The following is a 144179-nucleotide window of genomic DNA, read 5'->3' on the forward strand; positions in this document are numbered from 1 at the left end:
GAGGCCTTATATTGAACAAGAACCTATATTTAATTTGGAATTATGAACACAGCACGTAAGGAACCTAGCTCCTCCAATTCCTTTATTGTGGATCCTTTGGGGATTTTCTGACCTGACTGTACCCAGCAATGCCATGCTCTCGCTGGATAAAAAAGTGTCTGCTTAGGTAGACAGGAGACTAAGCTGAGACCTGCCTCAGCCGGAATCTGAGTTGCGGGCATTTTGGGATGGTAGAGATGACCGAGAACTGAGGAGTGCTTGCTGGACCTCCATAGGGCCCATGCTCAGTTCCCAGGGCTTGCCCTGGGCAGCTGAAACTCCAGTTCTAGCACACGTGCTAGCCTCTCTGGCCTCCTCAAACACTCAAACACAGGTGACTTACATGTGCGTGTGCACACACACTCACTCGTGCACACACTTGTCTGTGTGTGTGTGTGTGTGTGTGTGTGTGTATACATGTGTGCTACATAATTTAAAGAACGGGAAATAATAAAATGAGCTAAAGGACAATAATTTTTAGAAGTTTGGGGGAAAGTAAACATATCCACAAAAGGAAAATAAGCGGATTAAATAGGCAGTTACTTTGAAGACAATACATGAACGTGTTTGCCAGCTAATGGGAAGGATCCAATCAACGGGGACAGATTAATACAAAAAAGAATGGTTACGTGCAGCGTTTCCATGCAGAGAGTGCTCTGCTGCTGCTAATGGAAGAGAATAAGCAGTGGAGCAAAGCCCACAGACCCCTTCCTCACAAGTCACACCCAAGGACCTTGTCCTTGACCTCTGCCCTATCACACCCTTCCTAACAGTAAGTGGTGCTTACATTCAGGTCTGCCCTGCCGTTGCCGCGGCTGTTGCTGAGCCAGATGCCCAAGCAAAGATGTGTGAAGGAAAGAACTGTCAGTGAGGAACCAAGGAGCCAGGAATGGAACAGGCACTTTCAGTCAAGCAGGCCGCACAGGCTGCATGCAGCCCTGGCCTGGAGGCTCCTGAGCCCTGAATCCTGAAGGTCTTTATTTTTAATATTTTAAAAATAGCTTTGTGTGTGTAACACATGTGTGCAGGTGCCCAGAGAAGCCAGAAGAAGGCTCCTGTGGGCCTGGAGTTACATCTTGACGTGAGGAAACAGGCATCGGAAGTGAGACCAAATTCAGGTCCTCTGGAAGAGCAGTACACGCCCTCAACCGCTGGGCAATCTCGCCAGCCCCCTGGACCTCTTCAATCCAGCCATTCAATGCCTCTGTCACTTTTATCAGTGTGATGCTGCCAAGTAGGCACCAGTAAAATGGCATAGGACAAATAAGAGCGATAGATAAAAGCAGGCCTTTAAAATTTGCCTTAAACCAAATCATTAATTTTAACACTGTATTAAACAGAAGACCATGGTCCTGGCTGGAACATGGTAAGAACAGTGAATAGAGCATCAAAGGTGAACTCACTGTCAGAAAGAAGGCAGGTCAGACTGCCCGGGGATGAAGGTGAATAGGAAGGTTCCAAGGGACCCTAGAAACCCATTCCCAAACAGATCACGCCCGAAATGTAAGGCAGCTACACTGAGATGGACAAAGTTTACTTATTCTCTAATGAGAAATATTAGAAGGGGCCACACGTAGTAGAGAGAAAAAATTATTTTATTTGTACATTTTTAAAAATATGTTTATATTTTATATGCTGCTATTCTGATTTTTCTGTTTCACTGCTTCCTACTGTAACTGCTGCCCTATGGTGGATGACCATAGTGGCAATCTTAACTAGTCCTTGAGTGAAAACCTAACCTTTCCTCTGAACCAAGGTGAAATATTTGGTTTGGGGATTCCCACTCATAGGATCCTATCCTCGTTAGTTACTGTTGCCGTGGTGAAACACCTTGACCAAACGCAGCTTGGGGAGGAAGGGTTTATCCTTCTGTTCATCTTTGAAGGTAGTCAGGAAAGGAACTCAAACAAGGTAGAGACTGTGGAGGGCAGGGAGGCCTGCTCCCCACAGCTTGCTCAGCCTGCTTTCTTATGGAACCGGGAACTTACCAGCCCAGAGATGGCCCTGCACCGCCCTCAATAAACTGCCCCCTTCCTCAGTCACCAATTAAGAAAATGCCCTATAGGCTGGTGCACAGGCCAGTCTCAGCTGAGGCTCCCTCCTTTCTGATGATTCTGGCCATGTGAGGCTGACATAAAACTAGCCATACAGATTCTCAAGACCAAGTTAATGCACATGGCAATGAATGCCCCAGTGGCACCTTTGGATTCAGTGGGCTGATTGTGTGTGTGTGTGTGTGTGTGTGTGTACGTGCGCATGTCATTTGTGTATGTGCATGTGCATACATATGCGTATGTGTGTGACGGTTGAGCTTGATTGTTGACTTGATTGAAATCATGTGCACCTAGGGGTTCAGTCTACACATGTCTAACTGTATCAGTAAAAGTGTTAAATCAGAAGAACTAAAGCCGGTAAACTCATTGAGAATGTGAATGGGACTATGCCATAGCCTCAAAGTCTAGACGGAAGAAGGCAAGAAAAGGAGAAACCCAGCTATATCAGGCATCTGCTTCATTCTCTCCTTTGTGACCGTCATCACATGAACTGTTCTGCTCCCACATGTCCTTCTCACTATGATGGCCTAAAGCCAAAAGCGAAAAGAAATAATTCCTCCCTTTAAATTACCTCCCTCAGCTACTTGTCAGTATGATAGAAAAACAGTCTAGCACTACTAACAAAGCTGTTGTGGTGGTTTTAATAAGAATGGCCTCCTTGGGCTCATATATTTGCCACAAGGGAGTGGCATTATTTGAAAGGATTAGAAGGATTGGTGGTTGTGAACTTGTTGGATAAAGTGTGTCACTGGAGGTGGGCTTTGAGGTTTTAAAAGCCCATGCCAACCAAATCCAGAGTCTTTCTCACTCTTCTTGAGTCTCAGGAGGTGGATCTCTCAGCTACTTCTCCAGCACCATATCTGCCTGGGAGTCACCATGCTTCCTGCCATGACAATATTGAACTAAATTTCTGAAACTGTAAGCAAGCCCCATTTAAATGCTTTTGTTTATCAGAATTGCGCAGGTCATAGAGTTTCTTATCAGTAAAAGACAGTGACTAAGACATAGACATTGTACATTTAGAAGACACTTTAGCATGGCAATTGGTTTCAAAATTAATATGAAGACTGAGTGTTGGGGATAAGAATACATCAAGGTAATGCAATGCTTTTCTAGCAAAGACAGACCCTAAATTCAATCTCCAGCACTATAAAAAAAATTAGAGACAAGCAATATTGGCTTTTGGCTTTGCAGTAGAATAAAATTCTTATGCTATTAGAAATTATTATTTTAATATAAAGAGATAATAAAGAAAACTAAAGTGGCCAATGATCTTTCCAAACAGTTACTGGAGTTCACATTCTCAGGCTGAGAAAATTTGAACCATGATTTTAATGTGAAACAAAAAACCTCCCAAAGCATCACTGCTACACACACACTTAGATTCCTCAGTTTCCTGAGATGGTGGAGGAGTTATGATGGTAATTTATGAACCACAGCGAAGCGAAGCCCACAGCTTCTGCCCAGTGTACTCATGGTCACATTGCAGTCCTGCCCCACGAAGCACACAGTGCCCAGATTATAATCCTCTTGCTGAAAGGCAGTTGACAAGTGGTACAGTGACTGCATAAAACAGAACTCCGTCTCAGCCACCACCTACCCTGAAGGCCTGTGGATTCAGCCTGACGGGTCAGGCCACTGTCTCCTCCAGTCACACAGCTGCTTCCTACCAGAACAAGGCCCTGAAAGTAACCACAGGCACAGTGCGCTCTGTGTTGGGAAAGGCATCTTTACCTTGTTTTTGTCTGTGTCATGTGGCCATGCTTTCTGGAAACTGCACAGACTAGGACAGTGCTCTATTACTTTTCTAATAGATAATGAAGTTTCTCGTGAAAGCCTATCCCTCTCTCTAAAAGTAAATTAAATGGCATAATCTTCCCATAAACTGGATTTAGTAGCATATTCTCTATGATAAACAACATTCAAATCAGAATCACCTCCTCTGTGATGTGAAATTGGAGTTGACTTTTGATGTGTTATCTGTTGATGACAATTGACTATAAATGTAGGATCATTTAGGAAGCAAATAAACCATGCAGTTAAGAGGTAGCATAATACATAGCAATTTTATAAATCTCTTTTTATCTTGCCTTTCCACCGGTTGAAAAGAATTAAAGAGGACATTGAAAACGGATTAGGTAAATTGTGATATTAACAATGCCATTTAAATTGTTGTCGTGACTTGTGGAAGCAACGCAAATGATAACATACTATAAAATCTATGACGGTTCTCCTACAGGGATTCCCAGGGCATAAAGAAATATCTAAAGAGTGTATAAGCGAGGGCCAGAGAATGAAGTAGGGCTTCTGGGCCATCCCCCCTCCTACCTCCACTTAGGTACCTACATCCATGCTTGAGTTCCATCAAAAATTTCATTTGAAGGAGAAAAAAAATCCCTAAGTGCTGGAGAGATTGTTCAGTGGTTAGGGGAACTTGCTACTACTTTTGCAGAGAACTGATATTTGGTTCCCAACTCCCATATTTTGGTGGCCCACAACAGCCTGTGACTTCAGCTTTAGAGGATCCAAAGCTGTCTCTGTGACACAACACATGTATGCGCACACACACACACACACACACACACACACACAAATAAATAAATAATAAAATCTTTGATTGAAAGAAAGTTTCCAACAGAGAATATTTAAAACTCCTATGCTTCTGTCTATTTCAGGTTTAAAAAGAAATCATTCAAAAGCACACTATCTTTTAAATCTCAACCTGGACATCATCTTTGCAGTAACGTAAAAGTTTCCAGATTAATTTGGACTAGCACTACTAGACACAGACACAGAACATCTGTCAAACAATCATAATAATAATGAGTGTTATAAAGAATGTATAGGAAGACATAAATTAATGGACTAAAGTGTGAATCCATAAATCAAATCAAGGGATATGATAATTCAGTTCACATTAAAATAATATCTTTATGATGTTGAAATACTCTATTAAATCATTAAGAAACACAGCTAGATCCCTACTGATTTAGTGTTCTCCAGAGAACAAATTGTACATACAGTATGTGTGTGAGAGAGAGAGAGAGACAGAGACAGATTTAGAGAGACAGAGAGACATGTACAGAGAGAGAGAGAACACCTCACATATTCAGTCTTCAAGTCCCCAGCAGTAGCTAGAAACCCAGAAGGGCTAATGATGCCATTCTAGACCAAAGACCCAGGGACCTCAAGACTCAATAAAAACTGATGTTCAATTTAGAATCCAAAGGCAGTGGAACCAATGTGATAATTCAAAGGCCAGGCAGAAAAAAGTCCCTATTATGGAAGGAAAGGTTGTCCTTTTTATTCTTTGTAGGCTTTCTACTGATAAGAACACCAAATGACAATAAGGAGTCAAGCATCCCTTGGCCAGAGGCTTCCAATGTTATTCTCACCCACACACTGCACAATAATCTTTGATGGTTCAGTCAAGTAGACATAAAAAATAAATGATCACACCATCAGTATTAAGGCAAGACTAATTAAAGTTTAAAAAGAAAACCTACAAAAGAAGTAACACAAATTAATGTTGCTTCATTTTCTGGTGTGCAAAGTTTTTTAAATAGAGTTAATTATAAAATCTTGTAAAGAATAATATTGTCATTTGCCTACATGAACACTGTAGTGTTCAAAAAATTTATACCATCTAATTATAAAGTTATAAAGTTTTGGTCAGCCTTGGTGATAGAACTGCTGTGACAGCTTGCTGCTAATGACTGAACACAATTTATATGAGCTCCTCAATAGCATAACAATTTTGCAAGCAAATGGCTAGAATTTTTGACTTGAACTACAGAACATTATGGGGTATTTATTTACAGAAGTAGAATCTGCAGTGTTTGTTGATGGCTATCCTAGGAACGATATAAATTCAACCACTAGAAAGGTTGACAACAACACCACCAGCTAAGTTTGAGTTTTGCTCCTCTTCAGTTTGGTGCTATTACTTCACAAGAAAAGAAAACCTTTCTCTTTTAGCGGTGGATCACACAGCATTATCTCACTTGGGGTTCCCACAGACCGCTGTACAGACGGGGGCACAGTGCACAGACGTGGAGCATAAGCCCTTAGCTTAGACTGACATAGATCTCTCCTTTTATAACTGTCTCTTCATGGAGAGTAAATTGTGAGATGTGGGACTTGCATCTAAAACTTTACCTTAACATTTTTGGAGGAGGGTGATGTGTGAAGGAGCCATCTAGGGTTGACCAATAGGATCAGAATAGGTATCTCTTCTCAGCTTTGCATCCCACGGATTCAAAATATAAGGTAAACCACACAGGAAGTATTTGCACCATGAAAATTTGTAAATTCTACAAATCAATGCTTTCCTCTCATTGGATTCTGAAAACAAAACAAACAAACAAAAAAAAAATAAAAAACAGGCTTCTTGATTTGTGGGGGTTAATCACAAGTAAAAAACAGAGCTTCATACTCCTTGTCTGTAAGGAACTTGGACCCAAAATCTAGTTTATGTGCTTAACTGACAGAAGAATCACGAAAGGGAAGATAAGAAGATATGATCCCAAACCAACCCTAAGCACAGCCAATGGGGCAATAATAAAGAAAGGCAAGAGCTAAACCATTTAGGAAACGTTTTTGGCTCAAATGACAGACAGCTCCCGAAAGGAAGGAAACTGAAAGGCCATACTCCTGCCAGTCCTCAGCAACGCTGAAGAGTCTGAGGATTCCCACTGCATGTGCTTCCAATATTATCTAGTCAGCCCCACGCTACTTATCCCAATCCGTGTGCAAGGTACTAGAGGCCACTTCTCGCTGGCGAAATGAGTAGTGTTCAAGAATAATTGGTTAGCAAGATGATGTAGGATTGTTCTCCTTCGTGCAGAAAGGTTACAAGAACAGAGAGCCCTGGAGCCTATGGCATTCATAGTAGGACCACCATAGTTCTAGAAGTCCATGTGGCCTGTGTCCCTCTCAATTAGTTATAGAGGTCTCTGGGTTCTTCTCACCCAAATGCATGGCTGCTCTTGCTGCCCTAACAACATCATTGCATGTACTCAGCAATTCTGCCCAGGGAAACCCAATTTTCTTTATCCTTCTGCTCATTTCACATTTATCAGATTTCTCTGTAACTTGCTGGGCTGTGTGTCCCACACCAGCGAATGCAATAGAGGTAAAGATGATAGATGGAAAATGCCTCATTCTGTAGAGTGAGGTCTACTGTTGTGTAACATTTTCCTCATCCTGAAGGAAAACTCTTTAAACCGGAAGATGAACAATTCAAAATAGCTTCCGGAAGTCCCTGAATCTGACCAGATTCTCTAATCCCTCACTTCAGAGTAAGCAATAAAAGTTGAGAATCCCCTTCAGAGGAACAGAGAATAGCTGTGAGAGGGTTCTGAGACCAGACCAGCTTCCTGAAAGAAGCAGAAAACATCTGAGCTAAGAGAAGTTTCAACCAACTGAGCCGCCTGGAAAGGATGCTCTGCAATCTGTTGAGCTGCCTGAAGGCTGTAAAGTGTGCACCAGGTTCCCAGATTTGTGAACTGTCTTCCATGCTGGGGTGGGCCTTGGTAATACATCTGTCTTTGAGTCAGATCTGCTCCTGTAAGCAACCCCTCACTCTGACTACTATAAGTAACCCCATTAAAACTCATTGGTTCACCAACCTAGACTGTAATGGTTATCTGTATTTTGCTCATGGGTCCCTATGTGAAGGAAGTAGACGCACATGTACTGTCTCCCAGGAAAAGTTCAGTCACATAACACCTGCTCTTGGTAGCCTACAACTGACTGTGTGCTGAATGAGATATAAGCCATTGTTACATTTAGCCAGAGACACTGTTGGAGTTCCCACTACATCAGTTAGCGTATTTGTAGGATATGAAGCCTGAGCTCAGCTCTGGGATTTAAAATCCCACCAAGCCCAGAACTAAAAACAAACAAACAAAAAAAATCCCTCTGCTCACCCCAAACTCAGGACTTTAAATCCATCAGTTCCTTCCCCGGAAACCTCCACCCTGAAAAACTCTGCCCCCAAGAAACCCTATATGAAGTCTGCCTCCTGCTCAGTTCTCTACTGCTTCTTCCCAGAGCAGAGGTGGCCTTCCTCTGTGTCTCTCCCAGTAAATCTCCTGTGTGCGGTTTGTTGTGTGGTGTGACTTTGTGGTCTTCCTTAATTTCCGACAGGTGGGACACACATCCCTTCAGAGCTTTAATGCTTGCATTGGGGATACCTTTCCCCTCAGAGCTACAACACAATTCTCACAACAATACAGTTCATTGCTAACATCAAAGAGGAAACTCTGAAAGAAAAATTGTAAAGCATTTCAAATCCATAAAAAAGATTTTTCTATTATGTGTGTGTAGATTCAATGCCTTAGACAAGAAAAACATATTCATCTTAGCTATGTCTAAATCAAAGACAAAAAGCTTGATGGTCCTTACCAAGCTTTGTTGATGATCCTCAAGATGCCTGTACAAGGTGGTAGAGTGTGCTCACCCAGCTTCAGGTGACACTTCCTCTTGTCTGTCTTAATTAAGGTTTCTATGCTGTAACATAACACCATGCCCAAAGAACAAGTTGGGGAGAAAGAAGTTTATTTGGCTTATACTTCTGTATTGCTGTTCATTTTTTAATAAACTCATGACAGGAACTCAAGCAGGGCTGGAATCTGGATGCAAGAGCTGATGCAGAGGTGAGGAAGGGATGCTGCTTCCTGGCCTATTCCCCTGGCTGACTCATCCTACTTTCTTATAGAAACCAGGACCACCAGCCCAGGGATGGCACCACCCACCATGGGCTGATCCCTCCTTTATTGATCACTAACTGAGAAAATGCCTTACAGCTGGATCTCATAGAGGCATTATCTCAACTGAAGCTTTCTCTCTGAAGACTCTAGCTTGTGTCAAATTGGCACAAAACCAGCCAGTACACCGTCCTAGAAGAACTCATCAGAAATTCAGCAAATTCACAGTGGGTAACTAATATTTAAACTAAATGTAAAAGAACAATAAAAATTTTCACAAGGACTGTTTTAAATAATACATCACGACAGCTTGTTGAATTTTCCATTTCTCTCACAGAAAGTTCTGAACACTATCATAAATAAAATGATGGGTTTATTCTATTTCTTTTAAAAAGCATCAGCAGCATTGATGGAATAAAGAACTTTACTAAACAATATGTCTGTTGTATAAAATCTGATTTTTAAGAGTCTGTAAGTGTGTGGTCCTGGAATTGTGAAGGGTTGCTAGGCCTCAGAGGAGGACTCTGCTAAGCACAGAGGAAGAACAGTTATCTGCTGATGCATTTTCAAGTTACATCTTTTATTTAAATACAGCTCATTTTCTTTGTGGCTCAAGCTTTTGTATCTATTTTATTTTTATAATATTTTTTGTTTTACAATCGTTTCCTATTTACACAAATGATGCCAAGTTGGTACAAAGACTTTCCCTTAACGCCACCCAATTTCTCCTATACCACCACAAGCCACAACTAGAAGCTAGCCCTAACATCTTATTAATAATTAGATTCAACAAGTCAATCATATGTCCCCACCTTCTCCCATGTCCTTCCCTACTCCAGGGTTTCATTAAGGCTATGCATTACATTGAGCCACCTCTCCTAAGCTGTGAGTTTCTCAGAAATACTGTTGCTGATAACCCAATAGTTCTAAGGGACACTGGTCAGAGTTGCAGAATGACACCGAATTGGGGTTTATTAAATGTCATTCTCATGACTACCCTGAGTTCATGGGTCTTAGGATGGAAGTTTGTTGTAATAGAATTCCATTTTCCTCATGTGCCAAGTGGGCATGCCAATAGGCTGGCCTGAATGATCATCCCATAACACTGTGATCACCAAGAAGAAAGTGTTTGCCGACTCTCTACCATGTTTGTGTCTCATTCACTAACTTCCATGTCCTTCTCTTTGGAAACATGTTGTTAAGACACAACACATTCTATAGACAGAAATAAAGAATAAGAATAAGGAAAGATGAACAGAATTCCACTTTCTGACACAGTCATTCTAGATATATGACTTGAAGCTTCTGTAAGGAAAATTAACCTCACCCATCAATATGTATCAGTTCTATTACTTACTTACAACACTATGGACTCAAAAGTACTTTATAACTCACAACCCAATATACTTTATCTTTTTCTAAAATTTCTTTAAAAATAAGAAAAAATAAAATCAATTATTTTGTTAGGAATGACATTTTATGTAATCTGAATGACAAACCAATAAAATAAAGCTGTTTATTTTATAATGTTTATCCACTGTTAGTAAGAAGGTAAAATGAATTCTTGAAGAGTTTATGCCTGATAAAGTAATGAAATTAGAAAAAAGGAGGACTTTTTCAGAAATAGTTTTCAAATTTTAATTGGCAGATGTCATTGTACGCTGCACCAGGCTTCCCAAGGACATTATCATGTACATTTATACTATGCATTAGCATACTCCAGTCCCTAGGACCACACCCTCCCCTTCCCAACCTTTCCTGATTGTTCACCTAGGCAGTTATGCAACTACTTTCATGTCATATATACATAAATGATGTTATGTTTCTACATAACCTCTAGAATCTACAAATGAAAACTTTTATGTTTGCCTTTGTAAGCCTGCCTTAATTGGCTTAATATTGATAATTTTCTTTCATTGTTTCTTTTGTATTTTGTTTTGTTTCATTTTTTTCAAGGCAGAGTTAATTTACGGTTGCATTTATTCTTCTTCAAAAAGATGTGCTTTTTGTCCTTTATAGTTAAATAAAATTATATTGTGTGTGTATAAGGCACCTTCTGTCTCTTTCTCTGTTGACAATTACCTACTTTGGTTCCGTAATTTATGAAGAGTGCCTCAATAAGCATTGATATGCGAGCATCGCTGTAGCGTGCTGACCTAGAGTTCTGCAGCAAATGCCCAGCAGGGATACAACTGACCACATGACAATTGTATGTTTTAAGTTTCATAAGAAACTTCCACACTGCTTTCCACATTATGATTGTAAAGTCTCATCAGAAGTGTATAAGTGTTTCCTTTTTCTTTGAATCCTCACCAGAGTTTTTTGTTGCCCCATTCTGAGCCGGGAAAGTTGGGAGCTTGGTGTAGTTATAATAGACATTTCTCTGGATACTAGTGACGTCAGTTGTATTTGCATAGTTTTACTGGATATTTGTTTTTAATCTTTTTAAAACTGTTCATTAGTTCTTTTCATTTGGTAATTGGATTGTTTTATTTCTTGGTTTTTTAACTTTGTTCAAACACAACAATACTTTTGTCGTAGGCTCCTGTCCTGTTTCCTGTTTTCTCCATCTTCCAATGTCCATCCGGTCATAGAGCAGGAGCCTACCACAGAGGGCCTCTAAAAGACTCTATTCAGCAATGTATCAAAGCACTTCCTGAGACTCATAACCAAACTTTGGACAGAGTGCAGGGAGTCTTATGAAAGATAGTAAGACCTGGAGAGGGCAGGAACTCCACAAAAAGAGCAACAGAACCAAAATATCTGGGTAAAGGGGTCTTTTCTGAGACTGATACTCCAACCAAGGTCCATTCATGGATGTAACCTAGAACCCCTGCTCAGATGTAGCCCATAGCAGCTCAGTATCCAAGTGGGTACTCTAGTAAGGGGAACAGGGACTGTCTCTGACATGAACTCAATGGCTGGCTCTATTACCACCACCCCGCAAGGGAGGAGCAGCCTTGCCAGGCCACAGAGGAGGACATTGCAGCCAGGTCCTGATGAGACCTGATAAGCTAGCATCAGATGGAATGGAAGGAGGACTTCACCTATCAGTGGACTTGGAGAGGGGCATGGGAAGAGATGAGGGAGGGAGAGTGGGATTGGGAGGGAATGAGAGAGGGAACTACAGCTGGGATACAAAGCGAATAAAATATAATTAATGTAAAAAAAAAATAAAAATGTAATTTAAAAAAAACAACACTTTTGATATAGGTTACAAATCATGACTATATTTTATAGCACTCCAAAGAGAAATGCAATAAAATTTGATAAAGGAGACATGCAAACAGTATTCAAACAGGAAGACAGCATATCTGAGTGGTTGTTTGCTCTGCAGGAAATACCTCATTAGTGGGTCATAATGAGTCTTCAATAGCAGATTTTACCTCAGTTAAAATTCTAAGGAACTGGGACTTTAAATATCAATGTACACAATTAATCGGCATTCTCCAGAGAAACATAGTGAGTAAGAGGCTTTGTGTATATATGTATGTTTATATATGTATATATAAGCACACATAAAGACATATTAGTATAGCTATATTAAGTTGCACTCATGATTAGGTAAAGAATTGTTTTAAGAAATAGCTCATGTAGTGATGAAAGCTAGAAATCTGGCAAGAGCAAGCCTGAGACAGTTGACTCCTGCCTGAGGCCACATGGCATGGGCAGCAGCAAACCTAGAACAAGATGACCCCTCTCCCTCCCCCCTCAGGGTCATGCAGCCCTGGCAGGAACAAGCCTGTGATGAGATGACCCCTACCTGGGTGGGACCACACAGCCCAGGTTGGGGAGCAAGCTGGAGATCACCTGTCTGGTGCCATGGGGTCACAACAGAAAGCTAACCTGAACATCTCTGCAGACTGTGCCGGAGATGACCCCAGCCTGTTGTCACACTGCACACTGCATGGCAGGGCATAGTTCTCCTGGGACCACTCCTAAGAAGACTCCAGACAACCAGAAACTCTGGGTCCCCCTAAGAGGAACAAGTCAGTGTTAGGGAAGGGGGGGAGCAGAAGGATGTGTGTACAATGAAGAGAGACAGAACTGGAGACTTGAGGGTAGTGGAGAACAGCTTGATGTGAGTAGCTGGTGATGCCACCTAGGGCTATGTTGAAGGCCACAGAGGGCCAAATCTGGGTCTGTGACCCTGCAGCAGTGGGGGGGGGTCTGTTACCACCAAAATTTAGGCAGACATCCCTGTCCCGGGATGCCTCCTAAGGCCTGCAGGTCCATATTGATGTTTGAGGGCTGTGCAGATCTGGCTCTACCCCACTCCTTGGCTAGGTATTGTGGGAGAGCTCACCCAGGGGTCATGAGATCAAGAAAGCAGGCCTTGCATGTTCCTCACCTGACCCTGGTAAGGTGTGGGTAAGCCAACCCCAAGGGTGTGAGCATGGGAGAACTGGTCCTAAAACTTGTCTGCTAAGTAATGGCTCACACGAGGGAGAATTGTCCCCTGCTCATCCCTTACCATCTACGATAGGCAGAAGAGCTGGCCCTGTCCCTCACCAGCTGCAGCACTCAGAAGAGTGGACAGCACAATAGAGCTGGCCCTAAGGGCATGGGCATGGATGAGCTAGCTCCAAGAACATAAGAGCAGGAGAGCTGGCTCTGCCCTTGCTGGCTGCAGCATTGAATGACCTTGCCAGGGCAGGGCTGGAGAGCTCACACTGATGGTATGATTATGGGAAAGCTGCCATATCTCCCAGCTCAGACACTTCTCAGGCCCAGACATAGGGCATTGATTGAGTTGGCCCACCCCAACATCTAACCCATCAATGAACTGCTGGAGCAAGCAAAACGTCTGATCCTACCAATCCAAAATTACAGGATCTCCATGACACAGGGCAAGAGCAGGCTATCCGAGAGGAGTCCCAGTGAGGCCCCAGTATAGTGTAGGAGAAGCCAGAGGCCCTGAAACAGAGCAATGTCTCACTGAAAGAAACATGTGCAAGCAAAGAAGTGTGGACAAAAGCGTGTACTGTGGAACACACTGTGACACGCCCCAGCTTCAACAATGAGAGGCTTTGTTTTCTGTTTTGTTTTGTTTCGTTCTTTTAGGGAGGTTGCAAGGGCAGATACAAGGAGGTGGAGATATGAGTGGCATTGGGTGCCTTATGTAAAGTGGAAAATTCACAAAGAATCAATTAAAAATGTTTGGTGTTTTTTGTTTGTTTATTTGTTTTGCTTTGTTTTGTAAAAAAAAAAAAAAAAAGGAAAGCTAGAAAGCTGAAAGTCTCTATTGTAAGCAGAGTGGGAACCTAAGGAAAAGTTCAGGTTGTCGTCTTCTGACAGAATTCATCTCTTGGGGAAAATCAGTTGTCTTTTCTACTGAGATCACTAATGACAGGCGTGGTGATGCTCTCCTTTAATCCCAGAACTTGAGAGGCTGAGACAAGAGGACCACAATGAGTGTGAGATGATCCTACACACCTAGACCTGCCACTGTAAAGTAAACAATGAACCCTCTATTACCACATGATGGAGATAAACTCACTGTCTATTGGACTAAATACTCATCTAAAACTTCCTTCACCAAAACTTAGAGTGCGGGCTCAACAAACATCTGTGAACTGGGGCCCTCGCACAGCTGACACGTAACATTACCTATTACAGAGAGCGTCCTGTGGTCAGAAGATACAGCGTCTTCTATGAAACGCTTCCATTCCTCACTGTGGGTGTGGATTCTATTTTATCTTTGTGCTAGCAGCATCCGTGGCTTATTCAGGGAGCTACCCAGTGAATATTTGATAATTATTTTTATAGACAAGAATTAGGAAAGCTGTTTATGTGCTCTCAAGATGGCTCAGCGGGTAATGGCACATGCCACATGGGGGAGGGAAAGCACCAATCCCTGAAGGCTGTTCTCTGACCTCCTTGTGTGTTCTGAGGCATGTGCATGCAGATACATGTATGTGAGTGCATGTATACACACACAAGGAAATATATATTATTATATATTTTATAATATTATATAATATATTATAATACATTATATATTATATATATTATATAATACAATATATTATATATATTATATAATACAATATATTATAATACATTATATAATATTATATAATACATTATAATATAATATAATGTATTATATTATAAAATATAATACATTATATATTATACATTATATATTATATTATATACATTATATATTATACATTATATATTATATTATAAAATATTATATCATATATTATAAAAATACAAATATAAATATATATATATTACATGAGAAATGATTCCTTTTACCACTAAGAGTCCCAAGGTATTTTAAGTGACTCTTAATCCTTGGTATTTTAGCTCTATTTTTTCATGGTTTCCTAAGAACTTCTAAAAATACAAAAGAGCAGTTCATGTTGTATACTTGAGCACATTTTGGATATATGCCTAGGAGTGGTACAGCTGGATCTTGAGGAAGCACTATTCCTAATTGTCTGAGAAAGCACCAGATTGATTTCCAAAGTAGTTGTACAAGTTTGCATTCCCACCAACAGTGGAGGAGGGTTCCCCTTTCTCCACAACTTCTCCAGCATGTGTTGTCAAACTTGAGTTTTTGATCTTAGCCATTCTGATGGGTGTAAGGTGAAATCTCAGGGTCGCTTTGACTTGCATTTCCCTGATGACTAAGGATGTTGAGCATTTCTTTAAGTGTTTCTCTGCCGTTCTATATTCCTCTACAGAGAATTCTCTGTTTAGCTCTGTACCCCACTTTTAATTGGGTTACTTGATTTGTTGCTGTTTAACTTCTTGAGTTCTTTATATATTCTGGATATTAGCCTTTTGTCAGATATAGGGTTGGTAAAGCTCCTTTCCCTATCTGTAGGCTGTCATTTTGTTCTGACAACAGTTTTCTTTGCAGAAGCTTTTCAGTTTCATGAGGTCCCATGTATTGATTGTTGGCAAGAAGGACATTTGCTCAACCATGTTTGTAGCAGCTTTATTTGTAATAGCCAGAAGCTGGAAACAACCCAGACACCTCTCAGTTGAGGAATTGATACAGAAATTGTGGTACATTTACACATTGGAATACTACTCATCACTTAAAAACAAGGAAATCATGAAATTTGCAGGCAAATGGTGGGATCTAGAAAAGATCGTCCTGAGTGAGGTAACCCAGAATCAGAAAGACACGCAGGGCATATACTCACTCATAAGTAGATATTAAACATATAATATAGGATAAACATACTAAAATCTGCACACCTACAGAAACTAATCAAGAAGGAGGACCCTGGGTAAGATGCTCAACCCTCATTCAGAAAGGCAAAGAGGATGGACACCAAAAGAGAGAGAAAACATGGAACAAGACAGGAGTCTACCACAGAGGGCCTCTGAAAGACTCTACCCTTCAGGGTATCAAAGCAGATGCTGAGACTCATAGCCAAACTTTGGGCAGAGTGCAGGGAATCTTATGAAAGAAGTGAGAAATAGTAAGATCTGGAGAGGACAGGAGCTGTACAAGGAGAGCAACAGAACCAAAAAATCTAGGTACAAGGTCTTTTCTGAGACTGATACTCCAACCAAAGACCATGCATGGAGATAACCTGGGCTGCACAGATGTAGCCCATGGCAGTTCAGTGTCCAAGTGGGTTCGCTAGTAAAGGAAACAGGGACTGTCTCTGACATGAACTGATTGGCCTGCTCTTTGATCACCTCCCCCTGAGCAGGGTGCAGCCTTACTAGGCCACAGAAAAAGACAATGCAGCCACTCCTGATGAGACCTGATAGACTAGGATCTGAAGAAAGGGCAGGAAGATCTCCCCTATCAGTGTACTGGGAGAGGGACATGGATGCAGAAGAGGGAAGGAGGGTGGGATTGGTAGGGGAGGAGGGAGGGAGCTACAGATGGAATACAAAGTGAATAAACTGTAATTAATAAAAAGAGACGAGTTCATAAATTAGAAGGTGATACTAAACTGCACAAACCAGCAAACATTCTTTGCCTCTGTGTGGCCCCAGTCAGTTCCATGTGGGCTCAGTGACAAGAAACACAGAAGACAGAATGAGCAATTTACCCAGGGTTCAGTGTGATAAGGAACGAATTCAAGATCTCCAGCATGTATGAAATTGCTGGCATCTCCAGCAGCATGTATGAGATTGCTGGTGTCTTTCAGGGTCTCATTAACACTTCATGCAAGCTGTCTAGTTGGGTGTGGAGAAACAAAATTGAGAAATACAATCTTATCTGGCAGAAGACTAGAAACAACAACATTTTGGTTTGTTTGGTTTGTTTTGTTTTGTTTTTTCTTAAAAGGCTTGTGATATCTTTGCACAGCCTGTTGTTATAGGTTGCAGTTTGAGCACAATGCTTTCCTTGCTCTCAGTGTTTGCAGACTAACTTATAAAAGGTATCTTAGTAGCTTGGAAGAAAAAAACAATACTGTCCGTGCCTAAGACCTGAGATATTCCTACCTTATCTTAAATTCAATTCCACAGTAAGTTATGGGGATTTTTTTTCAATTCCTCTAGAATGTTCTTCACTCTTTTGTTATGTTTCATCCTGCATATCTTTTCCTAAGGTGAGCTTATACATATACAAGAGCTATGCAGCTTCTAAGAGGGAATCACCTGCTGCCACATTTTGTCCCCTTTGGTTTGTAATTCTTCCTCTGAACTGGGAATGATTTTGTCATTTTCTTCCAAATAAGATATGGAATTGGCGAGAGAAGGCCTGACAGCAGCTTGTGTTCTTTCTGATAACGGCACAGCACTGTAGCCAAACTCCCATTATCTTCTGAACTCCGTGCAACAGTTTCATTTTTTATTTTGTTTGGTAATGAACACAGCATTTATTAGATATCATCCCGACATTTAGAGAAGCCCATCAAGACCATTTTCAAAACAAAAGATAGCCCTCGTGTGATATATTGTTAGCATTCATGAGGTTGAGACTATCCTACTATAGCCAAGCAGAGAAATCTCTGGGTAAACACAATGAACACCGCTGGCTCAAGAATTGTGCTTTAGGTTACCAACACAAATGACACTTTTAAACAATGTTTTCATTTTCATACATATACATATTACACGTTGAGAATATGCCCCCATGTCTTCAAACCCTCCTGTTGCTCCACCCACTCCTGTGTTAGTTCCCTTTGGTCCCTTAGACAGTTTAACTTCCACTTTCATGTCACGTGTGATTACCTGATCTTGTGTATCTACATAAAATCTAGAAGCTACAAATGTGAAACTACAAACTACAATATCTGTCTTTCTGAGGTTGGTTTAAATTGCTTTATAGGATTATCTCCAGGAGAATGGCACAACTCCATTGTCCTTAATGTATAACAGAACAAAGGGGAATATAAAAAAACCCACACATTCCGTATCTCTCTTTAATTAAGGTTTTAAAAGAATAGTCACACCGACATGCATAGCTTTTCAGAGTTCTTTTATTATGTAAAAATTTAAACTAAGCAATTTATAGGGCGTATAATTTGAAAATGCACAGTTGATCTGTGATAAGACTTATCACAAGAGTTATTACCAATCTTATGGAGCTCAGAGTTAATGGTTACTTCGAGACAACAAAGCTAGTTTAATGACAGAATAGAAACTAGAATTTGTGTCTTTCTTCTTTCCATAATTTGTTCCACTATTCCTCAAAGTCACAAACCTATCCAGCCTTCAACAAAACTTTATTCCTTGTGACTGGATGAAGCTTCATCAGTTAACCTTTGTTAAACCGTGGTTGAGAATATAGAATGGAGTTACCCACTCAAGCTGATGGATGAGTCCCTAGCAGATGGAACCTTCAAGCTGAGTCCCAAAGCAGATGCAGGAGTCCTTGAAGAGAAAAGTAGGGTGGGGAACAAAGTCTAAGGAGAGGTATCTGCATGTGACAGACAATATTTGAGAAATTGTGTACTTGTAAGAGACAAAAAACAGCAAGAAGTAATGGCCCTACCAACCCCACACACCACGGCATCCACCAGTCAGACAGAGCCTGCTGAGTGTGTACCTCCCTTTTTGCTGGTAGAGTGTAACCTCCCCAGGGAAAAGGTTCTGTTATTCACATCACATCTTACACAATTTTAAGCATTCAATAAATATGATGAATAGATCTACTGAGCAGTATGATTTAAACAAGTCTTTAGCTTCACTAAGCCTGTTCTCTCGGCCATTAAATAAGGGTATTAGTAATATTGCCCACGACCTTTATATGAAAACTAAGTGAAGATGTTCCTGACTAGTTCAATCAGCGAGTGTAGTTGGTGCAAGAAGTACTTCTGGTTCAAAGGAGGCTTCAGTGACAACTGTCTGATAAAAACAGCATTCAAATTAGAGACCCATGCCATTGGAACATAATAAATTAGGATTGTTCTTTTCTTTTACAGCAAACTAGCAGGTGAGTGAAGAGGCAGCCTTCTAAGTGAGAGGCAATCATTGCCAGCTGTACCCTCTGATGAAGAATTTGTGTGTAGACTAAGATGAGAACCTTAAAATCTAAACATCCAAGAAATAAACAGTGTTGTTTGTGAAAAACCAACATGGAGGCCCATAAAGGAAGCAATAAGATTCCCCTCTGATCTCTCATTCTTTTTCTACAACTTTGAGTGATGCTATTTTTTTTTTTACATCTTTTCAATATAAGAAGAAAATCAAAGAAGACAGGTACAGCTTGCCATCTCATTTCTTGGCTTACTATGCCCAGGTCAAGAGTGAAAGAAGCTTCTAACTCTATGAGAACAGCAAACAATGGAACAGCAAGACATGCATTCCTTCTTCAGAAGAAGATAATGGATTGTGCCATTTTCCTCTGTGCAAATGGGAATTTAGTGGTAAAAATGAAAAAGTTGTACATTAAAATGTTGTAACTATTAAATTTCAATTTACTAAATTAGTCATGATCCCAAACTATGAAGAAATGAATCTTGATGGATGTAAGAATATATTTAGGGGTAGTTTTGAATTTGTTCACTGAAACTGTTTCTCCTAGATATATAAAGATATTATTTTTATTATTGGTTGTTTATACTTAGTGAGTCTTTATGCTACCTGATTTGGTGACTCCAGTAATGGTGAGAAAGCCTGGAATCAAGAGATTAAATAAGTTGTTCAAGGCAAGGCTGGGATTTAAACCTGGGATAATCACATTCTAAACCTAGTATCTTTAGTCTTTATACCCTATGGCCAGAACCAGTGGATAAACAAACACTAGTAAGTAAATGATTAAATGGATGAACAGATAGAATAATGACTAAATAACTAAGACACACTGATTCTGTTTTACTTTGATATAGTTCCCCTGAAAGTTTGATTTTGTAAATCATATTTATTTTCATGTTACATGCTTACCTACCTAAAACTGTTCCAAGACGATTCTGATGCAGCTCAACAGAACCATGAGAACACTGATTCTCATCAAGCCGATACACTTGGACTAAAGATGCAGGTTTTTCAAGGGCCACAGAGATTCCAGGTAAGGGCCACTTCCTGTTTGTACAGAAAGAACTCAGAAAATTTCTTGACAAGAGTATGATAGCCACAACATCCCAGGCATTGTCTACAATCACCTCTCCTTCCATTCAAATTCCCTTTGTTAGATTTTCCGTGCAGTTTTTTAATTAGTCTGCCAACAGAAAGTACTCTAAACTGTGTGAACAAATGTCCATGGTCTTCTAGGACGTGCATTGATAGTGAGAGTCACATTTTCTTTTATCTTTTTTTTTAATTTCAGGCAATAAATTAAATTTTTTATTTAAATTTATTTTGTAATTTATTCACTTTACATCCAGATCATAGGCTTCTCTCTTATCTCACCCTCTCTCCCTCTTTCCTTCCTATCCTCCTCCCCTAGTCCTCAGAAAGTGGTAGCCCTCCTCCCCTAACAACTGACCCCAGCTTATCAAGTCTCATCAGGGCTGGCTGCATCCTCTTCCTCTGTGGCATGTCAAGGCCACCCATCCAGGGGAAGTGATCAAGAAGCAGGCAATAGACTCCATGTCCAAGATAGCCTCTGCTCCCTTTACTAAGAAGCCAAATGGAGACTGAGCTACCTATCAGCTACAGCTGAGCTGGGAGCTTACGTCCTCTCCATGCATGGTACTTGGTTGGTGCATCAGTCTCTGCAGACCCCTTTGGGCCCACATTTGTTGGCTCTGTTGATCTTCTCTTAGAGTGCCTGTCTCCTCCAGGTCCTTCTATCCCCCTATTATTCCATAAAACTCCCTGCCCTCTGACCAAAGTTTGGCTGTGAGTCTCAGCATCTGCTTTGATTCCCTGGTGGATAGAGACTTTCAGAGGACATCTATGGTAGCCTCCTGTCATATTACCTCTCTTCAGCTGCTTCCCATGTCTATTTTATTTGTGTTTCTAATTGAGAATTGAGCATCTTCCCTAGGGGGCTCCTTGTTCCTTAGCTTCTTTGAGTCTGGGGATTGTAGTATGGTTATCCTGTATTATATGTCTAATATCAACTTATGAGAGAGTATATACCATGTTTGTCTTTCTGACTCTGGGTTGCTTCACTCAAGATGATTTTTTCCAGATCCATCCATTTACATACAAATATCATAATGACTTTGTTTTTAATAACTGAACAGTACTCCATTGTGTAGATGTACCAGTTTCTTTATCCATTCTTCTGTTAAGGGACATCTGGGTTGTTTCTAGTCTCTAGCTATTATGAATAAAGCTGCTATGATCATAGTTGAGCAAGTATTCTTTTTGTATGGTGGAGCATCTTTTGGTATAAGCCTAGGAGTAATATAGCTAGGTCTTGAGGTCGAGCTGTCCCCAATTTTCTAAGAAAGCACCAGATTGCTTTCCAGAGTGGTTGTACAAGTTTGCACTCCCACCAGCAATGGAAGAGGGTTCCCCTTTCTCGACAACCTTGCCAGCATGTGCTGTCACTTGAGTTTTTTATCTAAGCCATCTGATAGGCATGAGATGAAATCTCAAAGTTGTTTTGATTTGCATTTCCCTGACGAATAATAACGTTGAGCATTTCTTTTTTTTTTAATTCTCATCTTTTTTTATTTTTTATTATTACAATTTATTCGCTTGTATCCCAGCCATAGCCCTCTTTCTCATCCCTTCCCAATTCCACCTTCCCTCCCTCTTCTGGTGGGAGCTGCTGGTCTTCCAGCTTGTTTTGATATTTGGATCTCAATGGAGAGACTGGCCTTCATTTGGAGTCAGTGAAGAATTTCCAAATCTATTTCACCTTTTGTTTAAGACAGCAGGTGGGGTGTACTTGTCTAGGACACACCTTTTTTTGCTTGACTCCCTTGTAAATTTACTCAGTTGTCCTGAGGGGCTTTTGCTCTGGCTTAAAAGGATTCTGAAATAAAGCAAGGCATCTAGTTTTTACTAGAGCCTCTCAGAAAGATCCCATGTGTTGTATGTTTGTTTATTAACTTCAATCCTCACTCGTGACTCAAGAACCGGTTGACTCTGCCTGCGGGGTCCGGCACCTCCCATGCCCATCCCTCAGTCCACTGTCAGGGGAGATCCTCCTCCCTTTCCATCTGACCCTAGCCTATTAGATCTCATCAGGACTGGTTGCACTGTCTTCCTTTGTTGCCTGGCAAGGCTGCCCCCCACTCAGGGGGAGATGATCAAAGAGCTAGCCACTGAATTCATGTCAGAGACAGCCTCTGGTCCCCTTACTAGGGAACCCACTTGGAGTCTCTGCTGCCATGGGCTACATCTGAGTTGAACATTTATTTAAGTGCTTTTCAGCCATTTGAGAGTCCTCTGTGGAGAATTCTATTCAGCTCTGTATCCCATTTTTTAATTGTATTATTTGATTTTTTGGTGTTTCTTAAGTGCTTTATGTATTCCAGATATTAACCCTCTACCTGATGTAGGGTTAATGAAGATATTTTCTAGTCTATAGGCTGTCATTTCATTTTATTGACACTGTCCTTTGCCTTACAGAAGCTTTTCAGTTTCATGAAGTCCCACTTATTAATTGTTGATCTTGGTGCCTAGGCTGTTCAGGATGTTGTCTTCTATGCCAATGAGTTCAAGGCTCTTCCCGACTCTTTCTTCTAACAGATTTAGTGTATCTGGTTTTATGTTGAGATCTTTGATCCACTTGGACTTTAGTTTAGTGCAGGGTGATAGATATGGATCTATTTGTATTCTTCTTTATGTAGACATCCGGTTAGCTCGGCACCACTTGTTGAAGATGCTGCCTTTTTTTTTTTAATGTTTTTAACACCTTTGTCAAAAATCAAGTTCCTTAGGTGCATGGGTTTATTACTGGGTCTTCAGTTTGATTTCATTGATCCACCAGTCTGTTTCAATGTCAGTACATTCAGTTTTTTGAGATCAGAGATGGAGATACCTCCTGAAGATCTTTTATTGTACAAGATTGTTTTATTAATTTTGGGGTTTTTGGTTTTTCATATGAAGTTGAGAATTGTTCTTTCAAGGTCTGTAAAGAATTGTGTTGGTATTTGATGGAAATTGCGTTGAATCTATAGATTGCTTTTGGTAAGATGACCGTTTTTACTATGTTAATCCTACTGATCCATGACCATGGGACATCTTTCCATCTTCTGGTATCTTCTTCAATTTCTTTTTTCAGAGACGTGAAGTTTTTCCATAAAGGTCTTTCATTTACTTGGTTGGAGTTACATCAAGGTACTTTATGTTATTAGTGGCTATTGTGAACCAACTAGAGGCAAAGAGTTCATAAGGAATGGTACAAGTATCAGCTCATGATAGGCGGTCTGGACAAAACGGAGTCCTCTGCCTCCGAAGCCAGTATGCTTTGCATTTATTCAAACATTTGACTAAATTTCCATGAGACCAGCAGACTTCAGCTATCCAATCTTCAATCATGAACAATTTCAATCAGGCTTATGCACCCAGACAATTATAATCAGCTGCTAGAAAACAAAGTTCTGACTGATCAACTCATTATGTTCTCTTATCCTTAACATGGAATAAATGAAACAAACAGCTTTGATTCATGAATTCATATCAGTGGAAGGCAAAGGGGCCTGTTGTCTGTAAAGAAGGGATATTAGTGTTGTATAGCCGTACTCTGTCTCAAATGATGGGACATTCCCATCCCTTCCCTATTCCCTCCTCTCTCTGAACTCTTCTTCCAAGGGCACTAAAACCATAAATGGGAAACAAATCTCCTGGCTTGAGAATTGAGTTCCTCAGAGTTGTAGTCTAAGAGTTCCCCTTGATGGCCCATTTTAAATCTCACTTTTCTTCCCAACTTTTGATATTCCCACAGCTCTCCCAACAACAACCAGTTATACCTAAACCACCTGAGCTTATTGGAAGTAGCTTTCTAGACAAGGTCAGGTCACCCTGATATTATATTTTCAGGATACATTTTCTTTTATGACATTTTCTCAAAGAATTGTGGAGGTCCTCTGCCCACTGACATTAAGGAAAATATTTAAAAGCCTTCATTTTATTCAAATATCCAGTCCCTGTTTTCATAAAATGAATGCTAGTATATTAACATTCATCTGTAGTTTATAGTAGAAACTTTCTAACTGGATGTTTACCTCAAAGCTGGGTATAAATATTCTGTATGGTATTTTTTTTCAAGCTTATGCATGACACTGACTTTGGACTAAGACATAAAGGAGCTCAATAATTTTTTTAACCACCAGGCAATGAAATTACAGATTCATATCAGGTAACTAGGACAAACTTGACTATTCCAAAATTTGAAAATACTAATGTGTGTTCTCCAATTGTTAAAACTATTCTCAAATAGTTCAGATTGTTGGGACTGGAGAGGTAGCCCAATGGTTAAGAGCAGGTCCGGATCTTTCGAAGGACCTATATTTGACTCCAGCCACTCATGCCAAGACACACCTCCCTGTAACTTTGGCTCCAGGAGAATCGGACTCTCTTCCGGTCTCTTTAGGCACTTAAATCCACACAGACACACACACACACACACACACACACACACACACACACACACATGCACACAACTTAAAAAGTAATAAAATATTTTTAAAGAGCTACTTGTTAGGTTACCTATGTTAATGAATTGAGGAATAATCAATGTCTGTCTGACTGTCATGTGTTTGACATGCAAGTTGTGAAAATTAGGCATCAAATTTTATACTATGTCAATTGTGCCTTAGAGAGTCTCTCATTATTTTATTTATACATATTAAAACCATGTTTTATATCAGAGTTTTAAACTGTGACTTCAGCTTTGAAATATTATTTGTTTTACCATATAAAATAATCCTCTTTGTTCTATAACACTTTAAACTTTAATTTAATTTTTTTCTGATGTTATGACAACAACAATGTGTGTTTGAATTTTCTTGATTAATATATAATTTTCCATTTTCATATTTTCATGTAGTTTGAGACTACTCAGAAAGTTATATTTGACTTAAATATATTGAGATATCTTTTTTTTACAATAAATTTTGGAAACCAATTTTAGATTTACAGGAAAGATCTAAGTGTGGCACAGATTTTGGACATCTTGTCTCTTCTTATGTTCACATGATGCATGGCCATCACTCACTTGTCAAAGCTGAGAAATCAACATGAGCAGAAAGCTATTATTAATGACATTATTAAACCTTTATCAATTCTCCTACTTTTATGGTATAAAATAGAGTTTAAGACATTGCACTGCATTTAGTATTATTGTCATTTATGTAAAATTATTACCTGATTTATTTATTATAATGTGTAAGTTCTTAAAACTGGATTCACCAACCAATACTGTCTGTGCTATTTTCTTTGATTTTTATTAATTGACTTTTTATTATCTATATATTATTTACTTAAAGAGTTGCTTGCCACAATTCTCAGAGAACCACTGTACAACTCATTTCTCCCTGATATTGAATTTAGGTTATCATCTTAGTAACAGATGCACCTACCCCATCATTCATTTCATCTGCCTTCAATTGTTTTTTTTAACAATTCTCTTTTGTCCTCAAGTAGTAGGCTTTTGTTAAAGGAGAAGTGTTAGAAGTAATAAATAATAATGCCTAATGTTAATCAGTGTTAATCCTAATCATCTGACCTTCCCAAAATGTACATTAATGATCACAAAAATATGTATTAGCATCTCTGCATTTTGATTATGTCTTCTTTTAAGCTTATATGACTCCACTTTTGTGTTTTGAACTGTTTGTTCAGGTCTAGCAAAACATTGAATCCTTTTTAGCATAGCTATGGTCTCATCTTTCATTTCATATCTTCCATCTGAATTTTTTCGTATTTCAGAAATAATTTTTAATATAGTCTTTCTGCAAAAGGGGCTTCCATTTTATCTTCAAAATGATTCTGGTTTTGCCTTAAAAGTAATATTTATTTGAACATAAAAATCTAAATTGAAAGGGATTTTCTCTCAGTCCTTATGAGGTCTGTGTCATTAGCTTGTCACCCTGTGTTGCTCTTGATACATTTGTTGTTAGACTAGGTTTGTTCATAGCTATGTTTGTTCTCTCTGTTACATTTATGACCATTTCCTCTTTTGTGTCACTTCTGTGGTTTCACCACAAAAGTTTTAGAGGTATTTTTATCTCCATTTCCAAGCTTAGAGTCTTCAGCACTATTTGGGTAGGATGATGTAGAGATGTCGCATACATTAAAGGTGGGTGATTTTTGCCATATGGCCCTAAGATTCTCCACTAATCTTTATATCTCTCACTAAATGGATTATATGGTCTGATATTGTAAAACTCCTTGATTATATCAACACATTAACTATGATTTCTGGATGCAACAAGTAGTAACTATCTCCAGGGCAATTTCACAGGTTTTAAGAAGACTAGAAATGGAGTCATTCATCTACTGGTAGGATATAATTTTGTTTTTCTCATGTAAGGATAAACATGCAATATTTATATTTACACACACAACCAAATGTATATTGTTAAGTCATTAGGTGTTTTATTTAATTGTTGGGTGTTTATTTAACACAAAGACCAAACACATGTTGAAACTGTGATGTGCATCCTTTTTGTGGAATACTAAGTGCCCATGATCTATCCACTATATAAGATTTAAACACCTTCAAAGCACCTGTCTTAATCAGGGTTTTCTAGAAAAAGAGAATTTGTATTCACTCTATGGTGTGTGTGTGTGTGTGTGTGTGTGTGTGTGTGTGTGTGTGTGGTTTATTAGAGTAGCTAACAGGCTGTGGTCCAGCAAGTCCAACAATGGCTGTCTTTGAACAGAAATTCTAATATAGTAGTTGTTGAGTACACAAGACTGCATTTCTCATCTGGTCTTTGGTATAGACCTGAATCCTGAAGAAGTAGGCTCTAATGCCAGTGAAAGAATGAATTGCCAGCAAGAATGAGAGCAAACAGACAAAGAGCAAAAACTTCCTTCCTCCATGTCCTTAGATAAAGCTACCAGTAGATTATATTTGTATCTTTCCACCTCAACGTATCCAGATTACAAGTGGATCTTCCCATTTTAAATGGTTTAATATAAAAAAAAAAATCCCTCACAAATATTCCCGGCTGATTGTGATTTAGTTGACTCCACATATAGGCACGTTGACAATCAAGAATAGCTACCACAGCATCTAACAAGTTTCTTCCACCTCAGTTTCTGAGGTTCCTGATAGTGCTGAGCAGATGGTAAATACTGAGTTACTATTTTTAAAGCTATTATAAAGTTGAAAAGAGAAGTATAGCTCTTAAATTTTACCTAGAAATTAAAACATATCTCCTTGAGAATCTCAAACTAAATATGTTGTGAGTGATATTTTCAATCTATGTCTTGTTATCTCTTGCAAGTTGTATGGTTTCCCAGCATGACAATGCAACATGAGAGGGGTAAAATCTATCTTTCTGAGATAGATGATGATAACAGGTAAATAAATGTAATAGCCTCTACATATTAATGCCATAAATAAAATCCAAAAATCATTCTAAAAGTGCATACACAACATATTTTAAATGAGGTATTCAAGAATAGCAAACAACTTGACAGAAGCTAAGATAAGTGGTTAGCTGGAGGGGAAAATTTTTTTCACTAGCAGGCAGTTTAATAGAAGTTAATATAAATTAGCTAGGACATCCTGACCTTGGGTTTCTAGAATAGACTTGGGTAATTTTCCATGGTATTCTCCATAGGGGAGATCAAATTTTAGTTGCTGAAATGGCCTCAGCAAGAAGATAAGATAGAGGAAACCTTGTATCATTTTACCCTGTCACTACATGCTCCTATTGTTATCAGAGAAATATGAGTCCTCTCTCAGGGATCATAGCCTCTTTAAGAATTTGAGAATAGACTCAGAAGGAAGCTTGACAACAATAAGCCATAAATATGAATCTTGGCAAGTGCTCAAAAAGGGAAGATAGAGAAGAGGAGGAAAACAAGCTATGCCGTTTGTAGGCAGCCATAAGGAAGACAGGCAGCAACAAGGCAAAGGATGGGAGAGCTTCGGAAAAAAAAATGAATAAATGAAAAATGAAAAAGAAAGAATGGAGCCCACCAGAGAAGACCACATAGACACAGTTGATAGCCAATACAAAATCTTTGTTCCACCTGGCTAGGATGATACTCAGGTATTTGGGACTGAAGGGTAGTCCTGAGTAATTAAATCAAGGGGCTTTTAAAGGCAAAAGGCACACCTTGTTATCTTGTGTGGCAGCTGCAAGATGAAGTTTTGTACAGGCAATTAGTTTAAGAGAAGCTAAGTTGATAATTCAGCCTGCCTCCATCTTAGGTTTAAAAGCCACCATATAGTAAAGATATACAAGGTTCATTTATGTTTATGACTGAACTGTTTCTCAAGAATTGGGCTATGCCCCATCTATAATTTTAACTACAAATGGTTCTGTATCTGTACCAGGAATCAGCAACAATTCTTTTGTTTTAAAAGAATTTTAAAATGACCATGTGTTGTTATGACTACTTTACTATGACTTAGGATTTACCAGAGTAAGGTGTCCTGGTGGTTCCAGGCCACAAAGAAATCACACATGTAACAGATCTAACTTAAGAGATTTATTTGAGGGTAAGGGAACTAAAGGCCATCTCAGGGCAGGGACATGAGAGAGAGGGAAAAAGAGAGAGAAAGACAGGCAGGCAGGCAGGGAGACAGAGAAACAAGGAGACAGGGAGACAGAAAATGAGAGGGCTGTGATATCAAAAGGGACCTGTGGCTGTGTGTGTGTCACATAGGAAAATATGCAACTTTTAGGGCAGTGGGAGCATGCTACACCTGATGGCAGTAAGTGATAAGCTGATGGGCCTAGTCACAGAAGGTAGCACCTGTTTTATAACACTGACTACCTTGTTAAAATTGCTATGAAATACAATGAGATGAAGGGATATCTTTGGTGTTCCCCTGAGAAATTACACCATGAAACAAATCTGGTATAAAAGAGGTTTACTGGGAGAGGGGAGAAGAGTGAGGTTTGGGGAAGAAATAGAGGCAGACAAGTAAGTGTACATGTGGACAGGGAGCAAAGAGAGAGAGGGGCAGAGAAGGGTCAAGCACAGATAACAGAGAAAGAGAATACAGAAAGAGAGCTAAGGTGGCTGGCAATGCTATTACATTCAGCATATATCTGGCATACCTGGCAGGACAGTTGGTGATGGCAGCAGATCATGACAGAAGAATTTGCTATGTCCCTGAGCAAAGGCCAGTTGAATAGCCTGTACACTAACAATGACCATCTATTGTTATGATCACCTTTTAACCATATCTTGTTATGGTGTTAAAAACCAGGAGCTAACACCAAGATGTTGTGAGAGAAAGAAAGAAAGAAAGAAAGAAAGAAAGAAAGGAAGGAAGGAAGGAAGGAAGGAAGGAAGGAAGGAAGGAAGGAAGAAAGCCAGGCCAAATTTACAGTCTCCTCAAAAGTAGGAGAAGGAAGAAGCCTAGACTAACAACAAGAGAGCCTTTTTTATAACAAGTGAGCAAATGATAACAAAAGAAGAGTATCTTAGTTAATTTTATGATCATGGAAAGTACATTTTGTAGGTTTATGGTCAGATAGTAACTAGAACATACCATGAATCATTTTATCATCAGTCAAGTCTTAGAATGTATCATGAAGCAATGGGAACAATTTACAATGTGTAAAGCACAAGGCTGCATAGAAAGAACAAGTCCAAAAAGCAAGCTGACCTTCAGCTTGGGACATGATTGGAGAAGAACACCATTAGGAAACAATACAGAAAATAAATCAAATTCTAACATTATTTTTAACTAGGAAAAGAAAGAGAAAATGGAGTCAGCTGGCCCTTCATTCTTTGTTTCACTAGAAGTTGTCATTTTCTGCTTCTAAAACCCTTCCTATATGCCTGCCAAATCCCCCATTTGGAAATTCCCTACCCCTGAGCTATAAAACTCTTATCTTGGACATGTCCAGTGCTAACCTCTTGATCCCTGCCTTAGCAAGAGGCAGCCCATTGTCATGAATAATAAAAAAAAAGCTTTTTAATTAATTGTTTGCTTTAATTAATTTAGCCATTATGATTTGGGTCAGTGATCTTTCTCCTTGAATCTTTTGAATTAACAAAGTTAAACATGAAATGGCCTCAGGAAAAATGCAAGATGGAAGAACCTCTTTACTGTCTTACCCGATTATAGATCAATTATTACATTGGATAGCTTGGAAAGTTAAGACTCTATCCAAAGGCAGAGGTAGATTTTTTTCTTTTGACCAGGAGGAAATATCCTTCCCTTAAGGAGTCTCAACAAGGACACTGTAACATTCTTCTACCCCTCACAGGTAACCGAGGTAACCATCACATAAATTAGGAGATGGACTGAAATTAGGAAATAGATATAACATGTTCCACTAAGAAAATCCAGAGATTGGTTCCAAAGATCTAGTTCCAGAGATCTAGTTCCATCAGATGGTAGGTGATTGATTATCAGAACAAGCTAATGGTGAGACAAAGTTGTATTATATAAATACAGGTTTATTAGGAGCAGCTGCAGGAGGGGGGATGAAGGAAGAAATGCACACAGAGAGAGGGGGATAAGAGAAAGAGAGACAGAAAGAAATAAAGGAGATCAGAGGAGAGAGAGGGAGTGAGGGAGAGGAAGGAAGGGGGAAAGGGAAGGGAGAGAAAGGAAAAGGGGCCAAGAGGAAGTGAAATGTCTGGATTATATAGAGAAGGGCCTCTGGGAGAGAAGCCCCATCCTTAGGTAGACAGCAGGGTATGCCAGCTACACCCTGGAGCAGGTGGGGACCTAACACCCCAGCCTTTTGTTGCTAACCAGTGGATAATGGACAAATAAATCATCTTTGGTTTCTTCCTGTTGACTTTGGGTACATTGACTGGGGGGGGGAGCAAAAGGCCAGAATGTTGGCCAAGTCTGGGAAGAAAAGGCTGTTGCATCTGCTCTTCAAGATCTGTGAGACCATCTGTGGCCAGAACACTTAAGCCGAGCTGGACTAGTCTGTAAGGTTTAGGCTGAAGCACCTGAGTTCTGGATGCAGCTCTTGAGGAAACACCTGGCAGGATTCTGGAACATATATACTTGTTAGGGGAAAAATATACATTTGAGATTTGTAGGCCAATGTTTTTGGTAGTTGGAGGGGAGTGGGTCTCAGGACCAGGGAAAGGGGAATGGATCCCAACTACAGCCAAACAGGCTGTTGTACTTTTCTGGAGTCCATTTATTCTGTGAATACATATTCAAGTGTATTCCTTGAAGCTTACAAAAATCTTTTTGAGTTTACAAAAAGAGACAAATTTTAGATGTGTTAGCATCACCTCCAACATTTATAACTTGCACTTACCAACCTTAAAACATCTTAGACCTTCAAGTGTTTTTTCAACCCTACATAAACATTACATTTTTCTGAGAAGGCAGCTGAAGCTTTAGGATCTGTTGTTAAACTGATCTTCAAACCAATCAGAGACCTGAGAAGGATAAATTACTGCAGGAAGCATAATCCAAGTTGCCTATGTATTGATTAATATGTCAAACACCCATTACCCAGACAAACTTCCCATTAGGTTCAATAATTTCAATGTCTTTATTGTGGTCACAGGTCCTAGGGCAGCATCAGTCTTCATTTGCAAGGCCTAGTAAATCTAAGAGGTCTTCCTGTAGAGGAGGCACTTGGGAGACTGACTGGCACTTGTTGGCATATAGGCAGCCTGCTTCTGGCTTGCCTGACAACCTATGATATCATCCTGTGTTGCCCACCAGGTATGTGGCAAACTGTGATTCAGCTGTGCCTGCACAAGCTATAGAAGGATATACCCGCCACTTTGCCTCTCCTCTTTTGCTCTCTCTGCCTTGCTTTCTTTCATTGGGGGCCCCCACCATGTCTCTCTCTTTCCTTTTCTTCTCTCTCTCTCTCTCTCTCTCTCTCTCTCTCTCTCTCCATCTCCATCCAATAAATCTCTTTCATATAATATCTGTTGTGTGAGTGGCATAATTTTTAAATAAGTACTAACATCAGTCAACTCTCTGGGTATCATGTTTGTCTACAATTTGGACAGGACCTTAGCAGTGGGTGAGTTGGGGCACTCTTACCCTGTTTCACAATTGTGGTGGAGTCATCTGCTAAGGTGCCCAGATTTCCTTGGAGGCCTTGGAGCCTCTGCTAGAAGCTGGGGGTCTCTGTCATATTAAGTTTTTTTTGTTTTTTTGTTTTTTTTTTTTTAATTAACCATCTAACTATACTATTCTGCAGATTTCCTGACAGGTTTGAGGACCATAATCTATTGAATACAGTTGAGACAAACTTTAATTGTTTTTAGTTACCCCTCATAGGCTTAACCTTGAAAACATAAAATAAGAGACTAGGTAAAGATTAATCAGTTCTTAGCATTGACTTTAAATATATTTGTAAACTAGACATCAAAGCAAAACCTTTTACAATACATACAGTTCATAGAGAGAAGGGCAACCCTGCTAATCCCATCACATTGAACCATTACAGACCAGACAGCCAAAGCTTAGAAGACAGAAATTGTACTTGGTGGTCAGCAAGGAACTGAATGCAGTTGGCAGCCCTCAATAAAGATGGTGGTGAAGCCATGGCTCTCCCACAACAAAGATGGCTGTCAGTCATGAGACTGCCCTTAGTCAAAATGGCAACAAAGCCATGGCTCCACCTCCTTTATTCCAAAATCAGCCTGGTGATCAGCCACATGTTTGTAAACAGCTGGCAGCGGACGATTTAAAAGTGGCATCACCAATGCGGCAGTAACCAACGATGCTGATGTTACCATCCAACCATAATGCTGTGGCTGTCACCATCTACTGAGAACATGCGTGAGTATGGAGTAGACTGGGGTGTGGGTAGGCAGGACCTGGAGCCAAGTGTGCAAAGAGCAGCAGCAGAAGATGAAAATCTGTCAAGTGCAGATTGAAAATAATTTCCACAGACACTTCCTGGCAACCATCTTCAGAATCCCAAGATTGTGGAAGTGCAGTCCCAATTCAATAATTTGGGATCGTACGGTTTTGGATGGGGGGAGGGGGTTACCTACAGTCTGATATCTCCGAGCTGCAAGACCCCCTTAGAAAAAAAACATGGTTTTTCTGTTCCATACAGATTAGTTCTTGAGTGGTCACTGCTTCACAGTTGTCTGAGGGGTCCTGGACTCCGGAAGAGGCACCTTGATGTCAGCTGGCAGACAGGTCACTCACCAAGTACAAAGGATTTATCAGGTGGAGAGGGAAGTGGGAGAAAAGAAGTGGTCCCTGCATGGCCCCAAGTTGCTGGGCTGGGCACTGAACTTCTCCTGGGTTTAAAGATGATTAATCAGAGCAGGCAGAGAATGATGAGATGAAGGGAGCAGCCCCACAGGTCCACTTCGGCCTAGGCTGCCAGACTGGGTGGAGTTCAACTTTCCCTGAGTCACAGTCACCTTATGAATGAGCTAATGGCAAGAGAAAGTTATATAAATGCGGGTTTATTGGGAATGGCTGGGGAGGTGAGAGAAGAGAGAGAAGAGAGAGAGGAAGAAGAAGGGGAGGAGGAAAGACACAGTGAAAGGAAAGCAGAGGAGGCTGGTGGGGAGATGAGAAAGAAGGAGAAAAGAAAGAAAGGAAAAGGGGCCAGGAGGAACCAAAATGTCTGTTACATAGTGAAGGGCCTCTGGGAGAGGGGAAGCCCCACCCTTAGGCAGAGGGCGGGGTATACGAGCCACGCCCCGCAGCAGGTAGGGACCTCACAGTTAATGTCCTTCTTACACTGCTTATGGCCTCAGGCAGGGGTACTTATTTAGGAGGAAGTAGAAAGCATAGCCCCTCTGGCATTCCTCACATGAGAGCCACGGGTATTCCTAGAACTCCTGCTTTCTGGGCCCTGTGCTCAGCTGCCAGCCCAGATGTAACCCTTGGTCTCACCACTGCCACCATGCATTCCCTACCATGACCGCCTGCACCACCTCAAGCCATAGGCTGCAGTAGCTCTTTTCTTCTCTAAGTTTCATTTGCCAGATGCTAGTCCATGTGAGTAAAGCACTAGTAGGTACTTTAGGGTGAAATGGGCCTGGCCCACCTGATATCTAAGTTCTCAATGTGTTCTAGGCATCCTTTCTTTCCCATCATTTGCTTTGTGCTCTCAGTAAAGGAGAAAAGGCTCCTCATTATGCAGCATCATCACTTCTAACATCCCACGGACTTTGTGGAATTCTAGGAATGTTGTCATTAACACCCAATACAGGAGGAAAATGACCATTGTAATCAGCCATTAAAATTAGTTCCCAGAGCTTAATCAGGAGGAAGGAAAAAACCTGTAGACAATTAGGCTTCCTGTGATTGTTCCCTAGGAGGGCTGCTTTAGAAATTCTAGGCTTTCCTCATCCTTTTATAATTCAAGTGCAAATTTATGGCCATTGTGTCCACCGGGATCAGCAAATTCCCTGCTGGGCTGGAGAAGGAGGCTGTTAGCTGGTGGGGCCTGATTAGTGTCTCTAAATTAATAAAAGAAACCAGTCTCTGCACTCTGGCAACTTTGACATTCAGACTTCAGAATATACAGTTCTTCAGAAGGTCAGGACAAGGACAGATGCCACAGTCATTACTTGGGGCTCCAGATTCTCCTGTCCTGAGTTGGAGACATGCATTTCTAACCTACTCTTCAGCTCACTATGACACAGGGAAATGGGGGACTGCTTGAGAGTAGCAGAGGTTTTTCACTTAAGGTGAGCAGTAGCTTGGGAAGATGGAGTCACAGATTATCAATAGCCATGAAAAACACTTTAGGGCAATGGTTTTCAGTCCTCTGTCACACTGGAGTGGGCTACTGCACCACAGTTATGCCATCTCACGAAAGCATTCCTAAGAACACTTTCATTGCTAATGTTGTACCTGATTCAGGAGACCCCAAAAGACCACCAGGAGTCCAGTCCATTATAAAACACATGAGGATTTTTTTTTAATTACAAGCTATAGCTCAGGCTCATACTCTCACCACCAGAGAAATTGAGAGCAAAGAGCCTCTGGTTCTTTTGGTTGATTTAGAGTCCGGTCTCTCCCAGTGTGCCCAAAGCAGAGGAATTCCTGCCTGGCAAGCATCTATTGGTTGAAACACAAAAGGGGATGTTGCACTTTGAATTGATTGGCTATAGGAAGGCCCCCAAAACCATTAAAGGCCTGGCTTCCCTTGTTTGACTGTCCTAGGGGGGAGAGGGGCTATCTGGGTGGGTTTCCTAGCAACTATATCTCTAGTACACAGGAAAGAAGGCAGTAAGGATGGTTCCTCCCCACAGGTGGTTGGACATGTCTCCAACCTGTCTGACTTTTATTTAGGCTTGTGCTTTAAACTTTGAACCAATACCTCAACAAACTAATTTTTAATTTGTTGGTCTGTCCCCAAAACTATCTTCGATAAAATCTGTTCTTTGGTCACTTAGAGCAGCCATAAATTCTATGGTAAACTGTCTCTACCAGCCCATAAACTCCTACAATGTAACCCTGACATAAGGGTTAATTGTGTGGCCATTTAACTGTCATCTCTCCACTTCTGTGAACAACTCTGACTTGCTGCAGAGATGACTTTCTGTGTAGGTCAGAATCACAGTCCTTGTCTTTAAAAACTCCCAAGACATTGATGCTACTTGGGACAGCCCCACTGGTGGTAAAACAAAACAAAACAAAAATACCCACCATTTGACTTACTCAAGTATCTCAGATTTTCTTTTCAGGTACTCCATAACATCATGAATTAAAAAATGAATTTCAAAGACAATTGGGAAGGTGAGTTTCTAGGACCTTATTGTATGTTCACTGGTGAGTTTAAAAGAAGAAAGCAAATAGAGCTTGAAGCATTGGTGATGTAAACTCAAAGTAATACAATTGATATTATAAAGAATTTACTAACAGCTTTACTTAAGACATATTAAGTTACACAAAGCAGAATTTAGCTAAGGATCACTGGCCCCAAAATACCCTCAAAGATAAAGCAGAATGCTACCCAGGCCTGTTAGTGATAAGCAAAGTTTACATACTAGGATGTAAATGCTGTTCACCAGGATTGACCATCCATTGGGTCCATATCTGTACAAATTGTCTCTAACATGCTCAGGGGCAGCACAAGGCCACAAGTCCTGGCCTTTCATGAAGGCCCCATTCCTCCTGAGAAAAGTGTAATTCTGCTAGATGGACAAAATGGTCCCAAGTAACACCTATTTGAAAATAAGAGCACTGGTGTACTTAAGAGATAATTGAAAGACCCCCGAAGTTTGTTTTCCGTCAGGGAGACCCCGTACCCAAAGATCAACGAGTCCAGTTGTTTGGATGCAACCAGCAAGAGGCTTTATTGAGTACACGGGTACCCGGGGCGACAAAGTCTCTCGGAAGACTTGCACACCTCTCGGTTGGGGTGACGGGTTTTTATAGGGCTCGGGAGCAGGAAGCACAGTTACAGAAGTGAGAAGCATAGTTACAGGGGTCTGATTGGGTGGTTTGAACAAAGCTGTAGTTAAGTCACGTACCCAGAACAGGGAAGGCGGGAAGGCAGATTGTGGGCCGAGTCACGTACCTGGAACCGGGAAGGCGGGAAAGAATGCAGTGAGGTAGCTCTCCCCTCAGGGAACTTACTGCTATACCGCGCCGACTCTACATAGTGTTAACAATCGCTGCTTATCTTTTGGTCTCTCAATAATACCACAATATCTTTGCTGTGTTAACTATTTTATCTACCCAATAGCCAACGTATCAGATTTTTGGTCTCCTGGCTCTGTTTAAATTGTTTAAGAGTAACCTGGGGCTGGGACATAAAAGAGATTTAAGGCTCACAACTTAAATGTGACTACATACACTAGTAAAATCTTCTATCAGAGCAGTGGTCCTCAACCTTCCTAATGCTATGACACTTTAACACAGTTCCTCATGTTGTGGTGACTCCCAACCAGAAAATTATTTTCATTGCTATTCCATAACTATAATTTTGATGCTGTTATTATTCATAATGTAAATATCTGATATGCAGGATATCTAATATTTGACTTCTGTGAAAGGGTCATTTGACCCCCAAAAGGTTTACAACCCACAGGTTGAGAACCTCTGTGTTAGAGTCTGGCTTTTCCTTGGGTGTTAGCCACAACCAACTATGAACCGCCCCCAATAAAATTTCTTATTCATTAATCTCTAAGTGTGCTGAGTAATCTCTCACTGAGACACCATATTATTTCCATATCATCTACAAGGATCAACTGTTACTTGGATGCATAACCAGGCATAACTCATTAAATAAATTAGATGATACTTTAAAAATAAACCTATTATTCTCAGATATATCAGAGCTGATAAAAATCCTTTGTGTAAGAGTCCAGTCTTGGCATGACATTATAGCTAGTTCTAAAGGAATCATTATGCTCACTTTTCCATGAGTCCAAAGAGAAAAAAAGGCATTGTGACCCCTATCTCTGAACATCCTCTGTTGAATTCCTTAAGCTTCTACATTTATAGCCCCATTGGCTTTCAGGTTTGCAGTGGGAGCTGGGCTGCAGAGCTGATCTCTATGGTCTCTAGAAAGTTAACAGAGAGGCTGGTCTGGCTTGAATTTCACTGTGTAATTCTCCTCCCCATGCAGTGCCCTTCCCCCCCACACCCCCCCCAGCACAGTGGATCCATAGAACTACACCTGCAACTTATTGTTTAAATGTGTGCCCACAGTTCAGCCTACTGCACTGAATGGCCCTGTGACATTCTCTTGGGTGTTATGACCTAAGTAATATATGCCACAAAGTCACACCATGAGACAAATCTCACTTGGGAGGTTTGTTGGGGAGGGAGTATACAGCGGCTGCCTCTGGACAAAGGTGAGAAGAAAGAGAGAGCGTGGAGAGGAGGCACTGGCTTCTTAAAAGGAGATATCACACATGCACATAGGAATGATATGGAGACAATGGGAATGCATCACCTCCTGGCAGCTAGTGATGACATATCCTGCTGTCACTGTGTCCCTGGGGCAGGTGGTGGAGATGTCTGGTTGCTCACATTCCTCTCTTTGGTTCATTGTAAAAGATGAGAAACTACAAAGGGGTGATGGTGAGGCAAAGATGACTACTTCCCACTCTCTGGGGCATAGTCAGGCACTGTTGATCCTCACTATCTGGGCACACTTGGTAGTTGTGAGCCTCAGGCTTTGTGGCAAATGGTAAGTCCTGTAACTGATTAATTTTTTGATTAGAGATATTTTGAATTTGTCTTTGGAGAAATGCAGAGAAGAAACTGATAAAGCATGGTGCAATTAGTAAAAACAAGAAATGAGGCGAGTGGTCTGAAAGGGCAATATCCACTTCCATATGGTGTTTTCAAAGGCCCAGGGAATGGAGGCATTGAGTTGTTCTGTACAGTTTTGGAGGTCTGTAGGCTTAGATTTTTCATCAAATCTACTTTATTTAGGGATTCCCTAAATGCTTTTATCTCATTTCTATCCACTGACCAGAGGTAGGAGTAAAAGAATGTTATTAGGTAAAGGCCATTGTAGACCTTTTTAGAATTAGTTCTTTGGGATGAGTCCTCTCTTCAATGGTCTGGATGCCAGCAGTCCAGTCCAAGAGCCAACACTAAGCAGCAACATGAATCAGCATGATCGGGACAAGTCAGTGAAAGCCAAAAGACTCAGTTGGATTGCCCTGAGAAATTCTCTGGAATGTTTCTCTCTACGAAGTCAAGTGTTGGAGCATGAAGATCAGCGCAATGATGTTGATCCAAGAAGTGATGCCTCTCCTCAGAGCCCATGCACAGATCTTCTCAGCTGGCTAAAGTCACACCCCTCGCATGAGAGAGATCACAGCAAAACATCACCTGCCCTCTCACAAGCCAACCTATAGCAAGACATTATATGCCCTCTCACAAGACAGCAAAACATAACATGACTCAACTGAGTCATCAAAAAACCCAGAAACTTCCACTTCAAAGGTTTGTTTGAAGTTGTTGGATTTTGTTTTTTACTATACCTGATTGATTGACATAAAAGAAACATTCCTCTTGAAGAAAGAAGAAAAGGCCACCTTTTTCAGCTGTAAAAAGATCTAATCCCCAGCAGTTTAGAAGTATCACCACAGCCAGGAGTCACCTTGTCCTTGAAGAGTGATTATGGTTTGTGCCACCTGCTGGAGGTCCTAGATGAACTGGGAAGGAAAATGATGCAATGTCAGGGAAGTGATCAGTCCTGCTGTTTCAGGGATGACACCAACAGTTATTCCTTCAACAGCCAAGAGGGGCAATATTTAAGACAAAAGGGAGGAGTCTGCAGTAGGGTAAGTTGGTAAGTCCTGACTGGTTAGCCAAATAATAAATTTTGATTGTTGGACCTTGGTGTTTTGTCTATTGAGTAAGTGGCCAACTAAGAGAATAGAACTTGGGGACTAGCTTTAGGAATGTAATCTAATGGTTTTTACCAACGGGAAGAAAGATATGGGCAGAATCTTTCATTTGTTGGCACCATGTTTGCCATACTCTGGCCTATGTTTGCCATGTTCAAGCCTGTTAGAACCTTTCACTGTCAGCACCAGGAGGATGGGGAACTGTGGAAGTAGAGGAGGGATTCAGGGGTGGAGCTCCTCACACATCAGCACTGGGTTCTAAGCAGATCTGCAGGTACAGTCTAAATGTTTAGGGTCTGGCCCAGCCCTTACATCTAGGTGGTAGGTGCATGGAACACCAGGAGGTATGGTCTGGATGGTTGGTGCCTAGCAGAGTCCTTAAGTGCAAGATTCTGGGCACCCACCAGAATGGCTAAGATCAAAAGCTCAAGTGACAACACATGCTGGAGAGGATGTGGAGAAAGAGGAACCCTCCTCCATTGCTCGTAGGAATGTAAACTTGTACAACCATTCTGGAAATCAATCTTGCACTTTCTCAGACAATTAGGAATAGTGCTCCCTCAAGATCCAACTATACTACTCCTAGGCATATATCCAAAAGATGCTCAAGTACACAACAAGGACATTTGCTCAGCCATGTTAGTAGCAGCTTTATTCATACTAGCCAGAATCTGGAAACAACCCAGATGTCCTTCAGTTGAGGAATGGATAAAGAAATTGTGGTACACAATGGAATACTATTCAGCAATTAAAAACAAAGAAATCATGAGATTTGCAGGCAAATGGTGGGATCTAGAAAAGATCATCCTGAGTGAGGTATCCCAGAAGCAGAAAGACACACAAGGTATATACTCACTCAAAAGTGAATATTAGACATATAATATAGGATAAACATACTAAAATCTGTACACCTAAAGAAGCTAATCAAGAAGGAGGACCCTGGGTAAGTTGATCAATTCTCATTCAGAAAGGCAAATGGGATGGATCTTAGAAGAGGGATAAAACATGGAACAGGACAGGAGCCTATCATAGAGGGCCTCTGAAAGACTCTGCACAGCCTGCTATTAAAGCAGATACTCAGACTAATAGCCAAACTTTGGGCAGAGCACAGGGAATCTTAGGAAAGAACGGGAAATCAAAGACCTGGAGGGCACAGAAGCTCCAGAAGGAGAGCAACAGAATCAAAAAATCTGGGCACAGGGGTCTTTTCTGAGACTGATACTCCAACCAAGGACCATGCATGGAGATAAACTAGAACCCCTGCACAGATATAGCCAATGGCAGCTCAGCATCCAAGTGGGTTTCCTAGCCATGGAAACAGGGACTGTCTCTGACATGAACTCAGGGGCTGGTTCTTTGATCACCTCTCCCTAAGCAGGGAGCAGCTTTCCCAGGGCCCAGAGGAAGACAATGCAGCCAGTCCTGATGATACCTGATAGTCTAGGGTCAGATGGAAGGGGAGAAGGACTTCCCCTATCAGTGGACTGGGAGAAAGGCATGGGAGGAGATGAGAGAGGGAGGGTGGGGTTGGAAAGGAATGAGGGAGAGGGCTACGGCTAGGGTACAAAATGAATAAATTGTAATTAATAAAAAAATGGGGCTGGAGAGATGGCTCAGTCATTAAAGGCTAGGCTCACAACCATAAATAAAAAAATTAATTAAAAAAACAACTTCTGAGCTTGTAAACTGTGGAGCTGACACTATAAATCTAAACTTCCTTTTGATTTAATTATATTTTATCCCCCCCACCAATATATGAGCATGTGCACATATATTACCTTCTCCTGTTTCTGTCTCCATTCCTTTTTTTTTTTTTAGTAGTTAGAAAAGTAAAGATCTAACCTCTTATCAGATATCCACTATAAAATACAACTGTAAATACACTGTCCTGCCCCTGGTGTGCAGAAAAGTAGTTCTCAGATACTACAGTTCCTACAGAAAATGGTACATACATCATTTTCATATGACTTACGCATATCTGTCATATACCTTAAAATCGCCTCTGTGTTATACACTGTCTAATACAATATACTTGCTATGTTAAAAATATCATAAGGGGCTGGGAGGAGATGAGGAAGGGAGGGTGGGATTGGGAGGGACTGAGGGAGAGGGCTACAGCTGGGATACAAAGTTAATAAACTGTAACTAATATGAAAAAAACAAATAATTAAAAAATAATAAATATGATAAAAATGTACATGATCAGCATGGATACAAATTTTTTAAATATTGCTTTTATTTAGTGTTGACTGAAACTATGAACATGAAACTTGCCAAGTGGTGACTGGCCATAACTTCTATTCTTACTACACTGAGATACAAGGGCAGTTTGTCAGAAAGAAGAAGCTGGGCTCATGGGTTTTAAAGCTAAATTCTACTACAGTGCCTAGCACACACATAGATACTCAGAAATATTCATCAAAGCAAAGAAAAAGAACAGGGTCCAGTTGACATCACTTCTAAGAAAAAAACCCTCAAATGGCTTTGATTACGTCAGGAAAGAAGGAGCAGCCCTACCCCCAGGCACTGGGTAAGGCCAAGCACTACTTTCTAGAAAATGTGCACAAGTCTTCAGTAGGATGCAAAAAGTAGGCAAATGGGCTCCACTCTCCAGGGAAGTCGCTGTGGAGGAACACGTGTTGAGCATAGACAGAAAGTGGAGAGCTAAGAATCAAACCCTCTGCTATTTTTTTAACCTTTGTTTAACTCATGCACTCTTCTGTCCTGCCACCCCCAGGATTCCTCCATCTACCACCTCTCCATGCAGCCAAGATGAAGAGTCTGGATCTCTGATAGCTGAACGCAACTCATAGATTATGGATTTGCTCTTCATTGTATTTCTTGTGGGTAGTGTTTCAATAAGCTCAGTTAAGCTCAGTCTCAAAGCAATTTAATTTAATTTTTTTTTTTTTTTTTGCTAATAACATTTGTAAGATAACATGTAATTTGCTTCAGGAACATCAGGATACATTAAATTCATTGTATTTCAGTTAACCAAGTGAGCTTTGCACAGATAAATTGTTGTCTTACTTTTGCATTTCATTATTTCTTTCCCTTGTTTTTGCTGAACATAATTTTTCCATTATAACAAGTTGAATAATATAGAATCTTCTCACATTACAGCTTGGTAGAAAAATTTCAAACACAAGCCACAGGGGTAATGCTAAACTGTGTGATTGTAGGGCAGTGTATCAAAGGAAATCTTTCACAGGCAAGTCAGAAAGAAAAATCATGTTTCATAAAATATACATGTAAGATTCTGGACTCAAAAATCTAAGAGGAAAAAAATAGGTCTCTGCCTTATAAAGGAATTTTCCAATACTATTTAACTCATTTTGGCATTCTTGACAGTCTCATGCCTCCAAGAAAACTATTCTTCTTCTGGCTCCAAATGACTTTGGTGTCTGAAACTAGATTGTGAGCTACAAAAGCGTGCAGTCATGCAAAAAAGAGGTGTTGTTTGCCTTGAGGCTTGTCAGGCTATGGGAGCCACAGAAGATTTGAAGCACTAGCTTCAAACAGGAGTCAGCCTTGAGTCCTGGGTTCCCACAGTACTCTCTTCCGTGTAGCACATGCTCAACTTGAGAGCGCTGAGCAGGAGGTCAGTGTGCTGGCATCAGGGCTCTGTGATACTGTGCTAGACAGTTAACCGCTGCTCTAAGTCAGCTGGACCTGTGATTTCCGGCCTCCAGGAAAGGACATCAAGGTTTCTGGATGGACAATTCGCTCGTAATCTAGAAAGGGGGAGGTAAGTAAAGGCAGATGGAGAGTGGAATACCATTGCTGTGGTTCTGAGCACCTCCTATAGCTCAGAGACGAATGTTGACAGGCTTGGGATAGTGCAGAAAAACCCAACCATGTATGATGCCCTTGGATTCTTAAAGCTGCACGAGCCCAACCCACGTCAATCAAGATGCCTCAAAATAATATAAGTGCTAGGGAAGCAAGGGATATGCACCCTAAAAATATGTCCCCCTTTTGGAAGAAACTCACTCTTCTGGGGTTTTTGTGTTTTGTTTTTGTTTTTGTTTTTGTTTTTCCCAGTTTTAGATTCCTTTCCCACCTGTGATGGTTAGCATTGGCAGCTTGCCAGTGGGAAAAGTACCCTAAATGAGGTGGGAAGATGCTCCCACTAAGGGTGGCACCACTCCCTATGCAAAAGATCCTGGCTTGTAGAAGAGTGGAGAAAGCAAGCTAAGCTCTGGCATGCATGCATTCATAGGCTATCTTCGGATAACAGACTCAATGCAACCAGCTACTTTAAGCTCCTAGAGCCCTTATTGCCCTGCCGTGATGGGACTGTGCCTTGATCTATTAGCTAGAACAAACTATTTCAACCTTTCAGTTCCTTTTGTCAGGGTACAAGATTGTAGTAACAGGAAAGGAAACTGAGACAGCACCAGTAATACCCTAAGGCAAGTTAATTAAACACTGCAAGCCTGAGTTTCCTGTTTGCAGAGTGAAAATGAGATTGTTGCTTTGCAATGTTGCTGAGGTACTCATTAGAGAAGAGTTTCCTTCCTCTCACAGGAGGCATCATCAGTACTGAAAACATCCAGCCCTGTGGTGAAAGGCATCTGCTTTTTGTCAGACAGGAAAGGTTAAAGGTTCCCCACCCTGCTTACAGGTGAACACATAGAAACAAAAGCACAACTGTTACTACTTAACTCCTGAAAGATGAGGGTAACTCAAGGAGGTGTATGTGACATAGAAATGTATCCTGAATCATAAGACATCCTTGTAATTGGATCACCCAATCTCTCTTAAAACTTGTATGCTCTTCAGATAAAATTATCTTGCATGGACCTCTAGTGATCCATTTTCCATCCCTCCAGTTGGAAAGCGCTTGTGGATATGTCTGATCATCTCTCACCTCATCAAGCTATAATTAATGACAATGATGAATGAAAATTTATCTCTTCAACACGTGTAGCAGGACTAAAAAGGTAGCTACGTGGAAATAGTATTCACTCTGCAAGTCGGGCATGCTCCTGCCCCAGTGCTGGTCCATTGGGGCTTGCTAGACTAGTCACAGACAAAGACAAGAGTGAGCTGCAGCCTCAGTGAGTGAGCCTGTCATAAGGAAATAAGTGACAGAGAGGCAAAGGAAGACAGCTGATATCCTCCCGTGGTCTCCTCACAGACACATGCACACACTCCACAGTCACAGAAATGTGACACAGAAATGTGAGGAAAGGGAATAAATATTGACATTCTCTGCACCCTAGCCGCTTTAATGTTCCCATTTCTCCAAATTCTAGAAATAATCACACTGAGCCCCATCACTGAAGCTATCAGTAGTCTTCCAAGGCTTCCCCTGGAACTCTCTGTGCTAACGTGGTGTTGTCATGTTTCCTCCATCCAGCATAGCAGTGAGAAGCTCTGCGTGGCTATTGACAACAGGAAGTGTGACAGGCTGAGTCAAAGTAGCGAATTTATCACATTTGAATTTAAATTTAGACTGCAGCCGGTGAGTGATGTTTGTTGTGTTGGGGAGTGCAGCTCAAGGCTGTAGAATAAATTTCTATGATGACTCACAGCCTGACTCAAAGACTGGATACCGGGAGGATATTAGCCATCACTTCCACTTTTATCTGTCAAGTTGGTCTGTCCCTCCGTGTTTTCAAACAAAACCCGTTCACATCAGTGTATTTGCCTTATTTCTACCCAGGGATACTCAAAATAAAATCATTGTACCATTTTGTCCGTAATTGACCTAACGGCTAAACTATGGAGAATTAGATTCATTATTGTTATCTCCTCATGAGAACATTCACCAATGGGAAGACCTAAAATATAAATTCCAGGACCAAGGGATGGAACTGGAAGGACAGTTGCCAACTCCACCCTCCCTACTTTCCTGACACGTCCAAACTACCAGTGCCATTTCCTAAACTTCTACGTGCTATCTCAGTGTATTTATCAAGGGACACTGTATTGACTTATTAATTATGTGTAATTATGGAGTGCAGTGTGATAATTAGATATAATCACACATGATGTAATGAACAAATCAAGGTAATTAGAGTTTCTATCTTCTAAAACATTAATCACCTTTTTTGTGTTTGGAGTCTTTGCTTCCTCCCACCTTAGTGTTTTTTAAGCTAACACATGCACAGATGTGGGGGTGAGGGCACCATGTCAGTCACTATCCTAACACATGCACAGATGTGGGGTCTCATGTCAGTCACTATCCTAACACATGCATGTCAGTCACTATCCGAAGTCAATTTTTTTTTTGCCTACTCAAGCTTATATTGTAAAAAATAAACATAAAATGAAAAAGTGTAATATAACTTTACTGATGCATGAGAAGTTCCTTTTGTCTACAGCCAAGGAGGCTGGCTGTGTTGCGAACATGCTCCGATAGGCTGGAACCTTAGAGGCAAATGTCTCTGATGTGCCAAGTACAGCAACCAGGATATCAGAGGTGTTATACAGCTTCGATCATGAGCCTGTCCTGAGAAAGAAGACTTCAAGAAAATACAATAGAGCATGCTCAGGACAGTGTGTTTGCTCAGTTGCATGAGGCTGAAGGGATAAACTAGGCATTTTTAAGTTTCCATAGATGTTTTTATGAGCATTTCAAAGCTTTGCTCTATATTGGAAAAAAAATCCTTTTCTTTATTTCTGAAACAAGGTTTCTCTGTATAGCCTTGGCTGTCTTGGCTCTAACTCTGTAGACCAAACTGGCCTCAAACTCTAAAACCCTTATTCCCTAGCTAAATTTGTTCAAAAGAACTATTCTTTTGCAAGATCCTCAACCTTTCCAGGTAATTCCTGAAAGTGCAAGTTTTATTGGTGCCTTTGCTCCAGGGTAGCCAGTAGCTGAGACATCACTTATTTCTCAGTGACCTTATTTTAAGACAGTGTTTCTCTGTGTAGCCTGGCTGTCCTGGAACTTTCTCTGTAGACCAGGCTGGCCTCTCAAACTTAGAGATTCACTTACCTCTAAAGGTATATGGATCAAAGGAATGTACCACTACTACCTGGCAATGCTTTTTTCAAAATTTGTTTGTGTTTTAAAATTTTTAATAGAATGGCTTCCTCAGAGCTGCTTTAGCTAAAAACTCAAGAATAATGTATCCCTACCACAACTCTTCTGGGTTAATGACAAAACAGAATAATCCAGTGAGTCTGAAACAACCTTCCCATATATACCATCTCCCATAAAGATGCAGGGTCAGAAGCCAAAAAAGACAATATCCTAAATATGCTTGTGAATATTAATGTGTCTGTGTACATTATCCCTTAGTAAGGAGAGCAAACAACAAAGGCAGCAGGACAAACATGGCCACCTACCTCCCCTGTGCCCTCTTTGCTTGAATAGGAAAGAAAAATGTCCCTACAGATCTTTATAAAAGGAGATTGTATTATCCAGGGTTCTCCGAAAGAACAAAACAGACAGAATGCACCCCACCGCTGCTGTGTGCAAGTGTGTGTGTATAAAAACACACTTCCATATAGTAAGAAGATTTATTAGGCTAGCTTATGTGATATGGTTAGAGTGTTTCAACAATGGCTGCCTCACACCAGAGATGCTGAGAACAAGGGAGGCCTCCGATCCCTGAGGTTGGAAACTCAGCTGTTCCAGTTGGCACTGCAGGATCCCTAGAGTCTTTCTGGTCTCTTGTCCACACTGGAAGCCCAAAGAAACTGTTTCTAAGTAAGTGAAGGGATCAGCAGCTGCTGCACCAAGAGCAATAAACTCAGCAGGAGGCTGAGGGCCAAGTAAGCCAAACTGAGCACCTTCTTTTTTTCGTGTCTTTTCATCTGGGTCTGTTAGAACTGCTGCTCACAGGGCACAGGGGGTGGTGCCCCATGTTAAGGCAAGCAAGACAACCATACACACGTGGCTGGGACTGCCACTGCTCAGGCTGACATTCTCTCCCACATCACACTCCAGTAACACTCCGGTAACAAAAGCATGAATGCCGAAACAAAGTATAACAGATTTATTTACTTAATGAAACAAGAGCTTTTTGAAGGAAAATTAAAGACTGCCCCCTCCCCAAATAAACCAAAGCCACTTAGATTCAATGAAGAACAGATTGTCATTTAGAAAGATGCTTGTGTGGTCCAGTCCATGGCACCACTTCTTTTTAGGTATTAGGGTACAGCAGTGAGAAAAAATTACTAAAGTTCTAGTGCCCAGAGTTCTAGTGCCAAAGGCAGAACATGAAAGAGAAAGGTTAGCATGAGAAAGAACAGCTGAAGATGCTCAAATGGGCCTCACCGTCCAGTGTCCTTAACTTCAAAGCACTCTAACTTTGTGATGCTGTGAATAAATAGCTGACAAGAAGCATTTTAATAAAAGAAGGGTTTATTTTACCTTGTCACTCTGAGAAGTACAGATCCTCGTGAGGAAGAAAGCAGGGCACCATACCTCTAGGCACACTGTGCCTAGAGAGGAAAGAGGATGAGAAGAGAGAATGGGGCCTAGGTACCAAAGGTTTGGGGCCATTCCATAGTCCCAAGTGCCCCCGTGAAGCTCCACCTTCCAAAGGTTACAGAGCCTTCAGAAACAGCACCACCATGTTAAGATATTCATTGAAACCATGAGAAAGTGCCAGATTGATTACCAAAACAGTAACAAGGTTACAATCCCATCAGCAATGGAGGAGGGGGGTCCCCTTTCTCCACAACCTTGAGTTTTTTAATCTTAGCCTTTCTGATGGATATGAGATGGAATCTCAGAGTCATTTTGATTTGCATCCCCTGGATGACTAAGGGCATTGAGCTTTTCTTTAAGTGTTTCCCTGCAATTTGATATCCCTCTATTAAGAATTCTCTCTAGATCTTACTATTTCCCACTTCTTACATAAGATTCCATGCACACTGCCCAACAGTTGGCCATAAGTCTCAGCATCTGCTTTGACAGTCTGCAGGGCAGAGCCTTTCAGAGGCTCTCCGTGGTGGGTTTCTAGCTTGTTTTCTGTTTTCTTCTTCTTCTGATGTCCTTCCTCTTTGCCTTTTGGGATGGGGACTGAGCATTTTAGTTAGGGTCCTCTCTCTTGATTAGTTTCTTTAGATGTACAGATTTTAGTAGATTTTTAGTATACACGTCTATATGAATGAGTATATACCATGTGTGTCTTTCTGCTTCTGGTGTTCTGCCCAGTTCAAGAACCCCAGAAGACCAGGAATAAACAGAGTCTGCTGTAAATACATGAGGTTCTTTTTATTGTAAATTACAAGCTGCAGCTTGGGCCCAGACACCCCCACCACTGAAGCTGTGAGAGCCGAGGACACTGTGCCCAGGTTAGTTGGGTGATTTAAAGATTCTGGTCCCAGTCTCCCCAAGCATGGTTGGCTACCATAAAAAGCTAAAATGTTATGCTCAGGATGCGAGGCTAAGCACTGCACTCAGGGTCAGCCGCTTTCGACCCAGAGAAGAGCAAGTCTGATTGCATGCGGGTTGATGCCCCAGGTCCCGCCTCTGAGAAAAAGGTATCAGACGGGTCTGATGATCTTTGGGTGGATGACACCTAAATGAACATCAGTACAAAGTCCCAATTTATTTCTAATATCAGAGATCAGACCTCTACTCTTGCCTGATGCATCTAAAACAAAAAGGGGGGAACTGTAGAGAGCTGCGGAATGCCGCGCCTTAAAGATGGAGCTGGTTTCCGCCTTCCACCTTCCCGATGGTGAGTGCTCTCTGTCACAAACAACTCCACATTTGGCTAAGGCTGAAGATCTGGTTTGCTTCCATGTATGTGGACCTATCTGCATTGCCCACGTGGCACGCTGGGGTTGGCTACCCAGAGGCTATTTAAGCTGTGGGCTGGCTTTCCCCAGGGTCAGATGATTGTTCAAGGTTCCTGAATAAACTGCATTGAAAAAATAAATAAATAAATAAATAAATAAATAAATAAGAAGCAAAAAAAAAAAAAAAAAAAAAGATTCTGGTCCCTTCCAGCATGCCCAGGGCAGGGGCGATTCCTGCCTGGCAAGCATCTATTGGTCAAAATGCTACATTTTGAATTGATTGGCTATAGGAAGGTTCCCAGGCCATTAATGATCTGGTGTCCCTCCCTAGGGGGATGGTCCAGTTTCCTAGCAACTGTATCTTTAGGGAGTGGGGAAAGAATGCAGTAAGGCTGTCTTTCCCCTCAGGGCATTACTGGACTTCTCCACCCACCTACTTCAAGTCTTAATAATAGCTGCTAATTTATCTTTTGGTCTCTCACTGGGACAGCTAACTCAGGATGATCCTTTCCAGGTCCCACCATTTACCTGCAAATTTCATGACTTCCTTACTTTTCATTGCTGAGTAATATTCCATTGTGTAGATGTACCACAATTTCTGCATCCATTAGTAAGATCTGGAAAGGACAGGAACTCCACAAGGAGAGCAACAGAACCAGAAATTTGAACACAGGGAACTTCCCAGAGACTCATACTCTAACCAAGTACCATGCATGGAGATAACCTAGAACCCCTGCACAGATGTAGCCCATGGCAGTTTAGTGTCCAAGTGGGTTACATAGTAATGGGAGGAGGGACTGCCTCTGACATAATCAGATTGACCTGCTCTTTGATCACCTCCCCCTGAGGCGGGGAGCAGCCTTACCAGGCCACAGAAGATGACAATGCAGCCACTCCTGATGAGATCTGATAGACTAAGATCAAAAGGAAGGAGAGGAAGACCTCCCCTATCAGTGGACTTGGAGAGGGGCATTCGTGAAGAAGGGGGTGGGAGGGTGGGATCGGGAGGGGAGGGGGGGTTATGGAGGGATACAAAGTGAACAAAGTGTAATTAATAAAAATTAAAATAAAAAATAAAAAAATTAAATTAAAAAAAGAATTTTCTATTTACCTCTGTACCCCATTTTAAAAATAAGACTACATGGTTTATTGGTGTTAAACTTCTTGATTTCTTTATATATTCTGGATATTAGGCTTTTGTCAAATATAGGGTTGATGAAGACCTTTTCCCAGTCTGTTGGCTGTTATTTTGTTCTCTTGATGGTGACTTTGCTTTATAGAAGCTTTTCGTTTCATGAGGTTCCATTTATTGATTGTTGATCTTAGAACCTGTTGATGTTGGTGTTCTGATCAGGAAGTTGTCTTCTGTGCCAATGAGGTCAAGGGTCTTCCCCACTTTTTAAAAAAAATATTTTTATTAATTACAGTTTATTCATTTTGTATCCCAGCTGTAGCCCTCTCCCTCATCCCTCTCTTATCTCCTCCCATACTCCTCCCCCAGTCCACTGACAGGGGAGCTATCTGACCCTAGACTATCAGGTCTCATCAGACTGGCTGCACTGTCTTCCTCTGTGTCCTGGTAAGGCTGTTCCCCCCACTCCCCAGGGGGAAGTGATCAGGGGGAAGAGTCAGCCACTGAGTTCATGTCAGAAACAGTCTCTGTTCCCATTACAAGGGAACCCACTTAGACACTGAGCTGCCAAGGGCTACCTCTATGCAGGGGTTCTAGGTTATCTCCATGAATGGTCCTTGGTTGGAGTATCAGTCTCAGAAAAGACCCCTGTCTTTTTTGGTTCTGTTGCTCTCCTTGTGGAGCTCCTGTCCCTTCCAGGTCTTTCTATCTTCCCCTTCTTTCCTAAGATTCCCTGCACTCTGCCCAAAGTTTGGCTATGACACTCAGCATCTGCTTTGATACCTTGCAGGGTAGAGTCTTTTAGGGGCTCTCTGTGGGTAGGCTCCTGTCCTGTTCCCTGTTTTCTCCCTCTTCTGATGTCCATCCCCTTTACCTTTCTGAATGAGATTGAGCATCTTACCCAGGGTCCTCCTTCTTGATTAGCTTCTTTAGGTGTACAGATTTCAGTATGATTATCCTATATTATATGTCTAATATCCACTTATAAGTGAGTGTATACCATGTGTGTCTTTCTGCTTTTGGTATGATCTCAGGATGATCTTTTTTAATTCCCACCATTTCCCTGCAATTTTCATGGTTTCCTCGTTTTTAATTTCTGAATAGTATTCCATTGTGTCAATGTACCACAATTTCTGTATCCTCAACTGAGGGGCACCTGCGTTGTTTCCAGCTTCTACCTATTACAAATAAAGCTGCTATGAACATGGTTAAGCAAAGGAGATCAAGGGGATAAAAATCGGGAAGGAAGAAGTTAAAGTATCACTATTTGCAGATGATATGATAGTATACATGAGTAACCCCAAAGATTTTACCAAGGAAGTCCTACAACTGATAAACATCTTCAGCAAAGTGGCTGGATAAAAAATTAAATCAAAAAAATCAGTAGCCCTCCTGTATACAAAAGACAAATGGGCTAAGAAAGAAATTAGGGAAACAATAGTCACAAAGTATACAAAGTACCTTGGTGTAAGTCTAACCAAGCAAGTCAAAGACTTGTATGAAAAAACCTTTCAGTCTCTGAAGAAAGAAATAGAAGAAGATATCAGAAGATGGAAAGCTCTCCCATGCTCATGGCCTGGCAGGATTAACAGTAAAAATGGCCATCTTACCAAAAGCAATCTACAGACTCAATGCAATGCCTATCAAGTTACCAACAGAATTCTTTACAGACCTTGAAAGAAAAATTCTCAACTTCATATGGAGTAAGAAAACCAGAATTCTATTGCTGTCCTCATGGAGTTCCTGTCCTCTACAGGTCTTACTATTTGGGCACACAGGTCTTTTCTGAGACTGATACTCCAACCATGAACCATTCATAAATATAACCTAGAACCCCTGCTCAGATGCAGCCCATGGCAGCTCAGTATCCAAGCAGGTTCTCTAGTAAGGGGAACAGGGACTGTCTCTGACATGAACTCAGCAGCTAGCTCTTTGACTGCCTCCCCTGGATGGGGGAGCAGCCTTGCCAGGCCACAGAGGAGGACAATGCAGCCAGTTCTGATGAGACCAGATAAGCTAAAGTCAGATGGAAGGGGAGGAGGACCTCCCCTATCTGTGGACTTGGAGAGGGGTGTAGGAGGAGATGAAGGAGGAAAGGTGGGATTGGGAGAGAAGGAGGGAGGGGACTAAGCTGGGATATAAAGTGAATAAACTGTAATTAATATAAAAAATAAATTTTTAATTAAAAAAAGAAACCCAGAATTGCTAAAACAATCCTCTACAATAAAAGATCTTCTGGAGCTATCTCTATCCCTCATCTTAAGATATACTATAGAGCAATAGTAATAAAAACTTCATGGTACTGGCATAGAAACCAATGGATCAATGGAGTTGAATAGAAGACCCATAAACAAACCCACACACTTATGGACACCTGATTTTTGACAAAGAAGCCAAAATCATACAATGGAAAAAAAAGATAGCATCTTCAACAAATGGTGCTGGTCTAACTGGATGTCTACATATAGAAATATGTAAATAAATCCATACTTATCACCCTGCACAAAACTAAAATCCAAGTGGATCAAAGACCTCAACATAAAATCAGACACACTAAAACTGTTAGAAGAAAAAGAGCCTAGAACTCATCGACATAGGAGACAACTTCTTGAACAGAACATCAACAGCACAGGCTCTAAGATCAACAATCAATAAATGGGACCTCATGAAACTGAAAGTCTTCTGTAAAGCAAAGAAAACTGTCATCAGAACAAAACGACAACATACAGATTGAGAAAGGATCTTCACCAACCCTATATCTGACAGAGGGCTAATATCCAGAATATATATAGAACTCAAGAAGTTAAACAGAAACAAATCAAATAATCCAATTAAAAAATGGGGTACAGAGCTGAACAGAGAATTCTCAATAGAGGAATATTGAATGGCAGAGAAACACTTAAAGAAATGCCCAAGGTCCTTAGTCTTCAGAGAAATTTAAATCAAAATGACCCTGAGAGTTCACCTTACACCTATCAGAATGGCTAAGATAAAAAACTCAAGTGACAACACATGCTGGAGGAGTTGTGGAGAAAGAAAACCCTCCTCCATTGCTGGTGGGAATGTAAACTTGTACAACCACTTTTGAAATCAATCTGGCACTTTCTCTGATATTAGAAATAGTGCTACCTCAAGATCCAGCTATACCACTCCTAGGCATATATCCAAAAGATGTTCAATTATACAAGGACATTTGCTCTTCACCACTTTTTCTACTAACAGATTTAATGTGCCTGGCTTTATGTGTCACTCCTGGGCCACAGAGGAAGGTAATGCAGCCAGTCCTAATGAAACCTAGGGTCAGATAGAAGGGAGGAGGTCCTTCCCTATCAGTGGACTAGTGGAGGGGAACAGGGGGAGAAGAGTGAGGGTGTGTGGGCTGGGAGGAAATTAGGGAGATGCTACAGCCAGGATACAAAGTAAATAAATTGTAATAAATAAGTAATAATAAACAATCAATCAAACAAACAAATAAATAAAAGAAACCTTTGAGGACACGGGGGAGATTTCCTATTCAAATCACAATGATAAAGCACCGATGCCTGTTGAACAAACACCCTTCAGCTTGACACTCTGAAGCCTGACAGAGGATGCTAGGCAACAAAAGAGAACAGAGAGTCCTCTGGCACTGTCTTCATCCAGGCATCATTTGACATACATACATGACCGCTTCCTCTGAAGCAAATAGCGTGACTGAAGTCTGCGAGACTCTGCTAGATGGGAAGTTTTGGAAATATGAAATAAGTTTGGAGCCTTGTAATGGAAAAATCTCTAAGCTTTGTCAAGCACTGGCATTTTCTATGTGCTGATACAAAATAAATCAGCCTGACCTCTCAGGGATTAAGACCACAGGCTAATGGTGGCTAGCAGCAAAGTCAAAGTGAGCCAAAATCATGGGCTTCTCCCTGACCACAAAGCCAAAGTGCAACTGGATGACAATAGACCCAGCTAGCTCTGCCTTCCTGGCTCAAAACTAACAAAGCTGAAAGGTGAATTGATGGTAGTTGATGTAGACAGATTCGCTCAGGCCTCACAGCTTAAAGGTAAACTGACAACAAGAAATACATCTACTCATTGTTCCTCCCATCTTTGATGTTCGCTGAGTTCTGGGCTCCGCAGAACTTCACAGATCAGCTCACAACAGACAACAAGGTTTAACATTTAGCTTAAATACTTTCTGTCTGTTAGAGCAATGCTTTAACACCCAAGACTCCTGTGACCCTGCCAGGAGGCCAAAGTTGTGATTCCAGTTACACTTGCCTGTACCTCTGGCAACCACACCTTCTCCTGGTGAGCTCACCTTGCTCCAGAATGTGTCTTTCTACTTATACTTGAGTAAGAGTGTAGCCTGCCCATTTCCCATCTCTTTTCACACATTTAACTTAACACTTGGAAAACTGTCATTCTCTTCAATAAATTGTACTCGGATCCTCTTTTAGGCCTTTAAAACTTTGTTTTATTAATGAGGCTGAGAACCTACAAAGGGGGCTTTTGTGCCTTCAGTCATGGGACTATTTAGAACCCAATGCGATAAGTGGGTAAATGAGATAACAATTCCTAGAGTCCAGGGCCAGCTAAAATTGCACAGCGGGACTCTGAAGCTGACCGTAGCCAGGTTTACTGTGTTATCCCCAAGAGTATTGTCCAAATAATCCTGGAACAAAAAGAACTCATTCCAAAAGGGGTGGTAGAAATGCTCAGAGAGATAATTATGAAACAGATCAGCCCTGTGTCCCTATTTCACGGTATCTCAATGTAGGAAAATTTTAGTATAACATTGCAAGATTATTCTATGCACAGATCACCTGGATTTTGTTAAGCATTTTAATTTGTCCAGGCTAAGTTATGAGAAACAAATACGCAAGAGTTTGAGGTGACATTTACATGAACCTGCCATCACCTCAAAGTGAGGATCCATTAGACTAAGAGAAAAGGCCATTTTATCACCTCCTCCCCCAGCCCTACCTCAGTTTCCAAGCATCCTTGTGAGTACTTTCATGCCTTGGTTCAATCATCATTATTAATTACCTTCAACCATTGTTCAGCCAGTGCAGGCTTGGCAATCTTCTTATCTCAGAGGGACAAGGAGGAAAGATTAGTTGTTTTATCATTTAAGTAATGAGAATTTTACACTTCTCTAAAGAGATTTATGAGAGTAATTAGTCGAAGCAGGGGTTTCCAGCCTGAGTGTCATTAGGCGTCATAATTAACCCTAGCAGCAGGGTGAGCTGCTGTCTAGCAAAGTAAGAATTACTGAAGATGGCATGAAATTTCAGTTTGAGACATGTGGAAAAATACAGAAATATGCATTAGTAATTAACTCTTCAATAAAACTTGGCATTTGAAACGCCGGAAATACCAAGTAAAATGTCAAAAGCACTCATTTTCAAAGTTAGACTCAGTTCTGTTTGTGTGCATTTGTGTGTGTGTCCATGTATGTCGGTGCCTGTGTGTGTCTGTGTGTGTACATGTGTGTATGTGTGTGTCCGTATCTGTGTGTATTTGTGCATGCTGTGTACTTCCATGCACACTAGGAATTCAACTCAGGGTCTTATGAATGCCATGCCTGCTATCTACCAATGAGCTAGATCCCAGCCCTCAGCTCTGCCTTCTACTCAGGAGCTGTTTGACTCTGGATATCCACCTATACTCATGTTTCCTCAGCTTCAAGATGGGCTAGAAAAAGAGGAGTAAGGCCCCTCCTAGACCTGGCTAACCACATCTGTACAAGACAGTAATGTTTCTTGAATGCAGCAATAGTGAACCTCAGCCCTCCAGGCTGGAGCTGAACTCCTCATCCCAAAGAGAAAGTAAAATAAGCTTTGTTGAGCCCCTATATCACACTTTAGTTTTTCATGGACAAGTTCTCAGCTAGACTCCCTCAAGTAAGAATGCTGTGCCTATTGTGTGGTCCTGGATGCTCAGGAAAAGGGTGGAACTTGAGTAGCAGGTATTTGTATGTAAGCAAGTATGTTCAAATGTGAGTTCTACGACTAGCAAAGCAGCATGAGTGAGTGGGAATGATCAGAATCATAACATAAGATTGCTGAAAAAAATCAGATTATTCATCCTAAGTTCTCCATAAAATACCTGTCTCAGAACAAACATTTTATAAATATTAACAATGTTATAGTTATTATTATTATTATTGTCATCATCATCATTATCATTGTGATTGTGATTTTTTTGAGACAGGGTTTCTTTGTGTAGCCTTAGCTGTCATGGACTCACTTTGTAGGCCAGGCTGGCTTCAAACTCACAGCAGTCTGCCTGCCTCTACCTCCCTGAGTGCTGGGATTATAGACGTGCACCACCACAGCCAGCTTTGTGATTGTTTCTAATGTGAATGTTTTAAAGGTCAGTTCTGTTTGGAGACTATGTTGTTTCGCTTGAAAATACTGCACAGGTTTCACTGTCATGCTAACAAGCCAGGAGAACTTGGATATGCTTTGCTTTAATTATTATGCCCGTCTTTTCCCCCAGCTGTAGCCCACTGTTGATTTCTAACCTGACATAATATCTTTTTCCTAGGCTGCACTGTGAATTCTCAACACACTGGTTCTCTTTCATATATCCACAGCTGTTTGCAACTTTTCTTATTTATAGGAAGAGAAACCTTTAAAATAAAGATTTTCTTTAATTTTTCCTTCTTGTTTCTATTTTTATCAACATCGCTCTTAAATAGAATCCTTCACCCGGCTCCAAGGCCCGCACTCCACCTCTGTGCAGTTTGCCGCTCTTCATTTACGCCCCTCCCCCGATCCTGCGTGTTCCCTGGATGACTGTAAACATAGCCAAGGCTTTCAATCTAATTCAGCCTTCAATGACCCATCAGCAATGTTCCAGAACATTCTCCTTACAGTTAAAATGGCTTGTAAGTTTTAAAACTTGAGAGAAACTTAACACTCACAGAAGATTTGTTTTTTACTTCGATGGCCTGTGGTTTGTGACGTTGGCTAAAGAGGAAATAACACAAAGGAAGCTATGGAATAGGTGCTTGTCATTGTTTTGTTCTCATCTCACTTCTGAGACCAATGAAATACATCACAAAAAAAATTATATAGTAATTTCTTATGCCTTGATTTCCCCGAATAGTCTGCCTACAACAGCATGTGGAAGTTCTAACCTTGAAAAAAAGAGAGAGACACTGTAAAGTCTCAGAAGCTCAGAGGAAGCTTCAGAGGAAGGGACAGTTCATGCCACATGAGTGATTAATAGAGTCTTTAGCATGTACATAGAGTCTGGTGGTCTCTGATTCTCAGGCAATAGGGCTGAAGTAAATGCTTGGCCACTCAGTTGACTGTGTCTGTCACAGGATGGGCCACCTTTAGCCCTTGACAGCTTAGGGCTCAGCAAACTTGCTTAGGGGAGTCAGAATCAAAGATTCACAAACAGATTCTCTTGCAGAGCTCCTGTCATTGGGCCATAACACTGGAAATTATAGTCAGGTATGAGAGTAGGGAGAGAAAAAGGATGCTGCAGGTGAGCATGGCCTTTAGGCCAAACCTAACAAACATCTGTCACATGAAATGTATAGTAGCTATCAAGTCATTGTCCATTTCTCCTGGGTTAAAACCAGGAGTGTTTGCTTTTATTTATTTAATTCAATGTCTTTTCTTACTGTCATTCGGTTCTCAAACAGTGATAACTTCCCTGGATTACTAGCATTCATTCAAACATATTCATTTATGTTTTATTTCTTACAGATTAAAATGTGTGTTATGTCTACCACGTGTCAGTATGATGGATGAGCTCTGGCAAATTAATGCCAACCAAAAATTCACTCATTTAACTCTTGGGTTTTCTTGGATTTACTTTCATGCTAAGGGATGATACTGAAACCAGAAAGCAGAAGTCAAATACAGCTCAAGTAGAGTAGTGAAACAACAAGACAAAGACCACTGCACAGGCAGCAAATTGTGTGGATATTACAGTGCCTTCTCTGGTGCTGAGTGGAAGAGGTTTACAGCCTTCTTCACGACAATCACAGTCAGGCATGGTGTGGCACACACTTAACCCTTTAATGTGCTCAAGAGGCAGGTGGGTATCTGTGAGCTCAAGGCCAGCCTGGTCCATGTAGGGAGTTCTACGCCAGCCAGGGAGATGAAGACCCAATCTAAATACATACATACATACATACATACATACATACATACATACATAAAATAAAAAATCATTCCAAGGGCTGTGATGGAATTCAATGGTAGCATAATTGTCCAACATGCATGACACCCTGCATTGATTCTTAGCAGTTTTTTGAAACATCATTTTAACTTTGCAATGATGCAGCTTACTTCATAGAGATAGTAAATAGGTGATATTTCTTTTTCTATAAAGGCTCATTCTGCTTTCTATATTGTGTCTTGCCTTCCACATGCTCAGAGTTCTCCAACTGTTATTATCCATAAGAACCCCACTGCAAAGGTAAATCCATGATATAATCATGCAGGTGAAAGACCAAAGAATTAAAAATTAGTTTTTTAGGGGTTATTGGTTTAAAGTTCACAGCACAAGCCTGAACAAAGGTCAAATAGGTGGAGACATGTCCAGCCACCTGCGGGGAGGAACCAGTCTTGCTGCATTCTTTTCTGCCCATTGGAGATACAGTTGCTAGGAAACTGGCCCAGATTGGCCCTCTGCCCCAGGACAGCCAAACAAGGGAAGCCAGACCATTAGTGGTTTTGAGGCCTCCCACAGCCAATCAGTTCAAAATGTAACATCCCCTTTTGTGTTTCAACCAATAGATGCTTGCCAGTCTGGAAGTCCCCTGCTTTGGGCAAGCTGGGAGGGACTGGGACCTTTAAATCACCCTTCCACCCTGAGCACTGGGCTCTATCTCAATTGCTATGTCTGTGAGGGTGTGGGCCCTAGCTCTAGCTTGTAATAAAAATATCTTCCTGGCAGTCTTTTGGGATCTTGTGAATTGGGCAAAACACAGGGAAAGATAAAAGTTGTACTTTCATCTCTATAACTAACTTGTGATTCAATAAAGTGACTATTACACACTATAAGAGCAAGTCATAACAACTTAAGACAACAGGGTTAGAGTTCTCTCCTGTGGCGTCAAAGCTCTAGAATGACACCAGAGTTCTATGACGGTTAGGGAGTTTGTTCATCTTTAAAGAGGAAAATGCATTCTGAATACTAATTCCAACTGGTTTTGATTTAAGGGTATCACTTAAATATGCCTGAAGAAAGAAAATGCTACTGTGCATTTTCTATATTCCTTTGAATTTTAATAAATTTCATTAGGTAGAAAATTCTCCTAAGGATTGCTGCCTGAAATATGATTTGCAATCCTTTTTAGGAGAGTTGGTTGTCCTCCATAACCTTCAATAGACAAATTTGCCAGTTCCTTTGTGGGCATGTGTTATAACTGCTTCTAATTCAGATTTTGAAACCAGAAAAGTTGTGTAACATTCCCCAAGGCCAGCATATAATTAAAGTTACTCTATAGAAGACAAAAGAATTTATAAAGTGAGTAATGTCATGAGGAGTTGATCTATTCCCTCATACAAACAATAATTGATTAGATCGTTACCAGATCTGGAAAATATTTAGAAAACTGAATTAGACAGGGAGTCATTCGCGCAGACCAATCAGATATACTCTCTGTGTAGTACTTCCTGACCCTGGCTCTGTCAGTTATGAAATAATCATGTTAATCTACTTTCATTAACTGGGGGAACACAAGCTGAAAAGCATATCCCAAAGGCTAAGATGGCAGACGCACAAATCCAGCAGCTGCCTCTGTTTAGCTGGGTGTAAGTCTGGTAGGCTTTTGAAGGAGCAGTAAGTGGCAATCCACGAATATGATAAACTAGATTAATGTGGCAATTAAAATTTATTGAAATGAAGTATTGCTCTTAGCCAGGACCTGGCAGTGATATAAAAGTTGAGAATCTGCTTACAAAAAATCTGATGTTTATCAAAGAAAATTTCAATTCCCCAGAGTTTGCAAAGGCCACTGAGCATAAGTGCATAAAAATAACCACTCTGAGCTGGCTGAGGCACAAAAATACCCTAGGAGAGTAAAAAATCCAAGACAAATATGGTCATAATTCCTTATCCAAAAACATGGGTGTCCTTTTGGCAAAGGACACCCAGTTTTCAGCAGATAAGTCCCTCAGCGCTATCTTCTTCTGAGAAAGAAACTTTCTTATTATAGCTATCTTATTTGAAATCCGAGAAGCCAAGGAAAATGGTTGTAGGCCAGGGACGGAAGGTTATGACAGTGTATAAAGCAGTCATGTAATTTTGCAAATGTAAAGGGGGCATTGAAACAGAAGGACTGCTGTGGTGGAGGTGATGAGCCCTGTTCTTAGATCTTACGAAATCCCATTCGCTATGCCCAACATAAAAATAACAAGGCCTCTGGATGATTTTAATCCATTGATTCACAAATTACTGACAAATCTAGTGGGAACATGGTTCTGACAGGCTGTTTGTATACAGGCCCCCAGGTTGTGCCATTACAATTCATCTGAACTCTTTGATCAACTTTTTCTCCCCACCAGAGCTTATTGTTATTATCTCCAGCTTTTATCAGCTATGTGTGCTGAGACAGGAAAGGCTCAAAATAACAGCAAAAATCCCCACACTTTAACAAGCAGGTGCTGACTACAGGGAGCCAGACCTGTAGAAATGTTCTACACAAACATTTCTAGCCTTGTTGCTAAAGACTCAAAGTGCCTTACCCCAAATGGCCAACCTCAAAAATGAGAGTTGGTGCTGTAGAATGGAGTCCACATAAGTGGGACCTAAAATAAGACCAAGGTATCTTTCTTTGACTGTTGTAACAGAATTCCTTTCCTCTCTGAGCCTTCACTGGCTGTATCCCAATTTATCTATGTAGTATAGTTTCCTTAGCATATCTTCTCTGTGTCTCTTCTGATCCAGTAAATATTTTTACCACTGTGCCAGTAGCTTTGTATGACACCTCCTATCACACATACATCAAAAATAAAACAAAACAAACAAATAAGCAAACACTTCTCTTTTTCTGTACTTACTGCCCACAGGAATGCAGCATTGAGCCCTCTTCCTGGCTTGGTGGCCTACCTCCTGGTAATACTTTATGAAGAGTGTATCGATTTCTTGCTTTAGGATCATTTGAAAACTTCAGTGACTTGCCGCCTTTCCTCCAATCAGCCAGACTCCTGGCTTGAGGAATGCACCCTGCTACAGGGCAACAGTTTGCTGTTTGACCCCTTACCCATTTAAACCAGACTCATAGTCTGCTTCCAGTGCATCCTTACCGTGTTCAGATAGGAAGACAGAAACTCTCAACTCTGGCTTCCTATCAGCATCATTATCTCTGAGAGGATACAAGAGTTAATGAGTGCTCAGCCACAAACAAGACACCAATATCCCCGCAAGTTTAGGGGTCATTGACAAAAAGGAAACAGAAAGATTTTTAAGAGCCAGAATTTTGGAGAGGACTGGGGTTAAACAGTGTCTTCTGGACATGACAAGGAGGCTGTGCCCATGAATTTACAGCAGGTGCGGTTGTATAAGCAAGATCTGTACAAGATTAAGCTCAGCCAACATTCCAGCAGAGTGGGGAGAGGCAGGGAAGCCCCACCCTAGTTGAGAAAATTGTGTTGTTGGTAGCATCTAGGGTAGGGATAGTCTGTTTTCTTTAAGACTGTAGGCTCTGGTAGACAAACTATGATCCAGTGGATGAACTCACGTTCTTTAGTGTATAAACAACACAGCTTTGGACTGAAATGTTTGTTTTGTTTTGTTTTAAAGGACCTGAAGTTCAGAGGGGTTCAGAGATGGAGAGTGGGTCTGGAAGGAGTTATAGGCAGACGTAGGGATGCGTATGATCAAAATACATCCTACACATGTGTGGGATTCTGAAAGGATTAATATTTTTCACTTATTTATTTATTTAATTTTTTCAGCCTGACTGCAACCCCACTTTCTCTTCTCCTTCCAGTCCCACCTTCACACTCCACTTTCCCCATTCGCCTCCTTCTCAGAAAATAAGTATAAATCTACCCTGGCACCTCAATTCATAACAGGACCAATAGCCTCTTCTCCCATTGAAGCCAGACAGAACAGCCCAGCTAGGGGAAAGGGATCCAAAGGCAGGCAACAGAGTCAGAGACAGTTTCTATACTCTCATTGTTAGGGGACTCACATGTTGACCAAGCTGTACATCTCCTACATGTGTGTATTTTTAAAAGAAAAATTCCATAACCAAGTTTTTTTTTTCCTAACCATACAGAATTTTAAAGATGATGAAATAAAATAGATTCCAGTATTTCAAAATTTGTTGATACTGTATTCACAATTCATTTAGACTGGTTCATATGGTAATTAAGAGTAAGTGATAGCAGGGTTCATGATACTGTACCCTAAGATATGGCACCTTAACATCTGAGGAAACAACAGGGGTGATCTAAACCCAATATTTTACTTATATGATCTTTTAAAGTGGGTCAGCAGATCCTTATCCCAGAGGGATCTTCTCTACATCTGGAAGAAAGAAGAAACAGAGATGTCATACAGAGATGACAAGAGGAATCAGGGTGGTGGAGCTTACAAAGCACCCTCCCACTTATTGTCACCATTCCATCATACCATTTTTCCTTCAATCATATCGTTATACACATTCTATGACAGGATAGCCCATGCCTGTGTCTTTTTTTTTTTTGACACAGATGTGTTTGGGGGAGGTTTATTTCTGAAGGGTCTCATTTCATGTAAAACTCTTATTAGATAAGTGTTTTTCATATTTTCCTTTGTTGAGCCATTTTTTGTTTTAGGGACCTCAGTCATGAACCTAGCAATAGAAAAGAGAGACATCTTTTCTTCCCTATATAGGTAGTCGATGTCTCTGTGCAGCAGACAGCCCAACGGCATGGTTTCAGATCAAGTTAGATATAGACTTGACTTCTGTATTATACAGAGAATGTGAAGATGTGGCTCCGGCCAGGACTCTTCCAAATCTGTTATTTCTAGAGCTGAAATATGATTTTGTCTTTAGCTGTTAGGGTCTACTTGTATCAAGGCAACTAACTCTCTTGGCATTACTAACAAAATACCCCCTCCCTGATTTTCCTGCTTATACAAATGATAATTAGGTAAGCAAAAAGCCCCATTGCCCCTTTTCTCTGTTCTGACAAAGTTATCACAGTGTTTTTTCCTTTGATCCAAAATAGAGAGCATGGATACCACGGGAGCCTCTTTGTAAGTAGATGAACTTTCACTAAGATACTTCGTTTTTGAGAACCCTTATGCCCAATCTCTACAATTTATTGGGCTAATAGCATCTTTACCTGAAGCAGAGCATTCAATCCATTCTTATTCAGAATTCTAATTTATTTTTCACAGGCATTAATGAATGTAAAAGAAAAAGAGTAACACAACATTACTAAGTTTTTAGGATCAAAGCCTGAGCTGTCACTGTCCCAGTAAGCTAGGCTCAGCCATTTGCCCCAATACAATACTCCAATTAAAGAGTTGGATAATCAAAAAAGCAGAAAAAGAAGATATAGTCAGTGTGGCTGTATGGAAAAGAGAAGCAAAGATATCCAGTGACCTCCAAGTCCCTCTTTGGAGTGTGACATGAGATTTCGGTTTAAACAAAGGGAAAGAAGTATACAGAATTCAGAGGTCCTGACATAGTGTGTACCTGCCCATTGTCTCAGCTCTGGTCTCTTCTGCAAAGTAGTTCAATAAATCTAAGAACTGTAGGCAGTATCTTCCTGGGAACCAAGCCCCTCTCTAGCCTGGCACCAGGGCCTCAGCCTCTCCTGTCCCCCAAGAAGAAGTTTTCTGGCAATTCTCAGCTATCTGGTTTTTTTCCTTTCTTTTTTTATTTATTATTTTTTATATTAATTACAGTTTATTTACTTTGTATCCCAGCTGTAACCCCCTCCCTCCATCCCTCCCAATCCCTCATTCATTTCCTTCATTTCCTTCCTGCCCCTCTCTAAGTGCCCTGATGGGGGAGGTCCTCCTTCCCTTCCATCTGATCCTAGCTTATCATATCTCTTCAGGGCTGGCTACAATGTCCTCTTCTGTGGCCTAGCAAGGCTGTTCCTCCCTCAGGGGTGGGGGAGGTCAAAGAGCCAGCCATTGAGTTCATGTCTGAGACAGTCCCTGTTGGATCCTACTTGGATACTGAGCTGCGATGGGCTATATCTGGGCAGGGGTTCTAGGTTATATCCATTCATGGTCCTTGGTTGGAGAAACAGTCTCAGAAAAGACCCCTGGGCCCAGATATATTTGGTCCTTGTGGAGCTCCTGTCCTTAATCAAACTCAGGGCTGAAATCAATCAATTAGAAACAAATAAAACTATTCAAAGAAGCAATGAAACAAAAAGCTGGTTCTTTGAGAAAATCAACAAAATAGACAAACCCTTAGCCAAACTAACTAAAAGGCAGAGAGAAACTATCCAAATCAGTAAAATCAGAAATGAAAAGGGGGACATAACCACAGACACTGAGGAAATCCAAACAATCATTAGGTCTTACTACAAAAGCCTATATGCCACAAAATTTGAAAATCTAAATGAAAAGGACAATTTTCTTGATAGATTCTATTTACCAAAATTCTCAGCTATTTATAGTCTTACTGCTGCAACCTGTCTAGAAGTACTTCTTAAAAATAAAATGTAATTGTCTGAGGCATTGAACAGCTTTAGAGAACTCTACTGAACCAATTAGCAAATGCCACTAAACTCATGAATCTTTTCATAAAATACGTTTTGTGGTTCTCTGACTCTTTTAGCAATTATGCATTATGTGACAGTCACCACCCACTTCTTTCTACCCTAGGTATGATCCTTATGTATGTCTCACCACTGCTCATTAAACTGACTTGAATCTAAACAGTGGTCCATCGATACATAGAATACAATCCTAGAGAAACAGACATGGCCAATTACCGTCAGTAGAGAGGAAAGCAGTGACTCTGGTTTAAATAAATATACCAACAGAAGTGCCAGTGAGCTCTAGTCCCATGGAGAAACCAGCTTAACATTCCTGCTCAGCGAGCTCCTTCCCTCCATCAGTTACCACATTAGAAAGAATCACATGTTGCAACTGAGTCACCTAAACAACAGGAAAAAGAATCCACAGAGAATCTGGAAACAAAGATGGGGCTGAAAAGCCTCCACTGAAAAAAAAAAAAAAAACAAATATGTTCCTGTTTTGCTTTAGCAGCCTAATTCACATGCAACAAGGCCAAAAATAAATAATTTTCTCCTGTTACTGAAAAAAAAAAACAAAAACAAAAACAAAAAAACAACTTTTAAAATCAGTGCTGATAACATACACACACCAACATTAGCTTCTACCTCAGGATAAGTAGAATATTCTTTACCAATAGGGTCAGAGTAAAAACAGTTAGCATCCATTAAATGCTTATTACGTGCCTCAGGCAATCTTTGATGAGGTTACATGATGGTAGGCACAAGAAGGTGATGTGACTAGGTAGATGGCTGAGCCCAGCTTTAAATTCTGGTGTTTACTTAACTCAAATAAGAAAGTGGTTAAAAATATGTTCTGTAGTGAGTAGACATGGGATCTTGTCTCCCTCCTCATTAGAATGCCTGTTGTTTCCTCTAAGAGAAATTATAGTTAACATCCCAAACATAAGACACTATCTTGTTCCATGGTGAGTCAGGCATAAGGTCCCACTTTCTCAGATACTGTACCACACCAGCAGGACCCAGGCTCCATCAATCTCTCTGCTCTTGTCACCAGGGGTTGGAAGTTCCAGGAAAGCCTCCTGGTAAATTCCGCAGCTGAAGCTTTCCTGCCACATCAACTTCTAGAAGCCTTGCGAGGCAGGGGAAGGGGAGCTCCACATAAGCTCTTTTCATAGAAAGGAGGCTTTCTTTTTGCTTTTAAAAAATTATTTTATTATTATGACTGCTACTATTTACAATTTATTCACTTTGTATCCCAGCTGTAGCCTCCTCCCTCATCTTCTCCCTGTCCCCACCCCCTTCCTTTCCTCCTTCCCTCTCTGTCTCTCCCATAGTCCACTGATAGGGGAGGTCCTCCTCCCCTATTATCTGTCCCTAGCCTTTTTTTCTCTTGCATTTTTTAAATTTTACTTTGGAAAATTCCAAATGTAAGTACTAATATTTACATCATTTTCACCCCAAACTAGCCCTCCATCTCCTTCCATGACCTCTTTAGTTACTATTGTTGCACACACACAAACACACAGATATATAAGTGGAACTTAGTGAGTCAGTTGCTCGTGTGTGTGTGTGTGTGTGAGAGAGAGAGAGAGAGAGAGAGGGAGAGAGCTGAACACATGAAACAGCATAACCTCTCTCAGAGCTCCTCCTTTGAAAACCAACTCTGTCTCTCTTAGTAGCCACTGACCACTTACGGCTCTTCATCTAGGGATGAGAGCTTGTGAGATTTTCCCCAGCCACATTGGAATAGCAACTGGTATTGTCATGGAGCAGGTCTTTTAAGGTGACTGGATTGCTGAATTCCACGAGTCCAGCTTTGTGTCACACACAGAAGACACTATCTCAGAGCAGATGGGCTCGTCCTCTGGCTCTGGCAAGTCTTTCTGCCTTCTCTTTCCACATGTTTCCTGGGACTTAGGTATAGGAGTTCTATTGTAGATACAATTTGGGAACAAGTACCCCACGGTCAGTTGTTCTCTGCAGTTGTGACCTGTTGCAGATTTCTGTGATGCTCTCTGTCTGGCACAAAAAGAAGCTTATTTGATGTGGGCTGAGAGTACCCTCAGCTGTGAGTAGAGGGATACGTGTTTAGAACAATTGGAATCTACAATAGTTTAAGGGAAAAAAATAGTTTTAGAAGAAAGCTAACAGTAGATTCTTCTCTGTGACCCACAACCTCACTAGCCACAAGTAGCTGGCTAAATCTACAGTGCCAAGCATGTATTCTTTCTTAGTGAGTAGGTCTTAAATCTGATTAGGTGGCTGTTCATCACCCCCAAGATAGCAGAGCCCCTTCTGGGCCCTTGGGTGTATCTTGCTGTCTGGTCACTGTTGTGGTTAGAAAACTTTATATCTGAAAGGCCTTTTGACTGCTCTTTTCCCTTGGCAGCTTGCATGGCTCCTTATAGGAAGGACACTTCCCTGGAAGTCCCTCATGCTGTCAAACTGGCCAAGGTAGAGTCACAGCCATAGTTAGACTAATGGTTGTTACTGGTTGTGATACTGACAGGACTGGCTTGCTCAGACCAAAATTTATTCTTCTAAAGCTTGGGAAAGTCTCCCTAAATAACATGGATTCTTAACGCAAGAAAAAAACTTGAACTGTTTCCTGTGGTACTCCATAGTGAAAAAAGATAGTAAAAGATATTGTTGTCTTCAACAATTTCTCTCCTCGGGCCCTTTTCCCTGACTAGTGCCCACACAGCACATTCGTGAACGTACGCTAAAAAGATTTGTCTCACACTTGGGTGGGTCTTCACTTCCCTCTTTCTTAAAAGAGTATCTAGCTATAGGTTTTGGATTCTAGGTGATAGTTATTTATATATATAACTGCATGTCTGAAGGATAACACAAGCACTGGAAGAAATAAAAGCCATTGCCCTAAAACCTTTATATGTGGTTTGTGTACAAGAGAAAATAATTCACAGATCCTCACTCATATCAGCCCAAATGGACAAGAACTGAGAACTGAGGCCCAGGCAGTGTGGCCACTTCCCAGAACAGCCACTTTGGAAAGCTGTGTTCGTCCCTCTGACAAATGTACAGACACAGCCACCCACTTCCTCTTTGCTTAGGTGCGGACACCTGAGATTTTCCTCAAGGAGTGATGCTCATGGCTATTTTCATCCAGAATCTGTTTCCTTCATGGCACAGTCATCACTCTAGCAGGGCAGGCTTCCCAGCCTCTTTGCTTCACTCAATTTCATGGCTAGTAACCACAGGTACATTTTTTTACTTAATGTGGTTGCCAGTTCTGAAATCCTTACTTGCCATGTAACTGTCCTTTGACCTCTACCCTGACCACCTCCTTCTCCATTGTATTGATGGCCTTCACCTTAACACCTTCAAAAGCAGGGGCCTTGACTGGGGCCTGCTTTGACATAGTCTTTGAAAGCAGGACTGCCTTTCTTTTATTTAGATGTGATTAATAACAGGAGCTGTTTAGATGAATTATCTTCTGATAAGTCTCTCATTCCCCTCCTGCTTTTTAAGGGGCAAAAACTAATTTTCCTAATACCACAGGATTTCAGACTAAAAGATCTACAGGCAACTCAGCCTATACGCAAACAATGTCTTTCTTAGCAAAGTCTGTTTTCACTTGGGTAACATTCAAATTTATCTCTTTCCTGAAGAACTTTATTTAAGAAGCGTACAAACTGTAGCAAGTCCCTACACACTGGAACTTTCCCTCCCATTCCTCTAAAACTGCAACTTGTCATCTGTAGCCCCCCCCCCAAAAATTGTCAGTTGGGTCAAATATTTTGTCATGGTAAATGTCACAGACATTTCCCAGGGTCCTGCCTGTTGCCATATGATCATCTCTACTGTCTTCATTCCTGTCCACTTTAGGAGCTGTCATTCTGTGTTTCCCCCAGCTGCTGCCACCACTGCTGAATGCCACGCAGGAACTGAATTTCTCCAGCAGGGTGGTCCAGACACTGTCAGCTTCCGGGTGGGGGTTGAGGAGTGGCGGGTGGAACCTCAGCGTCTTAGGTTCTGATTCTTTCAGGAATGGCTAACGCTAAGTCCCTGCATGCAAGGCTCCTGATATCACCGGGAGGTGTGAAGAAGAGTTTTCCCTGGGGTGTTACAGTTAGCTCTTTTTAATGGAATTGCTGGTACCAGATGGCAGTGGAAACTCGGAGGAGCCATCAGAACTCCATGATGATACCTCATGCTAACAGCGGAGGATTCTGGCAGGCTGCCTTAGGTTCACAGCAGAAATGCAGGTCCTCAGGTCCAGCTGATGCTTCACTGGCAGTCCGCAGCTCCCTTCCTCTTCAATGGTGATCAAGGCTGCCTTGCTGGAAGCCAAGACCCAGCCATCCAATGATGAATTCTTCAGGTGAAAAGGGAGCCCTTCCTTCACTGGAATAAATGACAAATCTCTTATGATCTTTGATGAAATAGATGATGACATCCCCCTTTATTTCATGTGAAATGGACATATAAACCTTGGGCAGTGGGAGGAATTTTGAGGGTGAATGTGTCTGTTGGGGCTAAGGGTGCCAGGGATATTACATTTACATTCAGCAGTATTTCATTTACATGCAGTGGTACAGTCTTATTATAAGAAAGGGGACACAGTACTTCATTATTCTCTGTGTTGGAGAAGAACTCCAGGTATGGCTAAAGGTCCTTTGCTGAAAGCTAAGGTCTCATTAGCATAGGGTGAGGTATTTCCAGGAATACCTACGTGCTTGCTGAGCACTTTCCACCTGGTGAAAGGCAGAGGATGTGGGAATTCAGGCTTCCTATATCAGACAGAGAAGAGGGTGCCCTGCTGACAAAAAGAGTCCATTATTTTTGCACTGAGCTCAGGGGCTATCTGGTAATGCCAGACTTCAACTAAGCAGTAACTTCTGCTCTTTGTGTTCTTATAGAACCGGGAATGCAGTGTGTGTTGCTTTCAAAACCAAATTTGTAAAGTGGTTTAACTTGTATGGGGCATAGTAGCTCACTTTACCAGCCCAGGCAAGGAACTTACTTTAGCCACCCTTAATGTCCTTGTGAACCTATATTTCTCCCATCTTCATCCCCAGTCTTCTGGCCACTCTACTTGTGCTAAAAGGTCACTTTAGTAGCTCAAAGCATAGTCTCAAAACACACTAACAGCTAAATTAGGGCCCTACTAACAGCTAAATTAGAAGAGCCTCAGGGACAGGTCCAGGAAGCTACACCTCAGCCCTTTGCCTCTCTGAAGACTGACAGCCCTGCAGGACTCTGTGGGACCTCATGTGATTCAAATTTCCATCCTCCTGTCATCTCCATAGAACAGATGCTAAATGGATCTGCAAATGTCATATTTTAAAACTGATGGATTTTTTTTCTTTTTCTTTCCAACAGAAGTTGGCTATGTCCTTGATAGTTTCCCGTGGGATCAAAGGCTCTGTGCACCAATTTCATTTGAATGGACTGACTACTTTCTCTTCTAGTAATTTTACTTCCAGAACAAGATTAAGAGAAAATATAATTAAAAGTAACAACAACAATTAGCAGGAAAAATAGACTTGATAAATTGGTCACTTTTCGTTTCATTTTCTTTTCTCTGTGCTAGAATCAAGCCCAGATCCTAATGTTTGCTGGCAAGAGCTCTACCATTACGGCAATTTCCTAGCCCTCATTGTATCTATTGTGTTATAAGCAAATAATTTCTATGGCCTGCCTTTGATGAATTGAAGCAGAATCTATACAGAAAATATTTTCAATGCTGGTCAATTGAAGTAGAAATTTCTGCTTTCTTTGAAGACTCGGTTTTGTCATGTGATGTTTTGCTGCAAGCTGGACACGTAATGTTTTGCTGCACATTATCTTGTGAGAAGATACTTTATATTTTGCTGTGAGCTCTCTTGTACAAGGGTCATGACTTTGGCCAGCTGAGAACATCCTTCGGTGGACTCTAAGGAGAGGAGATATATAGAGGTCCATGCACAGTGAGGCATTGCCTTTTGGATCTACATAGCTGCCCTGATCGTCATGCTTTGACACTTGACTTCACAGAGAGGAAAATGCCAGAGAACTTCTCCGGGCAATCCAAACGAGTCCTGAGCCTTTTGCTGACTTCATGTTGCTGCTTGGTATTGGGCTTTGGACTGGACTGCTGGTATCCTGACGACTGAGTTTGATAATCCCCTAAAAGCCCATCCACCCTAATCAGCAGGAAGTAGATAAAAGAGGTCTACCGCTCTTTTCCCTACTGATCTCCTAAGGTCAAGGGCTGGAAGGGAGGTGAAGATGTTTAAGAACCCTAAATAAAGTAGGTTTGGTGAAAAGTCTAAGCCTACAGTCATTGGTGGCCACATTGTTTCCAAGTTTCCAGGCAGTTTGAGGCAAACTCCACATTCACTGTGAGTGCTGTCTTCTGTGTCAGAACAGAGAACAGTAAGATGTAATACTACTTGCTAATATTGCTTGCATGTGCTAGGCCTCATTTGGAGTTTATATTCATTCATTTGCTTCCTGCAGCAATTGTAGACATGTATTCTCACTTATGCCATGAGCCTCACTTCTCAGGCTGAGGCGAGAGAGATGTGTTGTACTCAGAGGTATAAGATGTGCCCGTGAATCTCAGTGTATAGCTCCAGAGGCTGGCCTTGGGCTGCAAGGCTATTCCTAGCTCTCACCACAGAACGTTGTCCCGTGAGCCATAACATTGAGTCCTTAAAACTTTATAACTAATTGCAACATCTTGAAGTGCGTAGAGCATGCTTTTGACTTTCTGAATTCTGACCTTTCCTGAAAAATCAGAAGACCCATGACGGCAGCCCAAGGCAGGAACGCGGACAGCCGCCAGTGGCTGGACAAGAGTAGCTATCACACTCAGACAGCTTACATTTTCTTATCAGCAACATCCTCTTCCACTTTTTATCGCTTCCTAACCCTAAGCCTTAGAGATCAATCTGCCATACACAATTTAGTGCAATGACTAAGCACTTGAAAGATCAACCACTTGGACTCTGGACTCAGGATTTACTCTCACTGTCTGCCTATGAATGTTACTTAACTGTTTTATAACCCAGTTCCTTTCTCTATCCCTTTAACACTTCATAGTATTTGCTAGAATTTACTATATGGAAATATTTAAAACCATCTTTGTCAAGGAACATGCACCACGCACTATTGGCTGGCAAAAGAAAGTCACGCCACAAAACCAATCCACTTCCAGAAAACAGAAAGCCTGTGATTTTGAATAATAAAGATCTACCTGTGTGATGCTCATTATGCAAATGGAGCTGGGGACCCTGGCCTGGCACAGACTACTTCGGTATGGGCCCACTGTGAGATCTAAAAGTGGAGGATGGGAAGAAGTCACCATCAGTCTTCAAGTTCCCTGAAGAAGAGACATCTCTCATGGGTACAGATGTGGGTAAGCTAGGCCTCTGACTCCACTAACATAACATTTTGATACCATTTGATGACAGAGCCAGGATCTGGGGTCAGGCTACACACTCATGACACCTCTTCACAAGTCTTTCATGATATGTATTATAAAATGAATTTGCTGTGCTCAGAGATCATAGCTGGAAGCTTGGGATGAGGAGCAGTAGAGAGCCCTGGACTAACATATGCAAGGGCCTGAGTTCAATCCCAGCACCTCAAGAAAACAAAACAGACTAACAACAAAACCAAACATACACACAAACACACACACACACACACACACACACGTACTAACTTAGCACATTCTTTAGAATGGAAACTCCAGTTTACTTCCAAGTGGCCAAACCAGAGTATTTTTATTATGTGGCTCCTGGATCCATTTTTGTTAGTAAGTAACAGGAAACTGACTTATAATTAATACAAATTCTTTCCTAATTCACTTATCCATCTGACCAAACCATCCCCAACAAAGAGAAGGTTTGAACCAAACAACTCAAAATGTTTGTAATGTTAACACATAACTTGTATCTCTTCGAAATTATTTGAAATCAAACATTTTGTGAACTTGGAACAATAATACATACAAACACACATCACATTGCACATTGCTTGCCTCCTCTTCCTTTTTAGTGTCATTTGAAAGGACAGACAAGGGGGAGGTTCCTGGCTTGCTGACAGTGCACCCATAAATCATAAATGTATTACTAAATTCCAGCTTTATCGAGTAACATACAATTAATGGGCCATTATAAAAATTTTCATATAGCTCAACTTTAGTTTAGACAAATATTTATCATAGTCCTAGAGCCTGCCTTGAAAAGAGAAAACAAGCCAAGAAATACTTTGTCCTTGCCCAGTCCCTGTTTTTAAATGAGAAATGAACTAGGGCTGTGCCTGTCTCAGACACTGAAAGTCTCTGGAGAAAGTTGGCTCTTATCTCTCAGAGAAGAGAGATTTAAGAAACCTCTGATTAACTTTAAGAAAAGACAGTGATGCAGGGGAAATAAGAACGCTGTCTTATCAAATATGTGAAGGGTTGTCACACAGAAGAGAGAACAAACTTGGCCTCTATTATTTTGAAAGGCCAAACTGGAATTCAGACGTGGCTAAAATTTCATAATTATTAATGGGCTAAAGAGGATAAAAATACTGGCTGTTCTTCCAAAGGTCCCTAGTTCAATTCTCAACAACCACATGGTGGCTCACAACCATCTGTAGTAAGATCTGGTCCCCTCTTCTGGTGTGCAGGCACACATGCAGGCAGAATGTTATATAAATAAATAATAAATAAATAAGTCTTTAAAAAAATCCTATTAAAAAAAGGCTCTCGGGTGCTGGAGAAATGGCTCAGAGGATAAGAGCACTGATTGCTCTTCCCAAAGGTCCTGAGTTCAATTCCCAGCAACCACATGGTGGCTCACAACCATCTAAACATGAAATCTGGTTCCCTCTTCTGGCGTGCAGGTGTACATGCTAACACACATTGCATAAGTAATAAATAAATAAATCTTTAAAAAAAAAAAGGCTCTCTACCCAATCTAAAGTATATCCTTTATTGTTGTTATTCAAAAGGAAAATTGGAATCTCAGTGTTTGTATATTTGACATTTTTATGCATTTACTTTGAAGATTTTTTTTTGAGCATGAGTCAGCTCTTTAAATAACATGTTGGTTTCAAACTTATCACCCTGGTCTGGCCAGAAGCCTTAGTAGGTAACACACTCTTAAAACATTAGCCTGGAAATGTGAGTTTGAGCTTCAGACCACACATAAAGGGAGAGGGAGAGTCAACTCTACAAGATGTCTCCTGACCTCCACATGCCCCTATTGTATACTCATAATAAAAAATAAATATTTTTACTATAGTAAAATCACTACATAGTGTTACAAAGCTTTTCTGGAAAGGATGCCCTTGATCAGGTCACTTTTAGAGCATCTTTTTGAGAAGAGCTGACACAGGAGGTTTCTAAAAGGCATTCTGGCTGAGCGAACCCCTCCTTTATCCAGCTAACTTGAAAAATGGCACCCAACTAAACAGTAAGTGTTTCCAGTGTGTTTTTTACTCATGACTCAAGCCAAGAAAAGAGCAAATGAACATGCCATTATATGCCAGGATGTCCTGTGAATTCCCAGTCGTAGAAGGGAAGAAATGTGGCAACTGAGCCTGAGTGCCAGCCTGTAGGTCTGTGACACTGCATGGTCATAGGAAGATGTAATGTAGCATCTCTATTTCTTCACTTGTCAGACAGCAATGACAATAAAGACTTCGGTGGTTACTGTAGAAATTTAGAATCTGTATAAGTCTTCAACATAGTTCCAGGCTCTTGACACAGTGGCCTCTACTGCTTTTGTGGTTCTTGGTGGATTGCTGCCACGGTGAATCTTGCTTCTCACCATGGCCTCAGTTTGTCCTGAGTCACTTTTTCCTCTGCATCCTCAATTCATCCTTTCTGCTCTTCGTATTTGAAAACTACTTTGCATAACATGCATTTCAATTATCTCCATATAATCCCCCTTCAGGGACTTTGTCAAATTTTGTGCGATAACACTTGTGTACACAGCTGAAATTTAGGATACAAAGCTGATTGTAAAGTGAGTTTAATCACCAAAGAAAGTAAAGACTGCATTGATTTTTTTTTTCAGTGCTTTCATAAGTATACAAACTAGTAATGATTTATAGAGGTGTTGGTTTGTTTAAGGTCAAGCTTGTTGGGTTTGCTGTAAACAGTAGACTAAGAGATGACATTGAAGCAGACAGGCAGAAGCGCCCTCAAATTCTCCAGTATTGGGTAGGTTGGTTAACCTCCATGTGTCTCTGTTTTCTGATCTTCAAAAGCTTTTATTATTACGTTTTACTTATTTATTTATCTGTTGTGTGTGCACCACCGTGCACATGCAGAGGGAGAGGACAACTTAGGAGTCATTTTTTTTTCTTTCCACCGTATGGGTCTCAGGGATCACACTCAGTCATTAGGCTTGGTGGCAGGCAGCTTTACCATCTGAGCCATCTCACTGGTCCATGTTTTTTCTGGTCTTTAAATTGTACATAGTAAGGATTTTATAAGTAAAAATATTTTTATGAATGAGTAAAAAGCATTTAGAACAGTGCTGGATAGTCAGTGAGAAATGATGAGTGGTAGCTGTGGTGACTGTTGTCAAAGAGCTTTGTAGCAGAGACACAACAGAAAATTGTAAACCCAAACAGTCAGAATAGTAGATGGCAGACACGAATTCTTTCTCTTTCTCTCTCTCACAGACACACACACACATGCACACACACAGAGAGAGAGAGAGAGAGAGAGAGAGAGACATTTGAACATTACTTTGGGTTCTATCACTACATCCAAGATAGATTACTTTTAAAGTCACTTTTTAGAATTCTTTAGATATTTATATGTTTCTCCAAACCATATGCATGTGTGTATGTATGTATAATATGTTCATGTATGCATGTGTATATTTTTATATGCATATACATATGCAAGCTATATTCTCAGCATCAAAATTATATTTTTACATTAGATACACATTTTAGCAGTATAAAAATTATTGGTTCATAGACACAGCAAATAGTAGTGTCACACATATATAAAAATATAGAAAATGATGGATGTCCTGAGTTTAAGCTGAGTCAGCTAGCATTCCATTGGGTAAACCTTGGCCTTGTCTCTTGTCTCCTGATCCTGTTTCTCTAGCTACTGGAAAAAAAAAAAAGAAGCAAATTAATTAGTTCCCCAAAGATTATTTATCCAATACCAGGAATTTTGTCATAGTAACATATGTGATCACCCAAGGAATATCCTTGAAATTTCAAGGATATCCTTGAAATCTTGGTTTTCTTATACTATTTAAAGTTTTATAATACACACTTAAATATTTATATATTTAAAAACTTAAAAATGCACCTTGCAATCTCAACTTACATCATGTGCTTTGGAAACATGAGAGGAGATGACCACTGAGGTCCCTGGCAGTTTTCACACTCAGACATGCAACAGATGAAGAGGACAAAGGAAAGGAAGAATAAAATGCATACCAAGGTGTGTGTTACACTTTGCAATTTCTGCATTTTTTTTTTCTTTTCAGTTAGTGGATCAAGAATGGAGTAGATATTCCTCAGTGGAAGAATCCATCTAATCTCAAAGATGAGATTTTAACTAGCCTCAAACAAAAACTATGAGAGACAAGAAGAATGTTGGAAGCTGAGGTACCATCATCACTACACAGAAAAGTGAGGCAGCATGTTTCAAGTTCAGCGTAGGAAAGAGATGAGGCACACCCAACCAAAAAGGTGAAAGTTTCCACAATGTGAAGCCAGCAGGATTTAACACATAAAGACTATGCCTTCTCTCACTTAGTTTTTTTTCAATTGTCATTTTGTCACATTAAATTTACTGTCTCAACTGAATCAGAACATCCTAGTAGGCTGTTAATGACCTTCATAAATCTGTTAAATTAGTTATTTTTTTTCTTACAATTTTTCTTCTTCAATGATTTTATGATCAATTTATATTGTCTCTCATCCAAGGGAGAAAGTAGGGTCCCCATTTATTCTGTGCAAGGAAAGGCTAATAGAGCCCAAGGGCTCCCCTCACTCAGCAGCTGTTCAGCCCTTCCTAAGACTCATGACTCCCTCAGTCTCTGACGACAGCAGTCCACAGTGTCTCTGGAACCAGAAAAAGAATGAAGACTTCTTCTGAGTGTTGGGTCTTAAGCTGTCTTCTTGTCTGACATGCAAGCCTTGGCAGCTGAGATAGGCAGGCAGCAGACACAGGACAAAAGTCTCAGACCAGATAGGGAACCAGCAATGGAACAAAGCAAGGATACACCAAACACCCCAGACAGAGAGCCAACAATAGAACAAAACAAGGATAACACCAAAGTCCAACTTGGTGAACCAATGAGTTTTATTGGTGTTATTTACAGGAGCATGAATAAAGAGCTGTTTTCCAGAACAAAAATGATTGAAAGACAGATTTGCGTCACCCAAAATCTCACCCCAGTGTGAGTGACAGCTTATGAAATCTGAAATCCTGGAGCTTGCAGAAAGCTCAAATAGTCAGATAGTGACACTTACAGAGATTCCAGCTTGTCCGATCTTCATCCAGGTATCTCAACTATGCTGTGTTTCCTAGACAGTTCAGTTTGTTTGTCTTTTAAACAGCATGGTTGGTCTCTGCCTCTTCTATGCAGTAGATATGCTGGCCCAAGAGTGTTTCTCAGCAGTCCTTATTGCTCACGTAAGTGTTGGGAGGGAAGGGCCTAATGTATCTGGTCAGTTTTAGGGAGTTCCTGAATCTCCTGAGTTATTCATTTACTGAGTCTTAAGGAGCCTCCCTATAGGGGAGAATGTTGTCTAAACTACCTTTTTTTGTCCATTCCCTTGTGTGTCAAATTCCTGTTCATCCTTCAATACCCGACTCTTGTGTTAAATTTTTTCTGATGATTCCATCAGCTTGTAATTGTCCTCCCACTGACAGAGTATCTATGACTGTAGGCGATTCTTGTGAAATATGCAAGTCTCAGCATGCCGATAGGGATAAGCTGTGTAGAAGGAAGGACTCTTCCAGCCAAAGAGATGGCTCAACAGTTAAGAGCACTTGCTGTTCCTCTGAAGGACAGCAGTTCAGTTCCCAGCTGAACTGTTTGGTAGGTGCCTCACATTGGCCTACAATTCTGGCTCCAGGGTATCCAGTACCCTTTTCTGGCCTCAGTGGGCACACACACACACATACACACATACACACATACACACCCACACAGAGACACACACACTCATGCACACATACACACGCACACAGCACAAACACATGCATACATGTATACACACAAATAATGAAATAAATCTTTTTTTTTTAAAGAAGTTTTACTGCCTGGTTGCATGGCTTCATAAAGGGGATATTTGCTCCCCTGAGTCTCCACCCTGATGTTTGGATCCTAAGTCTTCTGGTAAGGCTGAGAATGTGCAAGCTTGTTTCTTCCTAGAGGCACGCAACGGATCTAAGACATTACTGAGAGCCCTTCACTCAGAAATCCAGCTGGAGGAGGAAGCATCCTGTGCAAACACACACAATTAGAAAGCCAAATTATACACCGCTCGGGATTTGTAAAGAGACCATTGTCAATCACTGCCCTTCTTCCCCAACAAGATGGTAATAAATCTATGCACAGCCTGGGTATGCTGGGGGAATATCCTGTAAGATGTACAATTGGCATTAATTAGGAGAGGGTGCTCTGTGCCACATTTTTACACCTGAAAGTGATTCTGGGAGCCACATCTTCCTCCCTTACAGACAGACCTCTTGTAGGTTCTGATGACTGAACACAGAGAGCTCCATTTTCCACTTCTGAATACTAATGAGCCACATTGTTGTTTTCAAAGTGACTGCAGAGTCTTGTGATGATCTTTTTCTTTTGTTTTTTTGCCCTGTGCTTTGGCAGAAACCAATGTGTTAGCACTGAACCTATCACTCAAGTGAGTGACGGACATCCTAGGTAAGGGGACGAAGGATCCACGCATCCTCTGGGAGGCAGTGAATGCAACTTGAGGTGACAGGCCTAAGTTATGGGAGGGCATGACTGATGTCACCCCTGATGGACTACAGCTACCTGTAAGGAATGCAGTAGGACAGTAGGAAACACCACAGTGGCTGAGCACCAGAGAGTTGTAGCTGCTCCTTCAGTCCATCAGTTGTAGGTTCTTCTGTGTTGTGATAAAGGCCATGAAGCCTAGACGCTCACCTCAGTAGGGAGGACTGTTCTCGGAGATCATCACTCACACACAGGTAATCACCTCTGGCTCCTGTCACAGTCTGGCTGCTTCTGCTAGAAGGAGGCAGGCCACAGACTTCCTGCTGTGCTGCACTGTGCTGGCCATGCCAGTTCTCTGCATTCCCAAAGGCCTCCTCGCTTTTCCAAATGAAAGGTCTCCTCATAGTCCTGGTGGAACAATGCGATCCTTAGACAGCATGGTTCTGGGACAGATAACCTTGATAAGTACTGAGTCATAAGAAGTTTGGGCTCCGGGGGGGGTCCCATTCTGTTTCTAAAGCTTTTTGTTTCCTTTTGCTGAAAGTAGTTGTTTGTTGTTTTTTTTTATCATTCAATATATCCTGATTATGGCTTCCCCTCTTCATAGTTCCTCAATACTCCCCCTCCCATCCAGAGCTACCCCCTTTCTGTCCCTCAACAGAAAACAAGCAAGCTTCTAAGGGATAATAATAAAATAAAATATGGTGTGTTTAGACAAAAACTAATGAACTAGAATTGGACAAAACAAACAGAAGGAAAAGAGCCCCAAAGAAGGCACAAGAATAAGAGCCCCACCCGTTTGCACACTCAGGAATCTCATAAAATACTAAACTGGAAGCCATGACATACACACAAAGGACGTGTTGCAGAGCTGTGCAGGCCCTTTTCATGCTGCCTCAATCTCTTCGAGTTCACTTCAGCTTTGATCATGTTGATTTAGAGGGCCTTGTTTTCATGGTGTCCTCCATCCGCTCTGGCTCTTAAACTCTTCACTTCCTCATCCACAGGATTCTCTATGCCCTGAGGGGAGGGATTTGATGGAGATATCACATTTAAGACTAAGTGTTCCAAGGTCTCTCACTCCCTACCTAATATCTGGCTGTGGGTCTCCATATTTGTTCCCATCAGTGGCAGAAGAAAGCTTCTCTGATGATGGCTGAGCAAGGCATTGATTTATGAGTATAGCAGACTATCATTAGGAGTCATTTTATTGCTACACTTGAAAAGAAAAGAACGGTAGTATTTAGTTTTACTCTAGGACCCTGGGCTATCTAGTCTCTGATTTTTGGTAACCTAAACAGTGTTGGGTGTGGGTTCTAACTCATAGAGTAAGCCTTAAGTCAAATTGGATATTGATTGGTTACTCCCACAAGCTTTATGCCACTATTGTGCTAGCATATTTTGCAGGCAGAACAGCATCATAGATCAAATGAATCATGGCAACCTTAGTGTTGACATGCAGAGTACCTTCCTGTACCAGAGACTCTAGAATGCAGGGTTAAGGCTCTATGTAGGCACTGCTCCATGTTCAATGAATGTGGGTGTTGTCTTCAGCAATAGGGCCTTGCTGTCAGTTTGTAGAGAACAAGTTGGAAACAGCCTAGCTAGTTTGTGGATTCCCATAAGAACCCTTTTGCTAACAGCTGTGTTAAATGTAACCAATCCTAGTGTGGGAAACTTCATTTAATGAAATGTCCAGTTGGGACTCTATCTTTTCCATTGTTTGGTGATTTCACTGAGATTGCCTTCCTATATGTATATTTTTTCGAGAAGGTTCTGCCATATTAGGTTTCCACAAACACACTACCTTTCAAATGGTCCTTAATGCTATCTCTCTCTCCCCATATTCACTGCCTTGCCCTCTCTTTTTTTCGTTACTGACTTGATCCTCCTATTTCACACTCCCATTTATGCATGACTATCTGTTCTATTCCCATTTTCGAAGGAGATCTGTCTGTATACCTTACTCCCTTCTTCTATATCAAACCTCTGTTGTTGTATGTATTGTAGCTCGGCTGTCATTGACTTCACAGCTATGATGAGGCTATAAGCAAGTACATACCACAGTTTTCTTCCTAGGTCTTGATTATATCACTCAGGGTGATTTTTTTTTCTAGTTCCATCCATTTACTTGCAAATTTTATTTCTTTTAATGGCTGAATAATATTCCATTGCTTGAATGTGTAAACATGCACTATGTAAATGACCTTCTGTTGAAGGTCAGCTAGGTGTTTCCTGTTTCTTGCTATTATGAAAAAAGCAGCAAAGACATGGTTGAACAAGTATCTCTATGGTAGGAAGAAGGGTCCTTTGGGTCTATGCTCAAGAGTGGTACAGCTGGGTCTTGAGGTAAATCAATTCTCATCTTCTTGAGGAACTGTCACACTGATTTCCACAGTGACTGTACAAGTTTACAGTTCCAACAACAAAGTAGGAGTGCTGCCTTTACTCCTGATACTCACCAGCATGAGCTGCCATTTGCTTTATTGATTTTAGCATTCTGATAAGTGAGATGGAATCTCAAAGTAGTTTTGATTTGCATTTTCGTGATGACTAAGGATGTTGAACATTTTTAAAATAATTCTCAGCCATTTGCATTTCCTCTATTGAGAATTCTCTATTTAAATCAGTACTTCATTTTTAAATTGGGTTATTTGTTTTCTTGATATCTAGCTCTTTGGTTCTTTGTGTATTTTGGATGTTAGCCCTTTATTAGGTGTATAGTTGGAATCTTTCTCCAATCTGAAGACTGCTGCTTTGTCAAGATGGCGGCATCTTTTGCCATGCAGAATCTTTCCAGTTTTGTAAGGTCCCATTTGTTAGTTGTTGGTCTTAATGCCTGAGCTAATGATGTTCTGTTCAGAAAGTTTTTTCTTGGGCCAATGTGTTCAAGGATCTTCCTTGCTTTTGTCTTCTGTCACATACAGTACATCTGGTTTTACACTGAGGCCTTTGATCCACTTGGACTTGAGTTTTGTGTGCAGTGATAGATAAGTATTTGCAGTCTTCTACATGCAGCTGTCCAGTCTAGCCATCACCATTTGTTGAAGAGGCTGTCCTTAGTTTGACAAAAACATTTTGAAAAGCAAGTGTGCTAGCGATGTCCTTTTGGAGTTGGCTGTGACTGCAGCATAGAACAGTGCTGGGATGTAGCCCCAACCACCACTCTGCCTCCTTTGCACAGTGACTGTGTCAGTCTCCAATGGCTTGGGCCCTGGCTGCTTCTCTAAAAAAAAAAAAGTGACTGAGAGAGATTCTCTAGGGCTTTGTGGTTTTGGAAAAGATTGTGGCCCAAAGCCAGCATACAATGAACAATGATGTTGGCATCATTAGTGATATTGTTACTCTTACTTCTTTCCCTGGATTTATAACTAACCAACTCCTGGTGTTTTTCCAAAGCAATTCTGACAACTGTGTTGAACTTGGCTTTTACTTGGCTTGTACAATAATACAAACTCTGCAATCTTGGAACGTTTAATATGAGGGTATTCTCCTCATTTCTTCGTAAATCAGCACAGGCCCTGAGATCAACAATTAATAAATGGGATCTTAGGAAACTGAGAAATTTCTGTAAATCAAAGGACACTGTCAATAGAACAAAACAGCAGCTGACAAATTGGGAAAAGGTCTCCATCAACCCTACATCAGACAGAGGGCTGATATCTAAAATATACAAAAAGAACTTAAGAAATTAAACACCAACAAATCAAATAATCCAATTTTAAAAATGGGGTACAGAGCTAAGATGGAAGAACCTGGATGGGACAGGAACCCCACAAAAAGAGCAACAGAGACAACTAAACCAGTCCCATGGAGGCTTTCTGAGACTGAGACATCAGCTAAGGAGAAGGCATGATCTGGACCTAGGCCCCGTCACAGGGGGAGGGCTTATTTCTAACATGGACTCTGTTGTCTCCTTTTGGATCACTTCCCCCTGGCAGGGCTAACTTGCCTGGCCTCAGGGGATGAAGATATGCTCAGTCATGATCCAACATGATGTGCTGGGGGAGGCTGATGGAGGGGGGGAGGGAGGACTCCCTTTTATGGGGAGAAAGGCAGAAGGGAAGGGGAGAGGATAAGAAGAGAACTAGGAGGAAGGGAAGGAGATGGCACCCTCATGATGTAAAGTAAATAAACTAATATAAAATTTAAAAAAAAAAAAAAAGAAAGGAGGGAGAGCCTCCCAACAGACCACCGGAAACCAGAAAGATGCTTGGCAGAAAGACTAACAATACAGATGTACAGTGAAAACCCAGCTGCAAAGTGCTTGGGCTTTCCTTCTATTACATTGTAAGCAACATAATTAGAGCCCTTGTAGCACCCCACATTTATAGATCACCTAACTGCTCTTCTCACTGCTAGTGGTAAAGTAGTTAACACTGCTGAGTGGACCTTCCAGCCAGAATCAGTGAACAAGTAAATATGAAAGCTACAGGGAGAAGTATGCACAATAACACGGGGTAGGGAGTTTCAACTCCATGGAAGGCTGCCATGTAAGAGGAATCAAAGAGAAAGAGGAAGAGTCACTGAGCAATGATACAGTGCTTGATGTGTGGAAAGGGTGGAATCTGAGATTTTAAAAAGCCTTGCTCCTTATTCCCCAACAATTGTCTCACTGTGACCTTGAACCCTCAGCCAAGAACTTTCAACTATATCCTATCTGAGAATTAAGGAAACATATCAGAAAGAAGAGCCTACTTTTTCACATTTGCATATTCCAGCCCATGACACCAAAACCAGCTCCCAAAACAATGAGGCAATTAGACACTTTTGAATGAAAATCTCTTTATTGAGAAACCATTGTAAAGTCCATCAAATCAAGGACTCCATAGAATTACAGGAAACTGAATTCCGGCTAATAAGCCAAGCTTAAATGTCACATAAGAAGTCCACTCAATAAATCCACTGCTTACATTAAATTTCAATATTTGAATTTGCTAAGCTTTCCTGAGAATTTCCAGGAGAAAATGAAGGCAAAACTTCTGTCTGGTGAAAACTCAATGATCTGCGGAATGCAAGCAAAATTTATTTAACTGAAACATTTCCACTAATGTTCTCAGATGAACACGTAATTTCCTCTGCTAGTCAACAATGTCCATGTTTGTTTAACTTGTAAGCAGCCCTCACCAGTTAATCTGTTTCCTGCTGTCCTGTACAAAGGATATTAACCTAACCATGGACTTCACCCAATGTTTCCAATGGAAATGACTAAAGAAAAACACAACCAATGATAAACAAGGAAGGAAAGAAGCAGGAGGATGTGAAAGACGGTTTCAGTTGTGATTTCTTTTCCAAGGCAAGTGTCTGAGTTCTGTCACCCATTCCAGTCCCACTGACTGCTGCATCTCTTGTTTTTCCTCTTAGTAAATTCTACCATTTATCCCAAGCAAGAGATCTATCTATCAACACAGCCTTCTCCCTGCGTGCCAAATCCTTCTCTAGCCCCCAAACAGGACACATCCCACAGAACCTCATCACTTGCTCTCTCTCTGTGTGGGCCTCTCCCACCTTCCCACTTACCTTAGTTTCCTCAAACTCTTAATTTTTCTGATTGCTTCTGAAATAGCCTCCTGCTTTTTCTTCTAATCTGCCTTCCGCTCTTTCCTCTGCACTGGGAAAAATAAATGAAATAGGCTAACAGATACAACAGGAGTGTTAGCTAGAAATTTAATCTCTCTGCTAGTTAGATGTACTCCAGTGGCTTAAGAAGTAAGGCTATCCTCTTAAAGAAATGAGGTGAGGAGCAGATTCTCCAGGGAGAATTAACTAAGCTAGTGTGGTTCCCTCAGCCATGTGGGACTTGAGCCCTTTCCGTTCTCCTGCCCTCCTCAGGGTGGTGTCCAGCCTGGCTTTCATCACATGAAACAAGGCCATAGCCTTGTTCTGTCCACATCTGCTCAGTAGCAGAGTGAGGGAGGAGCCTACCTACCCCACTCCATATTTCAGTGTTTTACTTCTAGCCGGAATATAATACAATCACATTTAGCCTCGAGGAAAAGCTAGTGAACATAGCTTATCACCTAGGCACATTGTTCTAAAATCTGTCTTTGTAACTTTAGTAATAAATAGTTATTATTGGGCTCCACTACGTCACTTGTGCAATCCACTGAATGCTCCTGACAACATTGTGATATCAGTGACAGGATTATTCTCATTTTTTTTTTTTAGATGAAGAAACTCAGGCATCAGACATGAAAAGATAAAGTGACTGTCCTCAATGTCACACAGCTGATGAATGTTAACATATCAGAAAAAAATCACCTAAAAGGGCTGGCTAGTTTCTTGGCTAAAACAATTTTTGTTTTATATTAAAAGACCATGGTCATTTATTCTGCAGATATACTGAACATTGGTTATCTTTTAGATTATGTATCATGTTCTAAGGAATAGGCCAATGGATAAGAAAATAAGGTTCCTACCCAGACATATTTTTAATTTTAAGAACTGACAGCAAAGAATTTGAAAACACAAGAAGAGATTATGTATGTCAACAGTAGTGTAAGTAACTAAGCTGATTTCAGCTGAAGCATATCAGTCAGTCAGGGCGGATGTGACCATAACAAACATACCCCTCTCAGTCCCCACCCACTTTGGACACTGTAGGTCATCAGGAGCTCTGAGCTCCGTTTGTGTGGTGATCCAGTGACAGACTGACGGACACACTATCTTCAAGCCCACAAGACTCCCACTGGCAGTTAAAACCCTTTCCCAGATGCGGCACTTCAGCACACTGCGCTCCCATTCCTTCCTTGAGTTAGCCCGGTATATTTTCCCAGACACAGGGGCAAGAGTCGGACTGTGGCTTGGCCTACTGTCAGATGGGCAGGCAGACGTATGCCATCTGACCTACAGCCAGAGAGCCTGGCAGCTTCTTGTCCCTGGGCACCCTGCTGTATCCAGTGACAGTTTTCTCATGCCTAGGTTGGAGCTACCGATACCATTTTGAACAGAAAGAATATGTCACATCTAAGGTTCCCCCCCACACACCAGCTTCCATGCCCTTTGCAGCTAGGACTTAGGCTGACAGCCTGTGAGCTTGTCAAGTGCCAGGGAGATGCTGTACGCTTCCTTCCATGAGTCTACTTTTGAGGATTCTTGTATTCCGGAAATGACACAAAGACTACCTTAGAGTTGCAATGACTCTAGAGGTATCTTAAGGCTGCAGTGTCAATCAAGTTTTGATCTGGGGTATGCAACCTGCAGACACAGTACTTCTTTCTAAAGAATGTTTCGTAAGAACCTTTCAGGGCTCTCTTTGGTGAGATCTATGTTCCTACTGCTGTATTTGGACCCAGCAGGCAAGAAACAATGACCTCATTTTTTGTGAGGTTTAATTGGTCTGTATGAGCAATTTCACCAAACGCTTTTATTACCTGCTGGAATAGTGTATCTTTTTGGGAAACTGATAAAAATCAGCAAGGCCACCAATCTTCTCTCGGTGTCTTTCCACTCTTCTGGGTCTCTAATGGCTTCCATTAGCTCTTCCCTTGTGATATACTCCTCTAATTCTTCTTTATTGCTCTGTGGCTAGTGGTGCATTGCTATTTTGTAAAGAAATTGTGAAGCTTGTTATACCCTACAGGTTTTCATTCTGATTTATATTCATTTTTATAAAATGTTACAAAAGCAGAATTAATTTAAAATTTAACTATTTGAAGCATTCCATTGGCCCCTTGCTAAAGCTGAAACTAGTTCAGATATTCCATTTCAACAAACAGAAAATAAAGTGAACAAATATTTCCATGATCCATTAATGAAATAAACAGTGGATTCACTTTGTCCTAAATAATGATTTTAACCTTCAGAATTTACAGTGTGACTCATTATAGCTGGTCTTCCTGGCTCAGGGACATGAAGCACTCACAGTGAAAACCATTCAGCATAAATAGTTAGTCTCTAATTACATCCTACTGGCCAATGTGCCCATCTAGGAACTACATTTCCCAGATGTCTTTGTTGCTAAAGACTTGAGGAAGAGAGGGGAGAATGGGGGAAGGGTGTGTGAGAGGGGCTGGGAGGAGAAGAGGAAGGCCTGCAATCAGGATATAAAGTGAATAAATAAATTTAAAACCAAGAAAAAGAGAAGAAATAACCATATGATCCTGCTTTGTCCAATTGGAAATAAATATTAGTCACTAGCTAATACTTATGGCATGGCTAAGGGCTGTTATTTTTGCCAGAACGTTTGAGACCAGCGTATGTCTAAAAACAAAGAAAGACAAGTAGATTATAAAACATTGCTGATGGAAATGGAAGATCTCCATTTGCAGGTGGGAAAACACACTAAGGTAATTCTCCTTAAATTGATCTTTAGACTCTTAGTCTACCTGACATTCAGACCCCATCAGTTTTGCTCTCAGCAAACAGTCTTTAGTAAAATTTCAAGTCCAAAGTTTAGTAAACTGTAATTGTCATCATTTTCAATCCATTAAGGAATAGAGAGAAATGTCAAGGACTGATATTACAGGAAGCCCGTCTGAGATAACCACACAGACATAGTTTACAAACAACTGAAAGCCTTTATTTCAGTCAGTTGGGACTACATTTAGGTATTCAGAACCCAAAGATAGCCTAATTATTTAGGGTAAGGGATTTGAAAGGCAAAAGAAAAAAAAAAGCATACACACACACACACACACACACACACACACACATCCTGGTATCTCATTTAACAGCCTCAGAAAGGTTTTGTGCAAGAAAGCAAATTAACAGATGCTAAGATAAGTTAGCTGGGGCACCTTGACCTTTGATTCTTAGACTAGAGGCGGGATTCTCCATCAAGGAGATCAAATTCTAGTTAAACCTCAAATGGCCTCAGCAAGAATACGAGATGGAGGAACCTCTGTACTGCCCGTCACACAGATATTCAGCCCTTTCACCTCAGCCTTCCAGTTCACTACTGGCATGTCCCATAATTGGTTTCTTAATTTCATTTTTGGATTTCAGATCAGTAGGCTCCAGAAAAATAATTGAGTTACAGGTGCTGCTCTATTAATATGGAGTATGACCTTCATTGATTTTTTTAAACCAACCTGAATGGACAGAATCCTCCTTTTAAAGATTTTTTAAAATATTAAATTGCATTTAGTATGTGGAGAACATGCTACGGTGGAGTGTTGAGGTCAAAGGACAACTTCCAGGAATTGGTTTTCTCTTTCCACTATCTGAGACCTCGGTCATCAGACTTACATGGCAAGCAGCTTTAAGAGCTGAGGCATTTTGTTGGCCCTCATGTGTAGAATATTAACATGTTCCCACCAGACTCACATCCCTTGATCACGGTAAAAGCATATGACTAGCCTTTAATAGATAAAAGCCACAATAAAAAAAATGAATTACTGTATGAGATAATATGATCACATGCTGTAGCCACAAGATTACAGTCTCTGTCTTTCCGGAGTCCTCTGTCTTTTACTGGCTTTGAAGAAACAAGGGGAATGAGGCATAGTGCTATACCAGCCTCTCGCAGCTTAAGGTAGCTTGCATCCATCAACCAGTTAGTGTCAGATACTCTCAGACCCATATCATTAGGAGTTGCCAAAGTTCTGAATGGGTTTACAGGAAGATCACCCCAAAGGAAGCTGGAGCCCCAGAGAACATTGCCTACCCCTCCATGCTAAAATGAGGACATTTTGATCAGGGCCTTCGCCTCTGGCCTATACAATCTGTGGATTAAGCTGTCTGAACATGCTAATTCTACAGTAATATTATCATACAGCGTTAAATAACCAATTTGTGCCCTTGTGCTCCTGGGTTCATCAGCATCCTCTTAAGCTGCTTCTGGATCCAGTTTGCCTCCCCCCACCTCTTTTTGTTTTTTTGAGACAGGGTTTCTCTGTGTAGCCCTGGCTATCCTGGAACTCACTCTGTTGACCAGGCTGTCCTTGAACTCAAACATCTGCCTACCTCTGCCTCCCAAGTGATGGTGGAAAGGCATTCCTTTTTTTTTTTTTTTTTTTTGTCCAGTGTTTTCATGTCTGTCTTCTAATGATAGTGTTGGCAGTTTTCCTATGATGTCTTGACTGAAATGGTTTGCTTATTCTTTTTTTTTTTTTTTTTTTTGGTCTTATTTTGGCCTTTATTGCTGTATAAGAGACACCATGACCATGACAACTCTTATAGAGGAAACCATTTAATTGGAACTGGCTTACTGTTTCATAAGTTTAGTCCATCATCCTCATGGCGAGGAGCATGGTGGCATGCAGGCAGACATGGTGCTGGAGAAGGAACTGAGAGTTCTATATCTTGATTTGCAGGCAGCAGAAGGAGACTACTGTAGTAGGCCTCAGTTGAGCATATAGGAAAGTTCAAAGCCCACCTCCACAAGAACAAACTTTCTCCAACAAGGCTGTACCTACTCCAACAAGACCACACTTCCTAATAGTGCCAATTTCCGTGGGCCAGGTTTGCCTATTCTTTAAGGCTGTGTTTGAATCTTTCAAATTTGCTCAAACTGGCCTCCAAACCTGGTCCTCCTTCCTCGGCATTGGGGTGTCAGACACGCACCCCACCCCTGCCACCAACTGGTTAGTATGTATAGACCCTTCCTGTTTCCATAAATTTAATCCTATTTTAGTTAAGACCATTTCACTAACTTGTTATTTCTGGGAATTCTTCTTTTTCATCTATTTTGTCCAATGTATTGACATAAAACAATTTGTGACATTCTTTATCAGGTTTTTCACTTCTGCGAGGCCTGATGGGCTGACTTCCGTGTTTGGGGATCTTAGGCCAGCTAACTGGATAATGAGCTTTGCTAACATTTCAATGTTTGATTTCACTTGTTTCTACCTTTAAATTGTTTTCATTGATTTCTAATCAGATTATGAGGTTTTTCAAGGGGTGGGCTGTTTGTTTATTTTTATCCTTTTGTATACTTTGTATTTTATTTGCTGTCTAAAGATTCTTAAGCTTGGGTGGTTAATTTGACATTTTCATTTTTAATGTGAGTCTGTAAATTTATGGGTTGTTTTTTTGGGGTTTTTTTTTTTTTTTTTTTTTTAATCCAAGCACTGCTTTACTTACAGTCCATAAAATGTCACCTTTTAATTTTAATTTAGTATATATTTTATAATTTCCTGGCAGTTCCTTCTTTGCTTGATGGGTTGTTTAGAATGAAATGATTAAATCTGTAAGTTGTTTTGTTTTGTTTTTATTTCACTTAGTGGTGAACAGTTACTGGCCAGCCTTTGTGGCTAAGTACCTTCAATCCGCAAATGCTGCACCCCTCAATGATAGATCTGTGCCTATTCGGGTTAAAATCAAGGCAGTAAATCTAGGAAGATGACTTGTTCAGTAAAAGTGCTTTCCACATAAGCATGAGGAAGCTGGCTTTGCATCCCTAGTCCCCACGGAAATGTCATGTCTTGGTGCACACCTGTGATGGCTACAGGTAGGGCAGAGAAAAATGGGTTCTCGGAGCTCATTGGCCCCCCAGCCTAATCTCTCACAAAATAACAAAGTAGAGAGCCACTGAAGTAGACATCTGACATGGGCCCCTTCCTGAGACACAGACAGACGCACACACACACATACACACACTCGTACACACACGCATACACACACACACACACACTTCACACACGTACACATGTACCACACACACAAATAAAAGTGCGCACAGCACATATACAATTGCAGTTTCTGAGTCTTTAATCTACTGTGTACACAAGAAATGAGGTTGTAGGAGGCATGTGAAGACGCTGGAGCGGCACCCAGGGCTTCTTGAGCACATACCCGGCTAAATCCTATTCTAATTTGATATTGCACTATTAGATTGAAAGCCTTCAAGTAAAATTGGCACTTCTGTTTTCTACACTGATGTTGTCCGTGTTATCACTGTGCTCTTCGCTGCCTCTGCGTGAGCACAGCCTTCTCTTCCCATTACCATGACACTGGAGCCTCTCTGTGCCCTCACAAAGATGTTTGTTCTAGATTAGTCAATCCTCTCCTGTGTAAGTGTTGGCTCAGGCCTTCCAACACTGCCATAGCAGAGCCTCTGAAAGCCTGCAGGGCCAGGACTGATCTCAAGCTTCATTGCCCACATGTGGGGAGCACACTGCACAAAATATTCTTTGTGTAGTAAACATGGGTCATCAGTAACTTTTCAGGACCTCTGAGCAGCTCTGTGTCCTCTCAAGTACAGGTACAGTTTGAAGCAATTTTTTTTTTCCTGTTCAAGGAAACAGCAGCCTAGGTGAGAATACTCCATCTGTGAAAACAGATTCTTCCAACTTTAAAAGCAAAAAACAAAAAACAAAAACCTTTCTGTATCTTCAAATATGTTATATTCTGTTTGTTCTGAGTCTACAATTATGTAATTTTTTAAAAATTTTATTATTATTATTATTATTATTATTATTAACTACACTTTATTCATTTTGTATCCCCCCATAAGCCCCTCCCTCCTCTCCTCCCAGTCCCACCCTTCCTCCCCTTTCTGCATGCATGCCCTTCCCCAAGTCCACTGATAGGGGAGTCTTCCTCTCCTTCTTTCTGATCTTAGAGTATCAGTTCTCATCAGAAGTGGCTGCATTGGCATCTTCTGTGGCCTGGTAAGGCTGCTCCCCGCCTCAGGGGGAGGTGAACAAAGAGCAGGCCAATCAGATTATGTCAGAGGCAGTCCCTCTTCCCATTACTATGGAACCCAATTGGACACTGAACTGCCATGAGCTACATCTGTGCAGGGGTTCTAGGTTATCTCTATGAATAGTCCTTGGTTGGAGGATGAGTCTCTGGGAAGTTCCCTGTGTTCAAATTTTCTTGTTCTGTTGCTCTCCTTGTGGAGTTCCTGTCCTCTCCAGATCTTGCTGTTTCCCACTTCTTACATAAAATTCCATTCACTCTGCCCGACAGTTGGCCATCAGGCTCAGCATCTGCTTTAATAGTCCGCAGGACAGAGGCTTTCAGAGGCCCTCTGTGGCAGGTTCCTAGGTTGTTTCCTGTTTTCTTCTTCTGGCTTTCAGAGGCACTCTGTAGCAGGTTCCTAGGCTGTTTCCTGTTTTCTTCTTCTGATGTCTATCCTCTTTGCCTTTCAGGATGGGGATTGAGCGTTTTAGGGTCCTCTCTTTTGCTTGGTTTGTTTAGATGTACCGATTTTGGTGGGTTTATCATATGTTGTGTGTTTATATGAGTGAGTATATACCGTGTGTGTCTTTTTGCTTCTGGGACAACTCACTCAGGATGATCCTTTCCAAGTCCCACCATTTACCTGCAAATTTCATGATTTCCTTATTTTTCATTGCTGAGTAATACTCCATTGTATAGATGTACCACAATTTCTGCATCCATTCTTCAGTTGAGGAGCATCTGGGCTGTTTCCAGCTTCTGGCTATTAAAAATAAAGCTGCTACAAACATGGTTGAGCAAATGTCCTTTTTGTGTACTTGAGCCTCTTTTGGATATATGCCCAGGAGTGGTATGGCTGGATCTTGGGGAAGCGCTATTCCTAGTTGTCTGAGAAAGGACCAGATTGATTTCCAGAGTGGTTGTACCAGTTTACATTCCCACCAGCAGTGGAGAGGGTTCCCCTTTCTCCACAACCTCTCCAGCATGTGTTGTCACTTGAGTTTTTGATCTTGGCCATTCTCATGGGTGTAAGGTGAAATCTCAGGGTTGTTTTGATTTGCATTTCCCTAATGGCTAATGAGGTTGAGCATTTCTTTAAGTGTTTCTCTGCCATTTGATATTCCTCTACAGAGAATTCTCTGTTTAGCTCTGTTCCCCATTTTTTAAGTGGATTACTTGGTTTGCTGCTTTTCAGCTTCTTTAGTTCTTTATATATACTGGATATGAGTCCTCTGTCAGATAAAGGGTTGGTGAAGATTCTTTCCCAATCTGTAGGCAGTCACTGTGTTTTGATGACAGTGTCCTTTGCTTTACAGAAGCTTTTCAGTTTCATGAGGTCCCATTTATTGATTGTTGCTCTTAGAGACTGTGCTGTTGGTGTTCTGTTTAGGAAGTTCTCTCCTGTACCAATGAGTTCTAGGGTATTCCCCACTTTTTTTTTCTAGCCGATTTAATGTGTCTGGTTTTATGTTGAGGTCTTTGATCCACTTGGACTTCAGTTTTGTGTAGGGTGATAAGTATGGATCTATTTTCATTTTTCTACATGTAGACATCCAGTTAGACCAGCACCATTTGTTGAAGATGCTGTCTTTTTTCCATTGTATGGTTTTGGCATCTTTGTCAAAAGTCAGGTGTCCATAAGTGTGTGGGTTTATTTCTGGGTCTTCTGTTCGGTTCCATTGATCCACCATTCTGTTTCTACGCCAGTACCATGCAGTTTTTATAACTGTTGCTCTATAGTACAGCTTGAGATCAGGGATGGAGATACCTCCAGAAGATCTTTTATTGTAGAGGATTGTTTTAGCAATTTGGGGTTTCTTGTTATTCCATACGAAGTTGAGAATTTTTCTTTCCAGGTCTGTAAAGAATTGTGTTGGTAATTTGATTGGCATTGCATTGAATCTGTAGATTGCTTTTGGTAAGATGGCCATTTTTACTATGTTAATCCTGCCAAGCCATGAGCATGGGAGATCTTTCCATCTTCTCATATCTTCTTCTAATTCTTTCTTCAGCGACTTGAAATTTTTTTCATACAAGTCTTTGACTTCCTTGGTTAGGGTTACTCCGAGGTACCTTATGTCATTTGTGGCTATTGTGAAGGGTGTTGTTTCCCTAATTTCTTTCTCAGCCCTTTTGTCTTTTGTCTACAGGAGGACTACTGATTTTTTTTTTTTGAGTTAATTTTGTATCCGGCCACTTTGCTGAAGGTGTTTATCAGCTGTAGGAGTTCCCTGGTAGAGTTTTGGGGGTCACTCACGTATACTATCATATCATCTGCAAATAGTGATAATTTGACTTCTTCCTTTCCAATCTGTATCCCCTTGATCTCCTTCAACTGTCTTATTGCTCTAGCAAGGACTTCCAACACTATGTTGAAGAGATATGGAGAGAGTGGGCAGCCTTGTCTTGTCCCTGATTTCAGTGGGATTGCTTTAAGTTTCTCTCCATTCAGTTTGATGTTGGCTATAGGCTTGCTGTATATCGCCTTTACTATGTTTAGATATGTGCCTTGTATCCCTGATCTTCCCAATACTTTAAACATAAATGGATGTTGGATTTTGTCAAATGCTTTTTCAGCATCTAGGGAGATTATCATGTGGTTTTTTTCTTTCAGTTTGTTAATATGGTGGATCACATTGATGGATTTCTGTATATTGAACCACCCCTGCATACCTGCAATGAAGCCTACTTGGTCATAGTGGATAATATCTTTGATGTGTTCTTGTATTCAGTTTGTGAGTATTTTGTTAAGTATTTTTGCATCAATCTTCATAAGGGAGATTGGCCTGAAATTCTCTTTCTTTGTTGAGTCTTTGTGAGGTTTAGGTACCAAGGTGACTGTGGCTTCATAGAATGAGTTTGGTAATGTTCCTTCTGTTTCTATTTTGTGGAATAATTTGAAGAGAATTGGTGTTAGCTCTTCTTTGAAGGTCTGGTAGAATTCTGCGCTGAAGCCATCTGGTTCTGGGCTTTTTTTGGATGGGAGACTTTTGATGACCGCTTCTATTTCTTTGAGTGATTTAATTGATTTACCTGGTCCTGATTCAGCTTTGGTAAGTCAAATTGATCAAGAAAATTGTCCATTTCATTTAGATTTTCAAATTTTGTGGCATATAGACTTTTGAAGTAAGTCCTAATGATTGTTTGGATTTGCTCAGTGTCTGCAGTTATGTCCCCCTTTTCATTTCTGATTTTGTTGATTTGCCTTTTAGTTAGCTTGACTAAGCGTTTGTAGATCTTGTTGATTTTCTCAAAAAACCAGCTCTTGGTTTCATTGATTCTTTGAATTGCTTTATTTGTTTCTAATTGATTGATTTCAGCCCTGAGTTTGATTATTTCCAGCTGTCTACTCCTTCTTGGTGTGTCTGCTTCTTCTTTTTCTAGGGTTTTTAAGTGAGCCATTAAGTTGCTTGAATGAGCTGTCTCGAATTTCTTCTTGAAGGCACTTAGTGCTATTAACTTTCCTCTTAGCACTGCTTTCATTGTGTCCCACAAGTTTGGGTATGTTGTGTCTTCATTTTCATTGAGTTCTAGGAAGACTTTGATTTCTTTCTTTATTTCTTCCCTGACCCAGCTGTCATTTAATAACAAGTTGTTCAGTTTCCATGTGTGTGTAGGCTTTTTGCTATTTCTGTTATTTTTGAGGTCCAACTTTATTCCATGGTGATCAGACAAGATACAAGGGATTATTTCAATCTTCTTGTATCTATTGAGGCTTGCTTTGTGACCAACTATATTGTCTATTTTGGAGAAGGTTCCATGAGGTGCTGAGAAGAAGGTAAATTCTTTTGTGTTTGGGTGTAAAGTTCTGTAAATGTCTGTTAGGTCCATTTGATTCATGACCTCTGTTAGAGATATTGTTTCTTTGTTTAATTTCTGTTTTTTTGACCTGTCCTTTGTTGAGAGTGGGGTGTTGAAATCTCCCACTATTAATGTGTGGGGATCTATATGTGGTTTAAATTTTATCAATGTTTCTTTTACAAATGTGGGTGCCCTTGTATTTGGGGCATAGATGTTCAGGATTGTGATGTCTTCCTGGTGGAATTTTCCTTTGATGAATATGAAGTGTCCTTCCCCATCTCTTTTTATTAATTTTGGTTGAAAGTCTATTTTATCAGATATTAGAATGGCTACTCCTGCTTGCTTCTTGGGTCCATTTGCTTGGAAAGTCATTTTCCAACCCTTTACCCTCAGGTAATGTCTATCTTTGTGCCTTACGTGTGTTTCTTGTATGCAACAGATTGCTGGGTTTTGTTTACTTATCCATTCTGTTAATCTGTGTCTTTTTACTGGAGAGTTGAGTCCATTGATGTTGAGAGAGATTAATGACCAGTGGCTGTTAGATCCCTTGATTTTGATGTTGGCTGTGGTCATAAGGTTGTGTGCTTGGTTGCTTTTTGTTTTACTGTAGTAAGGTTAATTATTTCCTGTGTTTTCTTGAAAGAAGCTAATTTTTGGAAGTTGTATTTTCCCTTCCAGTGTCTTCTGTAATGCTGGATTTGTGTGTAGGTATTGTTGAAATTTGTTTTTGTCATTGAATATCTTGTTTTCTCCGTCTATGATGACTGAGAGCTTTGCAGGGTGTAGTAGCCTGGGCTGACATCTGTGCTCTCTTAGGGTCTGCATGATATCCGACCAGGCCCTTCTGGCTTTCATAGTCTCTGTTGAAAAGTCAGGTGTGATTCTAATGGTTTTGCTGTTATATGTTACTTGGCCTTTTTCCCTTGCGGCTTTTAGTATTTTTTCTTTGTTCTGTATACTTACTGTTTTGATTATTATGTGGCAGGAGGATTTTCTTTTCTGGTCAAATTTGTTGGGTGTTCGGTAGGCCTCATGTATTCTTATTGGCCTCTCCTTTAACTTGGAGAAATTTTCTTCAATGATTTTGTTGAAAATATTTTCTGGGCCTTGAAGAAGGGAGTCTTCTTTTTCCTCTATACCTATTATTCTTATATTTTGTCTTTTCATACTGTCTTGGATTTCTTGGACGGACTGTGTCAGGAATTTTTTGGATTTAACATTTTCTTTGACAGATACATCGATTTCTTCCATTGTAGCTTCTACACCTGAGATTCTTTCTTCCATCTCTTGCAGTCTGTTGGTTTTGCTTACCTCTGTAGTTCCTGTTTTCTTTCCTAGATTCTTCCTCTCCATTATTTCCTCCATTTGTGTTTTCTTTTTTTTTTCCAGTTCTATCTTCAGGTCTTGAGTTGTTTTGTTTACTTCCTTCACCTGTCTGATTGTACTTTCCTCTTTCTCTTTTAGTTCCTTCAACTCTGTTTCTTTTATTTCATTCAGTGCTTTAAGCATTTCCTTTCTAAAGGCCATAAACTGTTTTGTTGCAACTTTCTCTCTTTCTTTACGGATGGCAATATTCTGTTTGAGTTTATCTTCCTCTATGTCTTTACATATCTTATTTGTTTCCTCTATTATCATCTTCATGAGCATAGTTGTTAGGTTATCTTCTTGGATTTCAGTTATGCTGGGTGTCCAGGGCTAATTGCCCCTGGGTAACTGGGTTCTGGAGATGCCACATTGCTCTGTCTTTTGTTGCTTGAGCTTTTATGCTGGCCTCTACCCATTGTGCTATCTTAGGTGTTTGGGGTTATTTTCTGGTGGTTCCTGGGGATCCTGTGGTGGAGAGAATCCCCTTTGCAGAAAGCTGGTTTTTCCTGAAGGAAGTCTTCTCAGCTTTTTGGGTATAGTCCCTGGATGGCTGGTGTTTTTTCAGGAGTTGCTTACCTCAGGGATAGAGACCTGAGTGGTAACTGTGGTCTTTGTTAGTTGAGAGGGTTCTCCTCTTGCCCAGGGAAGTCCTGAAGACAGCTGCCCTGTTTCTGGGTTTCTTGCTGTAAATTTAATGATCAGCTGCTCTGACCCAGTTGGACATCTGGCACGCAGCAACTGTTTGTGCCTGTGTCTGGAGCACAGCTGAGTGATGGCGGCTCGGCCCCACTGGTCTGCGAGACTTTTTCCAGGGAAGGACTGGGTGATTTAAGTCAGTACAGTTTTCTTCCTTCCCTGTGGATTCTCTGGAGACAGGGACTCCCAGTCTCTCTTTTTTTGCCCTGGGGCGCACTGCTCTGTCTCGGCCAGCTAGCTGGCTCGCAGAAACTGCTTGTGTCTGCCTTTCTGGCCTTTGGGAGCCTGGGCATCTGCCTAAACTGGGTAATTTTCCCGAGACCTTTTCGGGGTGGGGGTGTTGGCTGAGTGCTCTGAGATCAGACCAGCTGTTTCCCTCCCTGTGGGTTTGCACCCGACAGTGAAACTAAGTCTCTGGTGCCCTGGTGCCCTGGGGCCCACAGTTCTATCTGAGGCAGCAAATCAAGCTCGCAGGCAGGGCTCTGTGCAGGCACCTGGGTCCCCGGCTCTGGCTCCGGGCTGGCTCCTGGGGCACCCTCGGAACTCGAGTCTTTTCCAGGGGATGTCTGGGTGACCTAAGGTCGGTCCGAATCGTTTCCTGTACCATTGGGTTATCTCTCGACTGAAAATTCCAGTCTCTGATAGTGTGGTGCGCACGGTTCAGTCTGGGACCATAACCAGAGACACTCACGTGTGGCTCTGGGCTGGGGCTGGGGCTGGCGGCCAAGTGTATGGCGGAACCGGGATCTCTTCCGAGGTTTAGCCCGGTGAGTTAAAAGCTGATTGAATCCCCCACCGTGGGGTATCCTCTCATTGGGAAACACAATCGTCTGTGTTTTATGGCCGTGAGTTCTGATTGCTGGTCACTGTGCCGATCCCACTGTGCTGCTGGTCAGAATGAGAGTCCTCCTGGCGCCGCCATCTTGCCCTGCCTCATCTATGTAATTTTTTTATAGGTGAGATGTTTTGGGGAGACTTTTCAGGAATCTAATGTTTCATATAAATACATTTTAGAAAAAGCATGGTCAATATCTTGGTGCCTTATGACACATTAAATGATTACTATTATTACAGTAGTTTGTACTAGATCAAAGGTATCAAACAATTACATCTGCTTTTTGTCCTCTTCCAAACTGTTTATAATCTGAAAATCTATTGTCTAAGCCTGGCATTGTCGTTCATACCCGTGATGGCAGAACTCATGGGCTGAAGAAGGATGATCATTGTGAACTTGCCGGCATTGTGAGCTTGTGGGCTACCCTGTGAGACTCTGTCCTATTAAAAGCAGTACAAAATAATGTCTAGAAGAATCTTTTTAAAATTATTTGCAATTCTAAACTCCAAAGGTAAACTGTAGGCCTTGAGGATGGAGCAGCCTTGTATGTTAAATTCTCAGTGAGTGAAGAAATGCAACTGAATACATGATAAAGATTCATTCTGATGACAAGTGCTAAAATGACTAATAGGATAGATTTCCCTTGTCTGAAAGTTCAATTATTCCTTCATGCTTGTTTCAAGATGTCGGAATTCTTGAGGGAAATATAATTCAATTTTAAAAATAAACTTTGCAGTTTAAAATGAAAACAAAGTTGTTTTCCCCATGTGTTGAAAAAGCTGTCCTAAGCTACAGTGGAATTAACAGTGGAATTAACCAGTTTGTCAAAAGTACTTGTTGAACAAATATCTAAAGCATCCTCTTCTTTGTGAGGCCTGTGAACTTCAGCATCCAAGCATGGAAGTTACCAAAGACAAGAAAGCCATGTTCAACACCACGCACCCAAGGCTTGCTTAAGGAAGTACGAGCACCTACAAGGAAGGACTACCTCATGGGTAGAGCATTCAAACATGACATTAAAGCCCTAACATGAAGGAACCAGGCAGTCTTTGGAATCTAGAGAGAGCAAAACTCAGATTCCTGACAGGTGCCATAGATAACAGATGTGAGCTAAAGCCCAAGCAATTGGGAGTGTTGAAGCTGTGGCCAGTTGCAGGTTTCTTGTCTGGCCTAAAGGGAGAAAGTTATCCTGTGTACCCCAGTTGTCACCTAAGAGGATTACAGTCCCATTGTTACCATACACCTCAATCTTTTCCCTCCAAGTAAAGCCAAGTTTCAAATTTTTAGGTAATTCTACTCATTTCTAAATATTGACACTAAATCCATCTGCTTGGAGTAGCAGATGGACTGCCTATTCCATTGAGAGTCCACTTTACGAATGTCTACCTTATCGCTCACGTCCTTCCATCCTCCAGACTGTCTGAGGACTTTCCCACCATGAGCCATCCATTTTCTGCTGTAACACTTTCTCTGATGCAGTCCCAATGACTGGCAAAGCCAAACTACTGTTATGACCTTTTTCTTGGTTTTGTCACTAATATTGTCCTATTTTTTCAAATAGAAGAGTTCTTCTCCACAAAGAGACTTAAGTTTTTGAAAGGAGGCATTATGCTCTTCATACATTTTGTTGCTTGTTTTTCATATGTGCTTAACCATGATGGCTTCAAGTTTCTCACTACCATGGTGGTAACTGTCACGTGTGTGTCTTCAGCGTTCTGATTTCCTCAGTATATAACACCTAGAATTAAATGAGTTATTCCAGCTGAAGATGAAATGTGACCTTGTTGTTAGTGTAGCGTGCACCAGCCTTGTGTCAATGTGTGTAACTAAAACCACCCTTAATATTGGTGAAGGTTCATCTTCACTGTAAATGTGACTTATTTTAGACACTCTAAAGGAACAAGCTTCTGAGCATGTCTAGAGAAGATTAACTGATTGAGGGAAGACCCACCTTGATTGGGGGTGGCACTGATCCTTGAGCTGGGGTCCCAGGCTGAATAAACTGAAAAAGCAGGCTGAGCACCAGCATCCATATCCTTCTACTTCCTCAGTACAAACTCCATATGACAGTCACCCTTCAACCCTGCTGCCATTCCTTCCCTAGCACTGTGTGCTGTGGACTCAAAATGTGGGTGAAAAATAAACCTTCTTCTCTTATTTTAACATTTGTCAGATATTTGATCACAGCAATAAAAAAACCAAAACAATAACAACATTATACATAAAAAAAGTCAGCAGAAGAAATGGAGAAAGAGAAGAGGGAGGGCACCAGTTGGTTTTAGATTTGAGAATCTTACACTGTTGTTCAAAACAGCTTCAGGTTCCACTTTCCTACCAACAATTCTGAGGATTCCAGTTTCTGTAACTCCCAGACCTGTCCACATTTATTGTGAATGTCATGATTTGTGGGTTGTTTTTCTTTTTTTAAGTGTTAGTGTGTGTTTTTTTTTTTTTGTAGTCTTCACCATGGGAAGAGAGCTTGACTGCACCCTACCTCACTCCACTTTGGGCTGATTTCATCACATTACCAAAGCAAAACCAGTCATTTATTCCCTTTTAGCTGCAAAGGTTCATCCCCACGAAAAAGGCTCAAAACTGGCTTATGCAGACACATAAAGTTTAGCCTCCTCATTTTAATGCTGGAATGGTTATATTGTTACTTTTCCTGCCAGAAAGCCAGGCAGGATTGACTGAGGCTTGATTCAGTGGTGGCCAAGGTTAGCATCCACTCTGACCAGTTCAATACTGTGTGTTGTTTTGAATGGGCTTAATAAATTTGTATACAAAGCATCTTCTCAGATAAGGACTGAACATATTGAACATCTATTTCCTGTCAGGAGCCATTCTGTTAAGGGAGCCTATCATACATGTGGGCCTTTTGGAAGAGGATCCAGTATTTTGCAAGGTCTGTATCATGATACATCCCATAATTGCTTCCAGTCTCTGACACTCATTCTTTGTGCACTGCTGCATCTCTCTATACTCTGGGATGGTGTGGATTGTCACTTTCTGGGCATTTATATGCTTTGATTGCACAAACTTCCTTCGGGATCCTATTAAAGCTGTGCTGCTCTTTAGATGAATTAATTCCTGACTATGGAATTCCTGATTTGATTCAAACAATTTTAAAAGTTAAATTGTTTTAGAACTTCTTAAACAACTTTAGAAAGGTTGTGGCTGCAATAAATACCTTTGTGGACCTCCAGATGCCTCACTAGGAGATGGGCTGAAGGCAGATTTGTAGCCTCAGCCTGAACTCACAGATCCTGATATATACCATAAACATAAGCAAGTTGGCTTAAACTTCCCATGAACCCAAATTATATTGAGACTACCAAGCAATGTCTAATTAAGTGCAAACATTGATGTCATCATATACAAACTGTTCTGTTGTAATTCCTTATACCTTGTCACCTTAAATCATTTTAAATTTACTGTCTTAGAATGAAAGACAGATAATATTATTGTCCTGAACTCACTATACACTTAGAGATAATTGGAAAATGTACAGGTAGGTCAGTCCTAATTGAAAAGACATAGATTCTTGGAACTTTTAGGCCCTGTTAGCCTTTAGGCCTTATCAACCTTTGTCACTCTGAACTCACTATGAACTTATGTAATGGATACATAGATAGACAATATTTAGTTTTAAAACATGTAACCTGTTGTATTTTGGAATTCATCTGTTTTTGCAATTAATTGCCTTTTTGACTATGAGGTAATTCCTTTTCTGGGAGCTTTGTCTCAGAGGTATAAAGGCTATACAATAAACAGTAGAAACACACACATCTCATTGGCAGAAGCCCAGTGGTGAAAGCCAATCAAATGAAAGCTGGCTGGAATTCACTTCATCTATAAGTTGTAAATATGTATTTAGATATGTTTTACATGTACATATGTATGTCTGTTTGTTTTTTGTTCACATGTTACATGAGTGTATGTCAATTGTCTATCTATATGTAAGGAGCTCCTTTTGTATCATCCATTGCAGGTGTTTATGAATATGTACAGGTCTATATGTATGATTGTTTGTCTAGGTGTACGTATGGGCTGATGCTATGGAAATGGCAGCCTAAACTTGCTGTAGTTTCTGCAGAGAGGACCCTGGCAGAAATCAACATCATCATCATGTCTAAGCTTGTGGGAATTCACTGAAGTTAAAGTTCTTAACCTCATCCACCTTTTCCCTTGAGCATGTGTGCATGAATGGTCCTTGCTTACTTTCTCCCCCCCACCCCTGTTTTTCTTTTTCTCGCTGATTTACAAACAAGTTAACAGCAATTCAAGATTGAACTATCAGCCTAAATAAGCAGGGGAAGGTTAACTTTAGCCTGTGGAGAACTGTGAAATGACCTGCCCTTGGGCAGGAGCTAATCTCAGATCAAAGAGACCCTGTTTTTTTTGTTTGTTTGTTTGTTTTTGTTTTTGTTTTTTCAATGCCTTGTAGTTTTGGCTAGAAGCCAAACAGTCCTTGCAGAGAAAAAAAAAGTGACCAGTTAAATTTCTCCCCCTTAGTAGCAGTGTAGCCAGTCACTAGACCTAGAGAAGGAATCCTGGACTTCATTCCCTATTTCTTTTTCTTTCAATCATCTTTCATGACCAGTTGCCTGAGACATCAGCTTGGGGACCCAAAAGATAAAATGAACCCGGGAACTCTGCATCCCATCCCAGATCCTACCCTGGATCCTGGAACCTTGTCAAAGCAGAGACTTTGGCACTTGGACCCTAGAAGACAGCAATTTCCCTAGAAATCTCTGCAGTGAGGGCGTCAGTGTCTTAACTTCCCTCAGGGCTGATGAAGTTGTGGTAACACTGATGTGTAGAGTGTCTCACATAGTAAGATATGACATGAACACTAACAGTAGAGAGAGCTATTGCAAAGTTCATCTTCTAACAAAATTGTCAGTGCTGGGCCCAAATTGAGTTTGGGCAACACTTAGGAATTTTTGTCCATAGTCCTGGCTACGTACTGTATGTATTGTTTATTGTTCTAGATGAGGCAGCTTGAAGCATGAATCTCCACCATTCCAGAGGTCTCTAGACAAAACTTCTTACTAGAATCCCTCTTTTATGCTTAGTAGGTGCTGTTGTCTGCAACTGTATGCCAGGTTGAAATGATTCAATAGTATTATGTGTGCAGAGACATGCTATATACTATGTAAAATAAGCACATTATAAGAGTTCAACATACTGCAAAGCCTATAGCTATGGCCTCTCTAGTGAGTATGTAATTTTCAAATCATGCCTTTGGCTACAGGAGTAATTGAATTAACAAACGGAAAGCATTATATACAGTGATTGTATATACAAGTTGCAGCATCAAATTATTGCTTTTGAGGCTACAGATAGTTCAGAAGTACAAAGTAAGGACTGCTCATTCAAAGGACTCAGGTGCGGTTCCCAGCACATATGTCTGATGGCTCATACCCATCTGTAACTCCAGCTCCAGAGGATCCAACACCTTATTCTGGCCTCCAAAGACAACTGTACTCATGTGCACATAAGCCCCCACTGCAATACACATAATTAAAAGTAAAAATAAATCTTTTCAAATGTTGTTCTTTGCTCATAGAATCTCAGCACAAACTAAAATTTTATAGGAATTTGGGGCTTGGAATGAAGCAAGGTGGCTTTGTCTTAACATGGTGTTAGAAGTTTGGTCTGCTCATGCAGGAGCAAATTGATACCCTATGGCAAATCGCTCAACTTGGCTGTCAATGAAAATATGCTGGACTTTGAGTCACTAGCATATAACATGAGAATTTTTCCTGTGCTGCAAATCGGTCTAAACAATTGTCGAGCTAGATTTTAGGTAATTGGACTGGAGAATTCGATACTACGATGGAGCAGCTGAGAGTGGCCATTGTCACAGTAAATTCTACCAGAGTGGACGCAGGACTAGCCACAGGATTATCATCATGGATTGCTGCAGCCATGAATCATCTGAAGGAATGGGCGGGCATGGGAGCGTTAGCAGGCCTTCTGGTGTTGGTCTCCTTGGTTTGCCTGTGGTATATATGCAAGATTAGAGTCTCACAACAGTGTGATGCAGCCATGATCATTCAGGCCTTTACAGCCATTGAAGCAGGACATTCTCCCCAAGCATGGTTGGATACCATAAAAAGCTAAAATGTTACGCTCAGGATGTGAGGCTAAGCACTGCACTCAGGGTCAGCCGCTTTGGACCCAGAGAAGAGCATGTCTGATTGCATGCGGATTGATACCCTAGGTCCCGCCTCTGAGAAAAAGGTATCAGATGGGTCTGATGCTCTTTGGGTGGATGACACCTAAATGAACATCGGTACAAAGTCCCAATTTATTTCTAATATCAGAGATCAGACCTCTACTCTTGCCTGATGCATCTAAAACAAAAAGGGGGAACTGTAGAGAGCTGCGGAATGCTGTGCCTTAAAGATGGAGCTGGTTTCTGCCTTCCACCTTCCCGATGGTGAGTGCTCTCTGTCACGAACAATTCCACATTTGGCTAAGGCTGAGGATCTGGCTTGCTTCCATGTATGTGGACCTATCTGCATTGCCCACGTGGCACACCTGGGTTGGCTACCCAGAGGCTATTTAAGCTGTGGGCTGGCTTTCCCCAGGGTCAGATGATTGTTCAAGGTTCCTGAATAAACTGCATTGAAAAAATTAAAAAGAAGTTTGGTCTGAATCCAGATTTTCTTGGTGAGATCTTTCTTTTTTTTTTCTTATTTATTTATTTATTTATTTATTTATTATTTTTTTTATCAGTTACATTTTATTAACTCTGTATCCCAGCCGTGTCCCGATCCCTCATTCCCTCCCAGTCCCTCCCTCCCTCCCTCCCTCATCTCCACCGTGCCCCTTTCCAAGTCCACTGATAGGGGGGACCTCCTCCCCATTCATCTGATCCTGTTTTATCAGGTATCTTCAGGACTGGCTGCAAAGCCCTCCTCTGTGGCCTAACAGGACTGCTCCTCCCTTCGGGGGTGGGGAGACCAAAGAGCCAGTCATTGAGTTCCTGTTAGAAATAGTCCCTGTTCCCCTCACTTTGGGAAACCAATTGGTTACTGAGCTACCACAGGCTACATCTGAGTGGAGGTTCTAGGTTATATCCATACATGGTCCTTGGTTGAATGTCAGTCTCAGAAAAGACCCTGTGCCCAGATATATTTGGTCCTTGTGGAGCTCCTATCCTTTCCCCATCAGACTAACTCCCCTTCTTTCTTATGATTCCCTGTACTCTGCCAAAGGTTTGGTCATGAGTCTTTGCTTTGAAAACACTGCTAGTTAGTGTCTTTCAGATGCGCTCAGTAGACTCCTGTCATACGTTCAATGCACATCCCATCTGTCTTTCTAAATGAGGATTGATCATCTTACCCCATGTCCGCTCAATTGATTATCTTTTTTAGGTGTATAGATTTCATTATGTTTATCATATCTTATAGGTCTATATAAGTGAGTATATCCCATGTTTGTCTTTCTCCTTCTGGGATATTTCACTCAGAATGATCTTTTCTAGATCCCACCATTTGCCTGCAAATTTCATGATTTCCTCCTTTTTGATTGCTGAGTAGTATTCCATTGTATAAAAATACCACAATTTCTGTACCCATTCCACCGTTGATGGACATCTGGGTTGTTTCCAGGTTCTGGCTATTACAAATAGAGCTGCTATAAACATGGTTGAGCAAGTGTCCTTTTTGTGTACTTGAACAAACTTTGGGTATATACCTAGCAGTGGTATAGCTGGGTCTGGAGGAAGCACTATTCCTATTTGTCTTAGAAAGCGCCAGATAGCTTTCCAGAGTGGTTGTACCAGTTTACATTCCCACCAGCAGTGGAGGAGGGTTCCCCTTTCTCCACAGAGATCTTTCTTTTTACATTTTATTTTAAATTTAAAAAAAATTAAATGTCTTTTTATATTTTTACAATTTATTCATATTTAATCCTGACTGCAGCCTCCTCCCTCATTTCCTCCCAGTCCCATCCTCCCTCCCTCTTCCCCCACATCCTCTTTCTCTACTTCACTGAAAGGGAAAGACCCTCCTCTCTTGCCATCTGACCCTAGCCTATCAAGTCTTATCAGGACTGCCTGGAGCCTCTTCCTCCATGGCCTAGCAAAGCTGCACCACCAGGCAGCAGAGGTGATCAAAGAGCAGGCAACTGAGTTCACATCAGAGACAGCCTCTGCTCTCCTTACTAAAGAAATACATGGAGACTGAGCTGCCTATGAGCTATATCTAAGCAGGGGTTTAGGTCCTCTCTGTGCCTGGTCCTTTGTTGATGTACCAGTCTCTGCAGGCCCCCCTGAGCCCACAGTTTTTAGCTTTTGTTGGTCTCCTTGTGGAGTTCCTGTCCCCTCTGGGTCTCTCAGCTATAAAAAACAAGGAAATCTCAAGATCTATCTTTCTAATCTGAAATGCTTTCTTTTGAACTGGTGTCAAGCCTCGCTATCAGTCTTTATCCCATGTACTTGAAGATGGAAGCAGTTTCCAAAGAAAGTAGAAGAATCTAACCAAAAGCTCCCACATCAGCAGGTGCCCAAGAGGGAGAGAGAGAGAGAGTCAAATGGTTTCAGAGAGTCTTCACACTGAAAAGCCCAGCTCCCCATGCACTCAGCTAGTCAGAAAGAGCTCACAGTGTCCTCCCCTCAGTGTACTGGGTCCCCACGCTGTGCTGAGCAAGCACTCCACACTGAGCTTCACCCCCAGGCAGAGCTTGAAATTTCTCAGGTTCTTTCTCCACTATAAATAGAAAACTTAAGAACTCTCCAGAAAAGTGAACAAACATTTGGGAGTTGACTCTTTGGTGGCTGTTGTCTGAGATGTCACTAAATTTCCTATTACTTAGAAAATGTTCCACATTTATTTTTGCTTCTCTTGGATCTGAATTTTCATGAACAGCAACTTTCTCAAGGTCAAGATATTAATCTACAGTGAGAATCTGGTTCAGAGATGTGGTGTATCAGTCTTCATTTTCAACTACATGAATCAGGTAAAAAAAATCAATTAAAATAGAAAAATATCTCCTGTAATTCAATCTGCTTGTCTTGGCACTCAAGCTAAGTAAATGCAGAGAGAAGTGATTTTTAAGTGTTTACTATGCTAAGAAGTGGAGATTTTAATATCAAATATGTTTTTGAAAATAATAATACCCTGAAGTAGAATGTAATTAAACATTTAAATCATATTTAGTGTATCAGATATTAAATAAGTTGTTTATGGCATGATTATTTTATTAAAATTACAAAATAGTGAGACATTCTCTTCTAGTTCTGCTACTTGATGAGTGATTAGCCCTTTGGGCACAGGCTTGGATTATCCAGTAGACAAGGATATCATCTGTATTATCAGGTCTCCGGTATTTAAAAAAATGTCCCTGATCATCATTCAGACAAGCCTGGATTAGTTTTTCTGCTGCTGTGATAAAATGCCCTAACAGGAGGAGCTTAAAGGAGAAAGGTTTTTTCTTGCTTCTAGTTCCTGGGAATCATTCCATCGTGACAGCAAGCAGGGAGGCCAAGCTGGCAGGAATAGGAGGGCCGGTCACATTGCCTGGATACTCCAGGAGGCAGAGTATCTTTCCGGCTCAGTTCCCTTTCTCTTTTCTATTCAGTCCAGGACTCAATCCACGTGCTCATCCTAAGAGTGAGTCTTCCTGCTTCAGTTAACCTAATCTAGAGGCATGCCACAGGCATGCCACAGTCCCTCACAGGCATGCCACACACTCCATGCTCAGTGCTTCCAGGTCCCGTCAAGTTGACAATACATTTAAACCACTACAGAGACCTACTCAGCCACCATTAGGACTGCAAGAGAACCTAAGGCAGGCCCCAGCCTTAGCACAACTGACTCCCTGATGTCAGTACCATTCAAGCTGTAAAACTCAGCACATAAACAGCATCATCTTCAAGAATCAAAAGCCTAATTCATCAAAGTTCTGGGAAAGTCTCAAAATGTAACCGTTCTTTTTAGCTTCTGTAGTTCAGCTTCTCAGTAACTGTTCTTGTTCACTGAAGTATGTCAACCCAAAACATGATTTTTGTGCTTAAAAGCTCACCCTGAGAAAGGCTCAGTTTTACCCTAGGATCCCAAACACTCAGTGTAGTTGATGGCTGGCTAATAAAGACTTTCTATTGGCTTAAACCTATGTCCAAGCAGTCTTCTCTGCTAAATACCCCACAACACATATGTGTCCAACTACAAGGTTTAACTGTTAAGAATGAAACATGCTTTGACCATAAACCCTACCCAGAGTCTCACTGACAGTGTTGAATCACTGAGTCAACCAAGTGCAGCTCCAGCCCATCAGAGCTCTGCCTTGCTTCAGTACACAAAGCCAAAGCAGGTGAACTGAGACACACAGCAAACCTTTCCATCCCCTGCCATTCCCTCCTGAAGGAGTGTTTTCAATAGACCCAGGGCTAGTGTTGTTATCATCCAGTGACAGGAGAGTGCCGAGCAGGGTGTTTGGCTGCTGAGAAGAAGTGAATTCTGAGAGAACACACAAAGCCTGTCTGGTTAAAAACTGCAAAATTGCCACTGGCTTTTCTTTCCTTTCAGTCTGAATATCCAAGATAAAAAAAAATGCATGTATATATATGAATATACACATGTATTCATATATACATAATGTAATAATGTATTAATGAGATTAATGTGTCACTAAGAATACATATATGTACATATATTATATAATAATAAGATTAATGTTACTAAGAATACATGTATAATTCATGTATATAGCTATGTATATAGATATTATATAATAAAATAAGATATACACATATACATATTTTTCTTTAGAGCTGAAGCATGTTCAAACTTTTAATTTCACAACCCAACTGTCTAATCTATGAAGTTCACACACAATTACAAAAAAACAAAAACAAAAAAAAAATCCCATAACTTTACAAATAAGTTTATGATTTGATCTTGTGTCATGTAGCATTCATAGCTATTCTTGGGTCGCATGTAGTCTGTGGACTGCAGGTTGGACATGCCTATGAGCCGAGGCTGTTTCATCTTGGCCTTCTTGGTTGTCCACAATCACAGTGTCTCCACTTCTGCCGCCCTGTTCTTGCCCAGCCAATATGCTCTTTGCACAACATTGCTTGCAAAATCACAGTGGGGCAGTTCAGATTTATCACAGATTTATCCTTCAGTACCTCCGCCCATGACCCATGTTCTCTGGGAGCACACTATGAGGACAACAGAAAATACTTAAGGCAATTAGAGGAGATGGGAATATGAAAGGGGAACTATAGATTCTACCAAAGTTCCTCACCATGGCCTGTAAGATTCTACTGTTCCTGTCTCCTGCCCTCCTCCATGAGGGTCAGCATAGATCCGTATTTTCTGCTAGGTTAGTTATGCTGACACCAAACAAATGTTGGTTGAGTGAAGGTTGCTGAAAGAGTAGCTGCCTGTGCCCCCAAAGCCCAGAGCCACAGCCCTGACAATTTTCTGTGTAGGAGGAAGTCTTCAGGTAGCTCTGTTCGTGCTGGAAGCCTCAGAGCTGTAGGTCCTGCTCTACGACTCTGGCGTGAGGGAAAGACTCGCTGTCTTCACAATGAAATGGGAGCTCTCTGGGGTAGGAGCACAGAACAGCTACTTCTAGCCTTAGAGGACAAGTGGCCATAATCAGATTCCTGTCTTTTGAGTGGGACTGGGCATTTATGTTTCCCACAAAACAGTTAGAAGCAAATAAACAAAAGGTAGAACTTTCTTTTTTTCTTTTCTCCCCTTCCTTCCTCCTCCCCTCCCTCCTTAATTCTCTCCTTCCTCCTATCCCTTCTTTTTTCTGAAGTCCTTACTTCAAAATCTGTAAACTACAGCAAATATCTTATCACTTCAAATGTCCTAATCTTTCCCAAGATCAGCTCGCAGATAGCAAGTCCCCAGTCACCTGGCCACTTTACTTCTCTCTACTCCTCTGTCATTAGTACGCTGGGCAGGCTCTAACACCACTCATTATTCTTGGCCAGAGCTAACCCTCCCGTGCCGGAGTTGATGTGCACAGCGCAGGGAGGGAAGCCATTTGATTATGTTTTCTTTCAAAAATCTGATTTGGAGTGTTACTTTTATGCTATCCCATAACAAGGCTGCAAAATGAACCTTAAAAATGAACATGCTTGGTTGCACCCCATTCTCTCCAACATCCGGAAGATTGGCTTGGCTCAGCAATCCTTAGCAAAGGCTGATAGTGCCTCTGAGCAGGAATTAACAGGGGAGCAGAGTCCTCACATCAGCTCCAAATTATCATGGTTCAGATGAAGGGTTTGTACCTAACAGCTAATCTGCTTGCTTCCTTTCTGATTCACTACGCTTCTCTGTGTTGAAAAAAAAAAGTCAAAACAGTCACCTCCCTACTGTGTCTGACAGAGCCCTGGCTCACTCAAGAGAAGGTGGGACAAGTGCACCACTGGGCCTGCTGTCAGCAGAAAGCACACCCGTCACTTCATCTCCAGGAAAACAAATACTCGGAATGTTTATCAGGGACTGAAATCAGAGAGATGAGCCGTGCGTCTCTGATGATCCAGCTCAACAATTAATAAGCTGCTTCTCTGCCCTGAGAGCTAGGCCCTATTTCCAACCACCTGCCCCATTGCCGTCCACACACTGTCCCCCACAGCTCCGGCCTCTGCTAACACCGCCCTACACATTTCTTCTGTATCAGATCTGGAAAGACTGTTTTCTCTGAAGGTCCACTGCCTCTCACTTTATGATCAGAGCTTTCCTCTTATGTTGACAAAATAATAATAATAATAATAATAATGGCAAAAAAGAAAAGAGGAAGAGGAAGGGGAAGGGGAAAGGAGAGATATAAGAAGGGGGGAAAGGGGAGGAAAGAGAAATAGCTTTTGTAAATTTCTGAATAATGAGAAAGTCTGTAAGTTTTAAGTGAGGTGCACAATATGTTTGGCTTGGAGGAATAGTAAAAACCTAGAGCCTCTGTCCCCTATAATGGCCTTATTTGTAGAAAAGATGAGTTTGGAGAAATAAGCATTTTTTTTTAAATAGCTTTGTATACCTAGAGAGAGGTGCAGAAAGTCAGGATGGATGGAGAGGCTGATAATGTTGCTGTGTTCAGCCCTGGACAGAGTTTAGCCCCCTTAAGGGCAGCTGTATAAAAATAATGCTAACGTGACTGCGGAGCAGAACCACCTAAGCAAAAAACCCTCCCCTTGTAGTGTTGATTTCACCTCTGGCCCCAAGCTTCTGCCTGAAGTGAGAAAATGGAGCCCTCTCTGGCCACTGCAGCTTTCAGCTCTGGCAGACTTCACCTGGGAGCTTCTGGTCTAGGGTATAAGCTATTCTTTTCATTGCAGATGCATTCTTGCCCTCTTCACAGAAGCATGTGCTAAAAGGATTTCTTGCTCTTCTGGGAAAACAGAGAAGATCCTGTTGTAGTCTGAGGACACCTGGTGGAAAGACACAGCTGACAGGTGGCTGCTTGGAGGAAATGAACAAAGGAAGAAGATGCTCCTGAAGCCTTCTTCCTAAGGAGTCCTGGCTCGTGCTCTGCAGTGGGAAAGCTGGCAGATGTCCCAGCCTCTGAAAGATGTCACCCACCTTCCTTCAAGTCCCATTTCAGCTCCCTGCTTCCTTAGACAGCAGATGGCTCTACCACTCACGTAGTCTGTTTTCAACTTCCCACGGCTGCATTCTTCCTGCCCCACACTTTCCATTTTATGTAATTTGTAACACCAGTGCTGTCCTTCTAACACACACTGGTTATTTTATTTAATCTTGTACTGCTTTTTCATTGTGTGTAGTGATTTCTTTTTTCTTTTTTTTTCTTTTCTTTTCTTAAAGTAGAATTGGAATATATTTTAAAAGAGCTTTCATACAGAGGGTAACAAGAAAAGAGGTGCTTGGATTTAAAAACTGAAGGCAGGAGTATGTGGCACTCAGCTGATGAATCCTCTTTTCCTGAGACAGGTCCCCAAAAGAAGAATGTGTGCACACAGGCACACACCAGCACTGCACGCTTGGGGTCACTGAGACACCCTACAGGTCTAGAACCATATTTGTTCTCCTAAACCAAACACTCCTTATGCCATGCCTTCAACGAGCATCTGAAATAATACTTTTTCTGGTTACTTTGTTCATTTGTTTGTTTGTTTTTCTGTTTGTTCCAGCCAGAGTCTTGCTATGAAATCTCTGCTGTTCTCCAGTTTCTTGTACAGCCCAGTCTGGCTTCAAACTCACAGTGATTCACTGCCTCCGGCCTAGGTATTGGTATTATAGATATTAGCCATCATGCTCAGATTTTAATAACATTTGGTGACAAGCTTAGAGGTGGGAAATAAAATGAGAGTGTCATAAATTATTAAATTAAATGGCACAAATATAAACTATCAGATAATACAATTTACGAGCCTGACTTGTCATCTCAAAAGGCTAAGGCAGGGGGCTTGCAAGTTCAAGGCCTGTTTGAAAAATACAGCAAGATTTTGACTCAAAATAAAAAGTAGACTCAATGGTGGAGTGGTTGCCTAACCAGTACTGAACCTTGGATTCAAGCCTCAATCACACAATTAAAAAGAAAGAAATACCACCCATGGGCTAAATCTAAGACTGTGTGTGTCACATTCTACATTCTGCTCCAGATTCACTTGTAAATTATGGTTTTAATGATAATTGAAAATCCAAAAGGAAGTACCATTCGGCTTAGTGCCTCTGTGAAGAGACAAAGCTGTCACCCAGCAAAAAAACAAAAATTGAGTGACTTCTCATTTAAAATGTTGTTCCAATAAAAATATTAACTCACTTTACCACTATCTCTGGCTCCTCTGTCTGGCTTAGTACAACTTATCTTGACACTTAATAAAAGACGTTGAATTCCTTACTGAGAAGATAGATCTTCATAAAACTCAAGCCCTAAAATATTCAAGGTCATCAGATCGTTAAATATTGCCCATATTTATTCATCAGAAAACAATCCCTTATCCTATGACCAATATTTGAATTGCTAGTGATGACCAAAGCAATGTCAAAACTTTTTATATTCCTTGTTTAAAAACTATCTGAAGTACAAACAGAAGGAAAGGAAGAGTATCCAAATTCCCTTCTAAAATGAATAAACGTGGAGAGTTCAAAGGTAAGAATTAAAACAGTGATTTCACTGTTCCCCTCTCTGCTCCAGTGCATGTCACACCAGTCACCAGAAGTCCAGCCTTCAACATGGTCAGAGACTCCCTACTGGATCAGAGGTCACACTGGCCACTAAAAATCCAGGTCACAAATACTAGAAGACCAAAAAGGAAACAGAAGCCAGGGAACAAAACACCCATGCAACAAAAACAAACCTAGAAATCAGCACCTAGACCTAGAATCTTCTGAAACCCGGATGTCTAAATGCCAGCATAAGAACACAATCTACAATAACCCAGGCAATATGTCACCATCAACTATCCTGTGACAACAAGATCTGAATATTCCAATGCAGCTGAAGCACAAAAAAAGACTTTAAAATCAAACTTGTGAAGACAATAAGGGTTCCTTAAAGAAGAAATAAAGAAAAATTCCTAAAGAAATCAAAGACAAAAAGAAATTGGAGGAAATCAAAAATAACCTCAAAAAATGCCAAGAAAGCCAAGAAAAAAAAACAAACACTTTGGTGAAGAAAACAGTTCAAGACATGAACATGGAAATAGAAGCAATAAAGAAATCAAAAACTGAGGAAATCTTGGAAATGGAATATCTAGATAAGAGAACACTAACTACAGACTGAACCATGACTAAAAAAAAAATACAAGAAATGGAAAAGGGATTCTTTGGCATTGAAGATGCCTGAGATGATAGAAAATGGTTAGAGATAGATATATACATAGATAGATGTGATAGAGATAGACATGATAGAGATAGAGAAAGATGGAGAGAGGGGGAGGGGAGGGGAGGACAGGGAATATGGATACAGATAAAAATATAAATATATGATAGAAGAAAGAGATTCATCAGTCAAAAATGATAAACGTAAATAAATTCTTGACTCAAAGTGTCCAGGAAACCTGGGACACTATGAAAAGACCAAACCTAAAAACAATAGAAATAGAAGAAGAAAAGATTCCCAGCTCAAAGGCCCAGAAAATATTTTCAACAAAATCATAGAAGAAAACTTCCCCAACCTAAGAAAGAGATGTCTATAAACATAAAGAGGCTTACAGAATAGCAAATAGATTTGGATCAGAAAAAAAAAAGCAAAACACTACATATACAGAACAAAAAATATGAAAAATTGAAAGAAAAAAAGGCCAAGTAACACATAAAGGCAGACCTAGTAGAATTACATCTAGAGTCTCAACAGAGATGCTAAAGGCCAGAAGGAACCGGGTAGATGCCTTGCAGACTCTAAGAGAACACAGATGCCAGTTCAGACTACTATACCCAGCAAAAGTTTCTTTTTTGACTGATCTCAATGACAATGGATTGATTAATTAATTATATAATAAGAAAAAATATAATTCCACAGTAGGTTGCAAGCTTCATAACTTTTTGTGTTTGTTTGCTTTGATCAAAAAACAATAACACCATATTCAGTATTATAAACCCAAGAGGGCTTGAGAGCTGTTTGGTTGCCTGTGTGACTTTTAAGAGAATCTTTCCCATATAAAACAATAATAATAATGATGACTATACAGCAAAACTTTCAATCACTATAGATGGATAAAACAAGATATTTCATGACAGTCAAATTTAAACAATATCTATCTATAAATCCAGCCCTACAGAAAGTAATAGAAGAAAAACTCTAATCCAAAGAGGTTAACTACATCCATGAAAGCACAGGCAATAAATAATCTCACACCAGTAAAACCCAAAGAAGAAACACACACACACACACACACACACACACACACACACACACACAAAACCAATAGCAGCAACAACAAAATAACCAAAATAACAGAAATTAACAATCATTGTTCATTATTATCTCTCAATATCAATGGATTAAATTCCATAATAAAAAGACTCAGGCTAATAGAATGGATCAGGATCCATCCTTCTGATGCAGACAAGAAACACACCACAAAATGAAAGATAAACATTACCACAGAGTAAAGTATAGGAAAAAGATTTTCTAAGCAAACATACCCAAGAAGCAAGCTGGAATAGCCATTCTAATATCTAATAAAATAGAATTTCAACCAAAGTTAGTCAAGAGATTAGGAAGGACACTTCATACTCATCAAAGAAAAAAAATTCACCAAGATGTTGTCTCAATTCTGAACATCTATGCCCCAAATGCAAGTGCACCCACATTTGTAAAAGAAACATTAATAAGGCTTAAATCACATATCAAATCTCACACATTAATACTGGGAAACTTCAATACCTAATTCTCACCAATAAACAGGTCATCCAGACAAAAACTGAACAAAGAAAGAATGGACATAGCAGATACGTTTTACCCAAACACAAAAGAATATACCTTCTTTTCAGCATCCCACAGAACATTCTCAAAACCCAACCACATAATCAACTTCGTATCGAAAAATAAAATACTCAGGATAGCGAAACAAATCCTGTACAATTTAGAAGAACATGTAGAGTATCACCACCCTTGATCTCAATCTGCACTACAGGACTGTAATAATAAAAACCACATGGTATTGGCATAGAAACAGACACATTGATCAGTGGATTCAAATCAAAGACCCAGACATAAGTCTACACACCTATGGACACCTGAATTTTTATAAAGAAGTCAGAAATATACAATGGAAGAGAAAGGATCTTCAACAAAGGGTGCTGTACGTAGAAGAATGCAAATAGGTCCATGTCTATCACCCTGCACAAAACTCCAAAGGGATCAGGGACTTCAACGTAAAACCAGATACACTGAACAGGATAGACGAGAAAGTAGGGAGTCATCTTGAACACATTGGACAGGAGAAAACTTCCTGAACAGAACGCTACAGCTCAGGCACTAAGATCAACAATTAATAAATGCAATTGGGGACATGGGACCTGAAGGATGGAGTCTTTTCTGTAATGAGGCAAGGCTTCAAGTGGAAGACTGGGGTACTAATTAAGCCACAATACTTTTGGCCTATAGGTTTTCCTGCTTGCAGAGTATGCTCAGACTGCAGCCTAGTAGACCTGTCATCAAAGACACCAGAGAGACTTCATGTAGTAACTGATGAGGACAGATGCAGAGTCTCAGAGCCAAACATTAGGCAGGCCTCAGGGAGTCCTGTGGTGGAGGGAAGGAATTATCAGAAGAACCAGAGGGGTCAAGAATGTACTATGAGAACAAGGCCCATGCAATTAACTCACCAGGGCTCATGGGAATTTGCAGAGAGTAAGGAGCATGTAGGGGTCTGACCTACATCTATGTTATGGCTGAGTACCTTGGTGTTCTTGTGGGAATCCTAACTGTGGGAATGGGGGCTGTCCCTGACTCTTTTACCTACTTGTGGGACTCTTTTCCTTCTACCAGATTGCCTTGTCCAGCCTTGATGTGGTAGGATGTACCTGGTCTTATTGTAGCTTGTTATCCATGTGGGAGGCCCTTTGCTCTTCTGAGGAGAGGCATGAGGGTGGATCTGAGAGAGAAGGGAGGTGCAGAGAGAGAGTGGAGGGAGGGCAGGAGGGAAAACTGTGCTTGGGACATAATATATGAGAGAAGAATAAAAAATGTAAATATAAATAATGAGACTATCTTAAATAATATAATATTTTCTATAATTTTCCTCACTAATTATATTTGGACTCTGCACAAAGCCATATGTCACCTAAATTGATTGGATTCTTTCAAACTTTTCTGTTTCTAAAATACTGGCATTTTAGTAACAGTAAGAAATTACAAAATGTGTTGCTTTCTATTAGATATATTAATTGTACATGTTAGTGGGAGTCTAGTATGAAATTTCAACATGTATATAAAGTTGGTATCCACTAATCAAATAAAGAGGATTACACTTTTAAAATCAACCACCTTCAGTTGGAGCCTTTTCTGTGGGTACAGAGTGGGTTTCTCTTTATAATCTTTATGGAAATTGTGAATGAAAATCCTCACTATCCCTGACTGGTTTCCGAAATCAAGTCAATTAATCAGTACTCTTGGCATGTTCTCAGTTTTAGATATTAACGAATTAACTGTGGGTTCTCAGGCGGGCTTTAGATTTGACTACAATAAAAAAAAAACCCTGCGTGGCTTTTTTATGATTTACAAATCGCTTTATAATTTACACTGAGTGCTTCCATGGAGCAGTCTCATTTTTCTCTATCAGTTGAATATATACATTTTTAGTTTAGTTCAATTAAAAAAATAAATCCAGGAAACGATTTCTAGACATTTGTAAGCATCAAATATCGTATCTACTCCCCTCTAAAGCTGGAACAGGGTAAGTATACAATGGAAGAGACAGAGCTGGCAGTGTGTCACAGGTGTGGCCACCCCCTCCAGACAGAGGCACGTGGCAAAGCGCAGTCATTGCGGCTTTTAGCTGAGAAGCTACACCCAGAAGCTGTTGGTCTCCTACTACCATGTTCTACAGTGGTCTGCTGCCCGGCGGCCAGGTGCTGCCACTGAACACTTGCAACACCTGCCCTACTGGTCCTTATTCCTCTGTACTCAGACCCATCCCCATCTGAGAGAGAAAGGAAGCCCAGCCCTCTGTTCTTGCTCTTCCTCCCGCCACTGGGCCACTCCAGTCCTTACTCTAAGCCAGCACTGAGGGGCCCCTCTGGATTTCATTCTTGAGTTGACTAGACTGAACAAAAAACAGTCTTTGCTCTGATACCCTGCAGGGTAGAGCGTTTCAGAGGCCCTCTGTGGTAGGCTCCTGTCTGCTCCCTGTTTTCTCCCTCCTCCAATGTTCATCCTCTTTGCCTTTCTGATTGGGGATTGAGCAACTTAGCCAGAGTCCTCCTTCTTGATTAGCTTCTTTAGGTGTACAGATTGTAGTATGTTTATCCTATATTATATGTCTAATATCCACTTATGAGTGAGTATATACCCTGTGTGTCTTTCTGCTTCTGGGATACCCCACTTAGGATGATCTTTTCCAGTTCCCACCATTTGCCTGCAAATTTCATGATTTCCTTGTTTTTTATTGCTGAGTAAAATTCCATTGTGTAGATATACCACAATTTCTGTGTCCATTCCTCATCTGAGGGGCATCTGGGTTGTTTCCAGCTTCTGGCTATTACAAATAAAGCTGCTACAAACATGGTTTAGCAAATGTCCTTGAGACTTGTAACTTTGGGCAGAGTGCAGGGAATCTAATGAAAGAAGGGGGGATAGTAAGATCTAAAGAAGGGGGAGATAGTAAGATCTGGAGAAGACAGGAACCCCACAAGGAAAGCAACAGAACCAAAAAATCTGGGCACGGGGGTCTTTTCTGAGACTGATACTCCAACCAAGGACCATTCATGGAGATAACCGAGAACCCCTGCATAGATGTAGCCCATGGCAGTTCAGTGTCCAAGTGGGTTTCATAGTAATGGGAACAGGGACTGTCTCTGACATGAACTGATTGGCCTGCATTTTGATCACCTCCCCCTGAGGGGAGAGCAGCCTTACCAGGCCACAGAGGAAGACAATGCAGCCACTCCTAATGAAACTTGATAGACTAGAATCAGAAGGAAGGAGAGGAGGACCTCCCCCATCAGGACTTGGGGAGGGATAGGGGTGGAGGAGGGAAAAAGAGGGTGGGATTGGGAGGGGAGGAGAGAGGGAGCCACAGGGGGGAAACAAAGTGAATAAACTGTAATTAATAATAAAGAAAAATGGAGTCTTTCCTTTCTCATGTGTACACATGCTCACACACACCCTCTCACACTCTCATCCTGCTCACACACACCTGTGCTCCGACAACCTTTCTTACCCTTCCCCTGTTCTCAAACACTCCTACCCTACTCATATATATGCACTCACACACCCTCACACCACAGCCTCCTGCTCTAGATCAATGAGCTTTTGGACACAACTTCACATCTTGTACTTAGCAGGGCCTCAGTTGAGAAGCTGAGCTAAACACACAAGCCAGCTTTACTCAGTTCTAGCTAAGTTTCCACACCACTTGATCTTTGCTAGGGTTTGACAGGTGTGTGAAGTGCTTAACACTGAACCCGGAATTAACACCTCTCTCATCTTGAGGTCCAGATCTATTCCAAAAAGTGCTTCCTCTCCTGGGCCCCATCTTCGTAGTAAGAGTCTCCTCACCTGCCTGTCAGACTTTCTAATCACCCCTGTGACACGCTGCCTCTGTTGGCAGCTCATGGCATAAGTTCAACTTTCCCAGCACCTATGACCAGAGCAGCTTCAAGTCACCGAATCCTGATATTCAACACCAGCCCTTCGTGGTTTAATCTATAAATGCTGTGTCTTTCTGACAAACAATAAAAGGTCTATAGAATTCAAATGAGCAAAAGAGTTTAATTGGCATTTTAAAATGAGGCATTCAGGAACACTCTTATTTTTATAGAGCTATTCCAGGCAAGTAAACTGTAGGTTTCTAATTTTATAACATTACAGTTCCTGAAACATAAACATGGAATTGTCTTAAATACAATTACATCAAGGTTCAGTGATTCAAGAGGTCCATCATGATTTCAAAGATTTTTTTTTCAATGCAGTTTATTCAGGAACCTTGAACAATCCTCGGACCCTGGGGAAAGCCAGCCCACAGCTTAAATAGATTTCAAAGATTTTTTAAGATTTAATTTTAATTATGATGTATACATGTATGTTTTGTGGGGTGGGTATGTGCACATACATGCAAGTACCTATGGAGAACCACGGGGCACCGACTCCCCTGGAGCTGGAATTACAGGTGGCTATGACCCAGTGAGTGCTGAGAGCCAAACTCAGATCCTCTGCAAAAGCGTCACATGCTCTTAACCATCTCTATAACCCTAAAGTAGCCTTCTTGATGGTCTTAACCAAGAGGTGAAAAAAAATGCTTTGCTCATTGCGTCTAATCTACACAAATTAGTAACAGTGTTCTTTTGTGTAGATTTCTAGATTACTAACTACCTGGGCACCAGGCTCAGATGTACTGCTCTATATGCGGCATTTCAATAAAGCCCTAAAGCAGTTTTTACTAGTACTCTGTGCTCGTCTTTGTGGTATGGAAGCACTGTCACTACTTCCTTCTAACTGAAACATCTGTTACAAGAAGGAAGAAGCAGGCTCCTAAGACTCAGGAAGTGGGTGAAATTCACAAGGAAGTTCCTGAAATTTAGAATAATCACGAAGTAGTTATGATGGCTAGCGAGAGGAGACTCTCCCGTTAGACAAGCTGTGAAATTCACAAGGAAGTTCCTGAAATTTAGAATAATCACGAAGCAGTTATGATGGCTAGCGAGAGGAGACTCTCCCGTTAGACAAGCTGCCTCCAAGTTGTGCAGGGCACTTAATGGAAGCTTTTGGAGGTCACCCATTCATGATGGGGTGCACATTTGAGTGGTGCAGTTACATTTGAATCATACACCCATACCTGTATGTAAGATCCAATCTAATCATACAGACAGGTTACCCCTGTAAGTAACCCCTCATTTGTACTCCTCTAAGTGAGATCAATGAACTCATTGGTTCCCTAAGCCAGACTTGGATAGAAACATTCCTTTTGTTTGTACTTAGACAGACATTTGTTCAAATGTTCCCGAGAGAAGTCATGCAACAGGGAGATACCAGTGTGCCCTAGTTTCCTGTCTGCTGCTGTGATATAGCATGCCCTCCAGAAACAACTTTAAGGGGGAAAGGGTCCTCAACTCACAATTCCAGGTCACAGTCCATCATGGTGGCTAAGTGAGAAGAGTTGAGTCCAGGACTTAATCACTGATAAGTTAGCAGTAGGCAGAGGGGCAGTAGCCCAGGACTTGAGAAAGAAAAGCAGTGACTTCCCTCTTTGATGGTTCAAACAAACCAAGTTACAAAGGAGACTCTTGGCCCAACGTGTCATGAGTGTAATAGACATACCACGCTCATATGTATGCATGTATGTATGTATGCATGCATATGTATGTATGTATATGTATATGTATATTCATGTATATATGGTCTCAAGTATCCTGTCCCATCATCCCTTTGAAGGTTCATGCCTTTAATCCCAGCACTTGGGGAGGTAAAGGCAGATGAATCTCTATGAGTTCGAGGCCAACCTGGACTGCCAGGGCTATTACACAGAGAAACCCTGTCTTAAAAAATAAAAAATAAGAAAAGAAAGAAAGTAAAAAAAACAAAAAAAAAACAAAAAAAAAAAAAAACATTCCCTTTTAAAGAGAAAGCTGCATGAATCATTCTTATTATTTGTAATGTGCCCTTAAATATAAAACCTAGGGTGGGCACTGGTGGCACACACCTTTAATTCCAGCATTCAGGAGGCAGAGGCACATGGTCTCTGAGTTCACGGACAACCTGGTCTACAAAGCAAGTTCCAATATAACCAGGGTTACTCAGAGAAACACTGTCTTGAAAAAAACAAACAAACAGAAAAACAAAAACAAATTAAAAAACCCTTTGAATTCTTGATTTCTCTAACCTAGACACACACACACAAACACACACTCACTTTAGTTAAGGTTTCTACTTTTTTGATAAAGCACCATGGCCAAGAGCAATTCAGGGAAGAAAGGGTTTATTTCAGGTTACACATCCCCACCACTGAAGGAAGTCAGGCCAGGAACCCCGAGGCTGGAACTGAAGCAGAGGCCATGGAGGAAGATCTCTCTGGCTTGTTCCTCATGGCTTGCTCAGCCTGTTTTCTTACAGCACCCCAGAACAACAATGCCAGGGGTGGCAACACGCGCAGTGAGCCGGAGCTTCCCACATCAATCCTCAATCATGAAAATACCTCAGAGGCTTACCCACCAGCCAGTCTGGTGAGAACACTCTCTCACTTGAGGTTCCCTCTTCCAAAATAATGCCAGCTTCTCTAAGTTGACACAAAACAAGCCAGCACAACACGTAAAGAAAATTTGAAATGCACTGTAGTCACTTCCAAGACGGAAGTGTTGATTTCTTTTTGTGTGCATGTGTAAGCGTGTGTGTGTGCATACCTAGGAGTCCATGAGTTCTGGTGTACCAGCAGTAGTATGAGTGTTGTGGTCAGAACACAAACCCAGGTCCAGCCCCTGTTGTCAACCTTGCTTAAGGCAGAGTCTCTGTGTTGTTCACTGTTGTACCCTTAGTGATGTGTAAAGTATGGCCTTTGTGTCTGGCTTTGAGTGAAATGTTTCAGCAAGGCCTTTGCTTTGTTTGGGTTGATCAGAAGGATCTGAGAAATTATTTGGAGAATGTTTGAACCTTGAAGAAAGGTTGTCTCTCTGGAGGATCTGCTTGGTGCAACGTGAAAGCTTGCAGCTGCACTGACCTTGGTCCTAAGACACTCCTGGCAGACCTGGAGTTCTTACTTTTGATTGTGGCCGTGGTCACAGGGGACTGAGACTGTCAGTTATCTGCTCTCAAGAGCAGCAAGAGCAAAATAACATTGGTAGTTGGAATCTTTCCCAGCCCCAATTAATATTGTATTGAATAAAATAACTGAAGTGAGATATCTGTTTGTCAGTCTTTTCCAAGAAGGCTTAACCCCTCTGCTCCTTTGGAAAATGAAGGCTTAGAAAAAAAAAAAAGAAAGAAAGAAAGAAAAAGAAAAAACTTTCAAAGAGACAATGTGGGGGGGGGTGGTCATTTACATGAAACTCATATACTGTATAAATCTAAATGCTCTCTTTCCTTTTAGAAATGATCTACACTATCTAAAGAATTTAAAATGTTAACTTAGTTTTCTTCATAATTAATAGTTAATCAGTTTAATTCATTAAGTATCTAATTGTCATTAAAGATTCTTTGCCTCTGCCCCTCTACTGATTGACTCAATTTATACTAACTCCTGTTCAGTGATGCTAGCATTTATTTTTATAAAACAATAAAGGCAAGGACAATAAAATATCCAGATTCCTACACAGTCACTGATAAATAAAGATGCCCAGCTACATGCATGTGATAGCTCAAAGTCCTCAAACTAAAGTGTGAATTTTGACAAAAGGCAATGACCATCAGCGTGCAAGGTGTAAAAGGGCAGGTGAAGAGACTCTAGCCAGCCTGAGCATGGTCTACACGGCTCTGGCAGGCTTTGCCCTTCTCTCCCATTCCCTTTGCCTTGATAAAACCTTTTCATTGCATTCCTAAAGCTAGCCACCAAGGTCCAATCCCTTATTTGGGCCCTTCTTTCCCCCTGAGGCTGACTACCAAATCCAGTTATTGGAGTCCAGAAATCAAAAGCCCCATTTGGCTCATCTAAGTAACATGCCCAGTTAAAATTAAACACCCCATCCTAACATGGGGTTTCCCCCTTTACCTTTATAAACCACCATTTGTCTACAGGCCAAATTCGTCTTCTCTCTATTCATTATTCCCTTCCCCTTCTCTTTCTACCCTATCTTCTGTCTTTGTCTCTTATTCCCTATTCTTATTCCCTCTGTGCAAATAAATCTCCTTTGTGCTGAGAAGATGGTCCGGGGAGGTGGGGGTCTTGAGCCAACTCTGAGGTTCTCTAGAGCAGGTGTTTCAGGTCTGTTTTAGGGAGGAGTCAGGGACCACTTTATAACCATGACATCAGTTCAGAAAACCAGCTATAAGCTATCTAAATCTGCTGTTTAAGGGAGTGTGTCAATAGGGTGAACCTACTGTGAGCTACAAGCACACTTTAATCTTAGAAAGACATCCAGGTGTATAGAAATAGCATGTAGCCATCTAACTATGAAGGTATAACCTAGTATGACATATTAAAAATTGCATGGTGAAAAGCATACCATCACTAGAGTCTCTCTCCCTGACCCGCTGGTTCTCACTCACCCAGTCAGCGCCTCAGAGACCAGCAAGGACGTCAACTGAGAATGCATACACAAAGGCCAGTTTCACTGGGCCATGCTGTCAGGAACATTACTGGACTTGCTAAAGATTTCAAACAACACTATGGAGGGAGAACATTGTTTGTCAGGAAGTGTCGGATGTGATGGACTCCTGCAAATTACCTCAGCAGCTATGTAAACCTGTTACAGACAGCAGCCACTTCGGGTGCTTCACAGTTCTGTACAATTTTGTTCTGGCTAAGTTTATTGAAGATACTGATGCCAAACCTTTATTGTTGGAACACAATGCTCTCATCTACAGAGTTCTCACTTGGGAACTGTGCAATCAAGTTCCGGGGGCGGGGGAGGAAGGTCACAAGGATATCTTAAGGTTTTAAGTAAGTTTGCAGACTGTGTTGGGCCACGTGCATTGTGGTCCTCAGCGGCAAAAACCATGGACTGAATAAAAGCAAAGAGTGGCTTGTAATTTGTGAAAACATTTGCTTTAAAGCTGACATTTCTCAAGGTATCAGTAGAGAGGATGTTTAATTACTCCAGAAGTCTTATCTGGGCTTTAGCACAAAGCAAGGACTGCAGGGTCATGAGGACAAGATGAAATGAGCATAGAGCGGCTGGTGATTTCGAGACCACGGGCAACGAAACAGCTACTCCAGGTTTGACAGCAGTGGGAGGGAGCAGGAAGACTCCATTTCCTCCTGTCCAAAGCTCATCCTGGAGCTAAAACATTCATGCTCTGCCAGTCCTTCTGATTGTTTTCTTATTTTTAATGTTCTTCTACTCACCTAGAATACCATCCACCTTTAAGTTCTTGCCCTTTGTCTGAGCCTGTATCACCATTTAGCTCTGTCTTTGTCTGTTTTTATGACATCCCCAGAAAAACACAGCCGGAGCTCTTTTTCTCCCCTCTGTTTCTGACATCCGGGAAGTTTTCTCTACCTTGTAGTCATGGCCAAGTAGTTTGTTTCTTCAGCACACACACGCCACACAGACTTCCCCAAACCCACCTCACCCCAGCCTCATTTTGTACCACCCTTGAGGCTGCATCCACAGAAACAGATGGTGAGGCTGCAAAGCCACGGATGCCACTCAGGTACACTGTCAGTGAGCGTGTTCTCTAATCAGGCCCCTTTCAAGTGGCATCTGCTTCTCCTTCCCTCCAGCTGTATGCAACGGCTTCAAAACCTTCTGGGCACTGCCTCCTGAATGTGGTAGGAGGTAGCGACGTACTGAACAGTCCTCTGGTGTGAGGTGGGCCCGCACTCCCGAGCAGAAAGGAAGGGGCACGTAGGACAGCTTTAGTGTCCTGCAAGTCTTTTGTTGTACAGAGATTAAGCTTGTGTGTGTGTGTGTGTGTGTGTCTGTGAGTGTGTGTGTCTGTGTCTGTGTGTGTTGGAGTCTGGGAGGAGAGAGTGAAAGAGAAAGAGACAATATTATAAAGTTGTTTCCAATCACCTTTGGCTGAGGCTGGAGATATAGCTTAGGTATTACTGTGCTTACCTGGCAGGCACAAAGTTCTGGGTTTTATCCCTAGTGCCACATAGCCACACACCTGTAATCCCAGGACTCAAGAGCTGGAGGCAGGAGTTTAAGGTCTTCCACTGATACATTGTGAGTTCCAGGCTAGCCCCAGATACATGAGATCCAAAACTGACCACCCAAAGTCCTTTCCCCTTCCCTGTACTATTGTCTGAAATAAGAGCTCACTGCCTCTTCATCCCAAACCCCAAAACACATTGCTGACTCAATGAACCTAATAGGCAATCCCAGTCATAGACCCCCCACTCACCTTCATGTGCTTCTGCAAACCAGCCAATCACCACTACCCTAGAGAAGCAAAGGAGATCATTCACATCTGTGTTAAGTTGCAGCCACAGTGGCGTTCTCCTGCTGGATGGGATCTTTTTTGGATCATATGAGGTGAGAAGACAGCCCTTAATCTGGGCCACACCTTCTGGTGACAATCCATATCAAAGGACACGGAAGAAGAAGCTTCTAAATTTTGTTTACTTGCCCTCACTCCCACTGGCAAGTTCATCTGTCTTGTTGCTGAGGCAATCCTTGGCTGGTGTTAGAACCTACTTATTCAGGATTCCAGTGTAGACTGAAGACCAGCATCTCTGTAGGACTCTAGCAGCAGATCTAAACTGCTGATGCACTCAATCTTGTGAACTGAACAACTATTGAATATTTTCCACAGGGAGAAATATTGTTGTACTACTTGGACCACAGCTTATAAGCCACTCAAATAACTAGATACATATATATATATATATATATTAGTCAGGGTTCTCTAGAGTAATGGAATTTACAGAATATATATCTCCATAATACACACAGGCACACACACACACACACACACACACACATACACACACACATGTGATTTATTAGAATGACTTACAGGCTTCAGTCTAGCTAATCTAACAATGACTGGCTATGAATAGAAATGCAAAGAATTTAGTAGTTGCTCAGTCCACAAGGCTGGATGTCACAGCTGGTCTTCAGTATATGCTGGAATCCCAAAGAAATAGGCTCCATAACAAGTGAAGGAATGGACTTGCTGGCAAGGCAAGGGCGAGCAGGAAAAGAGCAACAGCTTGCTTCTTCCATGCCCTTATTTAGACTTCCAGCAGGGAATGTGGTCCAGGTTAGGGGTAGGTTTCCCTAGTTCAAATGATCTGGATTAAAGGCATGTATCCAAAGATCCAGATTTGAAGTGAATAAAGAAAAAAAAAAATCCCTCACAGCTGTGCCTTTTATTTTTGGGTTTTAGTTAATTCCAGTTGTAGTAAAATTAGCAACCAAGACCGGCCATCACAAGTCTGCTTCTTGTCAGTTTGACATACAATCATATCATCTTATGTCATAATTAACTTCCAAATAAAAAGAACAACTACATAATATATAATATATATATACATATACAATTGCAACACATTACATATAATAGTATATATTATTATGTATATATTATATATATTAGATATATAGATAGATATATAGGTACATAGATAGACAACCAGGTCATAATTATGTATAACATGATATAACTATTCAACATAAAACTGCAAGCACTGTAAATTTAAAATAAGGTAGAAATGCCCCTTGAGAGACATTCTTTTAGTATCTCAAATTTAAATATGATAACCATTGATAGTCTCTTAACCAATGTTACATTGCATGATGAATAAATTTAAGAAAGAAAACACAAACATCTGTGCAAACACATTCTTAACAAAATGCAACTCATGTCAGTTACAATCTTTGTTTCTGTAACTGGACACGTGGCCTTCACTGGTATTTATAACAACCTTCCCCTACTATCCATTCTGTGTGTCCTGTAGCCTCGGCAAGGACATCAGGGGACAGGACATCAGCAGGTCTTGGTTCTTTTCCTGGTGGGGTGATCTCTACTTTCCTTCCTGAAGGGTCTGTGTCCTTCTCGTCCTGCTTAGATTGGGCTGCTGTAGTTTCTCATTGACTTTAATCACAGCACATAGCAGCACCAAGAGATGCCCTAAAGGCTCTCCAGCACTCCAGACCCAGTCTTCCTTACCTCCAATATGGAGAAGCGATCCAGGTCCCCACGGTAATCTGAATCAATTACCTCTCCTAGTTCTTATTCCTTGTTCAGCCTATTGGCTTAAGGGCATCAGAAGCCCACAGGGACCACAGGGAAGTCTGAGATACCAGTTCAAAGCAATGTTTGTTGTGGCTCCTGGCAGGAGCACTGCCCCGTCTGGAACCAAGACTTCTAAGGCCAGCAGAACTTAAGGTTTCAGAAACAGGAAGCAAAACTTTTCTTAGTGGGTCACTAGGGGTGATAGTGAGTGGAATTTCCCTTTTCTGTACCTTGGTTCCTGGACCTGGTTCCTGGATCCTGGCTGTAGGAGAAAGATTGGATGCTGATTCAAAGCATACACCACTTTCTGGAGAATTCTACCCCAGACCTCAGGCTGCTGCCACCTAATTGGCATTGTAACTGTGTCTTCAAAGGCCGTTCCCTCTTTCTGTCAGGCCAGCTGCTTCAGGATGGCGGAGAACATGGTAAGACCAGTGGGTTCCACCATTGTGGGCCCACTGTTGCATTTCTCTGGCTGTAAACTGAGTTCCCTGGTCAGAAGCAATACTGTGTGGAGCTCCTCCTCAGCTGAAGTCACCTTTTGATGAGTGTTTATATGGGACACTAGAATCTTCACCCATTCGGAGAGTTCTCTCTACATACTTCTTCCCAGATATCTTTGTCAACAATTTTTCAACCATGTTCTTTCCAAGCCAGTCCATTGGCTACAGCCATGAATCAGTGAACAATTGCACATTTGGCCATCTCCCCTTCTAAACAAGCTGTGTTAGCATATGTACTGCCCAAAGTACTGCACACCGTAAAGATTTCCCTTTGCCAGTGTCTCTCAGGATTGTCGCAGAAAGGAATTGCCATGCTGCAGCTGTCCACTTCTGGATGGTGCCTGTATACTGTGCAGATAAAAATCACTAAACCAGGCCTTAGTCTGGTCTTCCTCATTCTACCAATCGGAGAATACACCTCCTGAAAGCACAGGTGCATATTTGGCAGCAGATAGCATGGTAATGGGAGTAGAAACCATAGACATTTGGGCTTCTTCATGTAACTTGCTTGTGTCTTCAAGAACTGCTTGGGCCTGGCCACATATTATCAAATTCCATTTGATAATAATAGATTGCTGCTGTGCACATCCTGCTCTATGATGTGATGGGTCAGATAACATCAAGCTCATGATGGGCAGCTCAGGTCACATGGTAGCTTAATGATGCATTGTCAAATATTCAGATTCCACGAGGGTTCAATAGCAGGCCAAGTGCTGTCTTTCAAAGAGAGAATAGTTGTCTGCAGATAATGGTAGAGCCTTGCTCCAAAACCCAAAACCCTCTTCTGTGTTTCTCCTATAGGAACCTGCCAAGGGTTCCAAACAGTACCCCTATCTGCCACTGACACCTTAAGTACCATTGGGTCTTCTGGATCATATGGTGCAAGTGGTAGAGCAGCCTGCACAGCATCGTGGAACTGGTGAAGAGCCTTTTGTTGTTCCAGGCCTCACCCAAAGCTAGCAGCTTTCTGAGTCACTTGGTATATGGCTAGACTAACACACCTGAGTGAGGATGTGCTGTCTCCAGAATTCAAATAGGCCCCAGTAATGTTGTGCTTCTTTCTTGGTGGTGAGAGGGGCCAGGTGCAATACTTTATCGTTCACCTTAGATGGGTTATCGCTGCATGCTCTACACCACTGAAATGCTAAGAATTTCACTGAGGTAGAAGGTCCTTGAGTTTTGTTGGGACTTATTTCCCATCCTCTGATGTACATATATGTTACCAGTGAATCCAGCAGTGGTTGCTACCTCTTGTACACTTGGCCCAAAGAGTATAGTGTCATCCATATAGTTCACCAAGGTGACATTTTGTGCAAGTGACAGATGATCAAGTTATGACATATGGCTGGAGAATTAATATATCCTTGAGGTGAAACTGTAACCGTATCCTGCTGGCCTTACCAACTGAAAGCAAATTGCTTCTGGTGGTCCTTATGGACAGGTACTAAGAAAAAGGCATTTTCTAGATCAATAGCTGCATACCATGTACCAAGATATGCGTGACATTTGCTAAAGTAAGGACACCACATCTGGTACAGCATATGTGTGTGTGTGTGTGTGTGTGTGTGTGTTTTGTATATATATGTACATATACATACATACATACATATAATTCATTTATACATTCTGAGATTAAGGAATAACTGCAGGATTAGTTGGAACCCATTAGATCTACTGTGAGTCACACTTCAGCCAAAACTCCATTAAACACATGACCTCCATAAGTCCCTACTTTAACTGGAGGACCACAATACTTTTTTGACATCTCCCGGAATCAGCATTAATTGAGAACCAGTATCCAATGAACCCTGAAAATGTCTGATTGTTTCCTTTCCCTCAGTGTACAGTTACCCTGCCAAAGGGTCATAGGTCCCTCTGGGGAAGGACTGGCAAAGTTCTTCCTCAGGGGAACCTGGATGTCAAGGGGTTCTGGGTCTGCAAACTGGCTCGTCTGAAAATTGATTCACATGCCTTGATTTCCTTTTACCATAGTCCAGTGTAACCTTTCTTTCATTTCTTTGAGAAGTTTTCCACTTATACAGTTTTTAAAAAATCAGTAGGTTTCTTATCTATTTCATGCCTAGAAGCACCATGATTGATTAGCCAGTATCAATGGTCCATATGAGTCATAGCACCATAAAATTCACTTTGCCTGTGCTGACCATTCTGGGCTAGGCCAGAGAGGCATTGCTTGGTGGTGATGCCCATTATAACAACTATGGACATCCTGCCTTTGATGATTCCATGCTGCCACCTGGCCCTGCTACTTTAGGACCCTATTAAACCCGTGGCATTTAATTCATCCAACAGCTTCTCCAACCCTAATGTCTGGCATGGGAAAAGGGTAACAACAGAGATCTTCAAATTTGCTGGTTCCCCTCTCACCATTTTGCATCTTATGGGATTAGTGAAGGACACGTCTTCTGGGCCTTCCCATTGTGAAGAATTAGGGTTTACAGAATAGCTGCATTGCAGTTTCCATTAGCCTTAGCATCCCTTCATCAACACTAAGTTAAAGGATATCAGGCATCTCCAACTTCTTTTCATTAGACCATGTTTTGACAAATGCTTCAGCCAACCATTCAAACTTTTGACAGCTTAAAAATAAATTGTGTGAGCTTCCATTTAAACCTAGAATCTCAGCTCAGACTGATCTACTCTTATGTTCCTTCCACCATTATCCAACACCCTTAAAACCCATTCCCACATATATTCCCCTGACTCCTGCTTGAATGGATTCCAAAACTCATTAATCTCTTTAGTAGTATAGCGACCTCTTCACAGACTACATTTTCTTTATCACCTCTTGGAGACTGCTTTGCCTTACTCCAGTTTTAGGTCTAGAGGCAACTATTGGTGAGTCCTAAGAGACATCAGTATTGTCTTGTCTAGCATTTCCTTCAGAGAAAATTATACTGGTTTAGCAGACAATAAGGAATTCTCTTCCAGGCACACTTAGAAATCTTTAGACTGTGTATGCACATCATTTTCCTTATTTTTCCCAAATGGTCAAAAGTTTAACATATAGAGTCAATATATAGACTATCAACAATTGTAGATAGTCAATTGCTATCTACAATTGTTGACTCAGGATAATCAAATGCATTTGTCTCCTTAAGTTTGTAAAAATAGTTCACACCATGGGCTTTTCCTGTCCATCTGGGACAACCTGCTGACTCTCCTCTTACAGGTTACCTGTTGCCTCTGGCATAGCTTTATAGATGTCTTCAATGTGAATTGTTGGTATACTTTTTTCCCTTAGTAACTGATAACCTACATGAATGCTGAGGGCTTCTCTTTCTCATCACTGTACACTGTCTGATACTTAAGTATGTGATGAGTACTTAATGAAAGGAAGGGAAAGCAAGAAAGAGGGATGGAAATGGCAGGAAATGGATTGAAAAGTCTTTGTCCAGTGTGTAGAAGACTTGAGTTTATCAGACTACACCTCTGCTTCCATTATAGTTCATAACAATATGATTAGGATTTTTTTTAGCCAGACTGAGAAGAGCACTAGGTAGTAAAGGTATCAATTGACATTATTGTGTTATGGATGCAAAGATGAGGAGATGTACACAGACATGTATGTATATGCCTAATGAATCTTATGTTATCTCCGCCATCACCTCTAGTTACTGAGGAAGATTTTGTAGGAGGCTTTGGTTTGGACTGAGAACCTAATCCAATCTCAATGGAAAAACCCAGTGTTGAATTTAATCACAGAAGTTGAGGCTGGTCTAGTTGCAGAAAGTCATGTAAGCCCAAGCCAGCTCCTCTCTGACCTTTAACAAGTGACTTGAGAGGCAGTCTCTAGTCAATGAAATTGTTTTCTGGTGTTTCTGTAAATGGTATCAGAGCACAGTGTTGACTGGAATTTTAGGAACCTGATCTGGCTTTCAAATTTCAGTTCCATTTTCATCCTATTATTCTCTGTGTATTGGTGTTTTGTCAGCCTGGATGTATGCATCCAGTGTGTGTGTGTGTGTGTGTGTGTGTGGTGGTGGTGGTGGTGGTGGTGGCTGTGAAGGCCAGAAAAGGGCACTGGATCCCCTGAAACTGTAACTGTAGCTAAAGATGGTTGAGAGCCATCATGTGGGTGCTGGGAACCTGTGTCTTCTGGATAGGAAAGAAAAGGTTTTCTATCTGTGGCGATTACTGCCAGCCCAGACCATTTTGATTACAGTATAAGCCAGGGGTCAGACTCGAGGCCTGAGCATTGGGCAGAGCTCCCTTCAGCTGTAGTACCCGGTGACTTTAGAAGCATGAATAAGTACACTGTTGTTTGTTGTCTCTGTAAAATGTTGTTAACAATTGCTGCCTTCCAGGTGACAATGTTCAACTGTTCCAGCACCCCCCCCCCCGCACATGATGGTCTGTCTTCCTGTTCTACATACACAAGTGTGATTCTCAGAGGTGACACTACTATCTCTTCTCCACAATGCTTAATTACAAAGACTGAAAGCTTAATTAATGACTACGATCATGATTTTTTAAATAAACCTTATCCGCCAGAATGGATGGCTTCTCAGTTTTGCTGGTATCATGTCACCAATCTTCCATATCTCCATCTCTCTGTTCTTTATTGTAATAAAGAATATGTTAATTAGGTAGGCAGAGTCTGGTCTTTTCTTGAGCACCCAGAATAGGAACCTAAAAAACCGGAGTTACAGCCACACCCAGGCTTCTCAATAACAGCAGCACGGGCTTCTCTAAGGGACAGGGGAGGGTCCTGTGAGCTCAGGCATACATGAGCAATCAAAGAAATGGCTTCAGGCCAGCACAGTGTCTCCCTGCTCACACAAGCTGCACTGAGGAATCACTGCAAGGACAAGATAGCTGCATGTGTGATGAGGGATGGCGGTGGAAAGCCTGGGTAGAGAGAACAGGGGAACAGGCCATAGCATTCTAGAGGTTTTGGATGGGCAAATCCACCCTACTCTTCAGTGATCACATGAGATGTGAATGTGTTTGTGTAGAATTAAACTCTACAGAGTTAACCTTACAAATTCTTCCTGAAAGTCCAAAGTTTGTGCCTTTAATTTAAGAACTGAGGTGTCTAGAGCAGAGTCCCACTCCTCCCGGAAGAGACATCAGTCCTATGTAACAAGAGAGAGGAAAGAAAGAGAAGAAACTGAGACACTGACAACCTAGCCAGTGCCTGGGGAGCTGTCTTTGCCACACTGGGCCCCCTAGCCCAGAGATTTTAACCATGCACTTACCTGACATGAGTTTCTTACCCCAAGAATAGATTCTCAGCACAAGGGCCACACACACACCATCCTTTAAATGCTAAACCAACCTGTGCTGGCAGAGAGACAGAGGCTCATGTAGGACTCAGAAATTCTGGATCTGGTCTAGCCACTATCTAGAAACTAGCTTGAAAACACTGGTTCAACATCAACAAATCTCATCTTTCTCATTTTAAAGGGGAAAGTTATCCAAATTTATCTAGTCATTTTTATTAAGAAATTCAAGTACTAGAAGGGAGCCCACAGGTATAGAATGTGCACATGTGGCTCAATGGTTAATGTGCTTGATGGTTGGCTCATTTGATTCTTACAGCCATGAGTACTACAGGCTGAGCTTGCTAATCGAAAACTTTAGGGTCTGAAATACTCCAAAATTCTAAATGTTCGGATTGGCAATGTGATACTAGAAGTGGGAAATTCTAAACCTAACCCCAAAAGGTCACAGTTAAAATGCAGGTGCCATAAAATATTATATAATCTCATCTTTAGGAATGAAAGCTGATTCGGGCTCCATCGCCAAGATATGAACACACACACAAACACACACAAGTAAATAGTCCACAATCAAAAGAGAATCAAAGATACTTCTGACCTTAAGAATTTAGGGTAAAAGATATTCAAAACTGTGTTATCTCAATTTCATAGATGAGCAGAAGTGCACACAGAAAGGAGAAGCACAGAGGGATATGCAGGACAAGATGAGTGGAAGAACATCTTGTAAAAGTGGCCGACAGAACTGGGCTCTGACCCAAAGTGTCAGTTGTAAGAGCAAGTCTGACCACGGAAAATTCCTGCTTTTCCCAAAGGCATCACTACATCTGCAGCTAGCCTGCCGAGTGTGGGTTGAGAACAATCAGGCAAAATGGACCAGTCCAACTAGACAGGCTCGCAGGCATTCACAGGAACACTCAGCTCTTGAGGGGATGCTGGGATCATATCCAAATCAGCCTGTTGTATAGTATTTCCTACCGCATAAGGAAGTAGGTACATTTTGAGAGCACTTTCTATGTGCAGAGCTGTCCTTGGCAGAACAGTTGCAGACACCTGCTTGTCACACAGGCTCTTTTCTCAAGTGGCCTCCCTGCTATGGAAACAGTGCTTTCAAGCTGCAATTTAATAGCCATCATGCACATAGATGGGACGCAGGGACTGGTTTCGGCAAGTTCCTCAGTAGCTCTCGAGCTCCTTGTCTGCAGTGGGTGTGTGGAACAGCAACTGGAAGAGAGCTAAGAGAATGCAACTCGCCAGAGCCAAGAGAGACGTGGAGGAACTCATAATCCAAAACACACAGGCAAGTCTGTGGCCGGTTTACCATCAGCTGGGATGCACAGGCCGAGTGCACAGGGGCCTTACAGAGCCAGGCAAAAGAGCTGGAGAAAGACTGCTGGCGAAAGAATCACTGGATTCTTTCAAATTCAAGTCAAAGTTTGTATTTTGACTGGATTGTGGTTTTTAAGAACTGAAAAATCACCAATAACAACCCTATATGCTTATAATGTCATCTGAGCAGCATTTATGAGGTAAGAAAATATTAGGAATACATATACATTCCAGTGCTTTCTGAATAAAGTTTACTTGGTGTAAACAGATTTAATCAGACCATAAACTAAAGGCCTTTATTTTTTTTTCTCAGAAACAACACAAACAAACAAACAAACAAAAAAAAAACACATGCTCTCCTACTATGATGCCACAAGCAGCAGGAATTGGGTTGGGGATGCTGGCCTGTAAGGACTTGGTAGACAGATCCTCAGCCCTAAGCAGAGGGGTAGACTCGTTCTTATCTCCTGTCATAAAACATGAAACAAAATAGATCTCCCCAAGCCATTTGACACCAATAACCCCAGTAGCAGAAGATTCAGTGACACGAGAGACCACAGAGCTGAATCATCTCTTCCATGGGTTCATGCTGGCCCGGTTAGTAGGGTGTGGAAATAGGTCATCCACTAATCTGTCTGGGATGTCAAGGAAAGCAAAGACATGTGAGTCTTCCGTCTTGAAGTCTCTCTGCAGGGCTCTGATGAATGCATAAGTAGCCGGCAGCTAAGCAGAGTTTTGATTAAGTGCCCTGGTGTGTACCCGCTCAGGCTTCTGAGAGGCGGAGTGTTGTCAGTCAACTGTCTCCTGAGTGCTGGATTCTCATTTAAGACACGTGTTTAATGGGAAACTCGGGGTCCTCTCACACTCTTCAGTTTCAAACTAGATGTAATTTACAGTTTTAGAAAGATTGAGTAATACTTTCTGTCCCAGTAAGTTGCTCAGAAGCAGAATTGTCTGTAACGATTACTATAACTTCTCATTTTCTAATTACATTAGTGTATGAACTAACAAGATAAAAATATCTCTTCATTCCACATACATACAGAGGTTATACCCATGCTTATTTCTGTTCCCAGGTTTTGAGTGGCTTCATTTTTACAGCCATGACTTTAATTTCATTGTTTCAGGCAATTTGAATGCAAGGAATTGGTCGGAATGCAAATGCATTCCCTCTGTCCTTGCCAACAATCAGCAACTAGATTACAACAGGCTGTGATTAATGTGGGCTTGCACAGAATTGCAAGCCAACATGTGTCTAATTGTTTAGCAACAAACAGAACCCACGGAGTGTGCTGGAAATGAGCTTTCTCTCCAGAAGCCAAATCAAATATTACATTCTGGCCCTGCAGACTGCAGACATCTAACTGCCCACAGGTATTGTAGGAGAGCTGTGCTGTTCCCACATACAAAGATTCGGAGGGGGCATCCACTGATCTGGAGTGAAGTCTTGAAGTCTGTGCTGTTGCTAGCCTTGCCTGTGCATAGGAATGTGAGGCTCATGCTGATTGACATAAAACCTACATGTAGAATGGGCAATCTCTACAGGAAAAACAGGCTAAGAAAGATACTAGAGTCTGAGCCATCAGCATTCATGTTTCTGCCTTTTGTGTTTGGGCATTTCCTTCTGGAGAAACAAACTTCTCCTCGTGTTCCTAAAAGCCACAGCACTCCATTACCTTAACAGACAGGTCCCTCTTTATACATCTGCGGACCTGAGAGGCCACATGAATCTAAAAAGTAAGAGGGTGCCACCATGTTCTGCTCAGGAAATGTATCAGTTATTTTTAATAAAAGTATGACTGGGGTAGACAGGTATTTAAAAAATGAAAACAGTGAAAATGGGAGCGCTGAGGTAGCACAGCCAGGGGCAGTGGATGAGGCCAGCACACTCTACAGCCAGAGAAAGTGGGGGAAGGGTTGGGCTAGGTAGAACCTGCTTGTCTGAAGCGAAGCCAGCTTCAAAGCTCCACAACCTAGAAAGCACAGGGTCCCCACCCTCAGAAATGCATGTACTAGATTTTTGTGCAATGTACTTTTGCAGCAAGTACTTTACCCAAGAGCCACCTCCCCAGCCTGATACCCCATTTTTATTCTGCATGTGACTCCACAAATCACACAAATGTTCCTCATTTGCATCTGTGTTGGATTGTTTTATATCAACTTGACATAAGTGGAAGTCATCTGAAAGGAGAAACCTTAATTGAGAAAATGCCTTCATAAGATAAAGCTGTTGGCAAGCCTGTAGCCTCTGTAGTGTGGAGAATTTTCTTAATTAGTGATTGATGGGGCATAGCCCAGCCCATTGTGGTGGTACCATTCCTTGGATGGGGGTCCTGGGTTCTATAAAAAAGCAGGTTGAACAAGCCACCAGGATCAAGTCAGTAAGCAGGACTCTGTGGCCTCTGCCTCAGCTCCTGCCTTTGGGTTCAGCCCTGCTTGACTGTCTTCCTACCCTGACTCCCTTTGATGATGAACTGCACTGTGAAAGCCAAATGAACCCCTTCCTCCCCAAGTTTCTGTGATCATGGTGTTTTATCACAGCCATAATAACCCTAAGTAAGACAGAATCCTATAAAATTTCTATTTTTAGTTCATGCTAAAATATTAGATTTCATATGGATCAAGCCTATGAAGGCACACACTAGGACGGGGAATTGATACTAGGAGAAGAGTGGTTTGTGAGAGCCGTTTAAATCCAAAAGATTGGGAAATTACCTTCCCTGCCACAAACCAGTAATACCCCAAGTCTGATGTTGGCAAGAGCAGAGACAGGTGTACCCCATACTCCGGTACATGATCTCCGCTCTGCTGTCCTACCACTGTCAGAACTGAGAGACACACAGAAAGACGAGATTATGTTTCCAGCAACAGAAGAGTGGTCCTGGGTGTGGCATAGACTGTGGGTCTGGGTCCTACTTATCCCCCAAATGAAGTGTAAGTTTCTGGCTTCTTTGAAGGCTCAGTTTTGTCATGTGATGTTTTGCTGTAAGGTCTCTCTTGCGAGGGGTGTGACTTGGGCCGGCTGAGAACATCCATGGGTGGACTCTGAGGAGAGGAGATAAATAGAGGCCCATGCACAGTGAGGCATCGCCTTTTGGACAGACATCACTGAACTGATCTTCATGCTTCGACACTTGACTCCTCAGAGAGAAATGTCCCAGAGAATGTCTTGGGCGTCCGACTAAGTTTTGTGGCTTTGCTGACTTCTTGTGCTCATTCCTGTTGCTGCTGGTGTTGGCCTTTGGACTGGAATGCTGGTATCCTGATGACTGAGTTTGATAAGCCTCTAAAGACCCATCAACCCTAATCAGCAAGAAGTAGATAAAAGAGGTCTATAGCCCCTTTTCCTACTAATCTATTTAAGGTCAGGGGGGTAAGGGGGGTTGGAGGAGAGTAAAGGTATTTAAGAACCTTAAAGTAAGGTTGGTGAAAAATCTAAGCCTACACCCAAATGTTGAAGTCCTAGTAACATGGTGATGATATTTGGAGGTAGGGCTGTCAGGAGGTAATTCAATCTTAGAGGAGAAACTCCTGCAAACAGTATTAGTGGCTTTATTAAGGAGGACTCTTGTCCCTTCCATCATGTGAGGACATGGTGAGAGGTCCTCTGCCAATCAGCATGGAAGCCCTCTATCCCAGGGAAACACATCTGCAGCATTTTTCATCCTGGGCTCCAGAATGGTGAGGAAGACATTTTTTATTCCCAAACCCTTGGTCCACAATACTTGATAACACAGCTTCAGAGTGTAGGTAGGTTAGCTCACAAAACAGCTTCATAAGCATCCAGTAAACTGAGCCAAGTTAGAGGAGGAGGCTCTGGTGAAGGACAGAAAGAGACTAATTAGTTACATGGAAAAGGGGTCCAAGCAGAGAACACAAAAGCTTCTGGGAAGTTTAAAATTATTTTTAAATTTGAAAAGAGATGGTTTAATGAACTGATTTTAATAAGCAGGAAGAAGAGGCATAAATCAGGAAGAGGTGAGCTACTGCTGTATTATCTATTCATCAGGAGAAAAACTTAGCTGCTTTTTATCATACGCAAGGATTAAGATTAATGATCTAATTATGTAAAATGGAAATAGTATAATTTTCCGATTAACATAACTTTGGGGGTTAAGATGACATCTTAGTCAGTGTTCTATTGCTGTCAGGAGACACCATGACCATCGAAACTGTTAGGAAGGAAAGAACTTAACTGTGGTTTACTTACTGTTTCAAATGTTTGGTCTGTTGTTAGAATGTCGGGAAGCATGGCAGCACACAGACAGACAGAGTGATGGAAAAGGAGCTGAGAGTTCTACTCCAGATCCACAGGTGACAAGCACAGAGACATGTTAGGCCTGGTAAGGGTGCTCCCCCCTCAGGGGGAGGTGATCAAAGAGCAAGCCAATCAGTTTCTGTCAGAGACAGTCCCTGTTCCCATCATTAGGGAAACCACTTGGAGACTGAGCTACCATGGGCTACATCTGTGCAGGTTATCTCCATGCATGGTCTTTGGTTGGAGTTTTAGTCTCAGAAAAGACCCCTGTGCCCAGATTTTTTGGTTCTGTTGGTCTCCTTGTGGAGCTTCTGTCCCCTCCAGGTCTTTCATCTCCCCCTTCTTTCATAAGATTCCCTGCACTCTGGATGTGAATTAAAACAGCAATGCATCATGATAGCATTTTGAAAACAGTCAGATTATAGCCAATGCTGTTGACTGTGGGAGACAGCAGGCTTCAACCACTGCTGGTGCTGGGGGAACTGTTGGCCATCCCAATGGAAGCTCCTTTCAGAGTGAAGCAGCTATACACAAGTTGGGTCAACCTTTTACTTGTGATTATTTAACCCAAATAAATCTTTTAAAAATGCCATTTACCTATGGTAATGTTCTATTAGAGGACTACTCAAAACAAAAACCCTGAATGCACCTTTTATAAAAATAAAATAAATTACATTAGATAAAAGCTATAAAGTGCTAGTTTGCAGCTACTGAAATGAATGCCCTGATTGTGTATTTAATGGCCTGTGACACATCCACATGCATTCTTAACATCTTTATTGATAACATAATTCACACACCATCGGATACACTCAGCTGAGTGGTTTTTAGTATAGTCACAGCCTTGTGCAGCTGGCACGACTGCTTTCTCCATAGATGCTCTGTACTCATTAGTGGGTACAACCATTTTTCCACCCTCTAATTTTTTCGTTTGTCTTAAATATATGCCGAGGAGTATTTACAAGATCAACTCACCCTATTTAAACACAGCACTAAGGTATTGCTGTGAGAGTTTCCAAAGTAAATGTATCATGATTTATTTGAAAGAAATGAAACCAAGCAAGTAACTGCATAAGTAATCAAGTTACGGATTTTCAAATTTTTTATGTGCATGCATGTTTTGCATGCATGTATGTCTGTGTCCCTGGAAGCCAGGAAAGGGCATCAGATCCCATGGAACTGGAGCTGTGTTGGTGCTGGGAATCAAATGTGGGTCCTTTGGAAGAACAGCCATAATCACTAAGCCATCTCTGAAGCCTCAAGTTATGTTTTTATACAAAAATAGACAATTCAAGTATGTGTATGTGGGTTTTACATGCATCTCCTGGGTTGCTTCTGTCCAATTTTGTCAAATAAATAAAAGTAAATAATAAAGGAATTCCACTAATATGCAAAAAGTCCACGAGGACCCCTCTGGTGTGTTAAGGGTTTCCTGGGAAGCAGAGTTAATATCATACACAGACACATAAGTCCCCCAGTTGGTGAATGGTGATTTTCTTATTCAGTCTTCTGATTCAAATACATCTTTCTTCCTGGCATCTTTTATCTCTGTCATTTAATATATAAAAGAACCAACACTGTGGGAATTAAGCCACAGTGCTCACTGCCTTATTGGGCAGAGTACCTAAAGGTTGTATGGGAGCTTACACAGCAGCGCCGGCAGGAAATCGTGCCCACCCCAGCGTCCTTATGCTGCAAACACATGCACACGCTTCTCTGAAACGTTTCTGTGCTCTTTACAAGAAACGAGAGAGATGAAAAGCGATTTTTACTTCATAATGTGTCTATCAAAGTTTCAACAGCCCCCAGAGCAGGGCTGTGTAGCAGCATTGGGAGCAAAGGAAGTCTTAGCTGGCATTTCGGAGAGCTCAGTTCAGCATCAGAGCACACCCCCGTATTCTCCTCCTGGATTCTCTCAGATGACTCTGCAGTGCAAATATGCAACAAGGCACTTTGGATGTCAGTTCATTTTATCCTCACCAGAAGCTCTTCTGGAGCAGACGTCTATTGGCATGAATTGGTTGGCATGCGGTTCTGATGTATCCTGCACATTCCTCTCCGCATGCTCCATGCTGGCTGACATGGCTCTGCTGGCTTTCCTCTTTCCTGGGGGTGTGGCACAGAGAGTTTTCTTACCACCATATTAGCCTACTTTCGGAACAAGTCGCTTAGCCTTAGTTGGTCATCAATTGTAGCTGGACTTTTTGGCTATTTATTGGGTTCTTATTTACCTCCCTTCTCCACCCTTATTTTATGCTTCCACCTCCTGTGCCCACACACATGCTAGGTAGGAAAGAAGGAGAGAGAGGAAAGGAGATGTCGTTATCAGACTACTTCCTGCTGGTTAGGGGAGTCAAGTCCCTTGGGGCAGGGTTGATCCAGTTTCTTCTTTTCTTCCTCTGCATATGACTGACCCCTCGACAAACCATACAACAGCAACCACCAGCAGCAGCAGCAGGAGGAGGAGGATCAGCAGCAGCTGCAGGAGGAGGATCAGCAGCAGCTGCGGCCCATTTTGGGGCTCTCACATTTATATACCTTCTCAAGAGGAGTCCCCAGAATCCCAAATGTCATACTCTTGCAGAAACTATCTGCAGCTGGCAAAGTCACACTGCTCCTAGAGCATGAGGCAAATCATAGTCAGCTGCTGTGGACAAGCTGAAGCAGCCTCATACCCCACACCTGGGACTAAAACAAAAACAAAAAATTTCTCTGTTTTTAAAGAAACCAAAAATTCTTACCATAATCAACAAAATGAAACATGATAAAATGTCTCAGTCAGTCATGAGGGGAAATGATGGCTACACTGGATACAATCCTTGGTTGTTGTCATACACAGTGTTCCTGAAATAGTACATGCTGGCAGTGATCCCCGTGGAAGCAAAGTGCGTCTTTAACCTAGAAGCACAACTGCTAAGTTATTTCAACAGAACACATTACTATTATAAAACTGATTTTAGATCTCTTTATAATAGCATTTAAGTTCATGTCTCCTCTGATGGTGACAGCACAGCATCCTGGAGTGCAATGATGAGATCGTATGGTGCTATCAGATAGCATTTTTCTTCATCTTCACACTCGACATTAAAGTGTCATATGGATGAGCAGATCAGAAACCAGACACCTTGGAAAAGTGACTTGTGGGTTCATGAGTCTAAGACTGGCAGCCTGGGCACTTTGTCCCAAGCCTGGGCTTTTGCCACCATGGCTTCTGGTGAGGGGAAGGGGACACTCAGTTTTCATTAAGAGGTTGGCCACTGGGTTTGAATATTCTCCAATGAGTATATGCACAACACAAATTGGTGGCTTGGTGGGGTTTGTGGGTCCAGCTCAAGGATGGGAGGGTGGACATAGGAAGAATGGGAAGCAAGAGTAATGGGGTGCATTGTCTGGAATTCCCAAACTAATAAAAATATTATGTTGAGAAAAAAATTTTAAAAATAAATGTTTATTAAAAACAAGCTGGGCATGGTGGCATGCACCTTTAATCCCAGCACTCAGGGATGTAGAGGCAGGCAGAACATTGTGAGTTCCAGGCCAGTCTGGTCTACAAGGTGAGTCTAGGACAGCCCAGGACTACAGAGAAACCCTGTCTCAAAACACAACAACAAGGTGGAGATTACAGAGGACACCCGATGTCAACCTTTGGCCTGCCCAGACACACGGTAACAGTTGGGAATTCTATGAAAAGACAAGAAGGCAATGAAGATACCAACATGAACCATCAGGAACTAGTAATGGAATCCAATCATAGCCTAATGCAAATTTTGATTACTAAAGTCAGTGATACTGATGTATTTTAGAAGTTAGCTTATCATTAAATCATAGATAACTCTGTTCACAGTAGTATTCTTAGCAAGGCTGTCTTTGTATTTATCAACACACGGTTGGAGCCAACGTATTTACAAAGCACACGTCCTTGTGTTAGGAGTTGCTGCTTGCCTGAAGTTTTACTCCCTAGCTCCTGTGCTACAACACAGAACTCACTGACTGAGGCATGTTTGAAATCAGAACTCCAACACTACATTCCTGACTCTATAAATTGTGTCTTTGGCTCCCTTTTGGACAAAAGAATATGACCACGAGATCTGCCTTCAAGATCCTGGTCCATGTGGCATATTGCCACCTTGGTCCTGAGGACTTTGTGGCCCAGATACCTCCTCATTGATCTCAGAGATTTTCTAACCTTGAATGGATGGCACACACTAGTGAGCAGATGATGTGGACAACAGGGACAAACTATGTCTAGACAGTCCCTCCCTACAAAATCAGGGGTGGACCTAAATATTCAGACAAGAGCAGGAACCTAAGTTAGTGCCCCTCTTAGCCTATGGCTTCTGACTGGTGGGGTTTTACATGGTGAAGGGGTAACAAATGGTCATTTTAAATGACCTTCTACTGAAAGTAATTGTACACAGCTTCTCGTAATGTAAAACGTGGACACCCTGGGCTTTGTGCATAGCAGGCATTTGATAGCTAAGTCAAGAGTAAGATAACAGCCAGACCTGTTTGCACTCAGCTGCTCTCCTGTCACTCAGGAGTGGAGGAGGAGGACCAGGACTTCAGACCACCTTTGTTACATAGTAAGTTCAAGGCTAACATGAAACCATGTTTCAAAGAAACAAAATGTTGGCATTTCTACTACGTTTGCAATGGGGTACAGATGCAATTTCAAAGTTACAGTACTGTATTCTGTAATCTGTCCACCTTATGGTTTTAATTTTTATTTTTATTAGTTCACTTTGTATCCCAGCTGTAGCCCCCACTCTCATCCCCTCCCAATCCCACCCTCCCTCCCTCTTCTCCTATGCCCCTCTCCCAGTCCAATGATTGGGGGGGTCCTCCTCCAAATATTTAAAAAATTTTCCTCAACATAATATTTTTATTATTTGGGAATTTCATACAATGCACCCCGATCACACTCACTTCCCATTTCTCTCAGCTCTACCCTCCCATCCTTGCCCCCTCCCAAAGCCCCACCAAACCTAATTTGTGTTGTTCATATACTTATTGGAGCATGGTCAAACTCCCAGTGGTCAGAAAACTGGCCCTAAAGAAAACTTGAGCACCTTCTTCCTCCCACAGGAAGCCATCAACTGTGAAGAGCTACACTGCAAAGCCTTTAGCATCATTTTTAAGGACTCTCTTTAATAGTTTCCTGCCTAAATGGTCCCTTTGGGGGGGGCATATCATAGAAGCCTTCAATGTCTCTTTCTCAGTTA

This window comes from Meriones unguiculatus, chromosome 1 (assembly GCF_030254825.1).
Source record: "Meriones unguiculatus strain TT.TT164.6M chromosome 1, Bangor_MerUng_6.1, whole genome shotgun sequence".
In the NCBI taxonomy this organism is placed as follows: Eukaryota; Metazoa; Chordata; class Mammalia; order Rodentia; family Muridae; genus Meriones; species Meriones unguiculatus.